Source organism: Cloeon dipterum, chromosome 4 (assembly GCF_949628265.1).
Source record: "Cloeon dipterum chromosome 4, ieCloDipt1.1, whole genome shotgun sequence".
NCBI lineage: Eukaryota > Metazoa > Arthropoda > Insecta > Ephemeroptera > Baetidae > Cloeon > Cloeon dipterum.
The window spans coordinates 17884620-18028798 of NC_088789.1; the positions used below are offsets into that span (position 1 = coordinate 17884620).

At 37.5% G+C, this 144179-nt stretch overlaps 10 protein-coding genes across 24 annotated transcripts in view; 7 read left to right on the top strand and 3 right to left on the bottom strand.

Annotated features, from left to right (window-relative positions):
* The window catches only part of LOC135942321 (selection and upkeep of intraepithelial T-cells protein 2-like), a 24318-nt gene extending 5835 nt beyond the window's left edge, over positions 1–18483 (top strand). Inside the window, exons 2-8 of one of the 5 annotated variants that reach the window (XM_065488365.1) lie at positions 7382–7747; positions 8840–8969; positions 9038–9216; positions 10427–10489; positions 11966–11983; positions 15813–15953; positions 17720–18483. In XM_065488365.1, the coding sequence (XP_065344437.1) occupies positions 7382–7747; positions 8840–8969; positions 9038–9216; positions 10427–10489; positions 11966–11983; positions 15813–15892 (836 nt within the window). In that variant the 3' untranslated portion in view covers positions 15893–15953; positions 17720–18483. Of the gene's footprint in view, positions 1–7381; positions 7748–8839; positions 8970–9037; positions 9217–10426; positions 10490–10818; positions 10990–11965; positions 11984–15812; positions 15954–17719 lie in introns of those variants that run through there. The other 4 variants (XM_065488368.1, XM_065488366.1, XM_065488367.1 and 1 more) reach the window with 4 other exon arrangements.
* A 46710-nt stretch (positions 18484–65193) lies between these two features.
* LOC135942171 (calphotin-like) lies at positions 65194–70684 on the top strand. The gene is made up of 3 exons (XM_065488156.1): positions 65194–65358; positions 65620–65682; positions 68064–70684. The coding sequence occupies exons 1-3, from the start codon at positions 65344–65346 to the stop codon at positions 70110–70112; spliced, it is 2127 nt and encodes a 708-aa protein (XP_065344228.1). The 5' UTR covers positions 65194–65343; the 3' UTR covers positions 70113–70684.
* Positions 70685–70921: 237 nt separating this feature from the next.
* Positions 70922–75700, bottom strand: LOC135942172 (V-type proton ATPase catalytic subunit A-like). The gene is made up of 11 exons (XM_065488157.1): positions 75621–75700; positions 75387–75476; positions 73621–73964; positions 73357–73497; positions 73142–73293; positions 72886–73027; positions 72703–72832; positions 71692–72067; positions 71387–71593; positions 71143–71332; positions 70922–71082 (listed from the first exon to the last, which is right to left on the bottom strand). The coding sequence occupies exons 2-11, from the start codon at positions 75463–75465 to the stop codon at positions 70990–70992; spliced, it is 1854 nt and encodes a 617-aa protein (XP_065344229.1). The 5' UTR covers positions 75466–75476; positions 75621–75700; the 3' UTR covers positions 70922–70989.
* Positions 75701–82191: 6491 nt separating this feature from the next.
* LOC135944020 (uncharacterized) lies at positions 82192–86539 on the top strand. The gene is made up of 3 exons (XM_065490699.1): positions 82192–82353; positions 83148–83828; positions 85885–86539. Exons 1-3 carry the CDS (start codon positions 82342–82344, stop codon positions 86308–86310), a joined length of 1119 nt encoding a protein of 372 aa, XP_065346771.1. The 5' UTR covers positions 82192–82341; the 3' UTR covers positions 86311–86539.
* A 4053-nt stretch (positions 86540–90592) lies between these two features.
* On the top strand, positions 90593–94782 carry LOC135941643 (uncharacterized). Of its 2 annotated transcripts, none has more exons than XM_065487235.1 (5): positions 90593–90751; positions 91446–91562; positions 91949–92040; positions 93219–93699; positions 94314–94782. In XM_065487235.1, exons 1-5 carry the CDS (start codon positions 90737–90739, stop codon positions 94542–94544), a joined length of 936 nt encoding a protein of 311 aa, XP_065343307.1. In that variant the 5' UTR covers positions 90593–90736; the 3' UTR covers positions 94545–94782. The 2 variants fall into 2 exon arrangements, with proteins under 2 accessions (XP_065343307.1, XP_065343308.1); XM_065487236.1 differs by having other exon boundaries at positions 93387–93699.
* Positions 94783–95213: 431 nt separating this feature from the next.
* Positions 95214–99543, top strand: LOC135941641 (uncharacterized). 8 transcript variants are annotated; one of them, XM_065487233.1, is made up of 11 exons: positions 95214–95866; positions 96484–96713; positions 96776–97067; positions 97121–97199; positions 97251–97378; positions 97435–97543; positions 97602–97892; positions 98613–98648; positions 98714–98747; positions 98807–99043; positions 99101–99543. In XM_065487233.1, exons 1-7 carry the CDS (start codon positions 95623–95625, stop codon positions 97822–97824), a joined length of 1305 nt encoding a protein of 434 aa, XP_065343305.1. In that variant the 5' UTR covers positions 95214–95622; the 3' UTR covers positions 97825–97892; positions 98613–98648; positions 98714–98747; positions 98807–99043; positions 99101–99543. The 8 variants fall into 8 exon arrangements, with proteins under 8 accessions (XP_065343305.1, XP_065343304.1, XP_065343303.1 ...); XM_065487230.1 differs by having other exon boundaries at positions 95216–95866; positions 97602–98648; positions 98807–98874; positions 98927–99043; XM_065487232.1 differs by having other exon boundaries at positions 98714–99043.
* A 6477-nt stretch (positions 99544–106020) lies between these two features.
* On the top strand, positions 106021–110995 carry Mf (myofilin). Its single transcript, XM_065487238.1, has 6 exons — positions 106021–106177; positions 106603–106754; positions 107881–108126; positions 109696–109959; positions 110505–110744; positions 110797–110995. Coding segments are annotated over exons 2-6 (846 nt in total). The 5' UTR covers positions 106021–106177; positions 106603–106660; the 3' UTR covers positions 110799–110995.
* Positions 110981–115731, bottom strand: LOC135941642 (zinc finger protein 16-like). The gene is made up of 5 exons (XM_065487234.1): positions 115717–115731; positions 114904–115012; positions 114731–114847; positions 113826–114307; positions 110981–112635 (listed from the first exon to the last, which is right to left on the bottom strand). Exons 2-5 carry the CDS (start codon positions 114982–114984, stop codon positions 112155–112157), a joined length of 1161 nt encoding a protein of 386 aa, XP_065343306.1. The 5' UTR covers positions 114985–115012; positions 115717–115731; the 3' UTR covers positions 110981–112154.
* A 675-nt stretch (positions 115732–116406) lies between these two features.
* Positions 116407–118288, bottom strand: LOC135941645 (vacuolar protein sorting-associated protein 26C). The gene is made up of 7 exons (XM_065487237.1): positions 118110–118288; positions 117861–118004; positions 117568–117798; positions 117154–117312; positions 116993–117089; positions 116817–116942; positions 116407–116761 (listed from the first exon to the last, which is right to left on the bottom strand). The coding sequence occupies exons 1-7, from the start codon at positions 118164–118166 to the stop codon at positions 116679–116681; spliced, it is 897 nt and encodes a 298-aa protein (XP_065343309.1). The 5' UTR covers positions 118167–118288; the 3' UTR covers positions 116407–116678.
* Positions 118289–123662: 5374 nt separating this feature from the next.
* Positions 123663–144179, top strand: part of LOC135943651 (calcium release-activated calcium channel protein 1-like) — a 40401-nt gene continuing 19884 nt past the window's right edge. The window contains exon 1 of one of the 3 annotated variants that reach the window (XM_065490299.1): positions 123663–123939. The gene's annotated coding sequence lies outside the window, so the exon portion shown is untranslated. Of the gene's footprint in view, positions 123940–144149 lie in introns of those variants that run through there. The other 2 variants (XM_065490298.1, XM_065490300.1) reach the window with 2 other exon arrangements.

A 144179-nucleotide genomic window follows, 5' to 3' on the forward strand; every position in this document is an offset into this window, starting at 1 on the left:
GCTTCACCCCATGTTCGGAAAGGTATTTTGTTTCAAACGCACACGTGCTCCACTCGAAATTAATGAGACATATGATGAAATTATCACGTTTCAAGTTGTTGGCTGGCACTTCAGAATTCGATACTTTTGTTATTTTATATGCACAATTGTTAACGGATGTGATTGTTCTGCAACACTCTCGATTGCCGTCAATAATAAAAAATAACACCTGGAAATAATAATCTGAATGATACTTTAGGAAATGCTCTAAACAATGCTGTTAATTTGGATTTAATTGTAGTTAACAAATTATATAACAATTTTTAAATCGGTTTTTGTGTTAAAGAGAGTAAAATATTTTTAATTCATATTTTAACCCACGAAAAATACATAAATCCAGCTTCCGGACATTTCACTTCAACTTTTTATCTTGTGATACATGCGTTCCCTTTAGATGTTAATGAACCTCTCGAGTCAATATCTTGAAAAGAAGCAGTTGGCTAAATTCGTTGTTAACCACGTAATCCACAATATATTCATTCCCTCCTTTGATGTGCATGAAATATGACGGGGCAGTTGAAGTTTATTCCGGCGTCGCTTGACTCACGGGCGCGGACAGGAAATACGCTATCTTGCCCGAATAAATTATCGCGCTATGCACGCGAAGATGCGGAGTGAGGGCAGGAAAGGTTGCAAGAAATTTTTGCCATGCGTCTGTCACTCGCCAAATTTGATTGCGTCTGCGCGATTACGATTCGCACGTGCGGCGGTAGAGACAGAGACACGCCCCGACTATTTTTGACACTATGGACGAGGGGCGCATTGAAATTCGCTTCCCTCGTAGACGACAGGACAAAAAGTCGAGACGCTAAATTGGTCCCAACGCCTTTCCTCGAGATGGAGCGACAAACTTTTAATATATACGGAGGGAATTTTCAGAACTCATTGAATTGAGTTAATTGTTGGAAAATAGAATTGGCCTCAATTTCTTAAGTTTGTCAGGGGAGGCCAAGACGAGTCCAGCGGTGTGCAGATTTTGCAATTCTGATGTCTAAAAAAATTTTTATTAGAAACCAAAATTAACAGCACTGATCTTTGACCGTAAACTAGGTTAGTTCATTCGGGCTTGGTGAGAGGTCAGAGGAATCAAAAGTTCTTCATTTTTGATAATGCATCACGGGGAGATAATATACTCTGAGTTGTCAGTTTTCCAAAAATGCCCGTAAACCTGTACAAATAAATATTTCGTCGAAAAATTGTAATAATTATTCACTTTATTGTTAAAAAATTCGCTCTCTTTAAATTAAAAAAAATAACCTAATATTTTCCTGCAAATCTTGCACATTGAAAAAGTTCGTATTAAAAAGCCACGAGGCACCTGCGTCTCTTGGTCGTGTCCAAAACTTTTCCACCCTTCACTCGTTGAGCGTAATTTAAAATAAAAATACATACACACATAGCGAGCGTTCAGATCGGAAGTCAGGGTCACGCCTCGATGCGTCCCCAGCTGTTGAATTATTAAATTCCGTTGGCTGTGCCGAATAGTTTGTACAAAACGCAACTTTTCCGCGGGCGCAGCTGCTCATTTATACTTCATCGCCTTGCAGAAAGGAACAAAACTCTGACGTCTTTCAGGGTGTCAAAGAAAAGAGAGCGAACGTGAAAAATGGATTCGGCAACTTTTATTGTTATCACACACCATTGACAGCCATTATTTATCATCCGAGTTGCGCGCCAAAGGGGTGTTTGACCGCTCAAAAGGCTTACATTCACCTGCTGAATTTATTCTCGGCAGTAATTTCAAGCTCGCCCGAGTGCGAACGCATTAAATATCCTACCTGCCGAGTGAGTGTGCGATTAGCGGGCGATTCTTTCAGGCTTCACAGATTCGCTTGTGAGGCGGTGCATCTCCGTTCTAAATTGGAATGGTGTGTAATTACCACTACGCTTGCAAATTAATGTTGCTGTGATTCTATTTCTTTTTTCCTGCAAAAATGTAATAAGTGCAAAGTTAAAAATACCGGAATAATTTTAAAAAACATTTAATTTTTCAATAATGTGTGGTCCATAAAATAAAAATGGAAGGCTTTTGATATTGACATATTTTTATGCGTATCATTATAAATTATATTTTTGGATGCTATATAAGCTTTTTCGGTGACTAAAATGAATTTTTCTAGCCTATGAAAAGATGAAAGATGCTTGTTAGATTTTTTAACTCTGCAATTTTAGTAATGTACATAGTTTTGAAAAATTATCAACTTTATATGCATATTTATAAATGGGATTTTAAATTAAGTTTTTATTCAATTTTCGTGAATCATTCAGGCTTTAAGCCAAAGTGTAGAAGAATAGTCCAGCGGGGTCCGATTTTAGATAAGATTTTTCGTGTGCCATACCTTGTATGGCCCTATTTAACCATAAAATGCTCTGAAATTTCCCTTATTGCAGGTTTTGCAGAATTTTTCAGAATTTTGAGCATGATGAATCTTTTTATTCAAGCAGTCATTGGTCGTAAAAAAATAGTCTCCGTTGAACTCGTCTCGTCAATTCAAAATTCAAACACCTTTTTTGTTGACATCATAACTCTAAGATCGCAAGGTCACTACAATCGAATTTTAAAAATGAAACTTGATTTTGGAAATGAGTAAATTGACGTTTGTCAGATTTGATTTTGCCATTTTTTAGAGCGCGCAAAATTTGGTTGGATGAGTCGAAATCTGGAATGGCGCAGTGCCTTATTTTTTTAATAGAAAAAATTGTGTTTTTTGGGTTTTCCAAGTTTTTAAAACAATTTTGGAAATATTTGACTTAACCTTTTAATATTTAGTAATGGTTTCATTAACTAACAGTAAAATCATTGCAAAATGAACTCTTGGTAGGGTAGACTCGTATAGGAGGCTGTCATAAAAGCCAGACAGCCCCATTTTCTCTTTTTAAATAAATTTGAGTCCATTTTATGGGTCACGATCTTTAAAATGTAGAAAATTGCGCAACATTCGTTTCATTGGCTGCCAAAATCAGCTGCATCTGGTCCAGAAGCGGAGCAGCTGCGTGGTTGTAATCTGTATAAAGGCCGTTTCGAGATGTGTGTGTGCGTGATGGGGGCGCCTGAAAGCACTTGGAACAAGAAGTTATCGCGCGCGGCATTACCCTTTCCGGCCGCGGCGGCACACTCGAACTGGCTTCATTAACATCGTCATCACGTGTTAAATTTAGTCGCGATTCCTTTATTTCTCGAGCGCACTGGACGGAAGCCAAGGTTGGCTCTCGCGAGCGAGTCACCACCGAAAGCAGTTTTGCATCCACTAGAGAGAGAGAGCTAAATTTCGCCGTCTCGAGAGTCCAATCTCCTCGACTGTTCTCTATTTCGCCGGAAAGAAAATATATGCGTCTGAGTGAGGGCTGGCGCTGATTCAGATTATGAGCTGCTTGAGAGTTAGAACAGCTTGCACAACCTGGCTCAACTAATTCCGTACTCGCCGCCACGCAGCCAGTGAGTGGGTGATTCCCAGAAGTCTTTTTTCGAAAGGGTGTGCAACAGCAAGCAGTGGCATTGTACAATCATGCCTTTTCTATTCAGATTTAATTAATAGTTTGTTGATCATACGCATATTGGCAGCATTGGGAGTAACTCTTAAATTGCATGTTTGTACGTTTGTAGAAGTTGCGAGAGCATATTTAAAAATTTAATTAATGTGTCGAAATCATTAAAACAAAAAATTAGTTAATTTTTTAAATAGAAGTATGATACTAAATAAAATTAAAAAAAGAATCAAAAACCAAATTTTATGCCATTTTAAATAAATCCAAGTGAAAAGAAACAAAATATTCATAAAAAATACTATTTTTCCTCTGTTATAAAAAAATCTTTCCAGCGCTATATCTGGAGAGATTTCTTTTGATAAAAAAACCCAAGCAACAGAGAGGTCTCGTCCGTGAGTTTATTTAGCCTGGCTTTATCAGATAAATGCGTGACATGAAAAATTCGCCAGACTTTTCGCTCTCGTGCAAAAAAGACAAGTTGGCTAAAATAAACAGAGTCCAATCAGGATTTTATTTTTAGCCGAGAAAGAGACGCGAGAGAAAGAGAGAGCAGGCCGCATTATCCATCATCATTATTTGAAAGCAAGTCGAGGAGAGCAGAGCCGGGCTTCTTTCATTTTGCCCCTGCGAAAGTCGCTCTTTATGCAACCTCCTTCACCGCTAGGCAAAAATGTTTGCATAACACGATCGACATCAGCCGCGCTCGCCAGTTTGTTCGACCTGTTTGCATTTCTAGCGTCGTGACTGCCGAGCCTCCAGATCGAATTTCATGTGTTCCTTCTTACAAATTGGGAGTAAAAACAAGATTTTAAGGGCATATGAGACCCTGAAGATAAAAGCGGATGCACGAACGCTTTCTGAAATTTCCAAAATGCAGAAATTTTAAGTTAGAAGATAAACAACACCAAATTGGATGTCCTAGCGGTGAAGGTAAAATAAACGGTTAATTTAGTTGGGGTTAAATTTTGTTTGTGATTACGGACATATCTTTGCCGGTGTTTTAAACTCCAAATCTCGGGGCTTCAACCTTCATAGTTGAAAAAACTGCGCAGAATTAGACTCGTTTCGACCTCCTCTGACAAGCTGAAGGCTTAAAGGGGTGCTTACCCCACCCAATTAAATCCTCTTGCTGCAGTTTATTAGGAAAAATGAACTTAGGGCTTAAAATATTTAAAATTATCCTATAAGCACCCTCTAAACTACCACCCCATATATTATTTCAAATTTAAAATATAACATATTTAAATTATATACAAACTTAAAAATATTCCCGTATCACATAAGTTTTTACTATTTAAAAGGATTGACAGTTTAATTGATTCTTACTGAATTGAAATGGTTAGAGGTATTTTTTTACAGAAATAATTCCATTTATTTTTAATAATAGCTAAAAGCGATTTTCAATTGAACTCTAAAATATGTTTTTTGAAAGTAGCTTACCGCAATTTTGTACTTGTAGCTATTTTCTTGGCTTTGAACAATATGTTGAATTGTAGCAACTTTGAAATCAACACCTGGTGTAAGCTCCGAAATCGGTGGGAAATCGCTTGAAATCCAATGCGGAACAGGAGCTTTACGTATTTTTTTAGCGCAGACAAGAATATTTGCGTTCTTTGTTTGTGGGCATCGTCACGGAGAGGTCGTGTTTCCATATTTCTGTGTTCCCTTGTGTGCAGCGGCTAATGAATTGTTGTTATAGCATTGTTTAGACAGCGGGTCACGCGACTTCTCGACGTCCATGGGAAAATTTTGAGCTGTCTAGGCGTAATTTATCGGCTCGTCGAGTATTTGGGACGCACGAAAATGCGCTGTTCAAATAAATTCCGTGCTTGGAAATAATTTGGAGCAAGCGAGATTTGCCATAAACTTTGATGGAATTTGTCCACGCATGAGCGTTTCATTTCCGTTCGTAAATCCAATATAGCGAGTCGACGTTACTCAATTTTCGGTGTCGTCCTAAAAGCCTTTTGTGAGACATTTCTGCCCTGCTTTTTACATATTTTATTTACGAGGCTATAAAAGAGCACTTTCAAGACTAAACATGCCATCCCTCATGTAAAATTTACTCTTAGCCCCCGCAGCACGGAAATCATGTGGATGCATGTGGATCGAGATATTCTTTCTCGGGTTTGGAAAAGCTCGGGTATCTCTGCGGGCAGATAAATAATTTACTGCCACTCGAATATAAACCAAAATGAAATTTATTAGAGATACGAGAGCAGTGATTAGTGTCATTTCTAGGGCTGTTAATTTTAGACGATATTTTTTCTGAGCTTCAAATCTCAAAGGTTATGAAATGAGCACGAATTATACAACTTTAAACCATACCCCAACCCCCTAAAACAGTTTAAAATCTACAATTAGATCTTACAAAAGTGACAAAACCGTCTAATTTGTTAAGTTGTATAGCACAAGCATGGTTTTCTCTTAAGAAATGATTAATATATGTAAGCCTCTTGTTTGTGTTAGTTAATTGACTATATAGAGTCGATTTCTCACACACGAAAGGCTTATTATTTATTCGAAGCTCAGAAAAAACAGTCGATCGTCTATGATTAGCAGCCCTAAAAATTTGATTAGTTAAATCACTTTTGAATAAAAATTTAAAAACTAGCAATGAAACAGAGACTGTTCAATATTTGGCTCGGGAAAATCGATCATGAATTATATTTTGGAGAGAAAAGGTAAGAAATGCACACGCAGGTAAATTTAATTTACAAATTACATGGGTTTTAAAAGTCTTAGGTTTGAAACTTAGGTAAAGACATTGAATTCGAAGCAAAACTGCAGAATTTTTATTAGTTTAGCTGATTTAATTAAGTTTTTTACGGTTTAATTGGAAGCTCCCACAAAAATTGTATATTTTTAATTTAATTTTTAAGGAGAGGCAATGCCGCTAGATTTATATTTATTATTAACCTAATGCTTTCACCAAGGGAAAATAGGGGATGTAAAACTATTCTGAGATTCATTTGAAATGGGGAATCAAAACACAACATCCTCCTTTAAGGTCGATAAATCGGCGACGTGGGAGCATGTCAGCAGTGGGAAAAGTGCTGCTTTTTGCACATTGCGCGCCAGCAAAGTTTTAAGTGGAGCGCTAAATGAAGCATCCGCGCTCTTTGATAAAAGAGGCAGCGGTATATTCTCTTTCAAAGCACGCGAAAGACGCGACACGTGCGGAAGACAAGTGCCGAACAGAACATCACCTCAAAGGTCAGAGGAAAGATGAGGGAAAAATCGATCCCTCCAGGGGGAGGCTATTTTTACAGCGCCGAAGTCTAATTAAGGTCTGCGCTGTAATTGCAGCCTGATATTTATTCAATCTTGATTCGCGGAGGCGAGATGAAAAGAAAACACACACCTTTGATGCAAATTGGAGCGAAAATCTTGCGCAAGACTTTAGCCGAGCGCATATTGTCGCGTCTCTTTTATTGGACAATTTGCATATACTGTGCCTTCTTTGTCTGCTCCACGGGATTTGCATTCTCCACTCGCAAGTTTCGCAATTAAATTCTAATCAGGCGAGAACCTTATTGGATCCCAGTGAGTGAGCAGGTTTCGATTAAACCAGTGGCTTCAAAGGCTCTTATAACTTTATCAAATTAATCTAAATATTCATCAATAGGAAATAATTTGATTATTAGTTAAATGTCAATCTTTTCTGGCTTACTAACATTTAGTGATTTTTATTTGTTCCATTATTTAGAGTCAAGAGTCAATTAAAGTTTCGTTTTTTTAAATTATATGTAAATTCAGAACCTCTCCGTTTAAGTTTTATGAATGATTAAAAACAATTAGTAAAATATCTCAAATAAATATTTGATATATCCATGAAATTGTTTATTTTCCGCAGGATGGTCATTGGAGATAAGCGAGCTGCGGGGTCCACAGATGATCCAGAACGGATCGGAGGCATCGGTGGTGCTGGACTGCGATTACAAACTGAGTGACAGTGAGAGTGCGGACGGACTTGTGGTCAAGTGGTTCTTCAACAACGAGCCGTCGCCCGTGTACCAGTGGATTCCGTCCAAGAAGCCGCAGGACCTCGGAGTGCTCAAGGGAAAGCTCGACCTCACGTGGACGGTGTCCGACCATGAGGCCAAGAAACACCGCGCCCTACACATTATCAGACCCACCACCGAACTGTCCGGCGAGTACACCTGCACGGTATCCACCTTCAATGAGGAGCGCTCCATGAGAAAATCTCTTGTTGTTTTTGGTAAGCATTTACCTATAATTTAATTTAATTTTGAATAGCAAAAATCACAATATTTTTCCAATTCCTTTAGGAAAATTCGAAATCAGGAAGAGGAAAAGTTAACTTTAAAAATTGAAATAAAAACTGGGAAATATAGTATATACAAAATTGATCGATTTTCTGCTTTAAATCGCTGTTGTATCGAAATTGTTTTCGTGTAAGAGTTAGTTATGAGGAGAATGATTTAGTAATCGGTTTCTAAACGTTCAACAATTTATTGATTTTTCTTATTGCCATTTGCCAAACGAGCTATTATCGATTTCCACTTGTAACCCGCTGAAAAAAGATTGATTTTTTTATTTTGCAATATTTTAAATCTAAAAACATTGTCTTCTAAATTAGAACAGTGGCCAATGGAAGAGGGTGTAGCTAGCGTGAATTTAAAAAAAGGCGGTGTTAATTCTCTGCGGAAAAAAGCTGTGGTATCTGATGCAAAGCGCGGAAAAATCATAAAATATAACGTTGTGCTGAGAATTTTAGCTTAAATCTTTTTCAGTCCTAAATTATCGATTTCCTGCTTATAAAGAAGTAGAATTTGTTCCAAAATTCGCTTTAAATATTTTTTCAAGGAATTGAAAGATGAATATGTTATGCCGGATGCTATTTTTTAATGCTGTTTTAATTTTCCGAATTTAAAGGAATGCCAGCATGCCACCACAACTGTGATCAAAATCGAAAAAGTCGCTAATGAATATTTAATTTTAGTTTTAAATTAGTAAATCTTAGTTATAGTTCAGCAGAACTATTTTCATGTTTTCACTGGGTTATTATTTTCATAAGTGCAGATGGTTGAGGTAAGGTGAATTTTCTAAAGGAACAGCTATTGACTATTGATTTAACGTCATGGCGGTCCAATTGAATCAGCCCGGATTTAGGACGCTCAAAATGAATTTGGCCCTCTTTTCATGCTATCAAGTGGCTTTGACAGGTCCCATCATTTGAAATTCAATATTCCAACAGAGGATTCTTATGAATTTTTCAACCTAATTTTAAATTCGAGGGAGTGTTTATGGGGCTGTATAGATCTAATCTATCATGATTTATTTTCGGCAGTGCCCGAGAAGAGCATAACGCTGACAGAGAGCAAAAGTGTTGACGAGAAGTCAGTGCTTATCGAGTGCGAAGCGCGAGGAGTCTTCCCTGAGCCGACGCTTAAACTCTTTCAGGGCTCGGAAACCGACACGTGAGTGCCATTTTTCATCTTGACGATTAATGACTTATAAGAAAAAAAAACTCCGCCCCGACGCGCAGGACTGAGATCGAGGACGTCAACGTGAAGACCATGCTATCGGGCGAGGGCGTCTTTGACATTTCGGCCAAGAAGCTGATCGCTGACCGCGACCTGCAGAATACGCCAACAATCATCGAGTGCGAGCTCGGAATCAAAGACACTGATTACAAGAGAAAGAAGAGAGTTATATACTATCCAGGTAAATTAATATAAATTGTATGTAAAAACATGTAAATAAAAATATATGGCATTGGAACTAACAAATCACAGGTGTTAGGAAAGGGTTTTCAAACTGCGTTGAATCATATTAAATTATTAAAAAATAATTTATTTATTTTTATCAATAGAAAATGGCAGATAAAATTTGATTGATAATATTTTCAGATCATTTAATCAGGAATTCATTGGAATTGTAAGAAAGCCACTACGCTTTTCTTTAAAAAAAATTCATTTTGTTTTGTAGCGATCCAAGTATTTTTGGTGATGACGTCACTTTTATTTTTAACGTTTATTTAGTGACTGAATCTGAGCATAAAATATTTTGGCACATTATGATATTTAATTTTTTTTCATTCGTTCAAGCGCCATTTTAAATTCCTATATGATAATATTTTTATTTCCCCTTTGGTTTTAAAGACATGTTTTGCAATGCGGTTTTGGCCCCACCTTTATCCTCCAATAACGCACTGAATGTCGATGATCTGCAAGCGTGCATGTCAACACTGGCGAGCCATACATTAATTATAATCCCTGCACCGGGAGGGAATGCGACATAATTACACTGGCGCCTCGACCATAAATAATAGAGGCGCATTGCAATGCCCATAAATCACCAATTGTGCCTCTACAAAGACACACACTGACCCACTCTCTCGCATATTACTACCGCCCCCGGCACGTGTAATCAATTTAGCCTTTGAGAGATCGGCCGAATTTTGTGTCAACGGACAAAATGCCAACCACTTGCCATTGTCAACAGGTAACTAACTGTGTGTTTGTCTTTTGTACAGCCTGGGTGTATATTTTATACGTGTACAAACAAAGCCTTTTTGTGTTTTTCGTGTGTGCGTGCGTGGTTAAAAGGGATGTTTGTGTGCGCATCCCTATTAATCTGGTTAGCTTCCACCCGCATGATCAAATCCGGCTTGAAAAGAACTTATCAGGGGGATCTCGGCGTTAATTTTGAATAGTGGATATGAGGATAGTTTTATGAGAAAAAATAAATTCAATTCATGGGACTACATATTGACGGTCATTTTTAAACTATTTTTCAAATTTTAGTGATAGTTTTTTTCTTCATTTCCCCCAAATTTTTGAGTCCTCATTCCTAAATGATAAGACATATTTCATATTAACCCACTCAGTTGCTTATTCTGCATGATTTTATGGGTCACTTGACGCATTTCCAGATGGATACACCGGCCCACGCATTACTTCTGCCGAAGTAAAAGAAGTGTCGGAAGAAATTCCAGGTAGGCCCATCACTTTTATTTAATTAATTAATTCCGCATCTTCTTAACCTGATTAAATATATGTAATCGTTTCGTTTGGAAACCGTTTGTGTTAATGAAACGCGCGCTCTCGCGAAAACGCCCATGCATGGTTAAGTGGTGTGTGTTGTTGTTGTCATTATTATTCCTCCGTGTGGTAGCACCCTGCTGATAATGCGTCTTTGAGAATGCGAGTGTGTGTGTGTGCTGCACAGTAGCAAGCATCGTAAAACGTAAAATATTGCGCCGACGACTTAAGAGCGGCTTAAACTGGATTACCAAACTGGTAGCATAATTTAACGCTTTTGCAGACGAGCAGTCAATTTATACGCCCAAGAAGTCATTAACGGCTCCCTGAAGGTGCACTTACGCTCGTTGCCATCTTGGAATTTGACTTGAGATTATCAAGATCGCGTTGACAATACATTGTAGCAGACTTTTAATGAAAGGCAACCACTCTTAGACTTTTTCATTTTCTTTTTGAATCTCAACAACACTTATAAGAAAGTCAATGAAATTTATTTATGAGTAAAAATTAATAATACTTGATAAATAGAAATAAATAATTTGCTTTTTTACGAAATTTCACGATTTGGAGGAAAGCATTCGCTAAAATAATAGCGCCAGAAATTAGTCTTTACTGGTAGATTGCGTCATAAATATAGTTTTCGACAAAATAATAATACATGTTACGGGTTTATGGAACATAATTGGAAAACTTTGAGACCTCAATATCTCAACTCACTGTGGTGCAATTTATAAAATAAGGTGTGCTCTGGATTCCTCTCGCAGAACTAACATAAAATTTGACGTCCTTGATCAAGGTCAAAGGTCACTACTGTTAAATTTGGTTTCTAAGTGGCCCGTAACCTTTAGATAGAAGGTATTTTTTTTCAAAATCTTCAGGAAAAACAGCATTATATTAAATTCCAGATAAGTTAACCAGCCAAACCTAAAGCCATATGAGCGCTAATTAAATAGGCAACAAATCGGCAACTAAAGACAAGGTCATAGTTAACAGATCGCAAAGTTCACTGAAATTTTAACACAAATCTTAAAATCGCCGTCACAAATCGATGGGCATGATATTTGTCGAAAGCAAAATAGATGTCCACTCTGAAATTTTAACACAATTTCGCACAACTTATATGACTTTTAAGCACATTTTAAAAATTCCAAAATCCTGAGCTCATTTCCAAACTTGACGCTACAAACTATAATCTACATCAGTGACCTTTAACCTTGACATGTGACATTAAATTTGGTGCTGACTCGATCGGGCTCGGAAAGAGGAATTTATTTTTGAAATTTTATCATCGGGAGATAAGATACAGAGGTCTCAAAGTTTTCCAAAAATTGTCAATTTTTCATTCAGGGAGCCACTAAAAATATGTTTTTAAAGCTTTGAAATTGATGTGTAATGTTGCTTTCAATGTTTCTCTATTTCCGCACCGAAAGCCTGGATATTTAAACAGGGTAAGTGGAAACGAAATTACTCTGCTCCCAAATAAACTCTTCAAACGCCTGCGCGCGTATGCAACCGGCTCGACGCACAGGCCGAGCGGCACACAATGCATTTCAGGCAGTTCGACGATTTAATCCCGTGTTTGCGCCGAGTTGAGATTGTTGTTTCGGATCGCAATAGATAAATGGGCCAACAGTACTAAAACGCAAACCAGTGACAGTGAAATACGAGAAACAACAAACGGCTGTGGCCTGAATTCCGCGAATTCCTCGCTGCTGGTACTCGAAATCGATAAGAGAGCACCCCTTTTGGTGCGCCGAAAACGAGATCGTCATCTTTAATGCGGGGATGATCCACCCCTTTCCTAAACCATTTCTCTAATTAAAACTCGTCTTCTGCAAAATTCGCAATAAATTCGATAGTACATTTTCGGTAAATTAAAATTGCAGAGATTTCAAGAAAATATTTTAACCGTGATTTATTTTTAAAATTAATAAATGATTTTGTTTATTAATATCAAACTTATTGAAATTTAAATTCGGCGATACATTTGGATGCTATTTAAAAATTTTGCAAAAATGTAGGTTGAATTGTTAATAAGCGTAAAAATATCTAAAATTATAAGTTTTGGTTCTCTCTCACTTTCTTAACTATGAAATGTTTGTTAGTCAAAATGACATGTTATAGGCATTCATATAGTAATATTACATAATCTAGTATAAAACATACAACACATAAGTTTGAGGCCGAAATGGAAGAAAAAAACATTCTCTAGATATTTGATTTAACTAGTCATTGCAGTTACGTCAACTCTCCTTAAAAAATCGGCATATGAAATAATCCCATAGAATATTTCTGAGTAAGGAAAGTTTTAAAAGTTATGACAAATCAACTCATTAAAATCTTAAATTATCTAAGAAAATATTTTTGCGGTAAAATTAGACATTTTTACCAACCAGAAATCCTCTTTAAGTTTTCAACTCTTTCGCGGAGAGTCGAAATGAAACTCTGCACCCCGCGGGCGCTACTTTCTGCATATTCAAGTTTTGTTTCGAGGCGTAATCAATCAGGCGAGGGATGTGACGTCAGAGGGCGGAGAGTGAACGTCGGCTGCTCTTGCCGGCTTCCTTCCTGCCCCAAGAGCGCGTTGCTCCTCTCATCACGTTATGCGCGTGAATCAATTTTTGCGCCAAATGAAGTTTTAAATCACTAACGACGGCGCGTTGAGACTCGAGAGCCAACGAGCCTTCGCTACTCTGCTTCTCCCCATTGTGAAGGGACTAAATTTAACTTTCATCACCTTAACGAAATAAGGGTGCACTTTGTCGACGCAAATTGGCAACAAAAATTCTTCAGGAAATATCCATTTCACCCTTTTTAGTAATGTTTTATATTTTACAACAAATAGCAATTTTTAGTCATACATTTTTAATTGTTTAACTAAATATGTATATTAATAGCTAATTTCATAAATATTATATCACGGTGTAAAAAGTTAAATTAAAATGTAATGGTTTTCTTAATTTATATAATAACAAAAATAATCAATTAATAAGCTTCAACATTTAAACGAGATTAATAAATTGGCTTAAAAACTCTTGACGAACTGTCTCCTGAACTCTTAGGAAGTTTTCATTCCGACACAGATTTGGATTTTGGTTCTACGGGCGGTAACACTGAGCTTTTCAGGCACTTCCACACTTACAAAAGCAGCCAGGAGTATTACTCTGTGCGCTCTCGTACAGAGAAACAAATTAACATCATGAAATGAAGTTACGAAGCAAATAAAATAAAACCGTTTTTTTGCAAAATTTTCTGTGTCTGCGCTAACAAATGCTAAATTTCTTCAAACTACCACATTCAATACTTTTTTTAAAAAAAAAAGAACAGAAAGCTCCTTCTCACGTTGAACATTGTAGATATAGCGAATTACATTGTTCTGAAACATTTGGAGCTTATTTAGTTGACAAACACTATGACTTAAAATTCTATCTCTTCAATTTAAATTTACAAATTAAAATCCAATTTTCCCTCTTATTATTTCCTGATTTTTCTTCTTTCATATCTCAATCCTGAGTGAATTCCCAACAAATTACAAATCGTATCGACATATGTGACCTGCTTTTTCACAGCTCGCGAAGAATGGCTATGATTTAATGTGTGGCTGTGAAAAGCTTGATAATAAATGCGCTCGCGGCGTGACGTAACCGATTAAAAGCGAAACTGACCCGCAAGGTTAAGGTGCCGCGCGGACAATGATTTGTTTTGCCCGGGTTCAAGGAATTATGAAATAGCGGCAAATCGTGAGCTCGAGTTTATTAAGCATATTTTACTCGCCCGATCAACACAATAAAAGAGCGCAAATTGAATGCGATAAATAAATCACAGCGCCGCCTCGAATGCAAATTTTGAAAGGCGTCTTTTCGAAACAAAAGATCGTGCGTTCAGCTGGGAGGAGATTTGTTACATAAAGAGATGATTCGCATTCGCACCCGCTCACAATTGCTTTTATGGTGTTGACACACGATACTAGTAATTATCTTTCTCACTGCCAGCACAATGGAATTATCGTTTTAATCTTAATAGGCATTGTGAAATATTTATGTTTATTTAGTTTGAATTTTTAAATAAGGGGATCACATCTTTTAGAACGAAAATGATTGTGTTTGTAGCTAGATTGGATAAAAGGTTGACTCACAATTGGTAAATTTATTTCTCCCGAATCAATTCGACCAGAAATTGTTCTAATAAATATCCCCGAAAGACATTGCCTTAACGAAATCGGAAAATGTTCGCACGGGAAAATTCCAAAGTCTCAAACAAATCCTCCTTTATTTAATAATACCATGGAAAAGAATCGATTTAATTTTTACACTGCTGTTGCCTTTACGCCGTTCGTATATTGCTGGGCGCGGAAGAACACAGCGTTCCCGGCGCGAAGAACATGCAGTGGTGCCCGGATATTTTTATTTTCATTTTATAATGAAGGCAGGCAGCGCGTGCTGCGAATCGTAGCCGCTGGCGAGTTGGGCATGCAAAAAATGGGTGTAACCGAAGCAACACATAATTTAATGGAATATTAAAGATAATCAACGCTCTTTGACGTTTTACGCGCGCGCACTCGCTTCCATCTCGCGATTTCTCGCCGCCCCGGGACACCTTGCGGATTATCCGCCGCCTCCGACACCGATTTCTAAATGCTTTTACGATCAACGCAATCGCTCAAACAACACATGTTCGGCTGAATTTTATATTTAAATGTGCATTGAAATTGCTAGAAGTCTTGTAACTGGTTTTTGTTTTAATCTGTGCATGAAAAAGATTTATAAAAATATTTCCACACATTATTCATGATGGGTCAAATTTTGGACAAAAATATAAAAAATGGAAACAAAGAAGATAAATAATATATTAAGAGAACTTTTCCAGATTTTTCTACCTACATAAAAATTACAAAACTGGAATTCCCTCTGCCCTCGTGGATTTTAGAGCAGCGGCTCTCCGTCACCCGGCGTTTTTGTTCGCCTGCAGCGACGAAATAACAACTTGGCTTGGCTCGGCACTTGCAAAACACAATCTCAATCAAAAGCAGCTCCTGTTGGTTGCAAAAATTATGTGACACTTTTCTTTTTCTTGCAACGTGCGTTTTTTAATCATACATTCAGCTGCTTTTTCTTGTCTAACGCAAGCAGCAGGACTGGTTTTCTGTCCGTGATCGACTCGCCAGTATTAATTGAACAAACTTAATCCCCCAATGGTCGGTCGCCTTCTCGAAATGAAAATAGCGTGACTGGAAACCCCTCACCTTTGACGACATTGAGATTTTTGCGCTTTTTACAGGAAACACAGCCTCCAGGAGTGTGGTCCTTGACGTCTGGTGTCTTTTTGCGCTGGCGGCCACCATTCTTCACCTGCACTAAGGACGGCCGTCTCCGTGGAGTGAAAGGACTCATCGTGTACGTGTGATCTGGTCAATAAGAGGTGAGTTACCAAGGCAAAGAGTAAAAAACAGATATAAACATTTTTATGTTTTTAAATAAACTTTATATTTTTTAATAATGTTTTTTTTACTTTCTCGATTAAAATACTGGACATTATTGGACTGGAATTTGATTGATTTTTTTAATTAAATAATTTTGCCCGATTTCTGGACCTAAGAGCAGAGAGAATAATGAAAAACTTCAATAATCTGTAAACAAAATCAGAAGAATTAAAAAGCTTCGTCAAAAATTAATACATAAAACAATTTTGCTGTTCAATTGGTAGCAGGGTGTTTAAAATGGGTTGGGGTAAGCACCCCTAAACTCTCCAGCTGGTCAGGGGAGGTCAAAGTCAAGTCCAATGGTGTGCAGATTTTGCAATTCGGATGGTTAAAACCAGGGATTTGGCGTTGACAATATTTTCAAGATAAACCTGCATGTATATTTTTATATTTTTTTGTAGCAAAATTTTAAAACGTAGTAAAGACTGATTTGTGGTAAAAATTCTTCAAGTTTGCTTGACCTCTTGCCAATTTTGTCATCCTGCAAATCGAAAGTGAGAAAGGGAGACATTCATGGCTGCTCGTGTTCCACATTTGCAACTACTACCGATTACATGTTAATAATTTGCTGGCAAAGTTGGCTTTTCAAACGTTTGCAGCTGCAAGTAATGACAGGAGAGCGTGCAAAAAAGTTTACCTCCTCTGGCTGTTAATTCTTATATAATTCACCAAGTCATTGCGTCCTGGCTGCTGTGTAGCCCGAAATTTTAATTTCCCTCTCTGTACACGACGCCGGCATTGTTCTCGGCCGCGCGCGTGACGCAATTGTTCCAATAATCTAGATGCGATTTTTCAGCCGAGAAGTGAAACCGGATCCAACTGCACCTTGCGCCAAAACATGTCAGTGTCGGTTCAGAATCAAGAATTATACGTACTATTCCTGCTTCCGATTGCAAAGTCACGATTTAAAGGAACGACATTTTTTCACTTGCTGGTTGTAATTGTTATAAAGAGATTTCCTGAATATAAAAAGGGTTCAATGCATTTTTAAGAGTTGATTAAATTATATTAAATCTTGATTTTATGAAAACTGTCTTAGAAAAAATAAAACTACTACAAGCCATTATATTTTTGCACGCAGTTTTCCCAAAACAAAACATTTTTCAAGAAATTACGGCAGTGAAAATTCTAAATTTTAAACCATTCAGACGCGGGGATTTAGCAAACCAATAATAACGCAGGCACTATTCCTCAGGCAAACTATCATCTGAATAAAACATATTTTTAAAGTTATTTTTTGGATACCAATTTAAAAAAAAACGATTTTGCAATAAATTTATCGTCTTCAAGTATGTTCCTTAGGCTTTTAATTTTATGCAATGAAGCAATTTAAGCTGATTTTCTCTAGATTATTGGACCAGTCACACGTAACCTAATATTTCAACCTCGAGTGGGTGAGAAGAATTCGTCATAAAGTCTCATTGCCACAGCAAGAAAAGATCTAATTAATCCAGCTCTGCATTTTATTCTAAGTAAATTTTTTTCTCTCATCAAGGTCTGGGAATTTCATGGGTCGTTTAGTAGTCAGTTCGGAATTTCAAAACTCGTTTGTGGACAGATCTGCGGTTGATTTTCAGGAGCAAAAAGTGCGTCATTGCGAATAGATAAAGGATTATTTTTAACTGAGGTTTTGGGATTGAATTTCTGTTCTTCTCTGCACGAGAGTGTATCAAATTTTTAATTCTATTTCGGTTGTTGTTCACAGAAGAATGCTGCTGGTGTCAGTGCCAATGAATCGCCGCTGGACCGACTTTAAGAGAAGCTAATTAGGCAAACGCCTCGCTCGGTGGAATTTATTATTATTCAAATTGAAAATTCAATTACGACGAGCGCGGTTTCTATCTAGATCGCGCGCAGGGCACCACATTTTGGGCGTGGTAATTACTTTCGTACGTATTTTTAATTTTATTTTCAATTTCCTCTAGTCATCCCTCACTCGCGCGGAGGCCTTGTTACACACTCAAGAGCGATTAATTTTCTTTCTTGGCCTATTGCTGTATATAACTGATAAAATACGTCGTTTTTATCACGATCGGGCGGCCTCTTGCGTAACCATCGTGATCGATAAGAAAATTTTCTATTGACCTGTCAATACACGAGAAAGAAATGCCTAATTGTTTCGCAAGGCTGCACTGATTCCGATTAATTCACGAACTGTACTTAATTTCGAATGATGGAAGTCTCAATCAAGGTCGTTTCGGTAAATGTATAAAAAAGAGAATGTCAATATTTTAACCGTTCTGGATAAGGATTAATTAAGGAAAGGGTTATTTTGTTACGAGCCTAATATGTATAAATAAAATGCTTGTAATCTCACCTTTGTGATTCGGTGTGTATAATAATTAATGTCGCAAAACGTAGAGAAGAAGAAATGGAAAATATATCTCTAGTTACCACACTGAACTTCATTGAAAATTGTTGTATATCAATAAGAGAATCGTTACAATAAAAAGAAATTTTACAGAAACATGTTGCCAATTGCGTTTTATATATATCGAAAAATCCAGTTGCCAGCAGTAAAGTTTGGACAAATTCATATTTTAAGTCAAATGAATGAATCATAATGATTGATCCATAATTTGTCTCTGTGTGTTGTACACGCTTGGTGTTTGATAAAGATTTCATTCGTTTTAAGTTAAACTTTTTCCAAGTCACTGATTAATTTTCCGAGAAGTAAAACATGCAACCTTCATCCATAGGGCATTTTTTTATTACGTACATCGCAGATTAAGATAATATGGCCAACGCAATGGATAGATTTTGACGTGTGGAATTTAGAGAGAACAATAAAACACGACGAGACAGTTTAATTTTTTGAGACAACACATCGAAGCAAAAAATGCTGCGCTCTGATTTATTAAATAATTTTCAATGGATTTTTTGCCATTTTTACAATATGTTTGCATTTGATCATCTTAAAATTTTAGAAATTTGTGTTCAGATTTTGATCGAGAAAAAATACCGAGCAAAGCCCTACTTTAAATAAAATTAATGGCACTTTTCGCAAGCCACAAGCCAACTCCAAGATTGATTCGCTGATCATGGGCGTTGAAAATGCAAAAGGTATTATTTACGATCTGAGCGGCTAATCAGTAAATCACTCCGGTGTTGCAAATAGTAAAAGCGTGTGTAAAAGGCGCCGCTCGCTCGCCAAATGCATAATATGATAAATTTCCTTCTCTTTGCACATTAACGCCTCTGAATAAAATGGCTGTGACAAATATGTGGCCGTAAATTGATTTTATCTGCGCTCTCTTTGTCCCGAGAGGAGCGATCAGCCAGACCATATTTATTTCGCCTTGTGAGTCATGCTTTAAAAATCGAAAAAAATAATCGAGTTTTACTTTTGGTGGCTACCACCTAAAATGGCTCGAGAGTAAGAGTTAAATTGAAATAGATTTCGCACCACAATACACGTAATCAAATTTTTGTATGGACATTTAAGCCTTTATTGCCCAAAAACTAAAAATATTCTTAAACAAAAAACTAAAACAAAAACTGTGTCTAATATTAATAAATTTTTATGTTTAAGGAACCTTTTTATTTTTTTTTAATTATTTATAATTTTCCTCACTTGAAAAAATATTTCAGCAATGTATATTAACTAATATATATTTTGATTGACATCGACCTGAATCTATGGAACAATATATAAAATTGAATTATTACCCAATGTTTACATTAATCTAAAAAACTAATTATCTTCTTTATCCTGGCATACATTAATACATTGATAAAATTAAAACAGACCATTTCCTCTCAAATGTGAAAAATATTTAATTTTGAGAAACACACGAAGCCGCGCAGCCCTAGAATTTGCTCTCTCCAACTCAGAGCTGAAAGAAAGCATTACGAAATGCAACATTTTCGTGCTCAAATTGAAAAAGTGCTGTGTGTTGTTCCCTTTGATAGGTATCAACGCGCCTGAATTGGCCATTATTATTTATTCCCGCCCCACGTTAGGCAACGACCAGTTATTGTTGCTCTCGCGCTTATTGAGAGGAAAGAAAGAATCCGTTCAAATAGAGCTGCATTATCATTGATAATCGCTTTTCATGGTGATTAGTAATAGGGTTTTAAATGTCGGTTATTGACCCGCCGTGTGCGACGCTTGTTAATAATATACTTAAAATATAATAATGCTCGAGTTATTAGAAAGTGAGTGGCTGAAAAGTCATTAAGTACTCCGATGGGCTCATTTTTCAACGCGCATGGAAACGAACAATTTGCGCCCAAACTGGTCTAATATATGTAATATGCTCTCAAGGTTGCCGCTCAATCGATTTCATTTCTATGTTTGAAAAACCGGACACTGCTTCATCTGGAGCGTTTCGAATGTTTTGTACAACAAAGAAACAAATCATTGAATGTGAAGAAAATATAATGCTTGTCCTTGTTGTGCTTTCAAAAATATCGAGTGAAGAATTCCTCAGAAAATCATTAGTGGCTTAAATGTAATGTTTGATGCGTAAAATTGTTGAAAAATATTGTTATTAAATATACATTAAAATTCAGGCCTAAAAATGTCTTTTGGTTTAGAGGTGGATTGATCAGCTTTTAATTTAAATTAAATCTTGTATTTTGTTTAGCCAATAATAATAATTATAAATCGACAATTTCATAGCAATTAACAAAATGTTAGTTAAAACAACAAAATACAACTACAGTTTTTTACACGGGTCTGTAAAAAAATAATTTATGAATAAATATTTATCAAAATTTCCTGATTTTGTAATGGTTTACAGGTAAATTTAACTCTTCCAAAGAGCTGAATTTAATATTTCGCCGGGCATCAGTGAATTAGCCGCTTGTTTCTTTTCCCTTGAAATAAACGATAAAATGATCGCATATTGTTTGATGAAATTTTCGAGACAATTTTGACGTGAGAAACAGAGTGCAGGGTTGTGACTGAAGTTGCAAAATATGGATCCCGAGAAGGCCACGCACAATAAGATGCCGTACGCGTCGTTGGATTTCACGAGGAAAAAGCAGAGCGAAGGCCGGGGTCCAGCTGATGGGCGTGCGTTGGGCAACAACATCACGTCCGAGCCCAGATCTGGTTACCGCGTACGTCTTTCCTTCCACCTGCCAGATGACTAATCTGCATACTACATTATGACTTTCACCCCGGGTGTGCGATGCCGCTTCACCTGCGACTTTCTGCAACACAGCGTAGCCGAGTCTAATAATATTGTTATTATTTTCATGTTTCTATACGATGCCTAATGACTTGAGTGGATAATTGGTCGTATTTCATTTCTGCTATGAAAGAATACGGGTTTTTTATTGTGCCCTGCTTGAAAGCACTCGTATACTTGATTTATTTGCAAGCAAAAATTTCCGGGTAAAGTAGATCGTAATTTGGCATACGCAGTTGTTATTTCCTGAATATAATGAAACAAATTGTCTTTTATCTAGCTAAACTAACAAACAAAAATATTAACAAAGGAATACCTATTTTAAAGGGGCTCTCAAATTTTACCGTTTTTAAGAAAGACTGTTTCCGTAGAGTTGTAGCTTTTGTTTAAATTATAAGGGAGATTCAAAGGTTTGATGTTCATTTTTGCTCTACATTTCACGCCAAACAAGCCTTTGGTGGCCAACTTCGTAGGTCAAAGGTCGAGGTAACAAAAATCAGGTCGAATTTTTCTACAAAAATCTGGTATGCCTTATAAAACACAAATTTAAAAAACCTTTGATTTAAAAATTGTTGTGTAGAGTGAAATCCTAGATCAAAATAATGACTATTTTTATAATGATTTGAACAAAGCGTTAAACAGACTTCAAAACTGTTTAAAAATTAAAAAAAAACATTAGAGCGAAGGCAGCAGAAGGTTTTCATTATAGTATTAGAGCCAAATGTGCCATGTTCTAAGGATGCAAAAGCGGAAAGGTAATAGCTGCTAATTAGCTGATATTTGGAGAAGCGCGGAGCAAAAAGTTGCTGCGGCAAACAATAAATAGTAGCTCTGTTATTCGCAGTGCCAAAAGCTCTTTTTCGAAGCTCGTTAAAATTTCCGCACCTGCAAGCTATCATTTGTAAAATCGCCTTCAATTTAATTTAATATTGGCAAGCGATAAACAGAGAGCAGCTCACGCCTGTAGCCACAAATTTTTATCTTCTTGGAATGTCCGCATTAATTTACTTTTTAAATTTTTGTATTTTTTACTTTAAGATTTAAACCAAGAGAAAAAATATAAAATTTATTATTAATGAAATACATAATCCTGTTTTTACAATTATTGCAATTGCAATGTTAAAAAATTGACCTGACAAAATTTGGCTAATTATTCAGCTATGAGAAAACATTTTTGTATTTAGCATAAAACTAGTACTTATTAATTTTTGTAACGCTTTACTTGCCGGAAGTGACTACAATGTAAAAATAATTATTGTTTTTTTCGGATAAGTAAAAACTACCTGCCTATATTGATTTGTCTCGTCAAGATGCAATAAATCTTCATGATTGAACAAAAATATTGGATTCTTAAATTTATTAAAAAAATTGTCCAGTGTGTGACTTGAAAGCAATAATAAATGAAAATTTTTGACGGGTCTGGTTCATGTTAACATCACAAAAGTGTGCAAAATTGATGAAAATTGCATGTTAGGGGTGGTTTGACCGTGGAGTTACTTTGTTAGTACTTTTTATTGATTAAGAAATACAATATTTAAAAATTGTAAAAGGCTGAAGTTCGGCATATGAAGTGATTGAACGGTGCCATGCACAATCAAGATCCTGCGCAACGCATTTACCTTCAAATTGGCCAAAAAAATCTATCACCGTCAGCCAATAAACGAAAGAGATAGAACGCGCGGCAAATTAATAAAACGCGCGTTCAAGATCATCAATTTTAAAACCTTCACCGCGGCGGGGCAAAATTAATTATAGAACCGCTTGCATTTACATATTTTTAAGCTGCCTATTGATCACAATAAATTAGTGGACGCGATTTTTTTATGATCGATAATTGTGCGGCCAGTTGCCAAAAACGATCTCCAAGGCCTTGTCACGCCACTGCCTGAGCGCGAAAGTTGCACGCCTTGCGCAAATGACACTCGCGCTTGTAACAAAAATCTCCTCCTATAGCATAAACACACACATTATTGAGGTTCCCCACATACACACATCGCGCTCTCGCGGGTGGAGTCGCTCCTTTTGCACAATGTAACGTGTAATTGAATTGTACCGTCGCGAGACGAACAAACCATCATAGCAATGGGCTCAGTTTTCGCTCCTTTGGACACTTAATTTTCTTTCACATCACTTTTCTGAATTTAATTCTCCATCCTCCCGATCTTATCTCCAGAAAAAAAATTTAAAAATTGTTTTTACAAATTAAAAAATTCGAAAACTTTTACTCACCGTTTTGGCAAAATAAAATCTAGGTTAAATTTAACATAGGCATTAAACATTAACTTTCATTTGGCTACTTTATTCAGTTGGTAAACAGACTACTCATTATCTTCCTCTGACTAAAATGACCAATGTTTCCAAAAAAACGAATTAAAAGAATAGTAAATGCATAAATGAAAATTATGAATTGGAAAATGCATGGGAAAATAGTAAAATTTGATTTGTTGTTACTAAGAACTGTCGGTATTTTCAGAATGGGGGCACGGTTGCAGAAAAAAAACTAAAATGAGAATGAATTAAAAAATGAGTCAATACATGCTTAAAAGAGCTCATGATTTATCCTTACAAAAACCAAGAGAAGAAAAATTAAAAACAGGAAGCTTCTTTACACAGGACTAGCTTAACTACAAACAAATAGGACTTGGGAAATGTGACAAATACCCTTTTATTTGGACATGAAAGTCATCTTACTTGAGGCATTAATAACCAATGAACGCACATTTCGCAACACTCTCTCGGAGCGGAAAACTAGCCAGGTGTCACTTTACAACAAACACCGCAGACGTCTCCCGAGAGTGTATGGTGTGCTCATAGCAAAATCACGCGTGTTTTCCGTCCATCCACCGACATGAGGTAATAACCGTAATAACTACTAACCATCAAGCGTAACAACAAACAAGGGGTTATAACGAGCCTGCTCTCCTGCTAGGGTTGCCAGCAATAAAAACAAGCCGAAACTGCGCTTGTTATATGTAAATCAAATTAATTCCAAAACTGGATGCTAATTTTACGGGTACGAGAACAAACAACTTTATTGCTGCTATAAGCCTTCCACACATTTTCCTTTCCTTTTTTTTAATATTTTTCAAAAACAAGGTAGCTGTTTCTTTGTATACGACGTTCTCCTTTTTAAATTTAGATGTGACTTTTGGAATAGAATAAAGCGAAATTTTTTATATTTAATATTATATAATTATATGAATGAAATAAAAATATAATTTTATAGTTCATTAAATTCCAAAAATTTAAAAAAAAATTGATGATTTTTAGGGTGCACAAGGAGGGTTGAAGGGTTGGCACCCTTAGACTACTTCGGCTGTCTCTAGGGAAGGTTGAGACTAGTCTAGTGGTATGTGGTTTTTGAAAATATGACAATATGAACCTGAGATTTGGCCAGGCAAACATTTGTAGAATACAGGAAAAAAATAATTTTCAATTTTTTACGAATAAAAAATTAAGGCAAAAACACCATTTCGGATTTTGATTTCCATAACCCAATTTTTAGCGCTCAACAAGATAGCAACATCGAAATTAAAATAATTTCAATAAAAATTCGTTTTCAAATTTAAGTTCCATCTTGAAAATTCAATTCTAATAAAGTTACCTTGTCCTTTGACCTACCACTTTGAGGTCATGAGGAAAGTTGCTCCACGACTTGACGAGATGAGTTTAACTGTGTCCGAATTTTTATTCCACGGCCAATATGAACCGATTTGGAGGAAATTTCAAAATTTCAAAACTTGATATTCTAGTGCCCGTAAAACCTACAAATGCTGGAAAGATGGGGGTTTTTCAACAGTATTTTAAGTTAAATAGAGCCCAGTATGAGCATAAATATTTCATCAAAATCCTCAGACGCCTGCTAGAACACTTTATACCTCTTCCTGTGTTTTAAAAGACACTAAAAATGTTAAAAATGAAAAATGGCATGCTGCAGCCTATCACTGGCAACCCTAATTTGCAAACAGATCTGAAAGAAGATTATTTTGATCCGTTGCATCCCGCGGCGACCGCAAAAGTGTGTAAGTGCGCGCGTACGGTGTGAGAAGTGCGAATGCCTCGATAGTTGTTGACCTAGTTGTTGCACCCTTCACTCTGCGGATCGAGCGACACCCCCGCACGCCGACCTTGATTCGCTCGTACTGCTGCCGTCATCAATATGCCGGCTGTCAAAATATGTTTGGGGGGCACTGGTTGTGGGTGCTGTTTATCAAATGGAATTCCTCCCGGCGGGCGACATTGACAATCCGTTGCAGTCGCGGGCACGCGGTCCGCTAATTAGTTAAGGTCAGCAGCTGCCAGACAAAGGTCTCTCGCTCACTTTGTCTTCTTATCGTTTTCCAGCCGCTCGTTTTTCTCCTCGGCTCACTCTCGGTCGGCCGCAGCAATTAATTTTCTCGTGGGTGGATTTTCGATTGGTCCCATTGTCAAGTTTCGCATTTGCGCTGCCTTTGATTTATAATTAAAGGACGCACGTGCACGCCTGCAAATTTTATTTTGACAAAGTGCTTCATTTGACGGGGAACTTTTCTCACACGTGAAACTTAATTAGCCAAGCCACGAAATCCATAAGGAATTTAAATATGGCTGTTAAGATTATCGTAAAAGCATTGAAAGAGAATGTGGCGTCAGGATTTTGGCACATATAGAAAGGAAAATATTATTTATATAGTGGATTGTGACGGTTATTCTAGGCCACCAATCGTTTTTAGAGCGTAATTAAACCTTTTTAATTGTTTCATTGCAATCAACCTGATGTGCCAAAAGTGGCTATACATGTTTATGAATTATATTAATCGATCGAGGGCTACCCTGACGCCAGTGTTCTGATTTTCCCCGACAAACTTGGTTATTTCGACACCCCAACAACATATCAAGTTGGTACTCGACAAAAGGTTGAAAAATTGCAAACAATGCAACTTAAATCTCTCATTGAAGTGCTTGTATAAATTTGCAAAGTTCCTTTGACAAGGTTAGAAAAGCCTTCTGAATCGCGAAAGTTATCTCAAACACAATTATGTATTATTTTTTGTGCAAATCTTGAAAATTTCTGGTTCACAATAGAGCCATTGTTGGGCTGGGGCTTCGGCATTGATCCGATATTTCAATGTCTGTCAGCTGCAGAAATTTTCACACACGAGGCCTTTTACTTTTACGTTTGGTTCAAATCGCTACAAAATAGAGCAATATCTTATTTCACTCCGCCGGACAATTGCAGTTTGATTTAACGCGCTGCTTATGATTAATCAGCGACTCCCCTGTTATTAGCACGTCAGTTCGTCCGTGTTTTCCCCGGCGCATGTAATTTGGCAATTCGACGCAAATAGAAATGGCACCGACCCAAACTCGCCAAATCAAAAGTGCGCGCGGCGTATATTTATTTCTTGTTCCTCCTTTCTCTGCGCTTAATTTGGATAAAATAGCTTAACTGGTTCGGCAGCGGTAATTAATCTGAAAGGTTGTCACCTGTTACAATTCTTCATAAAAGCAACAGTGTGATGCAATGCCCAGACTTGCTTGGATTAATTAAAAAGTCATGCACGTGAAAAGGGCAGATTTTAATATCACAAGAAAAGCTCTCCGCTGATTGTGAATTGGGAGTGGACAAAAATGTTGCTCATTCCATTTTGGCGCCGAGGGTTTAGATTAATGAGCCAGTTTGCTATTAAAACGTCAGGTGACTAATAGAGTTGTCCTCTTTTATTATTATTATTATTCAAACCTTACTAATAGAAATCAGGTTTTAAGAAATTCCTCTCGATGAAATGTAGGAAATTATGATATCGTTTCTTCATCAGGCAAATGTGGACGTTTTTACCTGGAATTAGGCCGAATTTTAAAGATAATATTCATAAAAACACACTTGTCTTATAGTATTTCAAAAACACTTTTAAGAACATAACTAAATACATATATTACTTTTATAGCTGCTGCTCTCCCCATTCAGGTGCTGGATCAATAATTATGAAATATTTGAGGGGCACCATTTGTTATATTGTTGATACTTATTTGAACAGTTTTTGTTCCAAAATTACCAATATATTGAAGAAAAAAAATAACGTATTAACTTCTTTCTTGCAAGGTTTCAGTCATTAATGAATGTCATACCTGTTATCTACAGAAAAGGAAGGTGGTTAATAATTATAATCGTTCGCATCAAGTACACGACCATCTAGATCTTGAAAACGATCGTCTCACTGCGAGCCTGTGAAATTGATCTGTTGTAATGCCCCTCTTGGGACAAGTTTCAAGTTTATGCTATACGCAATTAAAAGCTATTTATATCTAATTGGTCATTTCAGTGACTGCAGCTAAGGTTCTCCGGAAAGCAGAGCAGTTTCAACAGAAAGCTTGACTCACTTTTTAGTTCATTTTATTATCGTAATTTAAGAGTAATCATCGCTGACTTTTCGGCACGCAAGCAATTAAATAAAAAAATCACTCATATGGGTTCAGCCAGTTAGTGTGTGTCCTTTGCAATCGTAAAAAAAGTTGCGCGAGTGAAATATGGCACGAAACGCGAATTTCAGTTTTGCGCACGGACGCCGCAATAAAAGGAAAAGGCGCACTAGCCGCGAGGTCGGATTGTGTTCCATACAGACCGTCGAAGCTCTCAAAAGCGTGTGATTTACACGGTTTGCGGCGATATTCCAGCCTTTATCTCGAGTCGCGATCGAATCCACCATGAGCACAAGAGAGGGTAATTTTTCGTCCTGCTTTTTGTCCCTATAGCCCGACGCTTACTGTTAGCCAGCTCGATTTCGCACGCAATGCAGGTTGCAGCATCAATAAATTACAGAAAAAAAATGTAGTGATATATAGTAATTGAATATTTTTTAGCCACAGGGTAAGACCTGTTGAGATATCTGGATAAATTCCATTTTTTGTGTATTATAATGTAATGCATTTTTTAATTTTTGCTTATTCAAATAAGTTTTATTTCTTCAATATAAATTTCAGATTTTTTTTTATTAACAGCAGTGCCTTTTTTAATTCCATTACTCGTGCCATTTTTACATAGTATTAAAATTTCCTGCTTTTCCCAGATCATGGCTAGCGCAGATAGAGGCCGGCAGTCGATTTATCTTAATCACGAGTCTTGTCTATACGCGCGCGGTGAACGCAGGAGAATAATGCTTATCTTTGCGCGTGATCGGGCCATAAAAGCGCACAATGCGATTGCCGCCGCGTGGCCGGACAACCGCAGCTCTTTGGTGTGTTACGAAAACCAAAACCACGCATCAAGCGCGAGGGTGAGGGTCCCGTCCCAAGAAAGAATGGGGAAATTAATCATTTCTAGGGCGAACGCACGCTTGTGTCAAGCCGCTTTCGCTTACATTTTGTTGTGGGAATCCAAGATAACGAATAACAATCGCTCTGGAGAGTGCATTTTGAAGGTTTGACAGCATGATGCATTTGACGCCTGCCTGCAACACATTCCGGATGACTTTGAAATGCAATCAAAAACTATTAGTCATCATAACTGATTGGAAACACATCTTTATTGACTAAAAGTGCTTTTAAAGTGGATACAAATTTGATAAAATAATTTATACCTTTGCCTTAATATGCTCCTGAAATTGGGAAAGAGGTCAAATTTTCCTAAATTGTCGTTTAAATTACCGAGAAAAACGGGTAATCAAGCGGCGAGCAATGTCTCCCTATTTTAAATCATGATTTATTTCACCAGGAGAGAATTTGAACTCACAATATGCAACGAGAAAAATTAATATCAATGTTAAGTCTATCAATTGTAGTAAAGAACAATTTAAATAAAAATTAATTTAAAACATTTTAAGTTGTCCTCATGTATCAATCCACTTTAATAAACAGCATTATTTTACAACGGTTGAGCAATTGTAACAAAAAATTCGGTTCAAGCACGCGTCAATGGCATCAAAAGGCACATGCAGTTCTTCAAATAAATTAGCGCTGCCTGGCAGCCATCAGTCGGAAAGGAAAAGTGATTCCTTTTGATGTACTGAATGAGGGAATACAGCTTGATAACAACTTTTACTTCTATTGATTTCGTAATAATAATCAAGAGCCCGCGGCCGTTAATTGGACGCTGCTGATTTTTTGTATCGTGCGATCAGGCAATTAAATTGTCGTCCGACTTTAATTAGCAATAAATCGTGTAAGAAAGAAAGAAATGCATTCAGTGTGCAGATCTCACCGCCTTGAGAAACACTTGCTGAAAAGGAACCCCGCTGCGAATGATCAGCCCACAGGCGCTTATATTCACAAACGTCGCCGTTTTTACGCATATTCCTTCCTCCTTCACGATGAAATAGAAAATTAGAGTGCGTTTGAAAAGGCGTGAATCGGTTAATTTTACGCATTATAGCGTGGAGATAGTTCAGTTATTTAGAAGAGAGAGTTTGTTGAAGAAAAATAAAGTTTATTGAATTTTATTTATGTTTACAGTTTTTGCAATTCTGATGGTTACAACCCATGATTTAGAGTTCGCAATATTTGGAAAACATAAAAAAGGTCAAAAAGATCGTGATTTGAAGTAGAATTTCTTGAAAACACATGTGTTAGGAGAACTTTTAAACACAATATTTTCATATATCCAATATCCTTAGCTCATTTTACAAAATTTTAACATTTAATTATCTCAAGTTACCTTTGACCTTGATCGAGAATATCGAATTTCGTGTTAGTTCGATCAGGCTTGGCGAGAGGAATCTAAATAAGCAATCTTTATTTATGAAAATGCACCAGGTGAAGACAAGATACTGAGGTTATACAGTTTTCTAAAATTGTCCCTTAGCCCCATAAAAATGAATATTTTGTCTAACATTTTATGGTGTATATTTCGTAGAGCTTGCTTGACCTCATGCCAATTTTGTCCTCTTTTCGGATTCCGTGACATTTCGTATTTTTTTTTTAAATTGTTATTTCTGGTCGAGTGAAATCTAAAAAAGAACACACTGGAGAGTCATTATTTCAAAACTAAAAAATTGGTCATAGCATGTCGTGAGGAGAGGTCGTTTGTCACTAAGGAAACAAGGAGAGTCATTCTCTCGATTGAATTCAAACTGGCAAATGTTGTACTTCCTGTCCCCCTGCTGCTGCGGTTGCGTAAAATTATTCATCCAAAATGGCGAAATTTTATTCTCATTCCAACGAGAGTGACAGCTGAATTGACCAGATTATCCAACAATAAATGATATGCTGATTCGGCTTTTTTCCGATCGCGTGAGCCTTTTAATCAACGCGCCGAAATAAATTATCCAACACAAAGGATTCAATTTTGTTTTGATGAGAAAAGCTTTGTGTAATATTTCACAATACTCATTTCGTGGAAATACTCATTTCAAAGAGGAATTAAAAATATTTTTCTGTCCTGAAAACCAATGGAGCGTGGAATAATGCCAAGATGCACTTTCTCTGATTTGACCGCTCATGGGCAACGCGTGACCTGCCACCCGATGATAACACAAAGCCGCGCGCGTTGTTTGTGCTTGATACAATTATTTTTCGAGATCATGCCTCTGGTCATTTTTTATTAATCTCCAGCTGCCAGGTGCTTTTTTATTCAAGCAAAATTGGCTGCTCTGAGTGGATTGGGCAAGTTGAATTGACTGCAATTACTCGTGAAATATGATGATTTTAATTTAAAACTGCGGATACCTTTCCATTTGTTTTGCTGCACGATATTGATCTGACGGAATCAATTCTTTTTGTCTGTGGGAATATCTCGTTAAAAAGCATTAGTCACATGGCCTTGTTGAATTGTTGTTTGCTACAACAATTAAGTCGTAAACTCGTGAGAACGTGTTATAAGATCAATTGTACTTTACACATATCCGAGATGAGAGGATAATTTGTCTGAGTCGAGGATTAATTTATCGCTAAGCAGGTCAAATAAAGAGCCATATTTCCTTTCCCTTTTCTAGTCCCGAGCAGAATTTGCATAATTGGCAGATTTTTTATTGTTAACAAGCACCAATAAGGCGACCAAAAACGAAAGTCTCGGCCAAATCACAATTAGATTTAAAAATGAATCTGTGTACTTCAAAATTCTGAAAAATACTTTACCATAAATATACTCTCTGAAAATTGAGAAACATACAAGAAACTTATAGGTTTTTAGTCTAAATTCCTGACAAAATGGGCTCCGAAGTTTGCTTCCAAACCAAGCGGCGAGCACTCTCTCCCAATTGAAAATCGGGATCTATTTCGTCAAAAAGGAATTTTCCCCGTGATTGGCACGCGCCATTGGATAGGTCGCGGCGAGAAGCCATGAAATAAAAAACTGAAATTTATCAGTTAATTGGTCCTGATTTGATTATTGCAAATTTTAGAGTTTATTATTCTAACAAACAATTTAATCAACAACTTACTGCTTACTGTCGTAAACAATTCAAATTTATTTCGATTGTTGCCTATACTTTGATTACACACAGCTGCAGTTACACTTATAGATATGTAGCGGTATTGATTTTTTGCATTATTGTTTAACAGCAGAAAGATGATTTTAAAATAAGAATTCAGTTTTCGTCCGTCAGCCACACGGTGCTGACGTGATTCGTTTAATAGTGCAGAACCCGATTCAAAGGGGTGAGTCCAACGGTCAGTTAGCAAAAGAATTTATCACTTATTATTGTAAACCATTTCAGTTCTTGTATTTGATTAAGCATCCGATCGGATTTCCAACTGTAACCAATCCACGAACAAAATTCTTTATCTGAATTCATCGGTCTTCATCATTCCAAGCCCCTCTTCATTACCCCCAAAGATAGTAGACCTATAGCGTATAGGAGTATGTCAATAAATTTGGATCCTAATTACTAGATTGTTTGTTCACTGTATAATTTTCTTTTGTCGTCTTGTGTTAATCATATACTTATAGCAAACAGTCAAACGAACAACAATCGGATCCAAAAATCTAGCAAAGGGATAATATCGGTTCCTGTGCCTACCTTCCGTAAGTTTCACAAATGGTCTAGGTCAACCATCCTTAAAATAGTTGCATAAAAAGCAGGCTGATGGCAAGTCAAACAAAGCAAAAATCGTGCGCGCGCCTCGCATTATTTATTTCAATCCCACACTGCTTGGGTTTGCACCTAATCAACTGACTCTCGGCGCAGTTTTCCCATCCAATTCGTTAAGTTTGTCGCCGCTGGCACGCGCCGTACAATAAATATCAGCTAGCGCGCGCGTGAAAAGTGATACGAGGAATTCTGCTCGATATTTCATGAAATTGGCGGCTGCGTTATTAATGGGCCCTTTTAAAAGCGGGCCCCATTGTTTACACGAAGAAGTAACCTTGAGGATACTCGCGGTTTTATTTCAAGCATCCGCACACTGACCTCTGTTTCTTGGGGAATTGCTTGATTGTTTTATTTTCCTGCCTCCTTGAGAGTGGGAAATCATTGATCATAATAATCCTCGTAGGTGGAGTAGTCACATCATAAAAATACATTTGATCAAGATATTAATAAATCCATATAAATATATATTTTGCAATTATTTTTCACTCTTGGCTACAATATCAACAAAAGATTTTCTTATCACTATATCTGTATCAATTAAAATATTTACAAATAAAAACTGGTTTACTGAGTGTTGAATTTTTTAAGAACATAATTATTTTCAGCACAATCAAATTTGACATTTATAAATAATAAACTGCAATTCAAGGCCGTCCTAATTGGCCTATTAGATAATTTTTCTGACGTTTTTCGATGAGCAACCAAACGCTTTGGCAATTAGCGAATCAAGCATCGCGATCTTTGCGATTCAGGAGCCAATCTTTCTCGCTCTGCCTAACCGAAAATTAATTGCACCGATCGTGCTGGCGAAAAAAGCCTTTTATAAACGTCCAAGTCACGATTTTGGCTCATTAGTGGGCAAAAGTCTCTCGAGACGTGAGGTGTGGCTCTCGTTCTGTCGAAGTGCACCAGCAAAAAACTTATCGGAATAGAAAAATAATATCACGATTTTCAAGTGATTTTTCGAGGGTGAATGGTGCCTTCCATGAGTAGGTTTTCAGTTTCGAGTGGAAATGCGTGCAAAATCACGTAGGCAAGCTATCGGTGAGCGAAGGCTATTAGAAGGTTTTGCAAAAGGTGCACAAAAAAATGGGCAGGTATTAAATTATGATTAAGGAAGGCTTCATCCGCGCTATTGTGAAATTTTAAACCTGCTATGTGGTGCGAGTGAAACCGGCGTCAAAGGAAATTGATCTGGCGAGCAAACCAAAAAATCCTATACCGTTAAAAATAGGAAGGAAATATCTCTTGTGAAAGTAGTTTTGTATTTTGGTTCTAGTTTTATTGCACTATTAGCAACAATTATACACAAAACCGTTTTCAACAGACAGTCAGAAAAACTCTTGTGCACGCATTGCACAGATTTTTATTTTGTTTTAATCTTAAATTTCTGCTAAAACAGCCTTTAATTTTAGTATAAATTAAATATTTCTATAATTTTCACATTTCAAATTTGCCTAAATTTAATAAAAATATTGTTATATCCGAAGTATTCACTCAGGTATTTAATGAATGTGTGCACGCAGAGAGTGCAGAGTGCGAAATAAAATTGAAACACAAGGTAATGGCACGAAATTACAAATATAAATAATAAAATAAATCAGGCATTGTTAATTAATTAAATATCGTAAGCTTTTGCATATGCACTTTTGATTTTGCGACTTGGATGAACATTTCATTAGCAAAACTTAAACTGTGTGAATTATGTATTTCATTACGTGGATGATTTTTTTAAATTTTAAATCAAATTGATAAATAAGAAATATATTAAAATCTTCTCTTCCGTGCCCGTTCACCTCTGAGCGATAGGCGAACTCCTTTAAAAATTGTATTGCGACAACACTCGGGGACTAATCGTTGCTGGGCGAATTAATTTGCACGGATTTAGCTGCCCACCGGTTTGCACTGCTTACTCGAGTGCTAATCCGTCTCACCTTTCACGCGAGCAGAGCAGCACTTACGGGCTTTTCCGCGCTCGCTGCAGAGGCGAGAGAATAATTCGCTCTTGTCGTGCGCGTTTCACAATCGCAGTTTAGCGACATTAAGGGAGCCATATCTCATTTATATTAGGCAGCCAGGGCGCGAAAGAAAGATTAGCTTTCGGGCTGCTAAAACGTCAATATTTCACGGCGCCAGCTATTTACAGAGGAATGTGGTCGCCATCCGTATATGTGCTGAAAACGTGAGAGATCGAGTCGCCCAGCGCCGCAGCCACGCCGCCACCGCCGCCGCCTTTCGCTCTCTCACAATAAAATAACACACTCAACCTTGCCCTAGTCAAGCGCGCACCGGCTGCTGCACGTGAAAAATTTTGCCTCCAAAACGGAGAGAATTCTAACGCAATCCGCATGCCAGGGTGGATGCCCGAAATCGTGAATCGAACGCAATCAGCGTTAATCACGCACGAGTGTTGCTGGCTGTCTGCTCTTCTGCACCTGGCCTTAAATGGACGACAAACACGCCTTTGCCTTCGTCGTTTCAATTTCTCACTTTGTGTGTGACTCACGCGAACAGTTGCAAAAAGATTCGGTCATACGGGCTAATTTGCTTTGTATGGACAGAGTTGATTTTGCGGAGGAGGCCACCGTCAACATTGACCCCGCGTGCGGACCTAAGCTAAAAATGCTCTGCTAAAAATGCTCTCCAAAACAACACTGGATGTGGAGTGGATGGCCAAATAATATAATTTTCTAACTGTTTTAAGCTGAAATAAGATTAAACATTTTCCTAAAATGTAACGGCGTCTGTCTATGTAAGCCTTTGAACGATTTTGCTTCCATTTAAAAAAAAGAACAGCTTCAAATCGTCTTTCATCAAATAATACCAGTTGTCTTTAACTAAATTCTTTTACAGACCGTTTATTAGAACAGTTCTTCTGACTTAATTGCTTCGTGCCACAATAAATGCATCTGATGCAAAAGTGAGCAATTACAGAGCAGACGGATTTTTTGTCCACTTTAAAATCGAGGTATATATAGATTCCTTTTTGCTCGGCGGCGCTTTACGTGCAAGCAAACGAGATTATAATCACACGGCACAGAAAGAAAAGCGAGGAATCGCTGCGAGTGATAAATAAATTAGAGCTAGTAGCAATACGAAGGCAGGTGTTCGCAAGGATTTGTGCCGATTGCAGACGTGTACGCTGTCAATCACCGCGTACGTACATATAATTAGCGGCTAATTGTCCGGCGCGCGGCGAGAAGTTACATAAGCGGTGTCAACTGAGGCGACCTTTGCATAATATCGTGTGTGCGCCTGATTCCATCAGCGAGTGGGCGGCGCTCTTGCCACTACACAGTCAGACACAATTCGATCGACGCACATTTCGTGATTTCACGCAGGGCTGCCAGGTTCTGAAAGAAGAAAAGGCCAAAAATGGACCGATTTCACGGTGATGATGTGGAAAGAACTTTATGGTTGAGCCGACCAGACGTTATTCACCTAAATGACATACTGCTTTTGCTTAGAAGAACATAATAAAATATATTTATTTCTGCGAATTTGCGACACGTTATAAAAACTTATATGCAATGAAAATTCCAACTGATGCTATACATGTGCAAAACCGATTTTCGATCGATATTTTTGTGAGCCAATGTGATGTTTGGACCATCATTTGACTAGAATTATGAGATTTTTGAAGGTCTATAAGGCATCATTACGGTTTTTTGAAATTGGTTTATTCCTGCAAAACCATAGTAAAATGAACATTTAATTAGGATTTTAGTTAGTAATTTAAGTAAAATCATAAAATCTTTTAATTTTCCCGCATTTTCAAACATAATAAGCCACGTCTGCTTTTTAATTTTCTAGAAATTCACCTTCATATTTCAAATTTCCACAAGAAATTTGGTTGCTGATTACAGAGAATCCGGTGAACTTGTTATCCCGACTATAAACAATTTCATTATGGTTAGTTATAGCCATTGTAAAATCAGTAGAACTTTCAAAATTTCAGACATTTTAAGAGATAAATCCATTATAAATCGTTTCAAGTGGAAAGGAAACAAGCAGCTTTTTCACAGATGGTACTTGGCAAAAATATTTTTAACTGTAAGGATTATCTAAATTATATTCTCCCCAAAATTGATAATGTAACAGATTGTTTTGTGTTATGCCATCCCTAATCGTTTGATAGTTCCTTTAAAATCAGATTAGTCATCTCCTAGAATCTAACAAGAGAGGTATTTGATTTAAATTTTGTAATATGTACTCAACTCGACTGGTCAGTCTCTGAGCGGAAATCTGGTTCATCGGCTGCTGGACCATGTTGCAACCCTGTGGCTCATTTCCAAAGCAAGTCACGTCGAAATCGAATCAGTATGGCACTGAACCTAACTGCTTATTGCGTGTTTTCATTCTCGTTTTATTGCTCCTTTAAAGCGAACACATCTTGAAACAGGCACAATTAGTTTTCTCGAAATGATTATTTGTTTAAAATAATTAAATTGCTTTTGCAAATTTAATTGACCGAGACACATCAGAAAATACGTTTTGTGAGCAACACGTTTAAAATTTATGCTTTCTGAAAGTCGTCAAATGCTTATCAGACATTCTTTCGAATGAATTCAAGTAATCACGAGTTGTAATCTTTATTTCGTCGGCTTCTGGTCGGCAGCCTTGGAGTCACGATTACCGCTCTTTTATTTGCATGTGAATATTTATTGCGTACCGATATTTGCGTCAACGCCGGCCTTCTGACTGACTTAAATCAGACGCGCACCTGAGTTTCGGCGCTCGCGGCAAATGAATTCCAGAATTAGGCTTGCTCGGCGGCACGAACGTGGTGTTAATCGCTGTGATAATAACACGGACAATTGTCTGTGATTCGTACAGAACCCTGACCTTTGTCTGCACGCGAGTCGTTCGCAGATCCGGCTTGTCGATCGTGCGTTGTTATTTCTGCAAATCAATTTGAAATTTCCACCGCGGCGCGCAGGAGAAAATAAATAAGCCGCGACGTTACATGAAAAAACTTGTTTAGAATGTGGATCTACAAATTCGCGTAGAAATCAGAACATAAGTTACGCGCTACAAAAGGCACACAAAGGAGCAGCTTCCAATAAATTCGGCGTAGCCACTTGTAAAAAAATACACGCCAGCCGCGCCACTTTCCAAACAGCCACTAATGGCGAAAAACATAAATTCGGCCAACACATTTTCTCACTTGTTCATATCACACACAACAAGCTGCGCCACTTGCTCCTTTTATTACTAATGAATATTTATAAATCACATATCTTGCAAATCGTCCCTGCTCTCGTCAATACATTAAACTTCAAGGCGAAAGGGGTTTTAATTGAGTAATAAACCGCAGTATAGTAGAATTGCATTTTCCTACAACGACAAAAACTGTTTGTCTGTATAGTTTGGTTAATTGGTTTAAATACTGGCAAGAGTTTTCTGAGTGTGTAATTATTAAGTTTCACTGCCTAAATAGAGGCTCGAAAATTGGATCTCTCTTCTTTTGGGAAACTTTGAGGCGAAAAAAGTCGATCGGAGACAATTAAAACCGGCGCGGATTATATAATGAGAGGCAGGAGGCGTTCGTTTTTATTTTTATTTTTTCCACTCTGCGGTCGGCAGGAGAGTCACATCACTTTCACCGCGTGCGCACCGGAGAAATAATAAAATATACGGGCAGCATAAACCAAGTGACGCCCTTAAGCTAAACTTATAGATTAGCAAGTGAACGCTTTATAATGGCAATAAATATATTTCGGGCGACACATCCGCAAAAGTAGGCGCGCACTCAATTTTTATTTTCTCTCCTGGCGTTGCGGATCGATCTCCTATTCAATTCGCATCTGGCACTATGTTCAATAGAGATTTTAAAAGATGAAAATTTATCAATCGGAAAGAGAAAAATCATTGATTCGAATGGATGGAAAATTGCAATTGCTCCTACGCCTATGGCAATTTTGTATATTTTTATATTTTTAATTAATTTCAACTTTTAATGAAACCATTATTTTTTTTATTTGCAGATAATGTTTTTTTTTAATTTATCAGAATATTTAAATATAAATGGTTTTTCTGTGACCGCAATTATGTATAAAATACATATATGAATGTAAGTATGGGTCATCAAACGAGAACTATAATCAAGAGGTTTGAATAGTTTTTATGCATTTTTAAATTGATATTTGTAGAATCTCTGCTCATTACATGAGCTAACAGCTCACGGATAATACTCAAATACTGCCAAGTGAATAACATGGGACCCTTATGGCCGCAGAAGAGCCTGGCTCCAATGTGGCCATCTTTTAATCTCCCCGCACCGAGATATTTTCATTGAAACGCTACACAGACATTTGTTCCTAAAGCTGCTTACAAAGGTACCAAAATCAGCCAGTGCGCCTCCCAGTCCGTTGAGCTTTTTGACCCTATCAAGTCACTTAACCTTTTGCCAAATTTGACATTAGGCAGCCAATATTATACAATAGCTAGATTAATATTTCGGCAAAAAATATCAAATCGATAATGTAATTAGGATTTGAGCAGAAAATCTCAGTACAAAAGTCAGATATTAGTCTAATGAATTATAAATTCGAAATCGATAATTACAGAGATAATTTTGTGCATGTAGATACACCAATTAAAGTAGTAATTGACTTTCTTGTACAGCCTTATAAATTATATTTTTAATGTTATGGCTGATTTGATTCAAATTAATCATGCAGTTCCTAAAAGAATTGATATTCTATTTCAAGCTTTAACTATCGTCACTCAAATAAAAATCATGATTGAAATCCTAGATATAATGACTAGGCCATAAAATTGCCGTTTTCGGTGGTTTATTGCCTCATTTCTCGCTATTAATTAGCCACGCGCGGCCGTCTCTCCGATTTTAAGCACTCAGAAGCAATTAAAATTAACAAGATCGTGCATTCAGTGACCGCAAGAATGACTTTTCGGCCGGATAATTATGTCACACACGGCGCACAAAACTGAATGAGGAAGTAGAAATTGACGAGTAAAAAATGCACTCGCGGACATTTAAGAATGCAGATGTCGATTTGTCCAGTGTGCCGCAAAAAACACAGATATCGACTTTTGCATATTTAATTAGGTGATGTAATGGAAATCTGGTTTCGCCGGCTGCCAGTTCCTGCTGCAAAACCCGCCGTACGTGCAGATGAAATAATAATTATCGAAATAATTGTGTCACAGACACAGGCGGCCAGGCCACTCTTGTTTTGCACCTGAAATATTTGGGCTAATTGCAATGCAGCTTGTTTATTTATTCGTGTACACACGCGTGTTGCAACGTCGGATTCCAGCGGCATTTCCACCGACAGACCGAAAATCATGCAATTAAAATTATTTGAGCAATTATCCAATTTGCTCGGACAAGGACGTCCATACGTACTTCCAATATGCTGCTTGCTGAATTCGCAGTTTGCTAATTTACTACTATTCATTTTCAGCTTTCGACACAGTGCTTAAATGATTAACAACTCTTGCTTGTACACCCGATTTTACAGTTGTAAGAGCTGTGAAGCATCGATATGGGCAGATATATTTTTTGTGGAGATGTTTATTTTTGTAATATTAGAGGTCAAGCCGAGTCATACAAATCATTAGTATTCACTCAAAAATGTTATAAAAACAATGACAAAAGAAATCATTTTTTAACTTAATGTTTTTATTCATTCAACTCTGAATTTATACAAGGAAATGACGGAATAGCCACAGTGCAAAAGAAAATCCGTTCCGAGCTGATTAGAGAAGTTTGAATTTAATACCAATGATTTTTTGTAAAGGTTTAAAGGTACTCCACAGGTGATTTTACAGTTTTAAACGGTTTGAAATCGTTAATTTTGGATATGCGTGTTTAAGGAATTTTTGGCAAAATCAACAAAGGTTGACGCGTGATACAGGCTTTTACGCACAAAGCAAAAATAGACCTGTTTTAATAAAATTTAGGCCAACTTCTTTGTTATTTCAAAATGTTCGATGAAAATGAAATTAGCTCGTTGACCTGAAATTCTATTAATATCCCTGCTCGGGTCGAAAACGTGTTGGCAATTTAATTACTTTTGCTCTCTCGCAGGTGAGGAAGTGTTTGTCCACGGCGCACCGAGCGTCCGCGCAAGTGAGCCCCTACGCAAATAAGTTTTACAACTTTTGCCACAGCTGGCGTAATAGAGATTGAGAGCGGCGTGGAGCATAATAAAAATACAGTAGCCGCTATCGCTTCGTCACTTTGAAAGTTAATGGAGCAGCGCTGGCCGCGAGAATGTCTTTCCATCCACTTGGCCCGCGGGCCAAAGTTTTGCTTCAATTTCAATGCGGACCGGCCGCGGCAAGTGCGTAACCGATTTCACGCTCTTACAACTAATTAAGAATTTGTTTATCTGCACCTGAGTGAGAGAGCCGGTTGCAAAAATATCAAATGGCCAACAGCGCTTTTTTGGTGAATCTGAATACAAACGCAGTTTACTTCCTAGAATTGCTGATACTTTCCGATTTGAAATGAAAGCGACTCGCATGCACATCCTCTCGTTGTAAAATTATTAAAATGGTCTGTGTGTGAAAGAGGTTCCGAGTAGAATGTCTACGTGATCAATAAAACCGCAGCAGTTAATATAATTTCCTTCTGAATTTTGGAAAGGATTGCGAGAGTTATCGCTCGAGTTGCGCAATCGCTTGTTGTGATCTAAATTCAAGCTTGACACCTGATCGCAGGTGACACAGCAATCAGTTAAACCTGATGAACTTGTAGTAAATATTATTATCGATTCCTGCCAAAGATTAAAATGCCTTTCGACGGCTCAAAGCAGTTCCTGAGCTAAGTGATTTTTCGATCGAGGGAAAGAGTGACAAGATGTGTTTTGAAATGAGTTGAATTTTTAGAGCCTTCTTCCTGCAATTAAAGTCGTACGTTTAAAAGGAGTACGTTGAATTTTCTTTTTTCTTTTTTGGCTTTATAGTTTGTCTCCATCAAATTAATTTGGTTTTTACTTGAAAAGAACGAAGGAAATGCCAGAAGTACCTTGAAGGCTACCTTGGTACCAAAGGACCAGCAACAAGTCCACAATTAAATTAAATATATGCAATAAAAAATTATTCCAAAGGCTTTCTACAATCAGTTGATCTTGGAAACAGATTACATCTTGCTCAAGTGACGATGTTGGAAAGCTGCGCGGAATATTTTTGGGTTTCCAATAACTTGTGGCAATAAAACTCTGCAGTGTGTGCTCTTGAATGGATCCCACATGAGCAAGTTGGGGCCGCTCATGTGGAGGCTGTGATTGCGCAAAACGCACTTCCACAACAGTTTGCAAAGAACCATCAAAAAAAGCCTTTTCCACTCTACAAGCAAGAGGGAAATAAAAACATGATGTGTCCTGATTTTATTGCTCTTTGACTTTTGCTTTGTAGAAAGAATATAAAAAAAACTCATTCAAAAACGTCTTGCGCCAGTGACATGAAAAATAAATGGAATTTTTATGAAAATGGTCAATTATTTGAATCAGCGCGTTCTTTAAAATATATCTGTTAAATTTTAGACCTTTGATAAGAATAATCAGTTTCTACATATGCTGTATATTTTACAAAACTGCCTTAAGAGAACTATTTGGTATTTTCCATATCATAAATGCAATAAAATAAATTTCCACAAGTAAACCAATACAAAAATGACAGAATTTGTGGGAAATTTGCAATTTTTATATCAAACAACACGTCTACCACATTCTTTAATTAGAAAAATGTAAAATTGGATATATTTACTGATACAATTATGGCGAAATTTTGAAACGTAGGCCCGGTTCTCCGGAAAAAATTTAAAAAGTGTGGCGCATGACGCAAAGCGTGAGAAAATCTTGACGTTATAACTGAGATTTCAAGCTAAACATGTAGATTAAATCAACAATTTACTGGTTTTTCAGAAAAAGTCAATTTTTAAAATGTCAAAATACAAAAGATTATTTAACTTTTTCTCTGTATTAAACTGTGTTGCATGTCAGATTAAAAAATCTCAAATTCTTGCAGCGTGACATCACTTTTCAGCTTGAATATTTGAGAGTGAAAAGACGCTGCGAAATGAAAAAAGCTTTTCGGCAAGGGAGGTGGCACTCATTTTTCTCTGGCAGCTTCACTGCGAGAGCTCTGCTTTTTTTCTTTCTCTCCCAACAAGAAGAGAGAACGGGGCAGGTGCGACGCGAGTTGCAAATATATAAAACATTACTTGCACGCAAGATTTTATCTGGAAACGCTAAGACAACTTATCCGGCCACTGTGTTATTTTGATTGTCTCGCTCGACTTGTGAAAATGAAATCACGCCTCGTGTGTATTACGGCAGTTGTTGCTAAGTGAAATTTTACATAATTTTTACGACCGGTATTAGGCGCTGAATCTAATTAAATATTTACAATCTCTCGTTGGCCCGTAAATCGGCGAAAATAATGTAAATCAATAAAAATTTTACGATATGCGCTCGCCGAGCCAGCGTTGGGCGCGGTGTGCATGTGCGAACAGGAAATCAACACGGTTTTACTGCACATTTTAGCCCGATTGTATCTCGCACAGTCCATCAGCTGTTTTATTAGTGCCCCATCAAAGTCAATATGCAGTTAAACAGTAATGGCGAACGAACTCGTACGTCGCTTAAAATTCGCAGGGATGAGATTGAAAAGGTGTACCCGAGCATGTTCGTTCACCTTGCCTCGTAAATTTGGCTTCGCGTGAATTAAATGCTGTATAAATTCGCACGTAAATGATCGATCAAGATCTATATAGGGACCAACCAGCTCCCACTGCTAAAAGGTACCAATCACGATGGTGGACGACATAGCTGACAGATGGAAGCAGATCATTTACTCAAAAAGGCACTTTCACTTCCACATAAAATTGTATATTTAAAATTTGCAAGGTTGAATTAAAATAGGCAGCCGAATTCAACACGGTGTGCAGAACGTCAGCGGAAACGTAAAACTCTTACTTTGGCGGGGTCTGAATCTATGGGCTAAGACTAAGAGTGCCATACAAAAACGCTGACCACAAATCAGAAAAGAGAGCGCCGTAGCGACAGCTATAGAGCTAGCGCAATTGAGTGACAAGACTGGCTGTTGACTAACCTACCTATAATAGCTACGCTTTAATTTGCGGTCACTGTGTCGCTGCTGTCTCGATCTTAGGCTTTCTTCTCTGATATGTCATCAGTTCTTGTGATCTTCTGGCATTTTTACAAAGTTCAGACCAAAAACCGCCAAAGTTACAGTTTCTGCTGATTTTTGGCAAGCTGTGTTCAATTTTTTATTTAATGAATCGGTTGCATAACCGAATTCGACCACCGGAAATCTATTAGCTCCGTGAAAAATTGTATTCCAGCGCTAATAAAAAAGAAATCACCAACCTAATACAAAAAAGTTAGTCCAAAGTCCTTTGCAATCATCACCTAGTATCAACAATCAAGATACCCTTTGACGATTCAGGTTTAAGAAATTCGCATCGAGAAATTGATCTGCACTTCCGCAATAGCAGCCGAGTTATGTAACAACGGGTGGCCTTAATGAGAGTAATGTCTCTCTCACTGCTTGCTCGCTTCCGAAACGTGCAAAAAACGATTCCATGGAGATTAATGAGCAATTTGGAGGCAAAGCCAGAATGCTGTTGGTGTGGTGCGTCCGTCGGGCGGTTGGTTGGTTGTTGGGGCCGCAACAATTTTCACTCTCACATAAATAGCAGCAACAGCAGCCGCCGCTGATGAAGATAAGCAGAACTTGTTACTGAAATTATGCGTAGATCAAATTGATGCGATACCGCCGAACAGAGCAGAGCAGAGACCCTGTCCACGAAATTGGCGTGGAATGCCGCCGCTCTCGTGCTGTCTGCGCGCGTATATTATATTATTTTTCAATTTCTTCTTATAATATGCATTTATATAAAGCGGCGATTTCTCCCAAGCTCCTTTCTACACTGGCTATGCAGTCGCATATTTACACATTTCAATTTTAACAATTTCGACCTCTCCCTTGTCATCTGATGGACACGAGCCACCGCAATGATAGGCCCGCTCGCGCTTGTTAGGCTGACAAATGCCTAAATTTATTGCCCGGCCTCAGCACTTTCTGCCAATCGCGACAACACCGAGTGTCAGGTGTCGCGTGATGCATGGAAATGGGCATGCTACCCGTCCTAGTGATGTCTTTTTCACGCATGGTTGTTAATTTTGTAGGCAGAAAAACGTTTATGTTTATTTGTCCGTTGATGTTGATGTGATGTAAACAACTATAGACTGTACAAAGGTGGAGCTTGAGAGAAATATAAATCGAATATACTGCATGAATCGAAATGACAAATAAATTACACAGAATTAAGAAAAAAATATGATAGATATACTCCTAAGACACACAAAGAAGTGTTTTCCTTGATCTGCGCTAAAAGAGCTATGTAACTAAAATGAATAAATTATATTATTAAAATACATTTTTAAGTAGATGTGGAATTTTGATTTTTAACTTTGCCAATTCATTGCTGAAGGTTAAAAAAGGTCAGGTTTTAGAATCAATCGATCAGAAATTTGAAACGACGTGGTGAACGTTGGAGTAACCGTAAATACTGTTATTTTTAATGTGCAATCTAGCAAAATGTGATTCAAGAGCGTCAGCGACTAATTAAAGAAGGGAGAGTGGTTCTATGAATGACTGGCTCTATTGACATATATAGTGCCAGCCTAAGAGCGAGACAGCAGCGCTAGAACAACGGCCAGTGCAAGCAAATCACTTGCGCTGGCAGTCACTAGTCACTGTGACGCTGCTTATGTCTTGATCATAGGCCACCGCAAATCCGATAAAGTAACGGTTATTACGTTTCCACCAACTCAAGGCACGTCATATCGCTAAGTCAACCGAGTTATTTGGCTATCTAGCCTAATGAGACTATCAGGATTCGATTGGCACTCTCACAAATCACTTAGTTGTATTAAAAAGTGGGGAATTAAGGATGCTTTGATTGGTTCTCTTATCATAGAGGAGGAGAGAATGCATGCATGATTTTTAATATTAGATTATATGATGATTTGAGTGAGTTTTCACCTAAAAAGAGCTTTAATGTTATGCAAAACATCAAATCAAATTCAAAAAAGTCCCATTTTGATCTGAAAATTCTGCCATAAATCACGCAACTAATTCACTTCAAAGGTTATTTCGTGTACTGATGCGTGTTGAAACTGCTGGAAAATAGGTGCGTCAATTGTAGATAAATTTTCAAAGCTGTCCTCCCTCCGCAGCTGCGTAGGTACAGCAAATAATCCAACAATAACGCACACGTACGCCTTAACTAAGAGCAAAATCAGTCAACTCAAATAGTTGCATTATGTGTGTTGTCGCGCACGGATTGCCTGTTCGTGCATTCTTAGCGACTGCACCTGCCGCCAACACGCCGACTGCTTTGACTAATTCAAATGACTGAATGTGTGCTTTATTTTTATTTTGCCGACGCCGACGGACTAATAATTGAATGCTGCACGCGCGTAAGTGTAATAACGCGCCTCCGTGACATGATGAATGGGAAGCATGTGAGCGCAGGTGTTAGCCCGAGAAAAGTTTCTATGTTTGAAAGTTGCGCGCAGAACAAAGAGGTGATTACTTGGATTCTAGTCGATAGATGGTCAAAACGCGGAACATTCATCACAGCTCGCGTAGACAATTAGGCCAATGCGGTATACAGCACGCCCCGCGGATAATCGGCTGTAAAAAACAATCATTGCGCTTGTACACTCGTTAGTTGTATAACTTTAGTGTCGTTGTATGTCGTTTGCATCCAGCAGCTTTCTAGCTTTTTGCACGGCTTCTAAAAATTGGATGATAGAAACGAAGGACACGTACGTTTCTTTTTATTGCACTTCAAAATAACTTTTTTCCTGGAGGTGTACTCCAATATTTAATTTTTTAAAATGATTTTATAGAAAAATATTTGATATTTAGCCAAACTTAAACTGGATCTCATGAAAATTTCCTTAGAAAAAATGAAAGATCTGCTACAAAAGCCAATTCATTTCTATACGCAAGATTTTTTCAGTGCACTTTCTATTGGAAATTTTGGAAAATATCCTATAACTTTTTTGCTAGTATTATATGGCACATCATTCGATTCATTGCTTAGCATATTCTAAAAATAATTAAGGTTATTTTGAAATATACATTAAGACCACTTTTCAAGAAATTTTGAGTTTCAAATTTTCATAAAAGTTAGACTTTTATAAGCATTTTAAAAACAAATTTACAATATTTTTGATCATTTTAATTTAAGAGAAGCTAAGTTTTTTTCAGTTAACAAAATATTATTTCTCTATAATTTGAACCTTCCATTCATTTAAGAGAATGAAATTTTTGGCGTACAGTCGATAATGATTCTCGGAATTGTGCTCCAGTTTAGTGGTAAACGCGCTGCACACGGAGAGCGAGTTGCAACTTTTTCTACCGATTCCAGATTGTGTAACGAAACGTCTTGTTTGCTCTGAAAAGCCGATTAAGGACAAGGCCGCCAGGAAATTATTTCTGCTCCTCACATTTCGGCATGAAAAATGCGGTCCTTAAAGTGCTTTTTCTTATCTGCCTTTGAAGAAAATAAAAGTCGGGATTGATCAAAACGGATGATTCAATTTGTTGCGAAGTGAAACAAGTTTGCACGAGCAGCACCCCATTTGCGCATTAATTGGCCGCATTATGAGTCGTAAAACATGCTTTCTTTCTCTCGAGTTTGCGTCTTTTTCTGCGCGAAATTAGCATTCAAGTCAGCCAGTCCACTTTATTGCCGGATATTACGGCACCGCAGAGATAAAAAGTGGACCTATTTCTGCAACAACAAAACGCGGGCGCAGAGTGAAAAGCAAATTTATCTCTAACACCGAATTAGAGAGGAGGAGTCGATAAATTAGCGAGTGAATTTTATTGATAGCCAGAGCCGTAAATCAAAATGCGATCGCGAGAGTAAAAGTTGTATGTATTTACTGTTGAGAGGGCGTGTGTAGTGTAGTGCGCGTATATTCCGTTTCGTTTGATGACGAAGGTGAACCGTTAGTGGAGTATTTAATACAGGGTCATCTCCTGCCTGTCACAGCAGAGCTTTGGCTAACCAGTTTCATCTCGGAGGTCGAAAAAAACCTTATGCAACTCTACATTAGATGATATGTGGGCTCGTGCAAAAAATGTGACACTTCTCGCCGGACTAGTTGGCTAAAATTTTGCATAAATTAGGCTGCGCGGCTTGCAAAACCTGATAATTGGCTGATTATTTGTTGCTTTGGGTCACGTTTTCAAACCCGCCCGACGACCGTGATCCCTTAAAATGGCCAATTACGTTTCCATTAATGAATTTTAATATTTCCAGTAAGCGCAATTCAATTTTGGACTCTAAGATGCTGCTGGAAATCGCAATGTGTGTGGTTTTTATAAAGATTTGTTATTTTCTTTATTAATTTCCTGTACAAATCATGCAAATCGAGCGTGAAAAACTCTTTTCAAACCGGTTTTTGGGGCAATAACTTAATAAATAATGACTACCTTTCGATTAACGGCGTTCAAAATTTCTCTAAAGCAGCAGTAAAATTTGCTTTATACGTTTCAAATTGCATGAAAGTATAATCATTAAAATTGTAAAATAGCGCCCATAGTTTCGGTAAATAAACTATTATCAGGATCCACAGAACCCTACCAGAGCTATGATATATATATAGCTCTGGTCAAATTAATTTACAGGTGACCAAATTATCTAAAAATTTTATCAAAAATCATCTGAATAAAAATGTATATTTAGATGAAAAAAAATTGCACAAGAAAACTGAACGATTTAATCAGCTTTATAGTGTAGCTCAAAGGTCTTAGTGTCCCATAATAGTAAATCAAACTCTAAATAAAAAATGTCAGTCGTATTAAACTCCTTGCCCATTCCACATATTTGATATGGTTAAATATTGGCGATACAATCACTTATCTAAAAGTGATATTTCATCCTCCAGAAAACGCAATCGATTTAGATATTTTGACAGACGACGAGGTGATATTTCCAATTCCCTTTGCTCACGATTGAACCATCGGAACGGAAACCTTTGACCCATTTCGCAGTTACCACCAACGCTTTGCAATAAGAGGCAATAATTTTCGAGCGTAATCGATCGGGACGGATAGATCTTCTCTCTCGCTCTCTCTAGACATCCAAAGTGCCGGCGATGATTCGCATCGCACGGCTAATGGGCGACGTTATTGATTACACGCTCGACCAACCGACGGACGCTGGCTGTGGGAAATTGCGAGGCTCGTTCGCGTGCCGCACAGCACAAACGGATGACGGACTCATCTTAAGGCCGCGGCACTCGAGTGCACACTGACCACCAGACCGTGCAATAGCCGGCCGACCAGGGAGCTTTTTGCCCCGCGTGTGTGCTGTGTTTGTGTGTGTGTGCGGCGGCGAATCCGTTTAAAGCGTGCGGTTTGACTGATTGCTGCTCTAATTTATGTGTGTTTGCTGCTCTCCGTGGTCGCCTGTGTCAGGGTTTTTTCAAATCTCGACGCACTGCACGCCGCACGCGTTTAATTACAATTGTGAGGCGGACTGTTTTGGCAGAACGTGTGCACGTGCTTTGAATTGGGTTCGCCGCGTTAGGAATGGCGATTAATTCAAACGCTCCACAGCATTCATCATTCCGAAATTGGTCAGCAAAACGACGTCGTTTGCGTTGAGAAATAATTCAAGCTGAAGAAAATATTTCTCAAGTAAAAGTAATCCATAGTGGCATTTTTTTTTACTTATTTTTCAAATTTATTTTTTAATAGTTTAAAAAAAATGATCAACTATTTTTTAGCTTCAAATTTTTGTGAGATTGGCATGCAATTTTAACTGATCACCACAGAAAATAAAACATTCATCGAAAATATAAATAATTCGACCCTTTTACTAAAATTTCATTTATATGTATTTTCTTTTGCTGTCTCTTTAATTTCTTTTGTTCTCCGACGCAAAGTGAAATCCTATTTGAATATATTTGCTTTTAAAACAGCGAGAGCATTATTCAATTAGAGAAATTGCCAAGAAAGTAGAGTCGCGAAGATTTATAGATTGCTCCAGATTCGCTTGTGCTTTGTCACCTCTGTTTTTAGAACTGTTACATTCATCACGATTCATTGAATTCCAGTCTATATAGAAAGCAACTTAATATAAATTTAAGTTATTCATCCTTAATTTCTATTTGTTCATCGAATTACTACATATTAATTAATAACTCTGACACAAATTAAAATTCTATATTTAAACATACAAAAACGTTTATGTCTCGCATATATTTACATTTCATTTTGTTTCTAAAAAATAACAAATTTTTTATATTATATACATAAATTTGATTAGTAAAAATGTTTCCTATTTTAATTCAGCCTGTATTCACTTTCTCCGCGTTAAATAAATATAGCTATACATCATTCTATTGAATATCTTATTCTCATAACACATATATTAAATTATTACAGTATTCGAGCGATGAAGATGATTTATCTTAAGCTTATTCTAAATTGTCTGCTGGTATATATTTTATTTTCAACAGAAGTAGAACAAAAATCTGAACTGAACATAATGATAAATTCTTAAAAATAATCAAACACAAGTTATATCTAATTATGGGTACGTGATCTACGAAATAAATTTGATTGAGATTCGTGTTTGTTTCTGTTCAACTTATAAATATTTAAAGAAATCTAAGTACCAAACTAAGCCCAGATGTTTTTTTTTTCACTGCGAGTACACAATTTCGGCTTGCGGACAAGTGCTGAGCAGGTCTGGGCTTGTCACGAGCGTCGGAATAACACGCGTTTCACTTGTCCGCGACGTACATTCGAATCGCGCATATGCTCGGTGCACTCATTACACGCTCGCGGGGACGAGCGGGCGCGCGAGATGGACAGCGCCCGCGTTTTCCATCCACCGGAGGCCAGTTTTATCGGATGTGCCACGCCCGGACAAATTATATACGCGCGTACTGCTCTCGCGACCACGTGACGGAAAAGAAAGTGAACACGAGAGCATTCCGTATGACTGAAAGTTGTAACAACAATAATATGCGCATGACGCATCACTTTGCCGCTCGGCGCCGCCAAGGCCGGCTTGTGTCGGCGCCCGGCTAACGCGGTGGCGCCGACGCGAAAATAAATAAACGCGAATTTGACACCGCGTGTGCACAATTGCAGACCTTGATCCCATCTATTCGACGTGCGCGCGAGTAAAAGTAATGAAAACATAAATCAAGGTAATGCAATGTAATAACTCGCCGTTTGACAATTATTGCTGCTGTGGCGGGCCTTGCAAAATATGCGCGACCGCCCTTTTCTTCTCTTACTTTTACACATTGTGAACTAAATATTTTGACTTGTTCATAGAAGCAGCAGCTAGAGGAGAGAATCATATATAAAATGTAATATTTTGTACCTTCATTTTAGGGGAAATAATATTTTTAGTAAAGCAAATGAAAATGATAGGAAATTTTTTCTCAAATTTTTTCTCAAATATTTATTTAATCAGGGATTAAAGGAAGTGGCATCAGCATCCTAGTCAAGCTAGGTCACGACGAGTCTAATTTTGTGCAGTTCTTGCAATTCAAATATTTTTAGAACTTCACAATTGACTACAACTATATGACTACATTTGATTGTGTTTAATTTCAACATATTTATCGAAAAATAAGACTAAGTCATGGGTCAGAGAGAAAAATTGCGGCATGAGGTCTAGTGAACTCAACGAAATGTACACGATAAGTCAGTCTATTATAGTAGATTTGCATCATATATTTTTACGGGTTTTACGGGATAATTTGGAAGACTTTAAGACATACACTTACAATAAAATGAATCTTAGGTTTCAACGCTCTAGTATTTAGTGAAACTATTGAATTTGCTAGGCCTTTCCTGATGTAAACCAAGTAGTGAGGTGGAGGTTTTTTATTCCATTACAAATTTTTGGAAATTGTAAGAAAATGGCCTGAAATTCCAGAATTAATTTAAAAATACAGCTAGTTGCACTATTTAGCCTTGCACTATTTTGTTTGGTTGACACGGATTAATGAAACAAATCGATAGATGGATTAATTTTGATGTTCCGAATAAAAATTAAAAATTTCCCACTAGGGTTACGAGCTTAGTAAGTTTTTAATTGTTAATCGTATAACTAAACACCATCTACATAATATGAAAGCTGAAGAAATTTCATTTTTTTTTATTTTTGCAGAACAAGGATATTGTTTACCCTCAACCTCAAAATTATTTCAGGAATATAAATACTTTTATTGCAAAGGATTTGTTATTATATTTTGCACTTAACTTTAATATTAAAAACTGTACGTTTAATTTTAAAACAATAAGGTATGAGGTGATAATTTAGAGAGCTCTATTGATGCCTACAATCTCTATCAATATATATAGCTATTCAAATCACGATATAGCAGACGCAAGAAGAGTTAACTTGAGTGATTTATGACCATAAATAATTGAAAATTATCTTCGGAAGCAAATTACGTTGCGTGCGAATTAGCTTGTGTCGCCCGTCATGCTGGCTGCACAGTTAATCTCGCCGGGATTGAAACAGTGCCGTGCGACTGGCGAGCGTGTTAATTAGGCGGAAACACTGCGGCTAGGACCACCATGAGTGGACGGGAAAACAAACGCGCGCCTCTAATTTGCATGAAAAAACCCAGAGAAAGAAAGAAACGAACACATTTCACCGGTGTTTAGGCTATTTCTGGTCTTGCAAAGCCCCTACGCGCACGTGTTTGGAAATGCAAATTAGCTAGCTGTGACAGCAATATTTTATAGTCACCTTCTCTTTTTTACCTACAACATTATACGCTCGCATTTAAATTATTTATAGTAAAGATTTTATTGTAACATCCGTAGTTTGGCAAGAAAATATTATTTATATATTATATTAAAATTGTAATGACTGCAATAATGAAGAATTGTGTGGTTTCCATTATTTATTGTTGCTACTTTAAAGGACATCATGCACGACGAAAAATATTTGAAGCTTAAATACCTGAAGATCTGAGTGTTCGTTGGAATTTTCTGAATCAGCCTAAGCTTTAGCCGTAAAGTGCTGGACAAAGATCACAGCCATTCTATAACGTCATCACTGCTCACGGTGCCAAAGAAAAGGATACATTACATTGATTGCTGGATTTTCATTTGATGTCTATGCTTTTTAAACGAAACAATCCGCAAGGAGCGTTTCCTAAACATCAGCGGCCATGACACTTATGCCGTCACAATATGGCCGCTCTCTTTATCCACAGCGCTTGACGGCTAACGCTGTTGCCGATTCCAAAAATTTCAACGGCACAATGACTTTCAGAATTTTAGCAGAACATTTCAAAATATTTATTTTGTTTCGAAATCCATAATATTATCCTTAAATTTATTATTTAATTAAAATCAATCACGTGAGCAAGTAGTGTTCGGCGCAGTGACAGGATGTTATTGTGGTGTGCCCCTTTAAGTTTGCTTTCGATTCTGTCAAAGCAACATGAAGGCAGTTTAATTTTCTGCCCGGCAACAAGACTCTCTTGGTTTTGCACGAAAAAAAGGCGGCATCAATCATTAATCAATCGCACTTTGAGTGGCAGTGCGGGCCGCAGCAATAAATAAGTGGCAACAGATTCATCTCTTGGTCGGTCCCACATTCCAGTTCAGTGACCAAAGCAGCGCTAGCCTTCATAATGCCTTGCCGTCGGCTAAAGGAAAACTCACTTATTCGCGGTGCCACCGTTTGCAGAGACGTGAGCACCGATAAATAACCTTTTTCTCCGCAAAGAACGAATTTCGTGGTCTGCTTTCTTAGGTATTTACTATTCAAGAGCCTGGCTATAAATTTGCCTGTGAATATAGAGACCTGCTTATATTGCTAAGAGTTAAAAAAATCAGCATATACACTTGCATAATTTAACTTGAAAATGTTGGAAAAGGTTTTAAAAATTGTAAAAATGAACTGAAAATCTGATATTTTTCAATAATTTTTTTTGAGTCTATGTTCAGGAAAGATACTTGTTTCTGTCATGGATCCAAGGCTTGATGAAATTTTTACTGAAATAAAGTCTCGTCAAGTTGAACTTTCCTGACTCAAGTCCGTGAAATCGAATTTTCGAAATGAAACTCATATTATTTGAAAATAAAAATATTGATATTTTTAGTTTAGAATTTGTCACCTTGTAGAGCTCTAAAATTTGAGCGAGTCAAAATCTAGAATGGTGTTTTGCCGGATATGTTTTATATAAGGAAGTGAAGACTAAACAATTTTTTTTAATTTTCAAAAAATGTTGAGCTTCTCATAATCACAAATTTAAAAAAACCGCACGCTGTTAGACTATTGTCTCAACCTCTCCTATATTGCAAAAGTAATGGAAGGGTTCCAATCTTTCATCGCCCTTTTTGTTCCCTAAAAAACGTATAAAAAGTATAATTTCGCTCTATATATAGCAAAAACTATTTCACAGTGAGTAAAAAAAATCAGTAAAATTTATTTTTAGATTCCCGTTAAAAAATTATAACACTTTTAACTTTTTAGGATCGAAAACCAATAGAAAAAAGCTCAGTGTGCAGTTTACGACTTAATCCGTGGAATAGACATCTTTGCAATCGCCTTGGCCACAAACGTAGACAGAGACGACTCGTGGAGCTGCTCGACCGCTTTTACGTGTGCATAATATATCAAAATTTGCGCAATAGCTTGCTGCTCGTCGGTTGGTCGGCGCGTATAAGAAAACGAGTAGCTAATCTGGTCGTAATAACACACGATATCAGGGAAATTTCACATATGATCTAGACCGGCATCCTTGACCGAGTGAATTTCGTTTCATCTAATAACTAACTTGACGAGACTCCTATGCTAATTAGGCCGTTGCAGATAAAAATGTGAAGCTGGTCCGCGTTATGTGCTCTAACGTTCAACTTGTTTCCTCAATTAATTATCTCCCATGATATAGATCCAATGGAAAGTACTATACGCTACTTCGATGATGATAATAATACGCACTCCGAAACTGGATTTCCCTTACTCGAGCTTGGCTCCAATCTTTTCCATATCTCCAACTTTAGCTTGATACTATATCAGGCTTCTTGAAATAAATCTGTGGAGGGAAATGTTTCGTGTAGTTTTAGCAATATAATTTATTTAATACACTTTTAGAATGGGGTTTTCACGCAACAATGACATCATATAATTTCATTTTATGGTCATGAATAATCACCGCGTATGTTATAGTTATTATGCGTTTAGTATTAAGATATACAATATATTTCAGTTATTTTTTTTGTGTTTTTATTTAGGGAAATTTTAGAGTTGGGGAAAATGATTTAAATACTCAATACATTGAACTAATTATTGTGGATCCATAATGCGTTACATTCAGCTTATCTACGATATCGTCAAAAGGAATACGAACAAAATAATCAGTATTCTGAATTTAAACACAAAGTTGAAGTCAATATTACCATATGCAGCAAATACTTTGTCATGCGTGATTTGATAAAAAAGGTTGGTCTGGAAGATAATGGATACATCGTAACGTCAATGAAATTTACAATTTATAGTAACATATTTTTGGGGGAAATGTTTCCTCCTCCCAATATCCCAGGAAAAACCATTTAAAAATTTAACACTCGAGTTTATAAGTAAAGAATTGAAATAGCTGTAATAAAAATCTATATTTTATAAAAACAATCATGGAAAAATTAAAACTCTACTTCAAGCCATTATTTATCTTTACAAAATTTACCCAGAACAGTTTTCTGTTGTAAAATGTTTGAAAAATCTCTAAATTTGCAAAAGTGTGAAAATCGCGTGTCTCGCAGAGCATTTTCCTAAAAGTTCATTATTATTATATGTTCATATTTTTTGTTACCGTGTTGTACATATAATTTTTCTGTAACCACTTTTTCCAGAGCAATTGAAAGGCCCAGGAAAAAAATGTCATTAACTTGAATTTCACACAGTCCTGATGATGATAATGCAGGGCAATGAGTAATGAAACAAAGCCGCCGATCTAGTCTCATTAGAATGAAAAGATCACGAGCAGACACAAAAGTTGCATGCCCTGCGGAGAGCAAAATTCCCCGAGCAGAAGTGAATGTGTTTCGTAAAAATTGAAGTAGATAAATGTATCCCGTTCACCGTTTGTGTCGCGACGCTAATGGTCGGAAACGTCTCATCAATAATGCATGCGAGCGCTCGTCATGTTTGCTCAACGAATGCACGTAGATATTCCCACACTAATCCCCGTGCCACAGGCTTAATGGTGTGTTGTATTCAGTTCCATTAATTATTTTGCAGATCACTGATTAATTGAATGGGTCAAGTTATCGTCAATGGAGAATGACATCATCGTCAGATCAAAAAACTTCCATGATTTCTTAAAAAGTGGTCGCATTTTAATAAACTTTACATTTTTGGAATTTGCTCAGAGAGACAAATTGAATGATCTACGATTTCCTTTACGAAAGTTGTTTGATTTTTTTCCAAAAATTTCCAACAGATAAATTTTCTGTGAATGCTTGAAGACTTGTAATTTTTTCAGAGATATAGTTCTCATGAATTCAACCTACATTTTGGCAGTTCTTCGAGAAATATTGAACCACCTCTCTTTAACAATTATGTACAAACTGAATTTATTTTGTCGGGATATGGCAATTTAATGTATCCTGCAGAACCATAATTAATAAAGATTACGTTGAAAATCATTTAAATTTTAGGTGTTAAGTATGCGATTCAATTTTTTAAACGGCTATCCGAGAATTTGGGATGGAACGCGAAATTCCATATTATCATAGAAACGGACTTCATTGTAATTGCTGACTTGTCGGAAGAATAAAGAAGGAAGTCTTTCAAGCAACTGATGAGGCTCGGAGTTTCTATCTTAACATCAAATAACCAACCTTGATTGTTGACACCGTAACGAAGAATTATAAAACTAATGAAATTAAATAATATTTTTTAGCTGTGATTTTTATTCAAATAATATACAATTTGTTTATTATTTCGTATGTGTAATTTTTCTGTTCTTTTTCACTCAGGTTAAAACAAAAAATATATGGCTTGTTTGAAAATATGAAATTCGAGCCTTTGATCAACAATCAGGAAATAAAATGTGGTGCTTTGCAGCTGCTTTGACAATGAGACGTGCACACACGCAACGCGCATCACGTTTTACCAACAAATACGTATCAGGTGACTGCGGTTTGTCAGACGCGATTTCTAGTTTTGGATTTTTGTTAGCGACAGAATTTCAATACGCGCGGAAAAAATGCTTAATCGAGAGGGAAAGTTTTGAAAGTCACTCACTCACAGAGATATCAATTGCAATTAGCCCGGATGCACAAAAAGATGCTATCACGAAAATTCCAGCGTCGAGTATCGAATAATAAAAATGTCAGGAAAAATCGCTTTCACCGGGCGGGCGGACGGGCGGAGGGTTTTTCGTCTGAAAACTCAGAGGTCGGATTTCAGGCGCCAGCTCGGCAAATTTACTTTGCATAATCGCTCGGTGCGGGGATAAGCCATGCACGCGCCGACCTACGCACCGCACTATTAAATTTTAATTAAACACCGCACACTAAGAGATTTATCGACCGCTTATCCAGGTCACACTTCACGAGGAAAATTAACTTTTTTAAGTACGTTCGAGCAGAATGAGAAAATACTGCCGAAGAATGAATCAAAATGCAAAAGCTATAGCAAGTTGGAAAATTTACAAAAGGACTGTCCTTAACATGGCATCAATTTTCTTTAACACTATATTTGGATTTGAAAAATAGGAAAACCGACTTTTTTAAGATTTTAACTATTTTAATTTAATATCATGTTTATAACTCGTTGCTGAGTTTCTCTAAGGTTAAATTAATCATCTTCTGAAAGCTCTTGACTTAGCCGTTCAAACAGTTTGCAATTCTTGCATAGTTCGAACCGCAATTCAGAATCCGTCAGACGTTGTTAAAGTGGCTACACGCATGCAGATTGATCGCTCGAGGGCTACCCTGACGTCAGGGTTCGGTTTCTTACCTGTTTTGACAGTCTTATATCACCTCAGAAGTGCTCTCCAGCATGTTCCGAGGGTAAAAAATCAACTGATCGTGTAATTTTGATTTTCTCAAAATTCACGTGAACGACGTGAACTAACAAACACTCGTTTTTTTAACCTGTGACCCTTTGCGTATTTAAAAAACTAAAAGTTTCGCCATCCTGAATATTTCACACACTTAGAGTAACATTCTATCCCATGCTTTGTAAAAAATATACAAGCTAATTTTTAGCAACATATCGGTAATTAACTCAAAGATAACTAAAATTTGAAAAAATCGAAAAATGAATTTTGCAAATAGAAAATATGTTGGCCGTCTAAATCGGCATCTTTTTGGCACAAATTTTGATGCTCTACCTTCATTAGAACTCGAGATAATCTCAATTTTTAAACTCGCGAGAGGTGATTTTCCCTGATTTCAACCAGATTTCCAGGGAAACGGCTGCAAATTTTTCCTAAAAATGTAGTTATTTCGACACCCCGATAAAACCTAACATACTACTAACAAATATAAATAGTACAAAAAGTTAAAAAAAATTGATGACGGTGTCAAATCTCTCGTGCAAACACCCATTAACTATCTTTATTTGTATATTTTATCTTTGCAAAAACACTATTAAGTATCTAAATAGGGACTTTTAATGATCAAAAGTTTCTCATTAAAATGAAACCATCATACACGTTTTTTATATCCAGAAATGGAATAAAAGTTAATTAATTTTTTCATATCACTTCCGAGCTTCAATTACAATTTGCGTGCACATAAGACTGGAAAGGAAATTGAAATAATTCCGATGACCTGTTAAGCGTGTCGTAACCGCTTGTGACGCACATGCATGCTAATGACATGGTAAATCAAAAGCGTATTTAAATTAATTGGCCGAGAGTGCCTGCAGGGCGGAGTTTAATTCGAGCAGCTCGGATCGGAACTAACTGGCTTTCCTCCATTTTCAGTCGCCACCATAACTCACTGACAAGGTCCGCGCGAGTTTTGCAATTTTTGCACACTTTTCCTTTTGATTTATCTCCTATGTAAATTTCCCGATACTGATTTTCCTCGTGCAATTATGGCCTCAGCATTTGCAAAAAGAGGACAAGGATAGACTTTTAAATACTTTTGCATTAAATTAAAAATTTGTAGTGATAAAAAATTACCTTTAGTAAAGAGCCAACAAATTTGCATGATGTAATTCGTTCATGCGCTCACAGTTGCCCTTAATTGCAGTTTGCATTTCTATCACTCCGTGACATGAATAATAATTCCACTTGCACGCATTTGAGAAATATAAATCGGTGATTGCGTAGTTCTTACACGAATGATTGGTGAGGTTGATTTCTTCTATCCTTTCCTTTCAATCCCACGACAGTTTTACCACAGTTGCAATTTCCTGAATCGCTCTATAACGTAAATAAAGTGTTGGATTGAATTGCTTAAATTACAGTGTGTTTTTTCATTTATGTGTGCGTGGCTTTCCGATTAGATGGGGTGCTTTAGAGTAGAACTACCCCCTATATACTATCATGCTAAGAAAAAAATAAATTTTAGTTGAAAAGATTTATTCAAAATACCATTTTTGCTTAGTTTAATTTTTCCTCCCAATTTAAACTAAATATTTTTATAGTTAAAACAAAAATTTGTTATAAACATTTTGCTCTTTATATGTATTTAATACAGAAATTTATTTTAACAAAAAGTGTGTGTGTGTGAGAGTGGAATAGAGGCACGTAGCTAAGGAGCTTGTGGCAGGTCTCACAAATAAGGCCGAATTTTCACGGCGAAATTAAGCCTGGCTGACGCAAATGGAGCAGATTGAAATGGAAAGCAGGCGCGTCTAAAAGGGTTTGGGCACGCATAAGATCGGCGTAGGCGCCGTTTTAATAGCGTCGTAAGCAATAACCACCAGCAGAGAGCAAAGCGATCCGATAAATTTTATTGCCCTCTCCAAATCGGCAAAGCAAGCCGCGTTGAGAAGGTCAAGTTTTGCAAAATCCGCGCCTAGCCCCAACCAACGAACCAACGACCGAAAACGGGTTATTTTGCGCGCCTGCTTTGCCAAAGTATAGTGCTTTCTCGACTGGCGCGGGCAATTAGCACCTCCGAAAGCAGCAGCGAAAAATGCAAAGCGTGAAAAAATCACTCTGAATGCATAATTAGACGACAGCCTTGGGTGGCTGCTTGCAGATCAAAAACACCTTTGGCACTGTCACCATGTAACACTTTTGTTTTCTCATTAAGAACTATGAATTCAAGATGATTTTCCACAAAAATATATTTGATTAATTTTATGCTAAAGTTTAGCTGGTTTTTAGACATAAGAAAAATCTGTCGTTTTATCGTAATATCAAAATAGGTTTCATTAAAAAGTTTTTTTCTGTGTGACAAAACAATTGTAATTTTTCCTTCAATTTACTCGTGAAACTCGATTGTTTATCCTTTAAAGCAGTAAAAATACGTGGCTATTTTACTTATGTAACTTGGCAGAAGAAATGAAATGTGACGAAACATTAGAATCTGACTTGTTTCCATCAAAATCAATTTATTCCATTAATAAAAAAACAGTCGAAAGTTTTTCATTTATTTTTAAAATCTCTGCTAGGATTTATTTGGAAGGTGAGAGAAAAAATCGTGTAATATGACAGCTTAAACTCATTACGCATTGTGAGATGCGTGTGTTGTGAGTGCGAATAAGCGCAGATTGATCTACAAACGCCGCTTTTGTGCTTTGCCACCAGCACTTTCACTCTGGCCGTTACCAAAAGTGATCCAGTCGCGGTGGCGCCGCTAACAAAAGTGATTTTTCCTATACTCGAAGTGACATAATTTATTATTTCCATTCGTCCCTTTCCAGTGTGGGTTTGATCACTACTTCTGTTCAACCCAATCGACTTTTTCTCAAGTGTCGCTCGGATTTTTCACATCTGCGTCTGAAAACTGCCGATTGACCTCCTTTTCATTAATTTTTTCCTCCTATTAAAAATAAATATAGTAAAATCGCTGTCCTGCTCAATATTGACATATATTTTGTCGTGAAATGGATTGGCTTACGCAACGATCTGGCCATTAATCACTTGCTATCGGCCATGGTAAGTTGACTTTGATTGTCACTATTCATCTCTTGTGTCACAACCTTTGCAGAGCCACACTTTCAGATCGACGTCCACTCTCGCTAGGACTTGGGAAAGGTCGCGAATAAGCCGCGCTGGCACCTCCTAAAAATAAATAAATTGACCCCTCCCCACAGAAAATCGAGTCAAACATGTTGAATTTGCGTTAATTAATTAATTTCCTGTGTATATGAACTTTTTAAATTTTTATATAACATCGAATTTTTTGATTGAAATCTTGACTGACTTTGTTTTAAACTAAATTCAATACTTTTTCATCTCACAGATTATTAAAACGAACTTGTAAATTTATGAAAAAAAATAATTCAAATGATTTAATCTTGTTTATTATACGATACATTGCCGAGCTTTATTAGAATAAAATTAGAATACTATTAATCTGACGGCAGCGAATTGGTGAAATTTGGTATTTGTTTTGAGGCCAGATTTTTGTGACGAGAGATTTATTGCGGAATTCGGACAATTTATCACAATTTAACGATCACTTCTTCTTTCTTCGCCCTCGGCAGGCGTCTATAAACGCACAATGTTAGAAAAGTGTAGCAACAAACAATAGAGTCATTAATTATTATTGGTCGCGAAGAATGCCGAGCGAGTGTTAGTTGCGCGCGCGAGGGACGAGTTATGCAAATTTCCACCATGGGAAATGAGAGTTCAAATTAATAATTGTAACAAAAGTGTGCTCCGGGCGGCTCATTGTCAGTGTAGGTGGCGCGCAGCTTTCTATCCAGCATGGCATTTTATATTTTCTGCTTTAAATCAAGCAAAAATGTGTGTTTAATGTAGCAGAAGAATCTTCTTAAAAACAGTATTTAGTCGGTATATAAAAGTTCAACATTTTATTAATTTGGCCAACTGCCATCAGTGAAATAGTTGCTTGTTTCTTTTCCACGTAAAACTATAAATAATCAATTTCCCCTCTACCGATGGAAAAGTTTAGAAATGTTTGCAATTTTTTATCGTAAAACACGTCCACCGCATTCTGTGTGAACAGCAACCATGCACTAGAAGAGAACGTAACTCGCTGGAATTTTAAAATGGATCTGAGGCGTAGTTCCAAGGGAAAATTAAAAAAAAGAAAGCATTGCATGTGACGAAGAACGCGGTAAAATCGCATATATTTGACCTTTTTCTGAGATTTTCAGCTAAAACCCTGACTGTTTTGTAAATGTAACTCAAAATAAACGATTTGTCTGCCAAAATTAGCATTAAAATTTTGTTTCAATAAATTTTATTCACAGACATTTTAACAATAAAATTTTAAAGAAATCGCTGCTCAAAGTACGTTTGAACACATTTTCATTGTTAATACAAAGTAGCAATTTTATCCGTCAGTCGATCGGTAGGCGGCTTATTTATTTATAAAAATAATAAGGTATGAGACGCGTATGCGTACGCGACTGCTTTCAGGCGAAGCACGTCTTTCTCTCCTCGTAACGAGCGGCTGCCGACCCGTTCTTCCAGTGCTCGCAATAATCATAATAATTATAATTGCCACGAAACGGCGAGGAATTATTGTGTTGCACTTTGAAATAAGAGCGAGCGTTGCGCAAAAAGTGTCCGCGTGCGCGCAGAAATGTGAAACACACACAAGTAATGCCTGAGAGGGATGTTTTGAAAGCTCGGTCGCTCGCTCTCGGAGAAAAATTAAATGCAAGCAGTGAAAGCGCGATTTGACGTGTAATTGAAATTAAAGACCATTTTCCACCGCGGCACAGGGAAAAAATAAAACACTAGAAAGAGTTGCGCAAGTGATCCTTGAATGTATGCGTATTTAACTGTCTCGGACCAACGGCTAAAAAAACGTGACACTTGCTAATCTACGGAATGCATCGCGGAATTTGATACTGCGAGCGTCAATTCAAGGGTTTTACACCTCACTTTTTATTGTTTCACCGCAGCAAAGAGGTGCTTCCTTTTAAGGTACTCGTCGTAAAAAGTGAGAAAATTTCACTTAAACTGCTCGTAAACATATTTATTTTTGGAAGAATTTTATCTCGTGAATTTTGAGCACGTAATCAGGGAAAATAATGTCTTGTGAATTAAATAACAAGGTTGTCACCTTCAAGATTTAATTTTAGCCAAGCTGTTCCATATTGAAGAAAAACGCAATAATGAACTAAGAAACAAATTTTATCAATGCGTGATTTTTTAAGTTTCGAAAAGATTAAAAAACCCTTCTTTGTGAATTTTATAAAATTTAATTTACATCTTAGACCGATAATAATTTAATAATACAAAAATTGTATTTGTCTTTTGGCATGTACATAATTTAACACGAATAATGAGACTTTGTTTGGACCAGCAAAAAACTCAAATTCAAAGAAAAGAACAAAATGACAGTTGAAATATAAATCTTCCTTTCCATCTAGTGGCCTCAGGTGAAAATGCAAATAGCATTATAGCACATTATAAATTACAAAAACAGTTAAGAGTGTTACGTGATTTTCCTTATTACAGGTTTATTAGGCACTTTTTACACTTCTTTCAAGGAAGACGGAAATTAAACGCGAGGCGCCAGTTGCAAAAATGCTTTCTCGGTGGACCAGTTATTAATTATTCTAAATCCGTAATTTGGGAGACTTAATGCCTGACATTATCTGACTGATATCTGGCTCTCGGTAGTCTCAATGCTTGCCTGGGAATATTGAAAAGGAAATTGCTTTCAGATTGGCCGCGGCCCGAGGAGAAAATTCGCTTCCGCCACTTTTTTTATGATGTTCCCGGCGCAAAAGGTGCTTTTCAACAGCCAAACCACCGTGTGTTCATTTACATGTTTTATTTTATGAATGAGCTGCAAATTGAGTTTCTATTTTATTGTGCGCTCATTTAAGAGTTTTGCGGAAATTTTCACTCTCGCGCGCGTACCTTTGCCCACCCGAGGCCGACAAACTCGTCTCGAGCAGAGATATATATATATTCTTTGCTCGCGTATTTATTATGATTGGCAGTGTCAAAAGTGAAGCGAGAGTTTGTAATAATGTCGGTTAACGACGCACACAAGTTGATCTTGGCCACGGCATTTCGACTCGCCGCTTGGCTGCTGTAATTAATGAATTTCGAAGGAAAGCTCTCCGAAAGCGGATGATCTCTGTTCCAGCTAATTTGGACTGACAGAACAAGAGAAAAGACGTGTCTGGATAAAGATCGGCCGCACTGCACGAAACAAACAAGATCTCATGCTTTATATTGTAAAAAGTCATACAGAGAGCTCTTTACAAGAAAATTCACAACAATTAAAAAAATTAAATCTGTTTTATTAACGTGAAACATTTTCAGACAGTAGCACTTAAGAGATGAATAAATAGCCTTTACTTTTCTTTAAATATAGTGTTCTGCGAACGAGTGGTAAAGAATGTGAGGAGCAGACAACCTTAGCTCGTCGCATACAGTGACACCGACTCGAAAGTTCGGCGACAGCAATGTTAGGCATTGAACTGATTGAACGCATTGCAACTCGGCGTATTCGAGGCATCGAATGATATCTGCCGGCTGGAGAGTGAGCGCCACTCAAGGCTCAAAGTACCACTCTGCAAACAACAAACTTGAACTCTCAGGTGTCGATTTTATTGTTTTGTTCCCATGACCTTAAAATACCAGAGCACAGCCGTCTTTATGTTTCTGGCGCCTGTCGCCGCACATTTCGATTTCGTTTTCCTTCCGAGAAGACCGAAATTGCCAAACAACAAACAAGTGAAGAAGAGAGGAAAGTCGCTGATCGATATAAATAAAACGAATGATATAGAAATCGAGTAAGGCGTGACACACATTTCATTATGCGCGTCGATTCCGGACCCACGTCGGCCAGAAGAAATTAAGAGAGATCGCAAAACATCTCCGGGCGACGCACATACTGGATTAAATTGTAACTTTCGGTTTCAAGCGGTGCCTTGTTCGCTAGTTTGGTAATAAACTGAAGGTGATCGATCCTGGAAAATTGTCGAGTTGCAGCTGTTGAAGTCTCCAAAGGGACTCCCACTACTGCAACAGCATCAGTTTGCTCGTAAAACAGAATTATTAATAAACGGTGAAAATTTTTCTCCATTTTATAATTCAAAACAAGTTGTTGGGTAAAAACTGCTTGATGGGATGAAACTATTGGCGATCGCCGTCACTTGAATGCCAACAAGCGCTTTCCAAACTTCAAATTGCCGACGGGTTAGAGGGGCCTTTAATAAATTTACCAAAATAAACTTTAAAAAGAAATGCTTATAAAAAACAATTCTTCTGTGCTCATAAAAATTATAACAGTGAAAAATTAAACAAAGTGAACAAAAATAAAAATAAATACGCAGCCCGCACGACAGGCGAGTCAAGCGAGTTGCCGAGCTAAACCCCGAGCATTAAAATAATCGAACTCCAAGGTGAAATATGTGGTTTCGAATTTCACGCGGCGCCCACGCAGCTGCTCTCGGCGGCAGATTAGGGCGCTGCGTGTGTCATTAATCGGGAGCACGTAGGTGTCATCATTATATGCAGAGTGCCACCTGAGCCACGCTCGCGAATGAACAAACAAAACCCTTGAAACTGCAAAGAAGTGGCGCCTCGACCTGCCGACTCGGGTGTCGGGGGGCAGAAAAATTGCGCGAATTGCGAGCGGATTCAATTTCCCCTGACAGGCAGGCAGCGTCCTGCGGGCGGCGGCGGCCACACCAAGCAAGATCACCTTCTTTCTCTCTCTCTCTAGCTCGTGATTCGGAATATTTGTGAGAGGTGTGTGCCGCAGCCGTGCAGGCAGCCAGCCGCGCTTATTATTCCTACCCATAAACTGCTGCTTAACCTCTACTACCGCCGCTGCCCAACTCACTCGCTCGCTCTCGTGTCAGCGGCGAGGAGAAGGGAGGCTATAAAGCTTTTCACCACGCCACCGACACGGCTCTTGTTGAAAGTGAATCGAGCCTGAGAGGGTTGGCTCGCAGCTTGTGTGAACCACATGTGCCTTTATCTCTGTGCGACGCTTTGAACCATCGACAGGATTATATTCAACGACATCTGTAACTCTCTGAAATGGCAATTTTCAAGGTAGGCTCCCACGAATGCACCTTCTCCGCGTTGCGTAAGCTCTAACCCGAGAGTGGAAACAGTAGCCGGCGCGGCTCGTTTCCTTTCCGTCTCTGCCCAGCCACAGGCTATCTCTTTTCCACCTGCAGATGACGAAAGGGAAAGGTCTTAATTGCATTCGTTAGACGCGGAAAGTGTGTTTGTTTGTTGTTTTTCGTGTGGACCCATATTTTGTCTCTCAGCACTTTCTCGATCCGAGTGAAACTGTTTTAATTGTTGCAGGTTGCCCTGATCGCCGTGTTGGCCGTGGCCGTGACTGCCAGACCCGGAGACAAAGATGAAAAGGTAAATTGCTTTTTCCCTTTCCCCCCAAAATCCGCCTGTGTCGGAATCCAACTATTTGCAACTGATCAAAATAGTTCATTTGAGACATGAAAACAAGTTCTGCCACCATCTGGCAGAACGTAAGCCAAATTTGGCTCGGCTTGTTAATGAGAAAAAAATAGTGCGCACACACCTTGCTGCAAGCTAATATTTTATCTGCATTTTCATGGCTGACAGAAAAAAATTGCTGCCCAGCATGAAATTTAAATTAAGATTATCACACCCAGGCGTTGTTATTGCGCTTTTAAAACGTTCAAGACAGGTCCAATTCCTACTAAATGCTTAGATGCGATTTTTGCTTATCGTTGAAATTCTTTTCGATGTGGATTGAGTCGTTTGCACACGCATATACCTGGAAAGCACATTAAAAGCAATTTTTCGCCGCGCGCGGCCACTAATAAACGAGAGTGGAAACTCGTTCGGCTGACCACATGGCCCGTGCGACAACATGCGTGGTCCAAAAGTCGAAAGCATGATTTGGAAACATAAGCCTTTTCGTACTGGGTGGGAGCGGATTGGCCAATTTTTGGCATCTGCCCAAAACGAGTCAATATTAATTGGTCCGCGCGTTTTTTCTCCGTTTTACTCGCCGGCGCGATGCATTAGGCAAACGAGTTACGCCCTTTGTTTCCCAGGTCTTTTTCCTTTTAAATCTCTCATTTGAGTGGTAATGTAGCTGAGTGTAATGTGGAGCATAAGTTGCGCCGCGGGCCGTTCTTCTTGAAACGATATTCACTCTCTATTGAGTATTTGTAGGCTAAACAGGTTATCCAACCTGCAGGGCTGTGGCAGTCACTGGAATTTTAAACGCATAAATGGAGAGTTTGCGCGGATTAAATTGCAGCGGCTTAATTTTTCGAAAGGCGAGACAGTAGCGTGTTACACAACAGTTCCTTTTCGCGTCTGTTCTTCGCACAAATTCGCCAAATTCGCGTTGATGCAATCGACGAAAGTCCGTCGGGCTGTGGATATGGCGCATTGTTCCACAAAAACCCTAACAACATCATTTAAAGGCACGACCGGTCGGGCAGGTTGTTCTCGTCGCGGAAAGCATTTTATTATCCGTGTTATTTATTCGAAAATTATTCTGGAAATTGTCGAGCACCTGCCCGAGTCCGGATCCATCGCTTTCCCGTGCACCGCGCGGTGATAAAATAATTTTGATTTACTCTCTGCCCGGAATTCGCCTTTGTTTCAATAGCAATATAAACGCGATTTAGATACGTGTCTCGCGGCTAGTGTGGCGGCGGTTATACTTTTCACTTTCACTGCCAACGAGAGCGACACCAAACGGAACTTCTTGTTCTCGCGCAGCCTTTTCAGATCTCCCCGCAGATGATCGATAATCCATTGTCTGAGCCGCGGCCGAGGTGTCGAGGAATTCGCGGCTTTTTCGACACAATGGCTCCGACACACCGAGCAACAGAGACACTTATCGAGAGGCGTGTGTTGTAGTACATATTTGCAATTTAAATTGCCGGAATGTGAATTCCGCCACCTCCGAATTGCTGCCGATTAGCACCGAGTCGCATTCCTTTTCTAACTCGAGAGCAATTAGCATTCACCTTTTCTCTCATAGAGCATAACGCGTGGGAAAATCTGCAGCTCTCCATTTAATTGTGCGAATGTGACTCTACCTTATTGTCATACTCTGGTTCTCGTCTTTCAAATCCAATTAAAATTGATGATTGAGAATTTAAAGCATAAAACTTCCAAGTAAAATCAGTCTAGCGGCTATCCTTTCGAACTACATGAGCCCCGAGGCTGGCGGAGTAATTTACTACTGAAATCAGAGGTCGCGTTTTCGACCTTGGTGTCTATTATCGAGAGAGCAAACCAGACAATATGGTATCAATTATGCAGCCCTCGGTGCTGAATCACCCGGGACAATACTAATAAGCAGCTGCTAAGTGACGCGCGGCTTAATTAGTGCTGTGTGCGTGCAAGGCCGGGCGAAGGAAATCAGATCGGAGCCGAGATTCGTGGCTAATAGTTTTGGGTCCTGCTCTCCACGTTGGTCAATAATTAATAATGGCACGGAGAGCAGCTCAGTCACTTTTGAATTTCAAAACCCACCGGTATGAAAGTTGTCTCTAGTAAGTGGTGTAATGAGAGGAAAATTCAATGTGTGCGCTTTGCTCAGCTCACAAAACTGGTTCATTATGAATCTAGATCACACCGGCAGTCCATCTCTTTTCCTCGTTTTTTCGCTCACCACGTGCGAGCGATTGGATTTCTCTCTCGTCTCCTAACGCTTTTGTCATTGCACATATTGTCTGTCCTAATCCACGCGTAGGGGTCTAGGTAAAAAAGATTTCTAATTCCGACTCTGATGCTTGCAGACGTCTCAGCCGTACGAGTTCGAATACGAAGTGTCCGCGGCGGCCACGCCCCACTCAGGCGGCAGCAGCCACCAGGGCCACGCAGAGGCACGCGTCGGTGACCATTCTGTCGGCCGCTACTTCGTGCAGCTGCCCGAGCAGGGTGCGCACACCCGCGTCAGCTACACCACCGACCTGTGGGGCTTCCACCCCGTTGTTTCGTATGGCTCCAAGCAGTCGTCGACCCGTTTCGCCTTCGGTGACCGCGCCATCGCTGCTCTGAACGCCAACCCCGGCGGACCGGCCACCATCAACGAGCCCTCCACCGGAAGCATCGCCGGTAACCTGCCCGTCAGCATCGACTCGGCCGCCAAGGTTGGCCACGCCGACGTCAGCGAGACCCTGCACACGCTGGCCGCCGCTGGCAACCCGCCCATCCCCGCGCAGCTCGAGCGCGAGCTGAACGATGCCAAATTCCACCTCGCTGCCGCCCAGTCCGCCCCGGCCAACCCCAACAAGGGTGCCGTCTATGCCGCCGGCCACGCCGTCGTCAAGGCGCCGGTCGTCGCTCCCGTCCTCGCCACCCCTGCGCCGCCCGTGCAGCAGGTGCAGGTTGTCACCCCCGCCCCCGCCCTGTACCAGCCCGTTCAGCAGGCCCCAGTTTACCAACAGGCCCAAGTTTACCAACAAGGCCCCGTGGTGCATCAGCTGGCCATCCACGAGCAGCAGAGGAAGGTCGCCCCTGTTGTGTACACCGAGTTCAACAGCAACAACCACATCCTGGCCAACCAGCACCCTGTGAGCGTCACCCCGGCGCCTTTCGCCGTCTCCACCACGCCATTGCCCCTGGTTTCGCCCACGCCTACCTCTTTCTACGCCAGCCCCCACCCCCAACCCGTGGTTCACTCGTCAGGTGGCCTCTTCCATGCCTCCACTCTGGCCCCCGCCGCCTACAGCGTCACCCCCAAGCCCCTCCTGCAGCACGTCGCTATCGCCAGCACACCTAGGCCCATCGTCGTAGCTGATCTTGAGCACCAGGTTCACCACGTTCCTGTTCACGTGCCGGTCCCTCAGAAGGAGATCGTCCACGTTGACCGCCCCTACCCCGTTGAAGTGACCAAGTACGTCGACCGTCCCGTCCAGGTGCCCGTCGAGGTCACCAAGTACGTCGACCGTCCCGTCGAGGTTACCAAGTACGTTGACAAGCCCGTCCACGTCCCCGTGGAAGTCACCAAGTACGTCGACCGTCCCGTCGAAGTGACCAAGTACGTCGATAAGCCTGTCCACGTGCCCGTTGAGGTCACCAAGTACGTTGACCGTCCCGTCCAGGTTACCAAGTATGTCGACAGGCCCGTCGAAGTCACCAAGTACGTTGACCGTCCCGTCCAGGTTACCAAGTATGTCGACAGGCCCGTCGAGGTCACCAAGTACGTTGACCGTCCCGTCCAAGTTACCAAGTACGTCGACCGTCCCGTTGAAGTGACCAAGTACGTAGACAGGCCGGTCATCAAGCACGTGCCCGTGGAGAAGACCGTTCTTGTGCAGGGCCCCACGATCGAGAAGCACATACCCGTGCCGGTCACCAAGGTAATCTCCGTGGACAGACCTGTGCCTCATCCCGTACCCGTTCCCCACCCCGTGCCCTACGCACAGTACGTGCTGAACGTGCCCTACCAGTACGGTGGTGCGTACGGCTACGGCGCCAATTACGCTGGCAAGGTCAAAAGCGAGTCCTACGCCGACGCCGCCTACAAACTGGACGGCTGGAGGGCTAACGTGAAGAACTTCAATGGACTGCAAACCGAGGCCATCCTCAAGTCGGGCTATGGAGGCGCCAGTCTGCGCACCGAGAGCGCTGACCTGAGGGGCTTCAAGGTGTCCAAAACTCTGCTGCCGGCCGCCGACTACCTGCCGCCCGTTGGCCCCACCAAGGTCACCCTCACCGTCGAGCCGCACGTGCACAGTGTGGACTCCAAGGGACGCACCCTGTGCGAACTCCAGGGCAGCTTCAAGCCTCCTTTCGTGGCCTCCAAGCTTCTCTCCACCTCTTACGACGATGGCACCTGGTAGACTCGCAGCCGCCGTAAATTAATTAAGTACCTTATCAACCCTTCAAAAGGACTGACGATTAAAGAGTCTTATTGGAGTCGTGAGTCGCGGCTAATGCGATTCATTCATTCTTTTATTTTTCGGCACACTCTTTAATGAGCATGTACTTGACGCGCGCGCCCATCCCGGTTTAGTGTATTATTTTGCTCTCTTTATCTTTCTCTTTCTCTCATCACACTTATTGTAGGTATACTACTCATCTCTGTCCTCTCATCATCACGCACGCATTAATTATCTTATAATATATGTATTAGCATGTATTTTTGACTAACAATGAAAATACAGCATCATTTGTGATAAAAAGTGGACAAAACACGTTACGCATTACTGCTATACTTGCTCTCTATCAGCTCTCTGCTTCCTTAAGTTACGCGCCATTTAACACACCTCGAAATTGGTTGAAAATGCATAAAACAATTTCCAAATAGAGTCAATATTGGTTGATTGTATCATTTTAGTTGTTAGTTTTTGTAAATGATATTTTTATTTTGTATATATGCAAATTATGTTCAATAAAATTAATTATACAATTACTTGAGTAATATTTTAATTTTCACGTTTCCCAGGTTAACTTTATTTTACGCCTTAAGCAATCACAAATTTAATAAATAGATAATCCCCCAACCGTAAGTGAGGCTACAGATTTCAAATATAAAAAAATGAGAAAAATCTTTTAATCAAAAGCTGTTTTCTCGACTATGAAGGGTGGATATCTCATTAAAATACAACTTCTGTCATTCCGCTCACTTAGGTATAGTTATTTAAATAAGATCAAAACATTTTGGCGTATTTCATGTTCATAATTTTTCAAGTCTGAAAGGAAAAAATAATATTCGGTTTATTCTTGCAGCAAACGGAAGTTGGCCTGGATCTCGTCGTAGAGGTTGTCAAACTCTTCCCTGATATTCTGCTCGCCGTCCTTGACAGGGTCCTGAATAAATGAAAAGTGGATTATTTTACAGCAATCGCATGGAGCATTTCAAGAGCAAACCTTGAACTTCATCGAGGAGAGCTTGTATAGGATGGGATTCATTCGGTCCCTGATGATGGCCCAGGTGATCTTGTCTTCGGTTTGGGCTGTCGACTCAACGGCGTGTTGCGCCATGTCATAAAAGCCGACCATGTTTTTCAGCATGCCGACAGTTTTGTAGAATGGGCAGTAGCGATCGTATGGTGTGTAGCTAAAATTAAATTTCAATATTAAATTTACTAATAAATTTATTTTTATTCCTCACCCGTTCTGCTGGAGGAAATCATCTTTGAGAAGCTTGGCCACTTCCAGGGTGATTTTGTCACTCTCAGCGAGGGATGCTTTGCCGACGAGCTGCACGATTTCAGACAAGTCTTCCTCCTCCTGAAGGATCTCCTTTACTTTGGTTCTCAGAGCAGTGAACTCGGGGTACTCCTTATCGTAATATTCCTCAAGTGCCCTCATGTACTTGCTGCAAAATAATAATTTTTGTTTTAACTGTGAGATCAAAATTATCATAGGTTCTATATAGAACGATAAAAAAATCAGTCTGGACTCGATCAAATTAACCTGTAAGAAATGAGCCAGTTGATGGAGGGGAAGTGCTTGCGTTGGGCCAGCTTCTTGTCCAAGCCCCAGAAGACCTGCACGATGCCGAGGGTGGCTGAGGTGACAGGGTCAGAGAAGTCACCGCCGGGAGGCGACACGGCGCCGACGATGCTTACGGAGCCTTCGCGGTTGGGGCTGCCGAGGCAGGTGACGCGTCCAGCGCGCTCGTAGAAGGAGGCGAGGCGGGCACCCAGGTACGCAGGGTAGCCAGAGTCGGCAGGCATTTCGGCCAGACGACCTGAGATTTCTCGCAGAGCCTCAGCCCAACGGGACGTCGAGTCGGCCATCATGGACACGTTGTAGCCCATGTCACGGAAGTACTCAGATAGGGTGATACCTGATTGATTTGAAAATTAATAGCACGATTTGAATAATGTTGCATGATTTGAAAATTTATAAAAAATTATATTTATGTGTATAACATGAAAAATGATTAATTAATGACTTGTATTTAAATTAATTTGTATATCTTAAGCAATGTTTTAAAATTCATTTTAAAGCAAATCAAATTTACAGAATTTTTTTAAGAAAGCAAAAATGATATCCAATACGCTTTTATAGTAATTATTATAATTTTACTATGGTTAAGATCAAGATTAGGTCAGGAGCAGGCACAGCCCCAAAAAAATTTAACATTTTTCAAATCTTTTAAAAAAATCTATCGTCACATTATGAGTTGTTAATTTCTTAGTTCATTAATTCATCTTCTTCATGTCGATTGAAAAATATTATTTTCTCAAATTATTACCAAAATTAAATGAGAGAAATCTTCTACATTTTTAAGTGAAATTGAAAATTATTTTTATCAAGATTGTGTTGAGTCAGAAGTATTTTTTATTTTCTTGTTAGAATATTTCAAATAAAATTTTAAAAGTTCTTGCTGAAAATATATTATCAACAAGATATTATAATTTAAAAGCACTAAGCACCATTAATAATTGTCAAAATATTTTCTCCATTTTTCAAGCTTACCAGTGTAGATGGAGGCTTCACGAGCAGCGACTGGCATGTTGGAAGTGTTGGCAACCAGGGCTGTGCGCTTCATGATCGACTCTGTGACGCCGTTGTTGTCGCAAGTCAGCTCAGGGAAATCACGGAGTACCTGAATCAAAACAAATTTAGACGTGGATGCGTTGTAAACAAATTCATCTTTACCTCAGACATCTCGTTACCACGCTCTCCACAGCCGACATAGACGATGATGTCCGAATTGGAATACTTGGACAGCGACTGCGAAATCACAGTTTTTCCGCAGCCAAAAGCTCCAGGAATCGCGGTGGTGCCACCCAAGACACAACTAAATAATAATTTAGATTTTTAATAAGGAAAGTGTCTTAAAATGTCTTTAGTAGTAATTTTGATTGAATAAAAAATAATTGTTTTAAATTTGATTTTCTGAAACTGAACTTACGGGAAGAGAGCATCAAGCACGCGCTGCCCGGTGAGCAGGGGTCGGTTGGCGGGCACCTTTTCAGCACAAGGTCTCGGCGAGCGCACGGGCCACACGTGGACCATTTTATGCTTGGTCTTCTCTCCGTCAAACTCAGTCTCCAGAATTACGTCCTGCAAGATTAAAAAATCAGTTGGTGCGGTCTGATAGTAAATGTTACTGCTAGGAAAAATTACGTTTATTGTGTAGTTTCCAGGCTCGGCGATGTAGGTGATAGTGCCTTTGGCTCTCGGCGGCAACATCATCTTGTGTTCTTTGATCAGCGAATTTTCCATGACAATGCCGTAAATGTCACCACCAGTGATGTGGCTGCCAACCTGAAAATGAAATATAATTAACGAAAACACATCTAACGGTAACGTGCGCGTGGCTTGATCAGTAATATATTTAAAGAGTGTGGTAATTAAAATTTCACATCAAAATTACAATTAAATTTTTACCTTCATATTATTCGCAGCCGAGAATTCCCACTCAGTATTGGAGTCGAGAGCGGGAATGAAGACGCCCTTGGGGATGTAAATCGAGTTGGAGATTTCGTTGATGGTCTGCAGCGGCCGTTGGATGCCGTCGAAGATGGAGCCCAAAATGCCGGGGCCGAGACTGACGGACAGCGGCTGGCTGGTACGCAGGACCTCGTCGCCGACCGTCACGCCGGACGTCTCTTCATACACCTGGATGGTGGCCATGTCGTTCTCCAGACGGATAATCTCGCCCACCAGCTTTCCAACTCCGACGCGAACCAGCTCGTACATCGCGGACCCTCCCATCCGCTCGGCAATCACCACTAAAATTTTGCAAATTGTCTTAAAAATCACTCAATTCCTAAAAAATATATTTTCTTATAAATTTGAAAAGGGCGTGGTATTTTTTTTAATATTTAAAACAATTTTTATTTTTTAATTATACTAAAAGGTGTTTCCATGAGAGTTTTGATATCATCTGTAATTTTTCAACTATTTGCTGATCACCATTTTTATTTCTAGTATTTTGTTTTGAGTGCTACAGAGGTTTTGGATAAGCAAGTTTGCCGGAAACATAGGAAGCCATTTTTCTCGAAAACCACGGTGAAATTTGGAAAATCAGCCTCTCGTAATGGCTTACAAAATTGAGATAATCTCGAGTTCTAATGAAACATCAGACTTTTGCCAAAAGATTTTAGATGGCGAATAACTTTTAAAATTACAAAAATATAGTGGAATTTTCCAAATTTGGGTATTATTTTTAATTTATTACTGAGATTTCAATATCTTAAAATCAGCCTCCTTTTTAAGTTCGTCCTTATTTAGTTCAGCAGAATAGGGAGAATATCAAAACAGCACAAACTGTCAATTTTGATCTGCGGAATATGTTGGGGGGCATTCCTAAGGTTAAACAGACCTTAATAACAGTGTTTAGAAATTTAGTCCTGGCGTCAGGATAGCCCTCGAGCGATCAATTTCATTCAATTCTCATGTGTAGGCAATTTAACGACGCCTGATAAGCTCTGTATTGGTTCAACCTACACGATCTGCTCACCGGTGGAACGGTCAAGTTGTGAACTTTTAAAATATGTGCAACGAAACCCTTTAGAAGCCATCAGGGCACACAGGAACGAGATATTTGGCACATATTAGAGTGTATCCTGGCCTTCAAAAGGTCGAATGGCACACCTCTATTGCACAATAACAACAAACTAAACAATTAAAATAATGGTGCTCAACAAAAACATGAAAAATTGCAGATCAAATGAAATCTCTCGTGGAAACTACCTTACATAAATTTTTTGAAAATATCTCAATGGTCCTCTGAATTGAACGTGGTAGCAAATAATAGATTCAATTGTTGCAAATCTGTGACATTTTTTTCTGACGAATAATTAAAACCATTAAAAAAGGTTTTAATTGTTCAATTCCTGGGGCCTATTTTAATTAAAATTTTATGCTTCTTTATGTTATCATATTTAATTTCAAAATTTATTTTTTTGCAGAGATAAAAACAGTAAATGGAATAAAATTAGAGTAGGTTTTAAGCAGGCCGCATCAGAAATAATAAAGATGCTTTTAACTTTCTTGTTATGGAATATTAAATCATATTATTCAAGTTTAATGGTATATTTTTCAATATTTCTTGTTTGTAAATAAGTGGATACTAACGTTAATGGATTTTCAGTGCTTTAGGGCGTTTCAAAATACGGTATTGGAGATTAATACGAATTTCTTGTACTCACCAGGCCCGGAAACGGCGTGCACGTAACCGACCTTCTTCTCGCTGTAATCATCAACAATTCTCGGCAAAGACGTAGACATGTTGGAAGCTCCTGAAAAAAATATATAATTATTTCACTGCTTCCAAATTACCATAAAAAAGTCGAACGGAGGTCTGACGCCGTTAAGCAATTTGTTGGGAAATCAATTATATTTCTGATATTCCGCAATCACAATGAAATCGCTGTGGATTTTACTTTTTACGACTGGAAGAGCTGAATGAAATTCAGACGAGGACTGCTGCTCCTCCTGCGATTGGGTTAGAGAATTTCAAAAAATTCCCTGATAAATCAGCACCAGCTGTCAGATTTGAGGTTAAAAATGCACTGACAAAGCTAATTTCAAACCTTTCAAACCTATAACTAACGTTGGAATGAAAAACAGTTCCCCCACTCACTACATTTGACTTGTTTTCGAGGTTTTTGGTACTACACATATGAAGTATTTTACCGAGGAACCGACGAAAACATTTTGAATTTCACCATATTTTGTCAAGATCCAATAACTTAATTTACCGTTTCTATAGCATTTGTTCAGTAACCAATCACGATGAGCATCACTCGTAGATTGATCGTATGGCTGCAGAAAGCTCGCCGGGACTCGCACACTGTCCTCACTAATCCGATGCTGCATTTTAGACCTTGACAAACCTAATCAGTAATTAAAATATTATCATTCTCTGCATATTATTTCTCACCTGCAAAACAATTCGTTGTTTAGTCTTCAACCCCCAATATTCACATAAACTTGTGCTTTTAACAGATTTAAGGAACCGTTGCTGTTTTCAACTCGTTGCTTTTCAAAGGAATGATAGTCTTTTAATGATGTTATCACTTTAAACAGCCTTTCATGTAGACAAGTTATTATATTCCAAGAAGGTCCAATGACGAGAGGCTATCATTTAATATCTGCCTGTGAACCATGAAAAATTTCGAAAGAAAGAAGATTTTTTCAAGATAGCAAGGTTTTTATAAAATAAATCAAAATATTACAATTAAAACGAGAGCAAGATCATTTTTTTAATATTTGTTCTCGTGGTTATCATCATTAAAATATTTTGTATAATTTTATTGCATGCAGAGGTAAAAATTGTCATTGAAACCAAAAATCAATTTTAATTTCTTAACATCTTTAAAACGTATGAAAAGAACTTCTGGTAATTATCGCTATCATTTACAACTATTTTCAATACCTTAATAACAGACACGCAAATAACGTGTTATGGAGATTTCAAAAAGAAAGGTATGCAACCGGGACGACTGCTATGCGATGCGAGTAACCTACCATAAAGTTGCTCCACTCACGAAAACTCTTTTTAGGTCAATGCTTATTTCCGTTCGTTTTTTATTACAGCAGAAGAAAAGTAGTCCTTGGATCCAGCGATTTTGATGATTTTTTTGAGTGCCAGAACTTTGTCCAAATTGACTGAAAAACCCGTTGGTAAAAATGTCTGTGGGATTTTTAGAGCAATTAAAAGTATCATTGGGGATTTTGAAAATGACACGTAACTTTGTTCATGTTGGTTGAAGAACATAAACACGGAAGCCGTTTTACTTAATGCAAAAAACGTTTATGTTTACCTCAAAGCTATAGGTCAAGGAAACAAAATAATTTTTTCAATTTGAGAATCAAATTTAAAAATCAGGGCTGTAAGATTGTTGAGTTTTGATATTTTGTGTAGCACAAATATTCAGTTAAGGATCGTCTAAATCTGGAAAGGATTCTTTACAATTTTTTATTACTAAAAAAGAGCAACGAAAATTGATTTTCAGATTTTAGAAAAATGTTCTCACGTCCAAATTTCAGCTTCTAATTGTCAGATTTTCTAAAACCAAACACCGCTAGACTAGTCTCAATCTCTCCTAGTTAGCCAAAACACGATTAGAGTGTAAAGATTTTATTGAAGCATTATATAAAGAATTTTTTTTAATAATACTGATTTAAATGCGATGTGTAATTAATGTTTTTCAACGTCTTAATAATATAATGTCATGTGTTGTCATTTATTTTGTTTTTTAATTCTAACAATTAAAAATACCTCTTTTTTACCTGAAAATCCCTCTTAAATGCCACCAATTAATTTAATTATTTTTTGGTAATTGAATTTATAAAGTTTCAGCTGTTTAACTTAAAATATCCTCTATAATTTAGCAATGAAAATGTATGAAGCTCATTAAAACATGCATGATATCGGTGTATTAATAAAAAAAACAAATATTTAAATAAAAAGTTGTTGAAACCTCTCTGTGAAACGTGAAATATGGAAATTAAAAGACGTCAAATAAAAATGAATCAGCAATATTGGACGGCACAATTCATCGGAAGCTGGACATTGAACTGCCGGACAGACTAGAGAGAAAAAATAGCAGCAGTGAAAGCTTTTGTCCGAGTCATCTCTGCCATACGCACACGAGTCGCCCGCATTAAAAGAGCCGCCGGCCTGTTTTTCGCTTTCTCTAATCTTCGCCACCGAACCTCGCAAAATGTTAAATATGAATAGTGCAAACGTAAGCGCGAACCGCTAGAAATTTGTAAACAGTTTTCATTCCAATTAAGTTAAATTTGATAGAGAAATTTATTCATATTATTTACATAATTACACACTTGATCAAAATATTTAATTTGGTTTTATTATTTAATATAGTTGGCCTTAAAGACAAAAATAGAGGAGCTCTGCCTAACACAAAATAAGTTTTTAAGGTTTTTAAAATTTTCATATAAAATGCGATTTATGATGATTTCACGCTGTTTGTCGTTCAAAGGATATACATATTTCTAACATTACGTTGTATTTTTCCTTTTATATTTAAAGACGTTGCAAAAAATTTTTTATCCTAACTATTCTCTGCAAAAATTGGAAAGGTGAGCTTAAATTTTTCTAGATTACCTTTTAAATTACTCATAAAAATACGAATTTCCCATGTTTGTGAGTTTGCATGCCAATCAAAGAAATTAATATCCTTCCAAAGCCTCTTGATTTTCTTATTTAAAAAAGCGTATTACCTAATTTCCAGGAGTTTGCTGTAAAAAATGAACAAAATACTCCTAGTCTACTCATTCCCATTAACGAGCTTCCGGATTCGGTTTCGTCGTTAAAAGATGCTTACTGCCTCAACATTTTCTCTCTTAAAAATTCACGTGCATTCATCCAGGAATCAGAAATCAGCAGTCTTTTAATATGTGTGCGATTGGTTTCGATTGCTTTCTAAAAAAAAAATGCAAAATCATGAAAAAATAATGATTCGTCAGTTTTTTCGATCCCTCATTTTTTCATGATAGTTTTTCTGCAAGATGCAAATCTTAAAACGCATTTCTAAATGTTAAAATACATGTCAACCATTGTCCATCCCGTTAGCTCACATTCTTAAGGTATTCTTAGGTGTGTTGAGGTGTTGAGACAATGAAGCAGATATAAGATACTAAAGTCTCAAAGCGCTCCAAAATTGTCCTGACCCACCGCTTGCTGGTTTTTGCACCTTTCCAGCGGCTTTAGGGTACAATGACTGGCGTTTCAATAAAAAGATCTTGCTGCGAGGAGGCGAAAAGATAGCAAAATTGGGCCCAAGCTCCTCGGCGGCCTCTCAGGTCCCAAATACGCCTGGCGGTGATATTGGTACCCGCTACTGGATGTGCTGAGCAGACGAGATTCAAAAAAACTTCACTAATTAAATATTTAAATTACGCGGAAGACAGCTTTAAGTTCTTGCAATTAGCAGTTTTATTCGTCGAAATAACGATTCAAATTCCTTCCCAGCAAGCCCCATAAACATAATGAAGTCGTTTTCCAGAGGTTACTCTGCATTAAGTCCATATTATGCGGTGAAAGTTGGTGCGGATGTGTCTGTTAAGTATATCCGCGGATGAACAACTTGACAGCAAGATGATGGATATTCTCGGGGCAACCCAAAAGTGCTCCCTAATCAATCTACCGAGTTGACTGTTCGATCCAGAACTGTGCCAATTCCATTATCTCACCCACAGGTAGGAGGGACAGGCGCATTCACTCTCTTCACACTACAGGCAGCTATAGCTCCGAATGGAAATTAATTAAGTGTCTGTGAGTGTCACCTTCAATGACAACAGTATTTAATTACCTAAATGCTATTTCAAACCCATCTAAGATTAGTGGATAAATCAACAGTACAATTTTTAGGGAATAATTGAATTTTGACATTATAACAGAAATTCTAGCTAAAATTATGATTCAATTATTGATTTATTTTAATTATTATTATTTAATTATTCATTTTGCAGAAACAATCGAAGATAATTTATTTCCAAATCACGCCCCAATCCTTAAAAATTCAAAATTCATGCTCAGTTGATGGTTCGAATATCACACCAGTCACAGAAAAAGTTAATGGATAATCAGTTTCGCACATATATAAAAATAGCTACTGCAATAACGGCAAAATGAGTATAAAATAATATATAGGGATTCCTAGTGATATTCCTCATAAAAATACAAAAATCGAAATCTTACGAATATTGTAACGATTTATTTTTAAAATAGGTCAGTTAGAAGGAATTATTTATAAAAAAATGTGGTCAATGACTCCATGCGTGAGGCGCAGTACTATTTGTTTTGCCCCACATTCAGACCTTCATTTGAAAGCTTGAAACACGTCTTACGCTTTGTTCTTCATTTCTCATTCATCTTTGACGCGATCAGAAGTCGCAATTAATTAATTCAAACTTTCTAAGGTGCAAAGCAATCATACGCAATGAGCCGATAGCAGAAAGTGTGATTATATCTCGCCGATTACAAGTTCAAGTTTGATCAAGATCACTGCACTCGGCGCGCCAATAATAACTTTCCTTCTCTTTGACGACTGAATATCAGCAGCTGACGGACTCAGTAAAGCATAACTCTATTGCACGCACCAAATCTTTTCGTATAATAATCTGTCAGCCTTGAGCAGGTGGAATTTTCTTTTTTCTTTTGTCATCTCCAACTGTTTTCCCTTTATCATGAATGTACATCTTTCTAAAGAAACCACATATTGTAAAGTGATGAGCCGATGATGGCCATGAAAGGTACATAGTTCTGGAAGGCATCTGATGAGCTTGATGAAATTTTTCTTACTGGAATTGCCATAGAAAAAACTCCGAATTTCCCACATTTGCGGATTGTACAGAGGCACTCTTGTATTGCGAGTTTTGGAATGTTAGAGTTGTTGTCTCCAAATAGGTTACAATTGGTCGAAGAACAAAAATTCGTAAACCGCTGAACTCATCTCGTTAAGTCAAACAACTTTTTTATAACCCCAAAATGGTAGGTCAAAGTTCAAGGTCACTACAAACTAGAACATTGTACTATTTTGGGTTTCAACAAACTGTTTGCACGCCCAAATCTCTGCTTGTAATGGTTGGAATGTAAAAAAAATTGCACCTCTTAATAGACTTTAACTTTTTTGCACCCTAACAATCCTAAAATTCAAACTTTTTTTGCTTCCACCTCACAGCGTAATGGATCTCAGTGTTTATCACCCTGAAATTACTTCAGTAAATCATGGTACATGAAGACGAGTCAAGCAGTATTCTAGCTTTCGCAACTCTGGGAAACAAAGATTTATTTTTTATTTGTTTATCAGACCCTCTACTCAGCACATAGCTATAAGCTAACCTGGTGCCAGTAACACCACCAAACGGATAATATGGGGCCCGCGAGTGACTGCAGTGGGGCTTTTAGGCCTACTCTGGCCATCTTTCCGCCTCCCCACACCGAAGTTTTTGACTGAAACCCCAGATATTCGTCCCTTCAAGCCTCTGGAAAGGCACAAAAACCATGAAATGCCGAATCGGTGACGGGGTGCCTCTCAGCCCGGTGAACTATTTGAGAATTTCAAGTATTTATATTTATACCTAAACACCTTTTGCCATTTAATTTAGTTTTTACACTTTTTTATTAATATGCCTTTCTCCGAAAGAAAACAGGGTTTCCACCAAATCTTAGCTTCTAAACATCAGATTTTCAATAACTGGACATTGTTTGACTCGTAATGATCTCCCCAAGATAGCTGAGGGTATGATAAACGCTACATTAGGTTTCGTAGTGAGGTGCAAATTAAAAAAAAAGTTGTAAAACGTTATGTTAAAAATGTCTGTTAACTCTCGCACCAACATTTATGGTAAATAGAACGAATCCATACATTTCTATTATCCTTGTAATTTTAATTTAATTTTTTATCTGAATTTTCATTTTACTCTTAATTAATTAATCAAATTAAAAAACAAAGTAGACATCCAAATTGCTGTGAAAACAATCTTGAATGAGTGTAAAGTCGAAAGCGAGGGAATTTAAAAAGGCTCTGTCACGGTAGCGTGTGACGAAATTCATTTCGGTAAGTTTTAACAACGAGGCTTCCGGTTTTTACGCGCTTAGCTATTATGAAACTGCATCTCAGGATATGCACGTGCATTTAATCTCGTGAGAAGAACAAGAGAGTGAAAGACAATTTTCCACGGCAATATAAAAATCTAATCGCGATTGCTGAGATTCCCGCGCGGCGCTCTCGCTCGGTTTTTATAAAAATAAATAACCGGCGCAATTATCATAATTACATATATGTGCGATTTTCTCAGCGAGCGGCAATGGACAAAGAAGAAATCGAGTGCAGTCAACCTTGCACTTGATCACCATACGTGTGCATAATCCCACTCATTTTTTGGTGAATTCAAAGGCGCCGAGTCACGCTTGCAGAGGAAGCTGCATGGAAGGAGCATCTCGCGAGAAAGAAAGTTCATCCCTGGTATATAAACAGCGGTGTGCAGCCGAGCCGAACACTTTTCTCGCGGCTACAACAACACTCGCTCCTAAACTCTTGCTTTTCATCGCTTTTCGGCAATAACACTCGCTCGTCGCGTGTCCCTATAATTGACGACTGCGCCGGCGAAAGCGAAAGCAGCTTGGTGAAAATGAAAAGACAGGTAGGAACATTTTTATTGCATTAATTTTTGCTGATTATGATTTTATAAGTTAACTGCGTGGTTCCAATTGATTTATAATTTTTCTTTTTGAAAAGATAGTAAGAAATCAATTTATTGAACGAAGAGTTGGGTAATGAGCACGAATTCTGAGATTTTTAGCGACAAATTTACAATCTTTTAAAAAATTTAAACTGCTAAAATCCGACTAAATAAGATAGCACAGTTATTTCCCTGAAAAACATATTTTTTGGCAGATTCTGAAATTCTATCGTAATTTACAAATTGAAATTTACCGCCATTTCCGGTTTTCTAGTTATGGACGTTCATTCTCGAATTTTGTTGACTTTCTGCGCTTGAGAGAGCTACTAGATTAAAAAAGTTTATTGTTCTAATTTTAAATTCAAGGGTTGTTATTTATAATATTTAGAACCAATTTTAGGTTGGTTGCATTCTAAGAGTTAAATGATTAAAGAGTTAATGATTAAAAAAACTAGAGTCAAAATAAAAAAGAATCCTCATTAGCTTAATTCAAATAAAACATTAAATTTAAATATCATTACATTAAATTTCGTGCCTCTTTTTTCATCAATTATGTTGATATTTGCATTTATATCTGGATATGGCAATTTATGGGGAAAACAGCCCTGCGGAACCATAATAAAGATAATTTTGTAACGAAATAAAGTAGTTAGTCCAATTTTGCATGTTTCTAATTAAAATTACTTTCTTTTTAAATCATATTAAACAATTAATTTGATGCTATTGTTTTTACTGGATTTAAAAATATTTCTTAGGTGCTCTTTTGGACACTTTTGGTGCTGTTGGCGGCACCGTCTCTTTCACGTCCGTTTGAGGAGGATGAGTACGTGGACGAGGACGAGCCGATGGACCCACCATCACCCTACCACCGTCCGCAGATGACAGCAAGCATTGCGAAAAAATCATCACCAGAACCGGCAGTGCTGTCCTACCCCACAGCGCTGGATGGAGCACAGGACGTTAAGCCGACCCAACCGTCGCTGATTCATCAGCCAAAGTTCAAGCTGGCCAGGCCGGTGTACGTAACGCCATCGACCGACACAGTCACCGAAAAACCCTCTTTCACCCCGGAGGAGATTCCACTGACCAAGACCGTGAGGACCACAAATAAATTTTCAGTGGTTGTTCCGAAGAAGGAGCAACAGCCTGCTCCTGCCGTCAGGCCGATTGTGAAAAAGCCTGTCGCACGCCCTGCTATCAAGGACAAGAAGATCAGGCCGTCGCAGTCGGTGGTGAGCGCCAAGTATGCACACCACCCGTCACACACGCACGCCACCTTCCCGCACTTCTTGCCGACGGTGCAGCCTACGTACCAGATGATCCCCGCCGCGCAGCAGGAGTACAACATCGCCACCATAGGCGCCGTCAGCGGGGGCTCCGTCGACGAAGACCACAACGATGACCACCATCCCTTCTCCGCGGGATACGGACATCAGGTAAATAGCTAATCATTTTTTCTAAATTAAACTTATACTTTTGGAGAAAAACATGTTCTATTATCCCTGTTTAATGAATAGCATATTATAAATTAATAAATAAAGTTCTAATGCCATAAATTACAGGTAAAAATATTTAAATAATACATATTTTTAAATTAAGGTTGGACGTTTTAAGTAAAAATATTCTTATTATTATCAAGAATTAATATTAAATAGAATTCTCAGCCAGCCGTGCACCAGCCGGCAAATTTTGGGTCACTTGCGCATCCGCCAGCCGCCGTGAATCTGGCCAAGGTGCGCCAGCCGCACCAAACGCACCAGCCGCTGGTGAAAAGAAATGCAGGAATAAAAAATATGCAGGAATAAAAAAAATGCAGGAGAAAAAAATTTCTCCCGATCCTTCAGGCCGTCAGGAACTCCTGCCACCGGTGTGAAAATGGCCAACCACCATCACCGGGCAAAAAATTTGACTAACAATAAGTCGGTCCTGCCTGCCACCGCCTTAAATCTGGCTGATACATCTAATATAATATATATATATTACTTAGTATGTTTTAAATTAAATTTGGATACTCCCTGTTAAATAATTGATTTTCTACTTTTTATTTGCCTGCAAAAGATGCTGATGTATTTGTTATTTCAGAGTAATTGACTAATTGGTATTATTCACTATATTTTTTGTCTCCGAGTTGTTTTCTCGAAAATTAAATGTTTTTTTCGCTTGATTTCGATTTCTCTCATCGCGATTTATCCAACAGCGAGCGAATTATGAGCTTAGTTTCTCTTGTGATGAAATCAACAAGATATTCATAAGGGAGACAAGCTCACTGATTGATTAGCTTGCTAATATTGCAGCCGATCTTCCCAAAAATTTAAACCACAATTTAGGATGATTTTAGGACTTCCACATTTTCAGGGAATATTATAATTAAAGGTAAATTCTTTACACAGCAGAGAATTTATAACAACTACAATGATAAGTTATAAAATGTAAAGTCGTTGTAAATTTTCCTAACTCTCAGCTCGTAAAAAAGTCTTCTTCTCCAAGTCGTAACAATTATTACCCTCGCTAAGAGCCGCGCAATTCAAGTCAGCAGAAATAATGAATGTACTCATAAATATAATTTCGCTTCTTGCCGAGCAGCTTGGGCTTTTCTTTCTTTTAATAGCTCATTACAAACGGCAGTTATGCATGCTCCAGTTGCTCCCCCGGCGAGGAGAACAAAAGTTTTGCATGATGAGCGGAAAGTCAATTTTTCCTGTGCGACGCCGGCAATTTCGACTTTTATCTCTTTAATTATTAGTAATTGCGAGAGCTTTTTGATCTTCGTGACTGTAAGCATGAGGCATTGTTGAATTGAATTAATGCTCGTGGTTTTGAACAAAGCTCTTCCTTTTCGCTTTTCATCATGAATGCAATTACATGCAAATCTTTTTGATCCACTGTCTTCCGTCGAGTGATTGGCTAGCGTAAAAATTCAGAGAAACAATAATTTTCAAAGTTTAACTCTACCTTCCAACCCCAAATTGCTACATTTCAACTCACTGGAAAAAACTTGTAAAAAGCTGAAATTTTGTGATATTCTCAAATTGAATTGTAATGTTTTTTCAATCTAGTATAACATACATATAGTAATGACCTCATGCCATCCTCCGACCCGTGATATTTCATAAAAATGCTATTTTTTAAAGTCAAACATATTAATAACTTATAGCTTAAAATGCTGGCTGAATCAAATAATGTAGCTAAAGCTAATATTGTGTTATGACACAAATAACTTTGGGTACGAGAACAGTTTGCTTACTTGGTAAAAATTAGAGCTAAGCTATTTGATCAAAATTTAAAAATAAATGAAAATTAAAAATATAGTTAATATGTTATCCGCATAAAAATTAATCTGTTAAAATGTTTAATTTAAATTTAAATTTGATTTTTTAGAACAATTATTTTAAGAAACCAAACGTGAAAAAATAGCAAATAAATACTAAGTTTTTATACGTTTTTAAAATGTTATAATCCTAACAAAAAATCATAATTATCAACTTGTTCCAGGAAGAGCATGGAGATTCAGACGCCAAGTACGAGTTCATGTACCGCGTGCAGGGTGACAACAAGTATTACGGCAAAGAACAGGACGATTCGCACGGCGAGCCGAGTGACTTTGGCCACTCGGAGGCGCGTGAGGGCGGCCGCACGTGGGGACGCTACTACGTGAAGCTGCCGGACGGCCGCGTGCAGACGGTGCGCTACTGGGCCGACCACACGGGCTACCACGCCGAGGTGCTGTTCCAGGGCGAGGCGCAGCACCCTGCTGCTGACGAGCCGCAGTACGCCAACCACGCCAACCACGCCAGTCCGTCCGTGGCGGAGGTGCAGCCCGAGTCTGTCTTCAATTCGCAGCCGGCCTACGTCCCTACGCACGCGTACTACGCCGCCGACGCCAGCGAGCCAGTCGCGGTGAAAACTCACCGAGTGTGATTAATATTAAAGACAATGGGTGTGAGTGACGAGTGCTGTGTGTTAAAGGACAATGGGTGCGTGACATCAGATTGTTGTCGCGCTGCCGGAGCCGAAAAATGAATGAATCCTATTTTTTTGTCAATGCGGTGACATGATCTGCTTTCCTGCTGCTCACGTCATGTTATTTATTTTGTGCAGAGAGTTTATATATGTTAAATAAACACACCAAGTTTCTCTACAAAACAAACACGATTTTCAGGCTCTGAAATGCATTTCACTGCGTGCACATATACATAAATATTATGTGAATTTCCGTAAAAATATTGCTAAACGTTGCAATAAAATTAAAACCATATATTGAGAAAATTGTGAGAATTTAATTTAAAATTGAAAGATAATTTTCCTTTTAATGTATTGTTGATTATGCTTTTAGAGGCACGCGTATTTTTAACAACATATATATGCTAATTTTTATTTTTGAAATTTGCAATGAAACTTTCGGAGAATTCGGAGCAGAAATTAAGAAATCCACTTTTGAAGAAAAGAATTCTTTAAGAAAGAAATGAAGTAATTGTCATGGCATAATGCTTGATAAAATTCATTTTTAATAAAACAAAATATTTTAATTCTATTTTTAAATCAAGCTTAAATAGGGATATAAATATATTTAAATATTTTGCTCGATAAAAAGCTTATAATTGATCTAGGATTAAATGTGTATTTTTTAAAAATTAAATACAATCTTCTCGTCAGCCATCAAGTTCGTTTAAAATTTAGTAATAAAAATGCTGGGAGTATATATATTTATTTGATAAATTTCAAATTCCCCTTTTATTTGATTTATTGTAGTAGAAGTATTGCTTTGCAATTTTTTAGAATGATTTGGTTGACTATAAGGATAGCCGATTTTCGAAGAGCCACAGGTTTGTTATCGGTCGTCTTGGGGAGGAGGACGACCTGGATGTTGGACAGGATACCTCCCTGGTAGATAGTCACTCCGGAGAGCAGATTAAATTGTTTAGCCCCTCGTCGTTGCTCATAGACCTCGAGATGTGCTGAGTAGAGGTTCTAAAAAATATAACAACATAATGCTTATTCTTTCATTTTCATTTTTTAAAGATGAGCGATTTTTGATAGATAAAGTGTATTAAAATACTTTTTAACACTCTTTAATGCCACCAAAATGAACAAAGCGTGAATTTATCCATATGGGGATGTTGTGTGAATTATTTAAAAATTTGCAAAAGTAATAGTGCTAGAATTTCACACAAATAGAGATAACAACAGTCTAAATATTTTTTAACAAGAACAAGGACAGTTCTGTATATTTTTCAACAGGTCTAAAAGTAGCAAGAAAACGTTACATAAATAGACTTTTTGATGAAAAATGTCTTGACTGAAAAACTAAGAAACTATTTCCGAAAAAAAATGAAACCGAGCTAATCATTTCCGAACTCGAAACAAAAATATACACTGATTGTATACATCATGATTTGTTTAAAAATTAACTAAACATTTTACTTCTGATTGTTGAGAAATTTATTATAAACTTAAATTTTGTAAAAGAATATACTGGCAATCACTGAAAAATTCCCTAAACTATTTTAATAATAAAAATATTGATTTTAAGTGAAGTGATCCATTCAAAAATGAAAATGCAATGTTTTTTTAACTGGTAGCAAAAGGGAAATATACATATTTTTAGTTTTTTTTTTCAGTTTAGAGCTTCAAGTATTTAGCATTAAATCAGTTTAGAGGTCTCAGCCAGCCGCCGATTAAAAGGGTTTAAAAAATCAAATAGAGCCGGAAAAAATTACTTTCGGTCCTTCGGGCCGCTAAGTACTATCACACTTCATGTTTAAATTTTGTCAGCCACCGGTAAAAATACCCGGTCGCCGCCGGCTGTAATGCCTAAAATTCGTCTGCAGCAGGTTCAGCCAACCGCCGCCTAAATTTTCGCGGTTGAGTTTAATGAATCTCATTTACTATAATCGCAGGGATTAATTTGACGGTCCAAGCGGCATGGAATGTCATTTAAACGCCAAAACACAAACAAGCAAATCTTCATCTCTAATCTTAATCTCACACTCTTCATCCGTTTTAGTCGTTAAACTGCGCGTGTCGAGCACGCATTTCGCGATTCGGGAGAAGTGCACATCACCGTCGCTCGGGCGTGTTTTCACCAATTCCGTGAAGAGCTAGGCGGCGCAATTAATTATAAAACAGGTTTGCATTCTCTCTGAGGGAATAGACACTGCCGCTGATACAGTTTAGAGTAGATGGATAGACAGTTAATTTTGGCAAAATAAAAAATTGCAGCCATTTACTTTTACGATGACCTGCAAAAAATACATTCATAAAAAGTTAAGTTTTTAATTAATTGTTTCCCTGTGGCGTATAACATGTAACCGTAATTGTTTCCTGTGATAGTAAATTTGCCATTTCAACTAATAAATGAGTAGGGCTGTGAATTTTAGACGTTTTTCCGGGACTTATGCGACTATTGTTGGACAGTTTTTTCCCTATTAATGAGATGGTTTTAGAGGGTTTTTTAATGTTCTTTTAATAGCCTTAGTAAATGCGTTTTTATCTCAATGTGTAACATTTTTACTGAAAAATTATATGTGTTTGTTCATATGATGAGACATTCGTCATTTCTACGGAAAATTTTATCATATGCACATTAAACATTAGCAAAATATGTACCGAAAAACATTTAATCACAAAAATTTTGTTATTTATATTAATTCTCATCTAAAATAATAAGTTAAAAAGAGATTGTGAATTTTCTTTCTCTTTCTAGAATTGACAGAACAATTTGTGTAATCATTCCTAAGCCACATACATACTTTGTTTTTATAGGCTACTCTGGAATTTTAATTGATTCAGTAATTTTCAAATAAGATTGATCAGGAAAATGCTATAAAATAATAAGTAACGATCATCGCCATTTTTTGTAATGGGCAACGAAAAGGAGTGGATAGGAATAGTTATAATTTAATTACAAAATGAAATATAATATTTTTTTAAATCATAGTTCGTAAGTTAGTTTCAATCAGATCCTTTTAATCCTTTTTTTAAAGAAAGTCATAAAGTTTTACAAGTTTTGCCGAATCGCATCCGGGTCAATCGAATAACGCGGACGAAGGGGAAATTTCAATTTATATAAATGATAAGGAATCTGCGATGCTCGAATTTAACGCGCGATATAATAAAATACTCCAAGTAATTAAGTTGAACGATACTTTACAACCCGAAGTGAAATGCGCACCTTTAATTATGTTGCACCTTAGTTTCACCGTGCGCAGGGAGGGTGGGCGTGCTTTTAGCGCCAAACGAGTTCCTTCCTTTTTTGCCTATCCTTAATAAGCGTGCGTTCATCACTCGCTCTCCGATGAAAGGGAAATGCGAGCAGATTTTATCCTCTATGTAGAGAGTAGTTTGACTTGTTTTCGGCTTTTATCACACACACAAAACCGTCAGTACCCGCAGCAACTGCCGTGCAAAATCTTTCTCGATCGTCTCTCCCGTGATCGTATAATTTATTCATGCAGGAAAAATCGAAAGTTCATAGCAGTTAATAAACAGTTAATTACGCGCGTTAGCCAACAAATTTTGTTATGTTTTTTTTTTTTTTTTTGGAGACAACTAGAAAAGTAAAGAATTTTATTATTTTATCATTTCATAACAAAAGGAGATGAAAATTAAATCATGATGGAGAGTTAGCATCCCCCAAAAACCATTTGGGGAGGTCATGACGAGTTCAAAAGAGCAATTCTGATGCTTGACACATATTTTACATCGATGATATTTACAAAAATAAAATTTATCTTATTTTAAATTTTGGAATATTTGAAACTGAAAACAAATATCATTCTGAAATTTCCACAAGTTCACCTTGCCTTGGGACTTTTTTATTGTGGCTTCATTTTTTTAATGCGTTATATGTTAAAATTAAAATAAGCAATAAAAATTATTTCAAAGTGTTATAATTTAAAGTTTCAAATGAAAGTTAATAAATTTCTCTTAAGTAAAATTGAATTTGAAAGTTTGCTACCGTTTTCTAAAAAAGCATATCTAAGAAGATCTGTGACTGGAATTTAGAAAGACAATGCGGCGTTTTATTTTCTACTATGATTTGAAGTTTCTAAAACAGAATTACACGGTACATTATTTTCAGCTATAAAACTGAGCAAAACGGTACACAATTGCCAAAAAAGAGAAAATTCGCTTATTTTAAGAGGGCAGTAAAAAGTGATTTTGCGTCACAGACGGGGAGACGAACGCGTGCAGATCGGCTCATCAGCTCGCTGCTCGTTCCTCCACCACCTGCAGCTGATGATCCTCTAATTGCGCGGGCCACCACACGTGTGGCTCACTCGACGGCCAGCAGCTCCGCCGGAATCATCTGCGCTCACGTCCGAATTTCCTCCGAGCCTTCGCCATGAAAGTGTATCAGGTGATTATCCTCTCGTTTTACAACTATGCTTTCGGTGTTTTTGGCAATTCTTAATTGCTCTAATATATTCTGCTTCCGCTCGAGGCTGAGAAAATTATAATTTTACTGCTTGAGTGATTTATTTTGCTCTTGAGCACGCGACTAAATCATGATTTTGGCATGTTTTGAAAATTCTACAACAATTAATATTACTTCAATTCGATTTGTCCTGTTTTTAACGTGAATTATTTAATTATTTAGAGTTCATAATCAAGTGAGAAATTTGTTTGGATGCAATACGAGAGTTGTAGAAAAGAAAGTTTTTTGTCGATTCATCTCCCAGGGCGTTGTTTTTGTTCTTATGTTTGCTTATCATTGATTCCAAACCAATATTGTTAAAAAAGAGAGAGTTATTACCACGAGTGTAAAACTGCTCAGGCGGATAGTCTCTATAAATTCCTCGCAAGGGACAAAATTCAATTTTTGATATATTTTATCTAATTTTATTTGAGCAATACCACTAAAATATTCAGGTTAATAATGATTTAAAACTAAGATCTGTTAATGATTTTAAATATTTTATTGACCATAATATCAGTACTGTTGATAAATGATTTTATTTCGAATTTTTATATTTGATTTTACGGCGAAAAAAAAATCAACACAAAAACCACAATAGAAAACAAAATTAATTTTTTACCTCACTTATTTTCAGAGCTTTTCTCTTCTGCTCGCGCTAGCTGCAACTTTATTGGAGATTGCCTTGGCACAACACAGTCCAAGAAATGTTCAACAGAGAAGTCGCCTTCATTCCCCAGGAAGGAACAAGAAGGTAAAAACGCAGTTCAATATGCCTTAATTAACATTCGGGAAAATTAATTAATTTCTCTGTTTTAATTTTGGTATTTTATAATTTACAAAAAAATAATTAAGTGAAAAGGGCAACATATGCTGTAAATTATTATCACGGGTTACTCTTGCAATTCATTAATTTACGCATCATCTGTTCAAATTGCAATTTCATGCTCTGGTCAGTGGTTTTATTTGGGACAAACAGAATCGGTAATTATTGCCGTACGTGTTAGTGGAAAGAAGGTCGACTGCAATAGGATTTCATGATTAAATAATTTAAATTTAAAGTCGAGTTGCGTAACTAGGTTAACTTTGCTAATTGGATTTTAGGATATTTTGGAAAGTTCAAGTGCAAATTTGTTTCAGGTGAAGCGACACAACTTGCAGAGACCAGTGAAACCTGTTTATCATTCACCACCGATAAACGCATTCTCCCTGAAAGACCTGCACAAGGACGAGTGAGTTAAAATTTTCAGGAAGAAAGCTAGTTTCGCCACTTTCATTTGTTGATCTCTTTATTTTATGTAATTTAAAGGAGATCATGTCTGTATTCGTCCTTTTAAAGGGAGCGGTGATGAGGTAAACAGCCGTCTCTGATCAAGTGTGAAACCATTTAGAAGCTCCTTTCATTTTCTCCTGAATTATTTAATCTAGCCATAAAAATTTCCTTTCGCGTCCTCTCATTTTATAGGCTAATTCTCTTTCACCGCGCTTTTAAACTGGACAGTGCATAATCACGCACGCTGACGCAGCACATATGATTTGCATCTCAGAAAAATACGCACGCACAAAAGAATTTCACTGTGTCAACACTAACACAGCATCAGGAAAGGAAGATTTCTCTGAGGTGCAAACCGCATCTCACTCGAATTTATCATAATTAGTCCGACTTTAATTCGCACGTCCCACTTTCGCACCATATTGAGCTGATATATCCGAAATTATAGAGTTGAAACATTTCACGCTCTAACGATTCTCCCAGCAGCATTTCTCCGCATTCTTCGAGTTAATCTAGATTGAATTTTCCGTGTAATACGCACGCTTAAATTTTACTAAGAAATTAGCAGCTTTCCACGGCTGCATTCGTGCTAAATGTTAATTAATTTTGTCTTTTAATTTGTCACTTGGTATGTCAAGCAGAGAATAAAGTGTGTGGTTAAAAAAACGGAAATCTTGCTTTCGATCCAATTAACTCTGTGTTGCTGCGAGTGAACTTCAGGAACAAATATTCCAGTGCAAAATCTCTCTCGCTCTCCTTGGTGATTTATCCGCACTTTCCCACGCACTTAATTAAAATTGCAAACAACTTTCCTGTGTACTTCACAGCTTCTTTAATGAACTTCTGAAACTATAGAAACTATAATCACTCTCTGGGAGTTCTTTATCTGGTTCTTAATCGTGTTTAAGGTGTAAGAGTGGTACTATTAAGAACTCCTTTTTCTTTAACAGGTTATAATTAAATACATTATATTCTTGTAATTGTATAATTATTTCATAAAACATATTTTAATTATACGGAGGCGTGGATGTAGCGAACCAAAAATAAAAATAACATGCATTATATTCATTGGTCTATTTGCTATCTTTTCAATCAATTCTACAGAACTCGCACTAAAAAGCACCACCATTCTTTCAGGGAGGAAGAAGTTTTCCCACCTGCACCCATTCGCTCATCCACTCACGGCACTCGCTTCTCCGGTTTCTCCAAACCTCTTCTCTCAGCGGACGGCTCGGACGAAGCAAAATACTTCGCCTCGCTCAACAACCAGTTTTCAGCCCCTAATTTCGGCTCGGAATATTTCAGCCCGAGCCCGAGCCTGTTCAAGCAGGGAAAACCAGCCTCCGTGTCGCGTCCACCAAAGAAGGGATCGAGCTTTGGGCTTTACGGACCCGACTTCGGCAGCATCACCGACCTCTACGACGACAAGGACGCCGTCAACGATGGACTTGAATCGTTTGCTGGAAGTTTCAAGAAACCTTACCATACTTTCGAGATCGCAGAAACGCCCAAGTTGCTCAAACCAACCTACGCGTCCGTCAAGCCGGCCAACATTCAACACGTGGCCAGCAGTGGACACGGATTCCCTAGCAACTTTTACTCTGGAGGAGATGATGAGGTAAAATTACTTTAAAAATGCTTTCCCTTTTTGAAAATAATGTTTAAGTATGTCACTGGTTGTAGGACAAATTGGTATAGGGTAAAGCACATGTAACGCCATTCAAACCAGGATAATTAATTATTTTCCAGTAAATTACGTCATAACGGTTATTTGTATAATATATAAATTTAATTCATTTCTACTGGACGATTTTGGACCTCAATGTCTCATCTCCACGCTGTGCGATTGACCCAGTTAAAGGGTTTTGGAAGTGCTTAACGTTCTACTCCCAAATTGCTACATTTCCAATCACTTTGCAACTGAAATATGTATTCTGTTGCATTTTTAGTTTTTTGTTTTGTTAGGTTTTAATTAAAATGCTAACCTCGTGAGTGTAGGGGACCTGATTTAGATTATGTTTGTTCACAAATGCAATTAAAAAACAATGCATATGAATTCTGTAAAAACGAAAAAATATATTCGGAAAGTTTAGTTGAAACTAGGGAAAAAGTTAATCTCACTCATTTAATTTACTTTTTGTCATTTGAGAATTACCTGCCTTAAGAAGAAATATAATTTTTTTAATAATTACACCTCTTCTTTAAATTAATTTTAAATTTCTGTTGTCACAGAGCTACAATCACAAAGATGCGCACTACAACTTCGGCTACGAAGTCTCGAACCCTGGCAAGCACAGCTACGATCCTCAGGTATTCGGTCACGGCGAGCAGAGGGACGGCGACACTACCAAGGGCCGGTACCACGTGCTGCTACCTGACGGCCGGCACCAGAACGTCGCCTATACCGCCGATCACTCTGGCTACCACGCGCAGGTTTCTTACACCTCGCGGAACGGCCGGTGAAAATAGGCTGCTTTTATTGTGAAGAAAGAGTTTGAAAGACTGCAATTCTTCATCTCTATTTATTAGGTTAAGTTGTGGTCTCAACCTCCCTTGGAATGCATTTAAATTTTCATTTCCAATGAAATTGTTTGTTTAATTTGTAGAGGCTATTTTCAGCTGTTTATTTGCTCATGAGTTACAATGTGTTTGGAATTTTAGTGTAAATATTTAGAACTAGAATAAACGTTTTGTAACTGAAGATGTGTTACTAATTAAAAACATGCAAATATCTTTGGTCTAAGTTTCAAATCTTCAGTCGCTGTGGTGTTTTTTTTTTAAGAAATATATTTATTTTTTAAGAAATCACTACAGGGACGTGCAAATGAGCACGGGTCATGAGTTAAATGTTATATTTTTTTGTAAATTGAAAATTTTTGCAAAACCAGTTCATCGTTAATTAAAACAGGATTTTAGTAAAACAAAATTTCAAAAGAAGTGAAGTTTGTAGAGTTTCCGCACTTTCGGACGCGTGCAACGCGTTTTTTCAATTCATTTTTAATAAAAAATGCGGCAATTTTTTTTTAAACCAGTCATTTATCCCATGGTTAACTCGTTGAGAAGCAAACATATTATTCGTTGATGGCACACTTTGCAAAAATATATCAATTGTTTACCGTTTACAACCCGAATTATCTCTATAAACTCGATTATTGAAAAGCTTTTATTTGTGCTGAAAATTATCCAATTCAAATTAATCGATTATTCTTGCACCCCCAGGAACAAAGAATTTGATTTAAAATTATGATTCTCAATCATGTGGAAATAACTTCAATTAACTAGGTCCTCTTGAGTCGGCTTGTTTACTTTTTATGATCAAAACTCCCTGCTGATTGGCTGAATGATCGTGGTCTGGTGTCTGGTAATAAAGGCGCCACGGCTCCGCTCGGCACTCTTCTAATAAAAGCACACCAGGAGCAGCGCAGACTTTGTATTCGCGTCAGTGAGTCAGTCAGTAGTCAATTCATTAGTAAATTTGGCGGCTTGGAAAACAACGCCCTCGCAGCCTTCTCTGTTCGAACCTCTTCTCGCAGTCCGCAAAATGACGTCAACGAGTACGATCATCTTCGTTTTATTCGCGCTTCAATTTGCAAATGGGCAAAATTGCCCTCCCGAAGAGCCGCGGCTCAAACTGCGAAAGGAGCAGGTTAAAGAGCCCATAAATGGAACTGGTATTATATACAAAGGAAGAGTCTTCGAGGAAGGAGAATTTTCTGAGAGCAAAGGGTTTTTCTTTATTTGCAAGTGTGACGTCATCCCCTGCATAAAAACTTGCACTGATCTTGGTGAGTTATGTTTTAATTTAAATCAATTCCATAAATGCATAAATAATCATCAATTTTATTAAATTGTACAATTTATTTTTTTCGTGGTCAATTTAGAGTGTTTGATAAAATTTTACAATACTCCAAAGGAATTGAGTTGACGCCGTTAAAATTTACACTTTGCTAGAGATGTCTAATAAATTCCAACCTGCGATAATATCTGGAATAGTGATCGCATCTCAATAAACTTTACATTTTTTTAAATCTGCTCAGCGAAACGAATCGAATGCTGTGCAATTTTCATACTTTACAATGGTTCAAGATTTTTCCAAAATTTTCCAGCAGAAAAATGCTCTGGAAAAAACGCTCGCAGGAAATGTAACGGCTTGTAATAGAGTTATAATGTTGTCTAAGATTTTTTCCATGTAATTAGGCTTCATTTTGGCAATTTCAATTTTATAAGTGAATTTTTAAAATAGATTTTCCGGGAAATATTTCCCAAATATTTTGAAATTTGTAAATATCATTCGATTTACGAATATTTCGATATTTTTGCTCTAGCACTGATAAAGACACTAATTTGACCAATTAATTTTTCTTTGTTATTTTAAATTATTATTATCATCTTTGATTTACAGAAAAAGGAGAATTTTTTGCGCCGAAAGAAGGTTTCGAAATTGACGTAGAGCTGGAAGATGGTACATCAAAGAGAGTGGATTTTTACAAGCACTTCTACGCTTACAGCGAAACACGCGATTGCACTTTGTTTACGCTGCATGAGAGTGGCTACAAAATATTATCCAATGGAAGCTTCTTAATCGAATCAGTTTTGTTGGATAATTCAGAATTCTGCATTGCAATGGAAAAGGTCCAACTATTAACATTACAATTTCTTAGTGTATATAAATGATGCTTGATTTTTATTTTTAGACTGGAGAGCTGAGCATAAAAATGTGCGAAGAAGACCTGGATCAGGAAGAAATTGATATTTTCTACGAGACGGTTGAAAATTACAAAACTTTTTCCATCGAGATTTCTGTGTCCGCCTGTTTCCTCCTTCTGGCCCTCATCGCGATTTTGGTCTCGAGTGAGAGACAAACTATGCTTGGAATTCTTTCAATTTGCTTCTGCACCACTCTGATAATATTCTACTTGATTTCTGCAATCGTTATGTATTATATCGCCGAAGAATCAGATGAGGATAGCCGATGCACGTCAATAGGTAATCAATTTAAAAACGGTCAAAATATGAATTAAATTCTAATATTATTTCAGCTTTCCTTTTGTTGATCGTTGGGTTGAGCCCGTACTGCTGGCTAACCTCGATGTGTTTGGAGTATTATTTAGCAGAGAGGTCAGTGAAGTCAATAGACCTTGCAATGTGATAGCTGAAATTTATTTGCAGAGACAGAAAGGTTGTCCGACTTATTGGATTTGCTATTTTCTCGACAATTGTGCCATGCGGATTTTATTTAATTGCATTTGCTGTTGAATGGATGGACCACGAATTTTTGGAAAACTGCAACTTTCACGGTAAATTCCATTCACAAAAATGCATAGAACAAAAATTAATTCTGAGATTTTTGAAGATATTCCGCTGCTTACTCAATTCCTTGACTGGCCAAGTGGTGTAATTTGCCTCGCTAACTTTCCTATTCTTGCATTTACAATTTACAAGCAAAGACTGGTTGCAAAATGGTGAGAATTATATGTTTAGTAATTTTCTTTGATTTTAGACTGATCTTTTTTTCTTCAGGGTTGTAGTCAACGTTTTGCTTACGATTTTGATGATAATTCCTCCTTTGACGCACCTGTTCTCAACGTGGATCACAGAAATTTCTTCTTCGACCAAAGTTTTCGTGTTTCACTTTAATTGTTTGAGCGGAATTTTTGTCTTTGTTATAATCTTTTTCTTGCTTTTGCCGCAGGGATGCTGTTCTAAACATGGCGTGTACCGAACACAACAACAAAGTCAATGAATTTTTTATTTTATATAGTTTTAACTGTCAGAAATATAAAGACCCCATTAATGAATCTAGTTAAAGGGGTAAATATATACAATTTTTGCATTTTTAGCCCAGCATGTGGTTCTTGCACTCTAATATTTGTGTAATTATGCAATAACTCATCTTTAGCGAGGGAAAATCAAATCAGATTTTGCCAAATGCTTTTAAAACGGTTTTTGTCAGTATTTATTTCGCTTGATTTAGATTTCTCCCATGCGATCTAACCAAGAGTGTGCGAATTAGGTGGTAAAACTCCCTAACCTGTGAAATAAATCGCGATTCTTTAATTGTGAGACAGTGCTCACCGATTGATTCTACCTTTCAGTCGATTTTCTCACAAATTAAACGGCAAACTGTCTAATTTATTACTTTCACACATTTGAAATAAAACAAAAGTTGCAATTAATGGAATGATTTTTTACACTCAATTTCCTACACGGATTCTCCAATTTTTTTTTAGAAATTTTAAAAATAACTCAAGAAAATTAAAATAAACCACAGCTCAATGATCTTCAATTAACAGATTCATATTCCTGCTTCTTTTAACCAAAACAAAACTTGCTAATGATTGGCTGTCTGTGCGTGGTCTAGTTAAATTCCCGCTTCTAAATTTTGTCGGCTCGAAAAACAAACCATCGCCACCGCAGCTTTCTCTCTCGAAACTTCTAGCAGTGTGCAAAATGTCACCAAGAAGCAGGATCCTTTTAATTTGCACTACATTTTTATTTACGTTTCAATTTTCGTGTTGCCAAAATTTCCAGACTGAAGAGCCACAGCTAAATCTGCCAAAAAAAGGAGTAAGTTATGGAGTAAATTTTTAAATACTTTTAAATGCTGCAGTCATCTCGCATTGCATTGCCAGTCAGAAACTCTTGATGAAAGCTGCACGCCAATTGGTAAATTTCCACCTGAAAAAAAAAACAAATCAAAAGTGAAATTTCACCACATATTTTAGCATCCATTATGTTGATTGCTGGACTGATTGTTGGCTAACGTCGATGTGATTGGAGTTTTATTTAACAGGCAGGAAAGATAGTTTTAAAAGCATTTAAAACACTCAAATTATTTTTTGTAGTGATAAGAAGATTTTACGATTTATTGGATTGGCCATATTCTCGACCCTTGTGCCAAGAGGATAATACTTGCTTGCATTTTATCTTCAACACGAATGTTCGGAAGATATATACATGTGGTAATATTTAATTCGTACAATCCCAACATTTTGTAAATAAATCTAAATTACTTGCAGATATTGCGCTGATAAGTTCCAAGCTGCATTGGCTGAGTGGTGCGATGTTAGACGTGTCAAAATATTTTAAAATCAGCATTAAAGTTAATTTTGATTAATGTTAATAGAAATCCTCGCACACTGCGTGATTAACTGCCCAAGTTGTTCAAGACTAGGTGTCCGAAACTGTCCGAACATGCTAGTTTAGAGAGACGCCGCTTGATGGCGTGATTGCTTTGTATTTGATATTGAAGAAATGTAAGAGCTAGCAACTCTAACTTAATTTAAATGTCAACTTTCTAACTCACTTACAGTACGAAAAAACATTTTTTGGCGAAAATATATGATTTAAAATAAATTGACTTCACTTCACTTGTGATATTGTGGCATTTTCCGACATTATAAACCCTTAGCCTGTAAATACAGGTCATTAAAATGATCAATTAAATGGATATAAAGTTAAACACTCAGTAAGTTTCATTGCATATTAAATATGCATCATTTGTTAACAAAAACTGCATTGCAATTTGTTTTAGAACTTTATGCATTTTTATTAAAAAAAGAATTTATAAGTCAACAAGTTTTTGCCCCGAAAATAAATAACGCTAAACTGAAAACACAGCGATGATTTTTCCAATAGAATAAAATAATCAGTTCAATAACTCTTGCTATTAATAATCGAGAGCAGCTCTCAAATAATACGTCACATTGATCAACGATGGCTGTGTTGCTGTCCACCATAGAACTATTCCACGTCAGAAGAGTATTTTTAATGTTTTTAATGATCCCGGCATGCAAATACAGACGCATTCCAATTTATTTTAAGACATGCGTGTGCTATTAGTAGATGTTTCCGATCACTATTTTCGTGTCTCTCGTGCGTCAAAGTTGGATGAACGTGTGTCGCTCTGTGATCCTTAACTATTCGATCCAAAATCATTAAAAAAAAGGAAAAGTAAAAAAATTGTTAAGGAAAAGTCTAATTTATTTTACAAATTTAGCAGTCTTGAAATTGTTTAAAATATAATAATTTACAATGTGTAACCACTTGAACGACGCCTGACGGGCTCAGTATAATTTGTTAGATCTGCATTCCGTTGGAACTGTCAAGTCAAGAGCTTTCAGAATATGTGCAATTTGACCTGTTGAAAGCAATCAGGGTACTAAAGAAACACTATAGATTGAGGTCACACAGATTCATTTTCTCAGCTATTTTCTAAATTTAAAATACATTGGTGGATTTGTACAGGAAAATTGTGAGAAATCATTCTTATCTTAGCCTAAAATATTCTCCAAAAAATAGGAAAAAGCTAACATTATCCCAGGTTGCCATTTGAGAAATTTGGCAAAACCTAAAATTTAATTGTTATATAATGGATCCTGAATTTGATTACTTTGCATATAAGAGATTAATTATTCAAACCGACTGCTAATTTTAGTAAAAAAACATGTTCATTTCAATTGTTGCCTCAAACGGAAATCTTTAAAGTTGCACCTTGGACCAATCAGGCGCACCAAAAGAATGTAAACGGTTATTGCAAAGCATGGGCCAATTGGAGTTTGCTCCACTGATACAATTGCATGTATAGAAAATAAATAAAGGCTGCTCGCACGGGGCAAAAGTGTGAGGAGCGCAACACCTTGATTTCACCATTTAAGAAATGATTGCACGCGGAGGCGAGCAGCACGCCAAGTAGGGTGAGTAGCACCCGCTAATTGTACTCCCTCGCGCCTCGCTCTTGAATGTTGAACGTGGGCCAACGCGATCGTGAGCAAGAGGAAAGAGACTTCGAGACTTCTTGTACCCTTGACAGCACACACTACATTGTAATTGTAGTGCAAATATACGCAATAGTCGGGTCAGCATAACACCCGTGGAAAGTGACTCATAATTACGCAACTTCAACGTGGAAAATTCATTTTTAGTAAATTAGCTAAGCGTGGATGCTTGGCATCTGTTTATTTTCTTGTAAAAAACAAATTAAAACTGACATTAATTATCAAATTATGGTTTGAAATAATTTTTTCTGGGCTTTCAATTATGTTGAAGATAGTCATCGTGCAATTTTAAGGCTTTTAAAATTGTTTAAAACCATCAAAATTAACCATGTGAACTCTATTAAAATTTTAACTTTTTTCAAAATATTCGTTTTACGATTTTAGTACTACATTTGTTGGTAGTTTAATTTTTTATCTTTGTGGCATTTAAAATTTTAAAATCGGTTAAAAATGGATTTCAAACCATTTAGTCAATTTAATAGTTCTGTAGGGATACCCCCATCCCGTCAAACAATGACCACTCTGCAACACACAATTCACATAACAGACAAATCACATTGTTTGACGAGCATATATAAACCGACGCGACACAATTCAAGAGAGAGAATTCCTGCAGCAGCCTTGACGACCGGACCAACCCTGAGGACAATCTGGACGACGATCCTGTAAGACGTAAAGATCGCCATTGCAGCGAGACGATGTTGCTTCCGTCCACGATGTTGTCGATCGCACGCCTGGACAAGCGGTACCACACTTCGGATGCTACGCCACGCTTCACCGAAGTCCCTGACATACCCACTCGGACACGTCCCGAGTCTTTATTCCGTCTCATTCTCCGAGCCTCACCACTACATATATTATATTCAGCCACGCAGCCAAATCTACACATTTCCGATGTCGTCCTATTTCTAAAAGTTGCAGCCTACAACTACAACTTTAATAAAATTCTTAATATAGGAAACAACTGCGCATCTTAATTCTTTCCTATAGTTCAATGCAAAATTAACTCTGATTTTTAGAAATTTTCCGACCTTTTCTAAATATTTACTTGTCAAGCATTTCAACGATCATTCCGGAAAAATTATGATTTCGTCGAATTTAATAAATCACATTTAATTGAATAATTGATTTAAGACAGAAAATTTTTATCTTAATTTTATTATTTTTCATCTAAACATCGGTCTAAATTTTGACCTTCCAACAGGCGAAACAACAAGCTCCGACCACAGCTAATGCAATTAAAATTTTATAGGACAGAAGCGGCTAAATTGAAAATAGGACGAATCTCGAGCGTTTGAAAAGAGGTTTTGTTGACCACTGCATCGCAACCCTTGCATAACCACAGCGCTGGTCTGAAATTTATTGCTTTGACGGGCCAAATTTTTCTCCGCCCGCCAGTTTAACTTTGTTTACGACGCATTTTATAAATTCTACGACTCAGCAGTGTCTCAAAAATGTTATCTTTGACAATAAATCCTCTACAAATTCGAAGAAAATAATGCAATTCGAAGACAATTAAATATATTTTGCAGTTCATGCCAGCGTTACGCGAATGTTTGGAAGGCAAGAAGAGTGACTAGGCTGTCGTCTCCGCCTCTTTTCACTCGTAATAGTTTCTCCGCGCGGCTGCTGCATCCCGAAATAGCCCGCTTACGAAAACATTCTCACTCCATTATCGCGCGAGCTGCTGGGCTAAATCATTTCGACGCATAAGACGCTGCTCATCTGGAGTGGAATGCAGCAGCTGACCAAAAGGAGTTCAATCGGCATTGGATTGGATGACTCCCCGAAGGCGATTCGCGGAAAAGATGTTAATGCATCCGACGCCTCCAGCTCAATTGCTCCCGTTTCTATCTAAATTTAAATCTTTCCCTTCTGCGTCGCTGGTGGGAAAAATTTCACCTTGAGTCATTTTAACAAAAAAAAGAGAAGCTTTCATCGGTAAAACTTTAGCTGCATCCAAATAAAGAAAATTTGTTTCAGATTAGATTTTTCTTTCCTGAAGTTTTTAAAAATTTTGATTAAATTTGAAAATCAGCAATTTTTTCAATGGAAGCCAGCGATACCAAGATTATATTTAGCCCCCAAATTTTTGCAACGAAATTTACGTCTTCAGTGACGTGCTTGTATTTCGAAATTGCTGAAACTCAAGCATTTGAAAACACAAAATCGATAATCTGCAGTTGTTTACGTCATTTTGCGGTTTATTTTAGTGCAAATTTTATTTTTAGGTCCTGCGTATTGTTTACTTCTGGGAAACTACCATTCCACATTAAATTAAAATTAACCCCTGATTCGATCAAGCGGTTCAACGACCACTTGACACATACGTAAAACTCTATTTTGGATTTTTCGCTCGATTTCTTTCAACTGTTGACTCCGGCAAAGAGATTTATTACATGGGGATGGTCAAGCGTAGAAATTTTCGCATGACTTTCTGGGATCAAACGAAGCGGATGTTTACCATTTCATTTTTTTCGTAAATGCTGACAGACACGTCAGTTTGAAATTTAAATCAGGTGAAAACATAACAAAAGCGAGGTTGAAACTGTGTTTTGCTAAGCCAACGTGTTATTTTTAGGCCTGTTGCAAAATGAAAAGTAGTCGGTTTGAAACAAAAGCAGATATGTTGTTCGTCTTTTTGATTTTATTATAAGAGGCATAGAATGCAAAATTCTTGTTGCCATTATTATAACTTATTCTTGAATAAAAAACCGCAAACATCAATGCAAGAAAAATTTTACTTTGCCTAAAATATAATTTAATCCTCTATTTTAAATGACTTCCGTAGAGTCAATTTTTTAATATACGCTTGCTAATGCAAGTAATTTAAAATTTCCTTTATTTAAGAAATAAAATTTAGCTGTACGTTTCTAATTTAATCAAAACGAATTAAAAAAATTGATGTTTTAATTCTAAAATAGTGTCGAGCAATCAGAGTCTAAGGAATATAGTAATAAGTGTTGTGAAAGCTCTCTCTTGTCCTTTTCCAAAAGGCACTTTGCGTCTTTTAACGAGGCTATTATTCGGCCGCCCTTGACTTTGCGTCCAGCGCGGTGGCGGTGGTTCTGCGTATCATAGGGGGCTGTTGGATGGAGAAGGAAGGCGGCGAAGGTCGAGCGGTGGCTAGCGTCACAAAGGAACCATCCGCGGCGGCGGCCCACCCATTCAGCGGCGCCAAAAACGCGGCAACGCTGTGCCGCACGCTTTTTTGGCACGTAGCGCCGCCTTTTATGGACACTAGGGTCATGTTCCGTCCGCTGGCTGGCTCGCAAGTAGTGCACCACCCTCCGTCCGACCGACCGTCCGACGGACGACTCTCCGTCTGACCGAATTATTTTGCTCTTCACTCACTCAGTGGCGCGAACTAGTCACAAGGTCGGCAACGCACTCTTTTCTTTAAATACTGCTCTGACTCAATCGGCGCGACAATTACCAATCGATCGCTTGCCAAACGAAAACAACGCGCGCTTGGGAAAGGGATTATGGTGGATTACACTCGGAATAGACCGTGATTAAGCAGGCTGAAATGCCAATTTGCATGCTCTATTTCGCTTCGAATAGCCCCTTTACCTTTCCTTGAGTGACTTTTCTAGAATTATAGACAAATAGAATTCAACCATTTCCTCAATAAATGCTTATCAAGAGCTGAATCAAAATTAATTTAAGTCGTACGAAACCATCTATATGAGCCTAAATCGAAAATCAACTAGACAGCATTATAAAGTATGGATCATAAATACATAAATGCATCCATTAAAAGTCAAAACTCACCCATGTCACATAACAGCTAAGGCAACCTTCCAGAAGGCATGAGCTTTTTATTGCTTACATAGGGATGTTCCTGCAGGCTACGGTAACACGACCATACCAATGGATATATTTTGACGAGTGGAATTGGAAATGCACGAAAAATTAAAAATTTCGAAAAAAGCATGATTTCTAGAGAAATCTTAGCTTAAAATCGCTTTCTTCTTATTACGATTTTGAGAAGAAAAGTTGACAAATTATTGCTTCCTTTTATTTATCAGTGAAATTGTGTTTCTTTTCCACCTAAAATGTCAAATGATGGAGTTCCACGAGTTAGCCGTAGGGAAAATTACCCAGAAAGTTTAAGTTTGGTAAGGTTATTAAATCGAAAAATGCGTATACCAAATTCTCTGTGAATAGCAATCACTGGCACAGGGCGTATAATGGAAGGGAATTATGAGATGGCAGGGTTGCTCCCCTGAAAATTAATTAAAGGTTGGCTCGTGTGTTTCAAAGCGCAGGATGTCGTAAATTTTTACCTTATTTTACGATATTTCATCTTAAGTTTGAATGAAATTGTTTTTATAGAAATAATCGAATACAAACTCCATTCATTACATTTCATTCACCAATAACTGGCAAAGATTCATTTTTAAAAATCAAGTTCTTATGCCCCATGTCATATTATGGACGAGAGAAAAGGGTTTTGTAATGTTAGTGCGCAAGTCCCTGAAACTCATGGCCAGGATAACAACAAAAATAACTGCTAACTCGACCAATGAGTCGAACTGCTACAAAAAAATGGTTTTGCACGTCCCTTATGTAATTAAAATAAGTTTTATATTTTTCAAAATTATGATATTTCATTTTAAATGTATGCTAGCTAAAACGCACTTTCGAAATTTGCAATAAATTTCCAATGCATCGGCCATACAACCCTATTTGCGATCTCCAATTCGAACGGCGCCTGCAAAATCGAAGGCATGCAGCCTGCGCAGCTTCCATGACTAGCGGATGGCCTAACCGAGCAATTTCCCTTTCACTTTCCTCTTCTTCAGGAAATTATCTGCTTCACCGTGAAATTTTTTCAATAAGCTGAAATAACATTTGCCTTTTCTTCTAACCCTTCAGACGTGAGCTAAAAATTCCACGTATTTTTAGCAGTGGCCGTGAAACAAAACGTATACACCGCAAACTCGGCTGCTTTCGCGGCAACGCGTCCAAAATTTGGGTCGCTTTCGCCAGAAGCGAGAATGAAACGGCGGCCGGCACGTGTGTAGCGTGCAAGTGCATTAATTTTGTCACAGCGTACACACAACAGAATAATCGAGTCCAAAATCGCGAGATTTACGCCCGCAGGATGTCCCAACGGCGGTCGGCGACGTCACCGCAGCGGGTGAGTGTGCAAGCAAGGGAGCCAGGCAAGGGGTTTGACAGATGTGGAGCAGCGCCATGATTGGCTGAACCAGTGCCCCTCCCGGCCCCTCCGGCGGGCTTAGTCCCTGCTGCCGCGGCCCCAAGCCCCAGTTGCACTTCTGGCTGTGATTGTGAAGGTACAAACCCTAGAAGGTACGTCCGCTTTAGACTGTTTCTCAACTGCACCTCTGCACTTTTTCGTTTCGCACAAAACACGGTTTGATTTTCAAATAATTCGATCTAAAATAGTCTGTTTTTTCTTTGATTTTATTTTATTTTTCGAGGCTTGGCAATTTAATCATGAATTCAGTTTGCACGGCCGTGACGTCACGGCGAAGCGAGAGCACTTCTAAAATTAGCACGCTTTTTCGGTGGGCTTCCATAGTCACTTAAGGAGTGCCCCAGCGCGCGAATACAGGAATAGATACATGAATTCCTCGAATGTTCCAACTTACTTTCCGCAGCCCTTTGACGGGATGCTTCTAGAAAAAGCAATCGATCAGCCTCTCTGACTAATCAATTGGATGTCGACACACTCTCTAATTAGCATTCTTTCTTTTTCCCCTCTGCGCTAGCAGGTAACACCTAGTTCGACGACTCTTTAAAGCAACAGCCGAGACAACTCACCAAACGAAAATGCTGCTCAAGACCCACCTCGACATCATCAGCAGGAACGAGCCTATCCAGAGGAAGGCGAGGTTCTGGCAGTCCTACGTCCGCGCCCTCAAGGGTTAGTCTAAATATTTATTAAAAATTCAAGAAGAGGATATATTTTTGCTATATTCTTATACTGGAATTTATTAAAAATGTCAATTTGCAAAGAAAAACATCTTTAAAAGCAAGAGTTGTATTGGAATTTTGGCTTCAATTTTAGAATTTAAAGATGAGAAAGGTCTAGAAATCCAATTGGAAAAGTTGGTATTTGGAGCTACCAACAGATGGCGCCGCTGTTTGGTTTCAATTAATATTCAGCTACTTGCATTATTGTCTTTAAAGATTTTATATGACATGTTGAAAACCAAAATTAGTTCAGTTAAATGCGGTTGAAGCTTAAAAAACGTTTTTTCGAAACAAAAAATCTTTGCTGTAGTTTCAACCGCGATTAGATGATCTGATTTTTATTTTCCAGTCTTTTTATGCCAGAAATGTATAGGAGCAAGATTGAATATAAAATCGCAGTGCAACTACCTAAAATTTTTAAATGAGCGGTCGTGCATGAAATAAGCACTAGAATATCTTTTATGACAGTGTAAATCGAGTACTGAGGATTGAATTAGGTTAGCCAGGCAAATCATTAGGTCGACGATTGAACACGACGTGCTTAAAATGAACGGAAACGTAACAAACATTTTACTTTTGTGGTTTTTGTCCGAACTTAAAATAATGACTGTCAGAAGGACGCTTTATCAACCAATCAGAGAACTTCTCTGATTGGACTTTGGCGTTCTTGTGGCACGTTATGTAAGGCTCAAACCAAAATCCACCTATAAGTAACGGTTTTTACTATTTTATCATTTTTTGGCACTTCGCATCGAAATGTGTGCAGTGTGATTTGGCTTTCTAGCCTAATTTGACACTCGGGAATTCATTGGCACTGTCAAAATTCCAGTTGTTCTTTGATTTGATTTTTAGTCAAGTTGCAACAGGGTTATAATTGGTAGGAAATAAAAGTGATGTTCTTCAATCTGCAGGAACCCATAGTTTTTCAGAATTGGCAACCATTCAAATCATTTATAAAAATAACAAATATTAAACATATGTTGTTCTTAAGAGAGTCATTTATTTCTCAAGAAAGAAAACCTCAGTTAACGAGACATCAAAAGTGACCTGGTTTGATCAAAAAAATCATATTTCAGGCACTGAGGACATCAAGGCGCCAGAAAACAGCCGCACTCCCCGCAGCATTTACCGTCCTATCTACTCCGAGTTCCCCGAGCTTTCCTCCAAGCTGGACACCTGGCCACTCAGCAAGAGCCTGTATGAGGACCCCGCGATCGCGCACGAGCGCATCAGCTCTCCCGGCTACCGTTACCAGCCCATCTCGAGGGAAACCTACGGATACTCGCCACGCAACTTCCTCTACCGCGACCCCATCCGCATCGGTACGTACTCCCGCAGGAAATGAACTGCCGATTGACTTCCAAGGGGGCGCACTTCTACACGTGTAATTTAATTCGAACAGGGACAGGGCGACCGCTAAAAAATCAATATGTTTCTTGATGTGAAAAAGAGTTTATTTTGTAATGCCGTGTATAAACAGTAAGAATACCATCTAGAAAGACGAGAAACGGGGGAAAATGTGACGTTTCGATTAGACACAGTTTAAATTGTCTCCGCGCGTGTGGCGAAAACGAAACCAAAATTTTAAGTGTCAAAGACTTTCGTGCAGGATTTTGTCTCCTAATACAGCATAACAACAAGCCTATATCGCCATTCTGTATATTGATTAACCAAAACGATATCTGTTATAATTCTTTTATATAAGTTCACACTAGACGCGCGAGGTCACCAACTACGTAAGTGCCACGCCGCTCGACTTAACCCTGGAAAAAGCAATTTTTGCCAAAAGTCCCTTATCCGGAATGCAATTGATTGATTGAAAATAATTCGCATGCATTTTCCATAATGTATGACTCTATTCTAATACAATTCCGGATTTTCCGATAAATCGAATCAGCGCGTGAGAGCCAGTTAGCTTAATTAACGCAAACAGCGAGAGCACAACGAGAGAAACCACTGTGTATAAATATTATAAATAATTATTTAATATTATTATTTCTCAATGTGTACTATTAATTTAGCGAGATCCACAATTTTTGGGTCAATAAATATTTTGGCCATAAATATTTTGCGCTTTTTATTTTTTTCACCCTTTTTCTCTATCTGCAAAAACGCCAGACACTTTTGATTAATGCTTTCCATGTCCGAAATGTCTTGAAATTAATGCATTAACATTTCATCAAACTAATGCAACACAAATATTTCCAAATACAAGGACTTGGAATCAACAATTTACTCTAGAAACTTCAATTTCAGAAATCTTTTCAAGCAATGCGACTGAAGTTAAAATTTTGACAGTGCGAATCAATTCTGAGGATTGAATTCGGTTCTGCAGCAACCGAGTCATACAGTCGAAAATTCGACAAGACCAATCAGCAGCCAGCCTTATAGCCTAATTGTAGTGTAACTTAGCTGTAGTGCTTTGGTTGTGCTACCTTTGCTACACCTTTGTCTGCTGATTGGTCTCCGGCGTTCTTGTGGCACTTATTGCCGCCAGAAAAACGCATTTTATGTTTCCGCCGATTTTTCCGACTGAGTGATTCAGCTGCTCAAACAGATTTAACCCTCATGAATTAATTGGCTAATGTCAAAACTTTTATCCCAGCGCTACTTTAATACTTTCCACATTCACACAATCCATGCAACACAAATGAATTATTACAACTGTAGCCAACAGCATATTTTATAATAAAACCTGTGCAAAGTGTCATCCGCATAACCTTCCATTATAATAATGCGACTAACTGCTGCAGCTATGTGGGGGCTACCAAAAATTGTGATCAAATAATGAAAGTTTTCATAGGCCACGGGTTTAGTTGGGGGGACGGATTTCGGCATACATGAAAAGAACGACATCCTTCATTCTTTGCTCTTTATTATCTATAACATAGAAGAAAAAAAGCCTAAAGCACTGCCTAACGAGACGCAAGCGTGGAACGACCACATGGAGAGGATGGCGGCCATGGGCAGGCTGGCACCCTTCCGACGCTCCATGTCACCTCCCCCGAGACCGTCCCTGCGAGCCAGGTCGGCTTCACCAGTCAGGGCACGCTCCGCCTCGCCCTTCGAGCGCGCCTCTTCGCCCTTCATCAGGGAATCCTCCCCATTCACCAGGTCCACGTCGCCGTCTCCCATCCTGGGATACACATATGCAGGTATGGAAGTAGAAGGAGTAAAAATAAGACAAAGCAATTTGAAACTGCCGTAGTTTCTTGAAAAGAGGTTGGTTTTCAAAAAAATTTGCATGGTTGGAATCTGCTCAGCGAGATGAATCGAATGACGTTTAATGTTTATACATTATGCGGAAAGGTTCAGGTTTTTACAAAACTCTTATATTAGAAGCGTTCTGAGAAGTTTGCATACAGAAATGTAACTGCTTGTAGCAGATTTTTCATTTTTATTGAGAACGTTTTCATTAAATAAAAAACCAGCTTTAATTTGCCTACTTCAAAAATTTTGCTTGAAAATATCGATTTTCAAAATGGCTTTTCCAATTGTAGGGCGAAGAAATTTTTCCAGAACATGTTTATAATGGTTTGAAGTTTTGAGGATTTAATTAAACATATTAATATTTCTGATACATACAAACATTTCTCAAATTTTTATGACGCGATTTTAATTCGCAGCAATTAAATTAATTTTTTAAAGCAATTATTGATTCAGTTTAGAAGATGTTATAAAATTATTTTATTCCAATCAGGCTATCCGATTTACACCCGCGACGGGATCAGCCGTCCTGCGCTTGTGCGCATCATGAGCCCAAGCCCTTACTTGTCAGCAGCCTCAGTTGTGCGCGACCCTTGGTGGTATGCCTACCCTGAGCTGAAGCCCTTCGAAACCGACTATGTGTACCGCACTTCGCCATCATACCTGAGGAGATCGTACCTGTCTCCGGTGAAGAACAGGTACCTCTGGAACCAACACCCCGTCAGGCCATTTTGTAAGGAATTTATAAATCAGTGATTCATCTGTTAACTGATTTTTTGTTTTAGAAATGGAAATGAAACGTTTTGCATCAACCAACCTGAAACCTGACCTTGAGCCTGCGCCTGTGACTGACATTTCCCCGACTATGATGAATGCATAGCGGACAAAAAGGAAAAGAAAACTCTGCGCTTTCCCAATCAAACTAAAACTATAACTGTTAAATGTTACGAGATTAAATTAAGGTTGCAATGTTATCATCATTAACACACTGTGCTTGTAATTTATTATTTCTTAAAAATACAAATAAAAACAGGATTTTGATGACAAGAAAAGAGCGCACAGCGTTTCATACAAGTTGAAAATGTCAAGAACGCATTCAAAATCACTTTTGTCTGTGAACAGAATTACAACGTGGAATGATGCCTTCTTTTCTTCTATTAAAAAGAAATTACAATGATGAGGGCCAAATGGCAAATTTTCAATTTTATCAACAGAGCTGTGAATTTGAATTTTTTAATTTTAAATATTGAACTATTGATATTTAGTGCAAAATAGAAGTATAGATATAAAAGTTAAAACCATGTAGGTAGTTTTAATGGTCATGGTGAAAAATTTTTAAATAAAAAAAGGGAATCGTTTTTACAACAATAGGTAAATTAGAATCAACATATTCACTCATTTAAAAAAAAAATTCTGATTTTTACATTACTTATTTGAGCTTTATTTTTTTCAATTTTTCCAGAGCTTTTTGCATATTAATTTCTAAAAGACGAAAGGATATGAAAAAAGCTGGAAGCTAGCACCCTGGAACCTTTTTGGCTCGTCAGGGGCATCATGACCAGTTAAAGGGTACGCAGTTTTTTTAATATCTGACTAGCAGAAGCCGAAATCTCGAATGCACATGATTTTTCAATTTTTGACCAGAATCTGGAATTTGGGTTTTGAACTTTGACATGGAATATTTAAAAACAAAATATATCACCATCGCAAAAATTTTGGAGGTAGATTAACATTACAATTTGGAATATTTTTAAGACACACACCAATAATTTCTTTTTACATAATTTGCAAAATTTTGGCTCGAAAAGTTAACTGAATATTCTTTGGGCCAGCAGCACTCACAGACATATTGCGAGAATCAAGACGGTTATATGACTGGAAAAATTCTGGCAAATTTATTCAAAGCATTGCAGAGAAGGGAGATTGCCTTTACAGACAATTCAACAGCTGTGTTTGTCAGGCTTTAGAAGCAATTTGTACGGTAATTAGCTCCTAAAACGATTTAAATTAAGGCTCATTCTCAGATGTCTAAAAATTAAGCATGCATGTCTTAGAAAATCATCAGACGCATGTAAAAAGTAGCACTAAAATCAAATGAAAGACGATAACTAACCAAAACCACAAGAAGGCAAGCTGGCAGGAATCAATCCAAGTTCGTCTTTTCTGCCTTGACAGTAATAATTTGAGTTGTGCACGCAACAGGCTGAGGGTTGCAATTCTTACACTCGTGGTAGTTTCCAGGCTCGCGCACCACTGAAGAGTTGTTGTGACACATGTAGACGTGTTGCACGAGTTTCGTCTGGTCTTTAAACACGGCCGAGCAGATCTCGCACCTCCTGAAGTTGCAGTCCATGCGAAGGTAGTGGTTGATCATTTCGGCCACTGTGCCAAAGTTGTTGAAGCACAACTGGCACGTGAGCCGCTTCCTGAAGATCCGGGCGATCAGGAAGTCTGTTTTGAGGTGGCTTTCGTACACATGGCGCATTAGGCCGGCACGGGAAGAGTAGGTTGAACTACAGATGGCACATCGGGGTTTCTTCACCCCCACCAACATCTGGCACCAGCCGTTGCAATGCTGGCAGTTTCCAGAGTCCTTTGGGATCTGCTCGGTGTGTGTGTGGTACCTATGGATGATGGATGAGTGAGAAAATTGTCAATTTCAATCAGTAAAAAATCGTCGATAATATTGGCTAAAAACATTTATAATATGATTACAAAGTTTTAAAGGAAAATTTACTAAGGTTTTGAATAAAGATTGTGGTGTGGACAACCTGATGGAATGAATAATTGACAACTAATGGTGCAATATTCATAAAAAAATGAGTCTAGATTTCAAGTTCTCATACCTAAACACTTTGAGGAAGACTCCAAACACGTTTTTTTTATAACAGTAAGCTTAACAAAAACCCCCAAAAACTAAGGTGAGCTCTAACTCCTAATCAAGATCTCGCATTTTTTTTGACAAAAAGGCACAATCCCACTCTAGGTTGGATTCATTACTTCTAATTTCTTCACTGCTACAAGATGGAAATCACAGTATTGATTAATTAAAATACAGCATAATTTTTTTAACCTCCGGTCAGCACGTCCCTTGGGCTATGAGCTCACAGAGTCCCAATTACACCGCTGAGCATAAAACATGGGGCCTGAGTGGCCTCAGAGGAGCTTGGACCCAATTTGGCCATCTTTTCGCCTCCCCACACAGAGGTATTTCATTGAAATACTAGAAATTTGCCTCTAAAGCTGCTGGAAAGGTGCGAAAACCAGCAAGTGGCGAGTTGGCGCCGGTTCGCCTCCCAGCCAGTTGAGCTATTTGAGCATTTCGAGTCAATTAACTAACCACCTTTTGCCATCTCTCTGATATTGGGCAGCCATCATATTTTAGATCTCCGAACTGCTCAAATATCTTCCACTGTTATGACACTCCTGCGAGCCAAGGGGTCGGTAATTTGAAAAAAAAAAATCAATTTCAGTAAACTTGATCTTTGAACTACCAACAGGAAAATAATTTAACTGAATGAGACGAAATCAACAAAGTCTGCAATTTTAATCTACAAGCAAATAGGAGAAAACTAAAAAAAAAACTTCAAAACTCGAAATTTAAGTGTCCGTAAAACTCGCAAAATTAAGAGTCAGGGTTTTCTCAATGGCGTTATTGGTAAGTAAAAAATCATCAGGAACCTCAGATTCGGACCCCTGCCAAAACGTTGTAACTTTCCTTGACAAATGCTCATAGGGATTTGGGCTTATTTTATGGTCCAAATGTCAAACAATCATCAAATTAAAATTTAGAAAATATAAAAATTGGTACTACCAATGGTATGTGAAGAGGAAGCCTGACAGGAAGGTCTTGTTACAGACTTCACAAAAGATGCGCTTCTCACTGCAGTTTTCGAAGTGATCGTCATACTTGTGCTCGCTGGTGAAGATGCGCTGGCAGTAAGAACACTTGACTATCGGCGTGAAGCACTCCTCATTTTCCAAATGTCGCACCAGGTTGGCCACCTTGGTGTTGCAGTGCCAGCACTCGTTTGTATTAGCAGTCTTCCTCGGCAGCCTCTGCAGCTTCACCTTCAGACCCGACTCATCTAAAGAGCCTTCTTCTGCTTCTTTCTTCACCCCTGTACTCGCATTAGGGGGTTGGGAGCTTGTAGGGGGGACCAGTCTGAGCAATGAACCTGCTGGGATTAGAACTTGGCGCTGCATTGATGGATCCGATGGATGCATGTTTCTTAACACGCCACCTGGACCTAGTACGAATGTTTGAGACATCTTCATCTTTTTGGTCGGAACTACCTGAAATTATGCAATACGTTGTAGCCAAAAACAAAAAGGCAGGTTTAAAAGCAATTTTTTAAATCAGATGGTCAAGTAATTAGAAACAGGTTAGGACAATATTTTAATTATGATTTTTTACTAGTTTTAATACTCTAATATTTCAAAGGATTTTAAAACTGTATTTTTTGCAATAATTTAATGAATTTATCTTCCAAACCAATTAAGGACCTCAACACCTTGCTAAACACAGCAGAATTAAAAAATTCACAAATGATTTTACTTACGTCGTTAAAAAGAATTTATCAATTGTTTTAAAAATTGAATTATTCAAAGTATTAATTTAATTCATTCAATACATTCACAAAAATCATGATTTCAGGATTTTAGTTGAAAAAATAAATAAAGGGGAGTGTCATACAATAATTTAGTGCATAATCTTACTGGCTCACTACTCGATGTGACTGACAATGGGTCAAATTCCTCCGGCTCCATGGTTCCAGAAGTAGCGGACGGTACGGACACGAATTCAAAGTCACCTACCACCCTATCAAGTGGTATCTGCAATTAACGCGAATGAATAAAATAAATTAAAGCTCATAAATAGTGAATTTTACGATTTCTCTAATGATGCCATTGGTGTGAAATACAGCCGCAGGAGCAGTGTCCTCCACAGGGTGTCCGTCTGCATTGTCCATGTCTGCAATTGTAGCACACGAGGACAGTCTTGCAACACACAAGGTTTTAACAGAAAATGTTTCGTTTGTTTGGCCCAGCGCATGATGGCGTTGCGCATTTATTTCTTAATATCGAATGGTGAAATCACCGCGCTTGCGCGGAGTGTTTCATTGGCTAACCGTTTTTGGGTACTCGACCCTGCACTGCGCAGTTGCGATAGTGCGCATGATCAGTATGTGACGTCATGATCTTCACTGCACAGCTCCAAAATTTATCAGTTTTTCCCGTTTTCCTCCTGAAGAATCTACAGGAGCGAATTTTTTTAAATTTAAGGAGGAGGCAAAGATAACATTTTTATGAATCTCATTTCAAGCAAAATATTAAATTCATGAACAAAAATTACTATTTTAATCATTTTAATAGTTAAATCATGGAATATTATTGTACTTCTTGTCTGTGAAGTTTTGAACAAGATTTTATCACTAATCAGTGTCATTACGGATTGATTCTTGCCGGTGACCATGAAAAATGAAAAGCACCAGTTGTTCAAATTTCCGTTCGAAGTTTAGGCTTTTGGTTTCTGTTGTCTGTTGTGCCGTTTTAGCGTTTTACTTCGCTACGTTGACGTTAGTAAATAATGTGGCGCCGAAGCTTGTGCGCGCGAATGTGTTTAAAATTTCGCGGGATTCGTGAATATGAGCAGAGCAGAGCACTTTGATTTATGTCCTCCGTGCCTATTATGGATTTCTTACCTATAAAGGTGATGGTCGATTGTTTATGTTAATTAGGCAGCCGCAGTCACAAAAACTGAAGCCTGACCGGCTTGTGGTGACCCTCAACAGCCTCAACTAAAATTTACGCCGACTGTGTACACCGTACACCATTCTTTATTTTGGTTTGTAGTTCGTGAAATCGGCGTGAATCGGCGGCGGCGCGATCAGCGGGGGCAAACTAATGCATGCACCTAGCAAATAAGAAAAAACGCGGCATTGGAAAAGGGGAAATGCTTAATTTACCTACTTGAAGGCAAAAATGAAAATGTAACCCGCCTATATTAAAGATTAATTTACTTAATTTGATCATGCGGCTCTAAACCAATTGATAAAAATTTAATTTCTCACGTCGTCATTGCCTCAAGCGAGTAATTTTTTAAATAAAAATATACATGTGACCAAATTTCATATAATTCAAAATTTGGAACGACGTTTTGCCTGATATTTTTTTGACATAACATATCAATAACGAAATATTGATGCTCTTTCAGGATTTCATAAATCTCGGCTTCTAATGGTCGGATTTTAAAAAGCGCACTTAGCTAGACTGGTCTCAATCCCTCCTAATAGATGGCCGAAGTTGTCCAAAAAGGACCCTATCCTTTCAATCCCTTTATGCAACCTTCAAAACAATTTTGTTATAATGATGTTTTTAATAAAAGATGTAAATAACGACTTGTAGAAATACATAAATTTTAATTTGAGAAGAGACAACCATTATAGGGAAATTTTCCAAAGACAAACATATTTTTATTATAAGAAATTTTCAGCACATAGAATATTCTACATATAACCTAAAACCATTTTAAGCAATACGACAGTAGATTATTTTTGCATACATACTGGAAATAGTAACAGCCATTGTAAATACAGTTTTTTAATACAAATTCATTCTATTTACACAATGCAACAGCAGACAGATGGAAATTTAAGACACCATATTAGGATCTTGTGAGAACAATTGGAAAGTTCTCTGTTATCAAATGATCGTCTTGAAATATCACCACAATATTAACTTCAAATTCTGAAATTTATTGAAAGCAATTATTATTTATCTTTCATACTTTAACCAACTTTACCGATTTTAAAGCTGCTAGTTGTCAAAGTGGGGCACGTAAAAAGTCGTGGGAAGACCATGTGAATCGGAATGGCGATTCCGCATGAAACGTCTCCTTCACCGATTTGGATATTTTGAATCTCAGTGGCTGAAAAATTCATATTATTTCCAAACCAGAATTAATTTACAAATGTATACCGTCTCTAGAGTAGCCTTCAGCACAGCCACAAGTTTCCACTCTAACTAATTGCAGTTCAACTGATTTAATTGGAATTTCCGAGTGTTGGACAATTAGCTTGAAGTGATGAAATTGTATTTTTGATTTGATATTATAATTATGGTGATACAAAATAACTTACCTCTCCTGTGAAAGGCTTTCTGAGACAGCAGACTGTGGAGTCAAGGTGCCCAGTTATCTTGAAGCGCGGAATTCTGGCTCTCTCCTTGACATTTTGCAAAGAGTCTGGAGAAATTACGAACTGAACAGGCTTCAATTCTGATTTAGGGCATTTATTGAGCTGAAATTTAAAATTTTAACTTAATTTATGTAACCATAAAATAATAGAAATAGAGTTCCCCGATTTTGAACAGTGCAAAAAGTTAACACAGGTTTTTTTGCTTAATATGTCATATTCTTGGGGTTTTCCTATTTAAACTCCAACAATATCATTCTTAGCGCCCAATGTGGTAGAAAAATGCAACATTTTATAATAAATTTAAAATATAACGAAATGTAGTAAAAAGTGGCATTTTTCAAATAAATTTTTGATTACATTGTATTCTACGATGAACTCTGCCGTTTTCACTAGATCTTTGGCCAAAAAACTCCTTCTAATTTCACATTTGAGCATATACTGGATGCTGACAAACACGCCGTGATATGTTTCGTACAGAGGCTTGCTACTGCGTGCCCGCAGAGGAAACTCAAACGGAATTTCGGTTTTTCCAGCTGGGATTTTGCCGGCCGAGGCCACCTCCAGCACGCACGACACCAAAGACACGGGCTGAAATGTGTATGTATACGATATTATTTGAGTATAATTTTTATTATTTTCTCCTATCATACCTTGACAGAATTATAAAATGCTTCAAATATGCCAACATTCTTTGAGCTCAACTGCAGGTTCACATTTCCATCAGCAAAAAGGGTGATTCCGTCGTGGCGAACGTCGGAAGGAGAAACCACTACCACCACTCCACTGATGATTTCCTGAAAATTCAAGTACATAGTTTAATGTTGTTTCATATTGTAGTTAACCCAGTGATACTGACAGTAAAATACATAAAACTAAAATTGAAATGTCTCACTACTTACTCCTTCATGATAGACCTTGTTTGCCTTGCGAACTAAAATCTCAATATTTGCAGCCATTGCTTTTAGTTCCTAAAAATCTCCAGGGGTTTTGGGAAAAGAAAAAAGTAAAAACCAAACACACATATGCTAATTCCGTGTGATTATAAGTTGGCGTTGGTGGTTTTGTTTGTTGATAATTTAGGTTGGACTCTCTGATCAGATGTCAGATGAGCAAAACATGTGATGCACAGAGGTGGGAGGGAGCGACAATAGCCGCGAATATTTGAACTTGTCCTTCCATAAGAAGAGAAGGCGAGCAAGTGCAGAGCTGAGAGCAGACACACAGGGGTCACAGCGCAAAACGACGAGAGCGCGCATCATGTTGTATATGTGTAGTTCACAGAAAAGCAATGAATTTTAAAAATTAAAAAAGTTAATTTCTAATCGATATGAGAAATTTTTCCTGGATAGTATAGCGTCGCAGTAATATAATTTACAATAATTTATAAAATTGGCAGATAATAAAATAACAATACAAAACCTGGATTATGCACTGCTTTAAATTGCAATTTCGGCCAATTCCAGGCCTCATCATATATTAAAAAACTGGCTCTGAACCTACCCTAACAACTCACAATAACTCGTTAAAATTTAGGTTGGCAAATATTCTCAAAGGGGGCGAGATCACCGCTGTGCTCTAAACGCCCAGGTGCGGTCCCTGCCCTCAAAAATTTTGTATTTCCCTTTATTCATCAAACTAGATTCAAACGCAGTTACTTTCCACCACCAATTTTGTGACTTGGATGAATTTTTTGTCTGTGATTATGTTAAATAGCCTAAATAGGCATTTCTTGACGTATTTTTAGAGCCACCCTTGTAAATAATTTCGGCTTTACAAAATTAAGTATTTCTGAATCTGAATCTTTCATTTCCTTAATTTTACATTTTGCATTTTTGTTAGTATATCTACTCTAAAATAAAAGTCCACCGGTAGATTCAAACCTCACACAAAAAATCAATATTCTGCGTTTGGGGAGCTATAATAAACTATGTATTCCAATATTTTAGCTCTGAAATTAGACTGAAAAGTGGAGGCAAAAAGACAGTCCATGCCTTGGCGGGTGTTTTTTCCAGCCCTATAGTGGCCGCAAAATGAGCTCTCTCGCGCACTGTGTGGATAAATACTGTGTAGGATTTTGGCGGAAAGTCGGGGTGCGAGGTGGAGGGCACGCGAGCAGGCGAGCGGCTGATTGGCATGATGTTATAATTTAATAACTCTCCTCAACTAAAGGACGGCCAAGTGTGTCGCAAGTCGCAAAATATATGTACTATTTTATCAGAGAGTACGACATGCATCTCGACGGAGGACGCCGGGTTTCGGGGTTTCGGGATGGCAGCTATAGGCACCACGTAGTTTGGCATCTCGGTCAGAGATGTCGGATGCAGTGAGAAAAGTGAGCTTGCATTTTTGGTCGCCGGTTGCGCGTTACACACTCACCCCGCGTCAACCCCCGCGTGCCACGCTCTTGTTTATTTGATCGCATTACCCGCTAAACGCTTAATAGATGACACCGATTCGGGGGAGGGGGTGAAATGAGGGATGTGAACGGAGCCCATCAACACCTGCCAACTAAGGAACTTTAATAATATGCGTACTTAGCCTTGATTAGTCAAATCAATCTAATCCTAATTAAGGGATAAATGTTGGCAATAAATTGCTAACCGTAAAGCTAGCCAAAAATATGAAATGATAATTTTTGTATTTGCACGCATATAACCCCCTCTATTGCGGGTCGAAATATTAATATCTATTCAAAGTATCTATTCACATGAGCGCACTTAAAAAACAAGATATATATTTCAATCATTATACTCTACAATCAATGCTCCAATTTTGTATGTGGATCAGACATCTAATTAAAAAAGAATAGAACTAAAAATCTATCAAAATCTACAGAGATATCAATGAAAATTTAATTCAAGACTAATTTAATTCCCCTTGGGTCAAGCTATTCGCTCTTTTGCTCCACCATAAGTTTGTATAATTATTAACACTATAATAAAATGTCGTCATTAAACAAAAGTAAATTTAAGATATTTTCTCAACACAGTGAGAGACACCAAAATAATGATAGTGACTACGATTAATCTCCGCGATAACTCATTTTACACCTCTGCAGAAGACCGAATAATATTTGGACCCAATTTTCAAAGGACCGTGCGGACAAAATCATTTTTTCAAAAGATCAAAAACACAATTCATGCAGTCAAAGATTATTAATTTATTTATTTAAATTATTTAGTAAAATAAAATATTTTATTTCCGTGCTAACAATAAGTCATTTTAAGTTGAGACACCTCCATTTTACGGGGAGTTTTTGAACCCTTTAGCCTTTTTCATGTCACGTGGACAATACATAATGTTGGTAACGGAAAGCACAAGAATAAATTTAAACCAATCTCACTGCAACTTTTCAAATTGCTCTCGTATTATTTTTTCCATCCCTTGTCCTGGCTTAGTTTTTAACTCATTTAAACCCTCACTCTACGTATAGTTAAGGTTTAAAATGCGAACAGGCCAAGCACGCAAACAATCTTCTTGCAGTTGGTATTCATCTTTACAATGTACAGTCCAAAACTTTGAATTGTTCTTTAGATTGCCTGATCAACAAATGTGCTTAACCTCAATCTAAACGAATGAGCTCTATCATTGGTTCTTAAGAGTGCCCGCTATAGGTTTATTTTCGGTCTTTTGCAATTTCCACCTTAAAAAAACGTTTGGTCTGTGCAATATATTTCTGACTACTACTTTCGGTGTACAAAACTTGTCGGTCTTTTGAAAACTCACACTTTCGGCTTCCTGAAATTCAGGCTTCTGAACGCAACTTATAAATAAAACATACTGCCAAACTGCATTTTTAAACCTGTGTCAGTAGCGCCCGCCGCTGGCAAAATTATATACTCAGCCGCCTGTTAAAATCTGGTTTTTAAGTTGGCCCAGGGAGCCACTGCCTTGAAAGCTTGCAGCTTTTAATATTTTACTAGCAACACAAAAAATACGATGAATTTTCTATCGAAGAAACCACTCAAGGAATGTTCCATTCTTAAAATGAAATTCAGACTTTTAGTTTTCTTCGATTTGTATACTGTATGGTTGGTAAAATTTACGGTTATAACAATGTGAGATAGCGAGTACTTCAGAAGAAAATAATATATAAGGTTACTTCATAAAATTTTTACTTTCCATTATTATTAGTGCAAAATCTTTCACCAGGGTAATTTCAAATTACTTAAAATTTAATTTTTTCCAAATAGGTGTTCCGATGTAAAGCCAAAACTAATCGCGAAAATAAATTGATGTTCTATAGGCAAGGAGGAAGTTCAATGTCAATTTTTTAATCATGTAGATGATATGATGACTATAATTTAACTTACAATTAGTTTATAAATTCACACTAACTTTATAGCAGAAAGATAAAGCATAAAGTATCTATCAAACATAAGAATGCGGTTGCGACGGATATTGAAGCTTTCAAAAATATATTACGATTTCACAGTTTAGCGTTAGCGTTGGTTCTGAGGAATAATTAAATATCAAGTAACATTAGCCGCAGCATCAACTGACAACTAACAGCTTGATTTTATAAAATGAACAGCTCAATAAAATATTGCCTCTCCTTGTCAAAACATAATGCCGTGCAAAACGCAAAGACACTTTTTTCCATTTAATAAATTCGCAAAACTTTGAATGGGAAATTTTTCAAGGAATGTTTTTTTTCTTGCGTTTGGACATTGGAGCCTATGGCCGCGAAACGTTTTCAAGCTCAATTCAAATGTGCACTAGACAAGTTCATGAGCATGGTGTCGAGTTTCGCTGCGGTGGCGGTTGGCGAGTCGAGTGTTTTCGCAAATCTGTCACTCGTGTGGATTATTTATTACTCGGACAAGAGCAGAAAGAGAGGGAGAGAGAGAGAGAGAGAGAGAGAGAGAGAACTCACGCACAAATCTGGTACTCGAAATGAGAGGAAAAGCGAGGTGTGAAAAGCCTTAAAAAGCTTTTTTGTCATCCACATCATTCGCATGCATGGTAACCTCCCTTTTCGCCAGACACGTTGAATAGCATCAGCCTCAGCAGCGCAGTTTTTATTATTTATACACTGTATGTTGCCAGCAGAGAAAGAGTTGAGAGAGAGACTCCATCATATATATAATGCTGTTCTTTCCCGCTGCTCTACCAAGATGTGGCCTATTGTTTGCAATGCATTCACTTCCCTCCCCCTTTTCACACCTTTCACGAAAACAAGCAGCACTTCTATTTTGATAATTAAAAAATATATATTCATGGTTAATGAGAACCTCGCGTCATCCAACTTGATTGACTGTTATTCTTGTTGAATGAGGCAGGCATTTATTTATTTATTTGCAACGAATTGGTGAGATGAACGATTTTACCCTTAATTTTTAATAATTAGCTTCATCATAAATTTATCAGCCAAAGAAATTAATATTTCACATATTGCGCGTTTTAAATGAAAACTTGATAATAACTTTTACCTAATTTTAAGTTTAAATTCTTTTTTTAGTCTATGGCATACTGTTTAAAAATTACAAAAATCATTTTTTGTGTAATTTAATTTAATTGTCATGTCATGTTTAAAACAAAATTAAATTGTATTATTTACAAGTTATTTTGTATTTTGAAAATTAATTTTCAAATATAATTTATATTTAACTGAATTTTTATATTTTTTCTGATAATTTCATTACACGTTTGTGAAATAATATAGAGATGTATTATTTTATACTGACTAGCTGATAAAGGATCTAGTTACACTTACAACTATGAATTATAATTTATTCCTGGAAAACAATGTTGTGTGATTAATAATATTGATATAAAAAAATGTTAACATATATAATAACAGTCTAACCCGATGATTTGGGATGTCATGGGAATTAGCCTTGGCCAATATTGAATGAAAAAGAAGTTAAAAATTTAAATAAAACTCAAAAGTTGAAAGCGAGAATTTTAGTTTTATGAATATATAGTTTTTACGACCGCACTTACTTACAGGTTTTATGAATTAACTTGCAGATAGAGAAACAGCTGATTTAACACACAAATCCAAACTGAGCAGGGATAAATTTCTAATTACCCATGAAAAATGCAACTTCATTGAGGCGAAATCGCAATCAAAGTTCCCCAAGTGAGAGCAAGAAAGCACACACGCAGGTATCGTCGCGGGTAGGAGGCGTGTTTCTCGGAAGCCGTCGACTGTTATGTGCCAGTGCTCATTACATGTCATAATAAACTGTCACCTTGGCGCGAGAGGCTGCGTGCAGAGAATGAGCCAAGATTGACCCCACAATGGTAGGCAGGCAGTCTTTCCAGTCTGTCACTCCTTTTATCGAAGAGGTATGAATTTCAAGCGAGAGTTCCCAAGTGCGAGCAAATAAACCAACGAAATCCACTCATTGTTCGCTCGGCGGAGGAAATTCCTGCCGAAGTGCCGTGAGTGTGCGAGTTGCTTGAATAAAAATCTAGTCGCGAATGAAACCGGACACCGGCTCGATCGCGCGAGGCGGCCACAAAAGCTGGCATTTTCGCCTCTACCTGTCAGCTGCGGGCCAAATTGGCCGCTCTCGGGGCGGCCATTCCCACACGGACCGTCTCGCGTTCTGAGGCCGTTTTCAGTGGTTGCATGCCAGGTGAGAGATGTGCATAGCCGATCCAGTTCGCGCTTTTAGCGCGGAGTGCGAGAAAAATCGGGGCCGCGTGCCGCGAACCAAGCCACCGATCGCCGCTCGCGACTCATTTGCAAACGCCGCTGGAATTCAATCTTTGCTAGAGGTATTTCAATTTAACGTATACTTGATAAAATTTAATTAAAATAGACATGGTCAACATTTAATGATCGTCTAAATCAATATTTTAACATTCTACTGGCTGTATAACAAATATATTTTAAGAATACACGGTACAAAACCGCTCTCTCTTATTATATTAACCGCTATATTAATTTGATTATTTTTATTTGAAAAATTGAAAATTAAGGTTCAACTTTGTTTATTGTTATGAGCCAGTAGGACAACCTTGTCATGAACCTTTGGAAATATTGTAACACTATTTTATGCAAAACTTTATTTAAAAGCTTAACTATAATTTACCTACACGATCATCTGAATTTACCAGGGTTATAGATGAAAATAAAATTAAATAAACGTCAATATGGATCTGAAGATGAATTTGGTAACATTTAAGTGAGACCTGTCTTGAACTTGTTCAACGCGTTCAAAATTAAACAAGGAAAATCTTAGGGAGATGACTAAAAAAGATGAAATAATGGGGTTCACTTACTTATATATTATTTAATTTTGGACACATCAAATATATTTGAATAGATACTATAAAAAGGGGTTTGAATTTGATTAAAATCAATATGAAATCAAAAGATTTTTTGGTCCTTAGAATTCAAAATTTAACCCAGGTATCACAAACTAGAAACCTATACTTTTGTAGAAATCGATGGCTCAAACTTTGAGTATGCATTTTATCTGCATGGTGACTGTTCATGAGCAATTTATGCAAAGTGTCAACACAGACATAACTAAATAATTTACCATAACATTTAAACAAAATTGATGAATTGGAATGTTGAAATATCTTTACTTAAGGAGAATATGAAAATTAAGCAATAAAATATGTGTTGCCAGAAAATACAAAACTCTTATATTAAAACTCTCCTTATATACCAATTATTTTTAATTATTATTATTTGTTTATTCCTACTGTCATAGTTACAAAATTTAAATACATAAAATTAAGACATATAGTGTTACTTTGATTTTCCGCACTAAATAATGAACAATAATTGTTGAAAAGAACAAGCTAAATATAAATACAAAATAGATGCAAAGTGTGCTATTAAATAATTTATTTCTCGTATATTAATTTCACTGAAAATGGAAAATATTTAGAGTGACATTCTTTTAATTCACTCATGTTAAATATTGCAGATAAAATCGTCTTAAAGTTTAGGAACAATGAAAATGAATACAAGCAAGAACCGCAAAAAAACGTGCGTAAAAATTATCTACATTGCCAAATGTTCCGCGCTACAGTTAATAAGATATTATCCTCCTTTTAATTGTTAATATTTGCACAGCGCAATTTATACGCATAGAAATATTTAAAAATTTGTCACAGGTTTTTTCAGTTTTTCTTACCGAGCAAAAATAATTAAGTTTTGAGATATTAAACATTATTGTAGAAAAAATTTAAATCACTGCTATTTAAAACAAAAAATTGTATACAAATAGTGAAAAAATAGGCCACTGTGCAGTTCTTGAGCTTGAGCATCAGATTATTTCACGACTGAGCCACCAAAAAGGACAATTCTAAAAAGCATTTGTTAATAGGTTCCTGTGGTAACACCAGGTTCTCGGATGAAGTGACCTGGAACACCACATGAAAAATAGTGTGATAGTTTAAAAGAATAGGATTAGCGATGAGGTTATTTCCATGCATTATTGTAAATATAAGTTGGTGAGTCAAATGTGTAAGAATAGGCACACCGAATTAGCAAAATACAGCACACAAAATGACAGAGAAATCAGAAACCGGCAATTACAAACGATTTAAATTACCAATCTGTCGATTAAATTGTTTTTGCAACTGTGACTGCTCAGTGTGGAAAAATATTTATTAAGTTGATTCATCTGTACAAATTCTTGAATTAGTTTTTAAACATATTGTTTCGTTTTTGAATGGTTCATCTTTTTTAGATGAGCGTCTTTTATATTAAAACGCTTGTAAACTTTCGTCCCTTGAAACTTATTCGCGCTTGTTGGAAAGGAGCTAACAGCAAGTAGTAAGTCGGAAAGCTATTGCAATCCTCCTAAATCGGAGTGAACTCCTAATAGCGATTCAAATTAATTAAATTTAGGCGCATATCAACCCGAACTCGACCCCCAAATATTGCTCAAATTTCCACATTGCAAGTGCTTAACAATCCAAGCTAACAACTTGGTTTCTTCAGACTTAGGAATACTTTTTTAAATGTAAGACAACACAAAGATGTCATATTTTTTCATTTGAAATCAAATTAATGTAACCTTGGTTTATAGCAAAAACTGTTCATTTTTCTAAATTATACGGAAGTTTCCTACTGAACTAGTTTGCATCCCTAAATCACAGGAGCATAGTATAAATCCAATCCATATTTTAAAAATCTATCAAAATTAGAGAAATGAATATGGAATTTACCGTTACCACACAGTTGATTTTAAATAGATCACAAAATGCGATTGCGGAATAACATGAGCTCGCTAAGCGCCGGACAAAAAAATGGTGTCTGATAAAGACGCAGGTTGGGCGGAGGCGCGACACGATCGAGTCTCTCTCGTGAACAACGGGCAAAGGTGTGAAATACCGACGAATGATTGGTTTGATCGCATGCGAACACCTACCTGTTCATCCGGCTGTTAAAGTTCAAATATATGACTGACTGCTAATGTGAGTGTGCATAATGTAGATCGGATTTACATACGGAGCTGCTGCACATTAATTAGTGAGCGAGAACGCGAGTAAGTCTCCTTGTCAAATAAACACACGCGGGTGTGAATACATGTGCAAATAAATCCGCCACTGCCGCCACCGCCATGAATGCTATTCACGCCAAGCTGGCACAAACTCGGTTGCTTTCTCGCCTCTTAATGTGCTTCTCTGCCAACACTTGAGCAGCCAGGGCGCAATTAATTATAAAAATGTCGTGTTGTCAAAACGCGCGGCTGGCGTGGCGCTCGCTCCTCGCCCTCGACGGGCCCACGACTCAATTACCACACGGACGCGTCTTTTCATCCGGCATTGCGCACTCGTAATTAACAAGCTCGTTTTTTAGCACGGCCAATGCATTTTAATTCGCCCAATTCGCACTTGTTCCCCGCGGTCGTGGCAATGGCAATAGTGGGCTGCCTCTCAATTTTTTCTTAACGTCTGGGAAAATTTATTAATTATTGTTCTACTTAGTCCCGTGTCATCGTGTTTCTCGCATGAATCTTCTGAGTTTATCGTTTTTAAATTTTGCAAGCGTAAAATGATGTCTATTTCAGTCTGTATTTTCTAGATGACAATCTTGCCACTTTGTTTTGAGGTGTATCAGGACTGGGAAATTCTGAAAAATAATTTTTACCTTTTCTATGTATATATGCTGAGTAAATTAGGAATTAGTTATCATCTGCCTAGGCTGCCGTTTATAATTCTGAGCAAGTTGGTTCCAAAGATTGCACAATAATCAATCAGCGAGCACTGTCTTCTTATTCGAAATAATAATTTTTCAGTCCTCACTTACGTGGAAAGGATGCTAACTTTGCAGCCACGTCTATCAAAAATTTATAGCGTTACATCTAAGTTAATTTGGGTTTCACGAAAACCTTTAAGTATTTGTTTTTGCAATTGCAACAAGAACTTTCTTGGGTATTGCAGTATCAATATTATTTTCCATACTTGAAAAATCATATTTTCTAAGAGACAATGTGACAGACAATTTTTTAATTCCAGTTCAATAGGATAAGCTTGTTAGAACCAATTGGATATTTTGAACTAAATAGAGGGGAATAAATAGGTTGGAATTATACTGCGATCGTTATTTTTTCAAACAATTAATTATTACAGCACTAATCAAATTTTCGTCCGTTTAATTCAGAGATACATAAAAATGTTGATTTATTTTTAGCTTCATAATCTTATCATTCTAATGAGATTTGATTTGTGCGCTCAGTGGCTGTCAAAGAGGATTCATATAGTCTTCAGACACACTACTTAAACATTTTGAGGGTGGCTTTTAAATTCCATTTACGAACATGACGTTTACAGGAAAGAAATGTTGCTGGCCAGCAAATCCCGAATTTATTAAGCCTAAAGCAATACGACAAGAGTTTGCACGAACAATTTTGCTCAGACGATTGTACATCACATGCAAATAAGAGGAGACAAATGAGCTATTCCTCGAAATCGATAAATGTTCTTTGTAAATTTAGAAAGTAAAATGTAAATTGAATGAGTGGACTTTTTATGTATGTAAAAACATAAAATAAATCAGAATTAATAATAAACTTGAGAATTTCAATAACATATATTCATCAATAAATTACTTGGATGATTGATATCATATTGTTCAATTTGAAGTATGATTTAATTTAGTTTTTACCCATGTAATTTAACTCTTCAATTTTTAACCGCCAATGAATTAATAATTTCCCTATTGCAAGTTAAAATGTAAATCTTTAGTTGATGACACCGGCAATTTTTTTGCAAACGAGAAGCACGGTACGGTGTCAGAGTTGTATCCTTTTTCATGACAAACCTTTTGGCTTAAACGGCTCAAACAATCACAAAAATGACTTAAAAATTAGCACTGAGTTTACACATTTGATCTTTTACAAACTGGGTGGTAGTGCTTAAGTTCCATAAAATATTTCATCAGTTCCCTGAATCAAATAACTTTTAAATTCACAATCTGAATTAATATCGTTTTATCTTCAAGTCTTAAGCAATGCAATTACACTACATACAAAAAATTACTAAGATGTTCTTAACTAATCGATTTATTCCTGGAAATGCAAATGTACCATAAAGGAGTGATTTAAATACCATGAAACGCAGCTAAATGCAAAAACGTGAAGTCCCATTCTTTGCAAGCCCTCGGAGGGGAAATTACGGGTTTTTGAGTGACTTGTGCGAGGATCTTCAGCCATGTTGAAAGCTCGGCAAATGAGATTGTGCGAATTGCAAATACATAAAACGTATTATTCGAGCTCAAGCTGGCGGGCGCTCGAGCTGAGCGAGTGCGCGCCGTGGAGAGAGAGTAATTGCGATATGGTGTCTGTGACGTCACTTTCACAATTAAACAGAGTGAGATGTGCCTGCAACAAACAATTTAATATCTTCAAATGGTATAGGCTTGATGATGCATTATGATATTGCGCGTTCCTTGGAGAAAACCCGCCGTTCACTCACTTTCCGTTCGTCGCGCGCGCGGCGAATGCTTTTTATTGTGTGTGCTCGCCTTTTCTTATTTTTTCCCACCACGCTGAGTTTCCTGATGCGTCCTTTTCGTTTATAGTTCCAATTATCAACACATTTTTAGTCTTCTGTGATGCACTTGCAATTTTGCTCAGACGATTTTAGCAAATTTCAATTTGAGGAACCAAATGATTTCTAGATTTAAAGATTAGCATTCATTCATTTATATCAATTTGCGCTTATTCTTTACTCATATTAAAATTGTTATTGGAATTTTCTGCTAAACTTCAACTTTCCATTTTTCCTTTGCAAATTTCAAACTGACTATGCATCTATAAAATTCTAACTGATCTATGAATATGGGCCTTCTTCCTCATCTTTTTCCTACGCGTCACTATTTTCATAACTCCCAGTTTCACAGAGTCTTATTTTACTCATTTAATTCATGTTTCCAACAAACACCGCAGATTTATCAGTTCCTTTATCATTTAGGTTCATTCTTACGAGACGTCACTGGAAAGTTATACAGTTAATTTAGTTACTTTTTTTAATATTTGACACGTTTGCAAATGTTATGATGCCACAGAAAACAACAGTTGTACTGAACGTATATACTTAAATAAAGTACAATTATTATTCAATTCAAATTTTTAATTCGTTTTCATTTCTCCAAGCAAGTCATAATATGTATTTTACAAACGTTTAAAGTCAAGAAAATCACATTAGGAGGAATAAGGCATTTGTAATGTTAGCGAACAACCCGCTGAAACTCGCTATTAAAATAGTAGCAAAATTTACCACTAATTTTTAAAACACTCGCCACTCTACAGCTTATACTACATTAAACCTACACAACATTTGACATCACATACAATTTACAATATTTGGGAAACTGGGAACTTGGACATAATTTAATTTCGGACGGGAGGGAATTCCATTTACAATTTCAATAGCATTTGCAGTTCATATCAGGGCCATTTTCCAGTCTTATTTAATTCGAATTTGTAATAAATATAAGATTAATTGCATTACTGATGTCTATTGCAATATATGTTCTGGTTATCATGAATATTATCCATCTCATGCTTGCGTGTTGCCCGTTTTCAAGATTTTATGCTTTTATTAACCTCATGAAATATTTTTGTCCGATAATTAATTGCAAGATTTTCGAGATTTGGCACGCAATAGTTACCAATCTGGTGTCGGCAATTTCACGAGCAATTGTTTAATTAGAGGTATCTAAAGTCTACACTGCACTCAATATCCTTAAATAACTATTGTAAAGGTTAAAATATAAATCAATCAATTTTTGCATCTAAATTATAGTTTTTGATGTGCAGCTAAGGCATCCATATTAGTTTTCCGATTTGAGCATTGCTTAACATCTAAATTCTCTTACTGAGCTTTAGAAATTTGTCTTTTTTCGCAATCGTGAGAGCATAGGATAGGAATAAATTGAATACACATTAATCATGAACCATAAACTTATGCAACCCCATTGCATGCACGCTTCACAGGTTGCATACTCTATGCACTGTGGTAGCAAGAAAACGTTCTTTGCCGCCGTTGCGGTGCAGCGGAGAACAACATTATTTTCTTGTGTCATTTTATTCGAGGAAAAAAAATCAAAGATGCATATTAAATAAAATATTATCTTAGCAGCATTTTCCATAGCCAATTAGATTTTATTTGTCAGGTAAATGAACAAATCAATGAAAAAAATGGCGTCTTCTGAGTGATTCATCTAACGAAACTGTCTTCAATGTAAGAAAAAACATTAGTCAATCCAAAATATTTTCAAATGCGCTTGGTGAAATGATTCTTTAGGTGTAAAAAATACTCATTTCACAAGATGTAAAAACATAAAGTCAAATAATGTAATGTGTTTGTCAACATCTATTTTCTAGTCTTCAACCGTCTTAATATACACTTTGTAATTTCAAATATCATGGTTAGCGCAAAATGCACGGTACTCTAATGCAGATTAAAATTTGATAAATCTCACACACCTTCCAGAGAGATGGAAACTATGCCACACAGAGTAGTTTTTTGTGTGTAACGGATATGTCATATCATTCATTACTTTCACGACATATAAATCCAACGCGCATTTCGCATTTATACCAAAGTCAGTGTTGACCTGTGGAAAAACAGCTGCTATAGTTCAATACACCAGTTGATCACTTCGTTGCTATTTAGATAAGTTATTTATCACACACCAAATATATTATATAATATAGTTAAAATTTGTATTTCTTCAAATGCAACATCAGCGCAACAACTTCAGACCAGCCATTCTTTTTCAGTTTTTTATGCATTTGAATTAAAGCAATTTAGCCGCGAGTAATTTTTTTCTTTTCACACCCGGTTCAATTATCTTCGCAGGCATCCCGGGTGCAACAGTAATTACTGATGATCAAATGCAAAACGAGAGTCGTGGCTGCTGGCAGACGGTGACAATGGCTATAAAATACAAAGCGCACCACGCGAGAGAGAGAGAGAGAGAGAGAGAGAGAGAGAGAGAGAGAGAGAGAAGCAAAGGATTAAATAATGAGAGGATAAGACAAGAGTGCGCGGCGCAAAAATGGTTGTTCATTGTTGAATAAAGCGCGGCAAAGAACGGACCCTAAGGGAACAGACTGCAATTAAGATTTTCTGCTTGATTTTAATGCGCAACGTTGGTCATTTGCACCCTCTTTCCTTCTTGCCCCGTCAGCGAGTTGATTCAGCTCACCTTTGTTTGTCGCCAAAACTCGGCAACGGTATTGTTAATGTTGCTCGCAAATGGTCAGTCGTTTTAAAAACACTGACTTACGTTTTTAAGAATTCATATAATAAGGTTAATTGAGAACTGGGATTAATGCATATTAATTCACAGATGAAAGTAATGGTTATTTTCTGACACATTTTTAAACCATCTAATTTCGGTTTAAAGAGCACAATGGCAGAGAATATTAAAAAAGAAATGATATTTCAGTCAACTTTCAGATCGTAATAAGCATATCCAAGTCATGCCAAATTGCTAAATCATGATGAAGATCGTTCCATACATATTCTCACGTGACATGCTTTACAGTAAACCTAGATATAATAAAAATTCACAGCTTAAATTGATCAAACATCTACATTTTTCTTTCTTTCCGATCGGAATTTTGCAACGAGGTTGAAATAAATTTCACAAATTGCTTTGTTGAGTAGACTATTAATTACGATTAGTTAAATTTGATATTATGATATCACAGCATAATATTTATCAACTAACCTGTTGCAAAATATAGTATTTACTTACAATTACTAACATTTTTACGCTTTTAAGTCTGGATTTTTTTTAGATAGCGCTTCGTTTGGGTTATTAGGATTAAGTGCATTTGTATTATTCGGAAATGCCAATACACAGAAGAGATTTTATCGGTTGGTGCTTTTAACAGGACTAATTTAAAACGTAATGTTATTTAGGCAATTTACATTTGAAATAATACAAAATGTGTTCCTAATGTTATACAAAATAAAAGGTTAAGTTTATATCAGCAATACGTTACACTGGTATTTAATTTCATTTCATTGATGTGCACGAATTTGGAAACTTTGGAATTCTCGGAATTCTTACAATTTTCCAAAATTAAACCTCGAGTCTTCTTTGGATGGTCTCTGGCGAAGGAGCGACTCAATTTTTCTTCCAAACTGTATGCACGCTGTAATTTGCATGCAATCCAGTCATGCATTAACCTCTTTGGACTCTTTGTCAAGACACACAAGAGATTGTATATTTGATGTGAGCGTCCTCTTTGATATGTCACAAAGAAAGAACTCGCCGCTTTGCAGAATGAGTTTTCTTTGTTTGCGCCTCTCGAGCCAGATAGAAATGGCATGACGAAATGCATTCGGGCTGCACTCTCATTTTATATGTCAATGGCAATTCGCAAGTGTCACTCCCTCTTTCCTCAAAAAGTGTTAATGAGTTCTGATTCAGCCATGCAGTCAGTCTTATTTTTTAATTAACAGAACGACACAAGGAAAATTCCGCATACTTTTATAAGGACAAATCAAGTGGATTTAATTGCAAAGTGCGTTTTAATATTTTCCCTTTCTGTACCATCGATTTTACTGTAGGTGGTACATTATGCCAGTAAAGGAAGAAGCAAATGAGCAGGTCATATTGGTGAATGAAAATTAAATGTAATAGCGAGTTGTTTTTCTGTTTCCCTATATGAATTACCTGCTCAATTGCGTGAGCTTCTTGTCCCGTCAGAGGGCTGAGGATGAACTTTTTTTTGCTCTTTTTATCCCTGTCCTCTCGGACCGGGAAGGGCGCGCACTGCACTAACAATGCGAGCCAACGGGCTGGTTTCGCCTTTTAACTGAGAAAAAAATGGATTTTACTTTTGTGCAAGTAAAACTTTTAAAATATTGTTGACAACTAAGTAATTACTAATTTAAATAATCTATTTTTAAGTTGGGCTGGTGAAAAATGTAATTAACATAAGGAAATTTTTAGTAATGCAAGTATGATAGATAATTGAATTTAAAAATGTTCAGTTAAGATTGATTGAGATGGGGCAACAATTAACATTAATTTGAGTTGTTGGTTTGATCAATTATCTCAACATTGTATTGTAATAATTCTATTCATAGCATATGATTTTATCAACTGGAATGATGAAAGTTTAATTCGTTTAAAATGCCCAATTTTCAGTTAAAATTAAATGCAGATTTTTCGGTATACTATGAGTTGTTTATTTTCTGTATTAATAAAGTCCTCTCCTACTCCACTAGTTTCGGCTGTTGATTGCAGCCCTAATTCATGAAATTGCTGTCCGCAGATGAGCAGGAAAATTGTGATGTGATACGGAACAATAAAAACTAGCTGCATTAAATTCAACTGGAAAATTATAACAACCTTGTGTGCATCGCTTCTACCCTTAATGGCATCTAACAACAATAAAATTAAAATATCAACTTGGAAGCGTGAAAATTTTACCCTGCTACACATATTCACAAGTTTGCTGCTCGTTTCACATTGGTCTAGATTGCACCTCATGCATTAAAAGTTAATGACCTAATTTCAGTGCTCTCTATTTGATAAAATTGAACCATTTAAGAAGCATCATGCCTGCGTACAAAGTATTTCGCGGAAGAGAGTTGCAAAAATGACCCCTGCTCCAGGAAAAACGCACACCTTTGCTCCGACGGCTGCAGTAGCGGCGGGTGAAATTTTAATTCGCATCGGTGTGTTAATTAAAACAGGAGGTCGTGCATTCCAATTAAAAAGTGGCGCCAAACAATGCGAGAGCCGCGCGGCGGTGGCGCAGGCTTGTATAAATTCACGCCCGCTGAACAGCCTCCTCTCCGCCACTCGTGAGAGAGCGAAAAATAAATTTCCTCAGCGGGTGCTGCGTGCGAAAATAAATTAACAGCACTGCTGGCTGCCTGCTTTTGTTTTTTAATCAGCAACGCACCACACATCGTACTTTGTATGTGTGTATGAGTGAGCGACGCGGGGCTCAAGGAAAAATTACGAGCAGAAACGTGCGCATTTATTCTTTCCGATTTTATTTTAATGTCAACGCTAGTCAAAATTCCAGCTCATATCTTACTCGAAAGTATTTTCTTTAAATTTATGATGGATTGTTAAAAAATTATTTAAATTTAATAACAATATTTTGAGATAAGAATCATATTTTCATGGATTGTTAAAAGCATACATAAGGTGATTTTTTACTTGACAAAATTGTTTTCAACCGCTTGAAATATATATTGTTACTTCACTAACCTTGATTTTAAAAAAATTGAGTTAATAATGCTTCATTCCATCTCATGATTGAACAAAGTAAAAAATGACATGCAAAATTTGTATAAAAGCGTGAAACGAAAAAAAAATTAAAACAGCGTGCATTTGTGCCATACTTCAAAACATCCTGTACTTGAAAATCTTTATTTATTCACTGCCTTTTAAAAAAAGAAAAATTTCTATCGCTTTTAATGCTTATACTAACAAATAATTTTTGATAGGAGACTGCTCCTGCATTGTTAATGATGAGGACAGTAGAAAAAAATTTGGTTCTTACTATAGCAAAAAAGCAGAACAAATCAAAACAAGGGGTTTGGCTGCCGCTATAAGAATGGATAATATACTGGTCCAAATTAAGTTAAGCTAAAATAATTTGCGTTTAAGCAGCCTACATATTATATATTCCCGGGGTGTCTAACAAGCGCAAAATAATGTGATTCGGAAATAAATAATCGGCTTGACGGGGATGCGAGAGTTGAGGCTTGAAAACGCGCGCTGTGGAGCTCTTTTCCTTCAGGAGGATGTCACTCATTCAGTTAAGATGTGCTGCGGGGTACATTTTGGCTGTTAAAATGGCTTACGAAAGAGGGTAAATGAGATGATGCCTGCAGGTATGAATCCCTTCTCGCCTCGTTGAATCCAGCGACGCATTTTTATTCATGCAAATTTCCGTCTTTTCCTCTGCTAATGCTGAAAAGGCCCTTATCATGAACACCAAATCCGTTGAATTCAGCAAATTTTATAATTATTCAAGACCCACGCGATATCCATAATTTCATCTCTAAAAACGAATAGCTTTGCAATAATAATAATAAACGATCGCATTTGCAAGTAGTTTCTCTACATTAATATTAACATTTTTTGTTTAGAAACATATTCTTCAAAATAATGTAACGTTCTTCATCATTATTCACGAAATATCATACCAAAGCTCACGTTCAAACCTCATACACTCTAAGAAATGTTTCAATTATACCTTTTCCCTCAATAAAATGTATTTTTCAACCAGCTAAAATATGGAAGAAAACGCAAAAAAAGCGAATAAGAGGAAAAACATTTTGACATTTTTCCCTCATTCTATTGTTTTAACCAATTTTAACCAACACAGCTCGTAGTATCTCTGCTTAATTATTTAACATTTCACGAATTCAAAATAGAACAACCGTTTATGTCTACTTCCACTTAAACATTTCATATTTGAAGGTACATTCAATGGAAAATTTGATTATTAATCCAAAAGTACAGTTCAAAAGCATCACACGACGTTTTGCAGAGTTTTTTTTACCGCACTACAATATAGTATATCTTTGGAAGAAATAACTCTCAAAATATAAAATGCGTTTAAACTTTTGTAGAATCCCAACAAATAAATATTTTTTATCGAATATTATTAATTATAAAGCAATCAGAAATAGAGTAAAATGCAAAAAAGATGCATAAATTTACCTTGCAATTGTAATGAAAATAACAACAACATTCTGAATCGTTGAAAAAGTTAAACTGCAAATAAAAATAACGGCTTGGTTTATAATACGTGGTATGGTTGCTTTGTAAGTAGAAATTTAATAGAGAATGAAAACTCGCACGGCACAGCAGCTTTTCCGGACCATCTGACCTCAACTTATACACTATTTTTGCAGCTACTCTGGATTTTACATTATTTATCTCGTATTCAATATTTGGATTGATTTAACAGGGGCGTGCTTGAATACACTCAAGTGATATCTATGATAATTAATTAGAATGTATTGTTTAAATTTAAACAATTTTTCTTAATTTTCTGGTGGAGATTCTTTAATTAACGATGCCAGAAAATTAAATTATGCATTCCAACGCCTGATGATCCATTTTGTATAAATTGTTGATAATTATGCAAATGCCGGATCTGACTTTTTAAGACAAAGCCAAGGCGGAACAATTTGCATGTGATTAATTACAGGTTGTGCTCCTTAATTGCTGTGCACGCCTCTCAGCTACGTCACCGTTTCGGGACTGTTTATTAAAATATAAGAAAAGCTGGCGACAAGGAGATTGTGAAACCTCGTTATTTTAATGCAATTACTCAGTCATATTCTTTCCTGTACCGCTTTTCCAAGACGTTGGCTTAAATTGCTCAGGCCTCTTTGTGAAATGAGAGAAATTCAGGCTCTACGTGCTGTGTAATTTACATTAAAGCTGCCGGGAATTCCCCTTGTTTTTAATGTTTTTTCTTCAAAGTTCTCACTCTGCGTGGTTATTAAAATAATGCTCGTATTTTATACCTCCTTTTTAATAAGAAACCGGGACTCGCAAGAACTCTATAGTAATTTTTATATTTTAACTAATAATGAATTTGTAAAATAAATTAACTTATTTTATACATTTAAAATAAAGCAATATCCCAAGTCAAAAAATCTTAAATTATAAATTTTTCTCTTGAGCCATTCACATTAAATATGTTGTGTCTCACTGAAGCAGTTTTACAGCAAACATTTTTAATATATTCACTTATCCATCGCAGTGAAATTCAATTAATTTTTTTACATCGTAAAAATGAACAAAGATTTGTAATACATATGCTTCATTATATTTCCCTATTTATAGTGGCATACAGTTATAATATGATAAAATGCAATTGACAATTACTTACACTACAGTTTGTTAGACGGCAGGAGTGTCTTTTGTTAAAACTACTGGTCAGTTTAAGAAAAATAACGATCATTTCTTGATGTAGTTAACAATCACAGATGAAACAAAAATTGTGGATACATTGAAAAAGGCACAAGCGAAGGTCATTTACAAAGAAAAGATTGTCATCTAACAATCATTTTGATGAACTTGCATGAAAAGAGATTTCCTCTATTTTTCATGCTTTTGAATCTTAAACACTAGCTTGATTAATAAGTCGCTTAATGTGAAGTTCCCATTCAATAGAATATCGGCAATTTAGTTAATTTAATTAAGGAATATAAGATATAGATTGTATATAAGACTTAAAAATATAGGAAAGTTGTTGCATCTCTTGAACCAATCTCTGATTCGATATTTGGATTTCACAAAACTGACAATGAGTGTCTGAAATGTCAGGACGTGGTATGCAGTGGCAATTGTGTGCGCTGGTATTTCGACATTGTGTACAGTTTGCGTAAAAGTGGTCGTTAGAGGCACGCATTCAGTAGCCATAGCAAATAATTTGTCAGCCGCGCGCATCCCCCAATGGAGTCTGCAGAGGACCCAACTCACAACGATTACTTTGTTTGGCCGCATAATGGAATAATTCAGCGCCCCGAGGGGGCCACAAATGCCGGCCAGCCTACTCGAATGTCACTCGACGCGACACAAAATAGCAAATCTGGCTGCTGCATGGCCGCCGTAATTCGCATTGTTAAAATTCAAACGCTTCCACCTCGCTGCATGTTCAATTTGAATTATACAAAAATCAAAATCAGGCCTCTCTCTCTCTCTCTCTCTCTCTCGCATTTGAGTGATTAGTACGCGTCCACCGCTTTTTTATATTTTTTCGCCCCGTGAAGCCAGAAAGCATGAATCACGCGCGCTCTCCCTGCCTGAATATTGCCCTCCCTTAACAAACCAATATGGCGCTCTCGAGATTATTTATATGACTCATTTACGTACGCGTCCGTCGTGCCAGCACGTATTCATGAATACACTTCAGCTGCGTCGAAAGTGCGTATTGCTTTTCATAAATTATTGCTCTCGCACTCGCTCTCGCAAACGGGGCTGGGTTTCGCGTTTTCCGCGTCAAGGCTCGAGCGCCATCCACGCTTGAATTAAAAATCACAGCCTCCTCTCGAATCAGCGTAGCTCATTTTTCCATTTTGCACTTTCCACAGAAAAATTCCAATAAAATGCCATATTACAACGAGTTGTGTGTGTCGGCTAAATGTATGTGGTGTCCAACTATGAAAAATTTCCTTCAATAGGACACCTATGGAAGACATATATGTAAAATTAAATAAATAATAGCTTTGTAGATCTATATTGAAAAATAATAATTCCTCTTATCTATAACAGAACTTGCGAAGTGCGAAGAAACATCTTGTTAAAGAAAAAAGGGTATGCAACTCGCATAGCATAGAAGAAAAGCGTGAAGCCGACACCTTGCCTGAAATTGTGAGTGAACGGTCCAGCGAGATATTAAATAAATGCCCTTACCACCAAAGCAGCTCAATAAAAAAGCTTAAAGATATTGTTTTTTTAACTGTCGGAACAATTTTAATTAATTGATAGTAATTATGTTATTTGCTTAATGAATTTTAGAGAAGCGGTAAAACGTTTTCATCAGTTATCAATATCATTGACGATATTCATCCGTTCAACAAAAAGCTTTGTGTTAAAGTATGTTAAAACTTTCAAAAGGATAGAGTTATATCAATAATTAATTTGTTTTAGTTGTGTGAACATTGTAGCTTTAGCCATGCCATAACCAACCTAAATTATAACCAGGAAAAGGCTAAACAGATCAGAAGAAATTTCGACTGTTCCCATTTTTTAACAACCCAGATAGTGTTCAATTTTAACTTGAGATTGATTCTTCTAAACCAACCATTTAGAGTGGAGTGATGCTTGGTGACCATAAAAACTTATTTATGATGTGAGATACTTCATCAAAGCATTAGACCATGCTGCGAGAAATCCAGATTTTAATTTCTAGAAAATTTACAACTCTTAACCATGTTTTGATAGCAGATTTTGACTCCCCCGACGAATCTTGTCCAACGGTGTATACTTGATGTCAGGGAAATTCATTTCTACAAAATCAACTATACTGTTATAATATTTAAAAAATAGATTTAATAATTTATTATATTTCTATACACAAGGAAAACATTGATTTCCACATGTGAAACATTTGCAAATTACTTATTAAGAGTTCATGAGGTAAATTTTTTTTATCCAACACATCCATGAAGGTTTAATTTGTACAACAGCATCAAGGATTTATCTAGGCAATCCAGTATTTTTTTCTTATAATCTTTTTTACAATAGATTGAATGATTATCTGATTCACCTGGCCAAAAAGGCAAGGTACCCGTTCCTATTGTATAAGTTCAAATAAGGAGTACTGCTTGCTAATGAAACTGCACGACGTTGAGAGATTACAAGATACTTTTTTAAAGACAAAGGATGTCAGTAGAGTGAGCATCCGCAAATTTAATCCATGCGTGTTTGCTACTTTTGCACTTAAACTTAAAATCGAGAGATCGTAAAGTTGAATTGTGGATATGTTAAAATTAAAAAGAGAGTTAACCCTGATCCAGCGAGCAGATTTAAAAGCAACCAGCCCAGCCACTGCTTATAGCAAAATATTACTTTCACGATCATTTAAAAAAATTATGCTTCCATGATTGGGAGCGCGAACCCCGCTCAATGAGTTGGTTCATGAAAGGCAAGATTTTCCGAGTGCAGTCTCCGTCTCGGTTCTTATTCCATCTCATTAAACCTGTCTAAATTGAAATATTGCAATATGAAAGTAATCACGAGAGAGGCCGGTGGAGATGTGAAAGAAAGACCCGCCACAGCATTTCCACGTCTTTTAATCATCGCTTTGGCGGCGGCGGCGGATGCGGTGGCGGCGAGCGCGCGGTAATGCAGCATTTAAAAGCCGATAAGCAGCAAATGACTCAAAGAAGGTAGTTACAATAAACGTCGCGTCCGCGAAAAAGCGGCCCTTTGATCATTTCCTCGTCTTCTTTTATGACCCAAATTACTCCGTGTCGGGATGATAAAAATGGTTCTGAGGGAGCGGATAAAAAGCGAGGTGATAGAAATGGATACTCGAGCGCTAATGACTTTTTATGCCCGACGAGATGCAAAAGTTGAGACGGATCTGATCGACTGCGACGCAAAAGTGCTTCAATAACAATCCATCTGTCAGCAACTTTCTTTCTCGTCTTTCACCCTTAATGGACGCGTGTGCGGCTGCAAATGAAACAATTAAAATTATACGAGTCTTTCCCGCCGTTGTCGTGCTGGCTCTCGGAGCGCGATGGTGGCGTGCAAATAATTAATTTGACAACACGCACACACATACAGGCAGCGCGTGAAAGGATTATAATTTCGCCGCTCTTCCATTTTAATGAGGCGATTAGACTCTGGCAACTTTTCAGCTTCCTCTCGCCGACATGTTGGCTTCGCAATTTACTCACTTAGAAAACATTCAGCGGCGCAATTTCGAGCAGCACACAGAGGCACTCCTCCTTATTCCAATTCTATTCTTGCATCATGTCGGCTGGAACTCACCCTGTGCTTCTGCTCTTGCACAATGGCACAAATAAATGTATTTCCATTGTCGATGCTGGACCAATCGGACAAGAATGGCCGGCTGTCACCACAACTATATAAAGTGCAATCTTTGGGAGCAGAATGGAAAAGTTGCCACTGGAAGATTGATCAATCTGCTCGCGAGAAATATATGTACATAAATAAAGCTTGAGAATTGTGACTGCCTTCATTCGAAGATTCTTGAAATAAATTCAATAAAGCCGAGGATCACGCAATATTGGAAAATAGTATTTCGTGGAATTGTAGATATAAGAATCATTCAAAACTCAAAACTCTTTTTAAAGCAATATGCATAGTTTTTAAAATTATAAATGCCGTATCTAAAAGCTATGAATTAAATTGATATAGTATTAAATATTGCCTTGAAATCTCTGAATTTTTTCCTTGTAAGATAACATGAGATCATACAGATGGAATCTACTCTATATTTTTAAATTGCGCAAAAATCACTTATAATGAAGGCAAATATACCGAAAAACTTCATGCGTGTACCGTGAACAATTAAATAAATCTTGAAATAATTATTTGTAGAAGTCTCAGCCAGCCGTGCTGCGCCGTGCCAGCCGGTCAAAAAGTTGAAAATTTGAACTTTAATGGGAAAAATTGGTCTCCTGCGTTAAACACTATCAAATTTCACTCTTAAAAGTTTTTGTTAGCTGCACCAGCCAACGGAAAATATGCTCAGCCGGCCCAAATTTTGGCTACAGCCGGTTCAGCAAGCCGCAGCCAAAAATTACGTGGCTGAGACCGCACTATTCATAAGTGTTCATAAGCTCTCCAGACTCAATTGAGTTAATCCTTCAATTATTTGTTTGAACGTTTGGGCACACCTCGGCTTTGTCCTCCTTGACATGGCCTTATATAAAGTCATCTTGTTTACCTCAAGTGTCGCCCTTTCTCACATACTTTTGAATTGAGTTTGACAATGTGATACGTTTAAGTTATGTCTAATTGTGAGAATAAATATATACATTTCATCAAATCATTGATCAATCTTCATCAAATTGAATTATTTTCTCCTTTAATTGATAAAAACAATCAAATTCTTCAAATTATTCTTATATACAGTGAAAAGTGCTATTTTTCAACACGTGTGCTTTAGCGCTTTTGGGACAAAGAGCTGAACTGTTGCGCAACGTGGTTTGTTTGCAGAGATTCACTCTTTCATAAGAGATAAATAGAAAGAAAGTTAGTGAGCATCGTAAACCTAAATGAGATAACCACTAAAGGGGTTTTGAACTCTTTTCAAGTTAAATAGTAATATTTCTGAAATGAGAACAAAAATTGCAAAAGCGCATCATTTAGGTGCTAAAAGAGGACACAAAGAAAAACAAAACCAGACACTTGATTCACTTTTAGTTTTCAATGGATTTTACGTGCAATAACGAAAATGGTTTCTTAGAATATACAAATGCTCCCTCGCAACGATGGTCCGCGAAATCTAAATTTTGATCGCAATTACGGGATGATGTTCGCGTGCGACGGAAAACCGAGGTGCGCGCACAATGTGCATCACCTCGAACGGGCCGCATGCTTTCATGCAACATTGACACCCGGGTGTGAGCGCAATCAACGAATGAAGCGACACATCTTGCTGGCTCTCTCAATACATGCAACCCGACACTTTTGTGGCGCTTATAAAAATAACATTTGTCTGACATGTTATTACAAAATAAATTCTCAAATTACGTGCGTGCAAAGCATCCTCCCGTCACGTCGCGCGGCACAGCATCTGATAACGCGAGGGGGAGGGCGTCGTGGTGTCATATCTTTGCTGGGAGTCTTTCAATTTGAATTCATTCATAATACGGTTGGATTTTTGAAAACCTGACATCAATTTGGCACGGGATTTTGAAATTTTAATTAAAATAAAAATACGTACCTGTCAAATTACCTGGCGCAATTGTTTATTTTTAAGATTCGGCTGTTATTTTCATGTTAGCGGTCCATACAGATTTTTTTATAGACTCTCTGCTCAGCACATCCAGTGGACTATGAGCTCACTTGGTGCCAGTAACACCGCCGAGCGGATAATATTGGGCCATAGTGGCTGCGGAGGAGCGTGGGTCCAATGTGGTCATCTTTTCGCCTCCCTGCACCGAAGTCTTTTATCGAAACGCAAGACATTTGTCCCTAAAGCCGCTTGAAAGGTGCGTAAACAAGTGGCTAGTTGGCGCCGGTGCACTTCCTAGCCCAGTGAGCTATTTGAGAATTTCGAGTCACAAACTAACCACTTTTTGCCATCTGACATTGAGCAGCAGGTATAGATCCCCAAAATGCAAAATTAATATTCATAGCAATTTAAAATATTTTATAACGAACTATGGATAAAAAAAGTGGAGAACAGCAAACGCATGACACATTTTAAATATGGTCCTCTTTTTTATATTTGTTTGATGCCAATGATTACGGCTGTGAAATCAAGAAGCGACTTTTTTATACAGTGTGTCTAAAAATATATACAAAATTTCCCAAAATAAACCGTCTGAAATTCATAGACCTACCAATGATGATGAAATAATATTGTTCCAGTTTGAAATTAAATGCAACTTCCTCAGTTTATATATAGCGAGCTTTTTATTTTCAGATATTTGTATTTGTACAGAATATTTCTGCCCAACTAGTTTCAGTTCAAATTCTTCAGCTCCAAATCAACATAATTATGTTTTCGAAAAAATTACAAATTTTGTAGATTATTTGTAGTAAAAAACAAATTAAACTTTTAATAAGAAAACTGCAAGTACCAACTGTTATCTTCAGTGCAGGTGGAATGTTTTGTGTACAAAGGAGTTGCCCGCGAGCAACAGAACCACGCCGTTGAGTTAAGTAAGTAGTTTGTTTAAGCAGTTTATTGTTTGTTGACCTAACTTAATTGAGGCGTAACCTTGTTACTTGAGTTGTGACGTGTCTCTAGAGCTGGATGCCTCTAGATTGCCTGTTTGCCGACTTTAAACAAACCTCACACTCGCGCATTCAGTTTAGATAAAGACGACGA

What these genes read in the sequence shown, in the direction of transcription:
- LOC135941645 (XM_065487237.1), bottom strand. Translation starts at nt 118,166, where the DNA reads ATGGCTGCAAATATTGAGATTTTAGTTCGCAAGGCAAACAAGGTCTAT. An exon ending in ACAAGGTCTATCATGAAGGA is followed by an intron (nt 118,005 to 118,109) that starts GTAAGTAGTGAG and finishes TTGAATTTTCAG; the next exon opens with GAAATCATCAGTGGAGTGGT. An exon ending in CATTTTATAATTCTGTCAAG is followed by an intron (nt 117,799 to 117,860) that starts GTATGATAGGAG and finishes TACACATTTCAG; the next exon opens with CCCGTGTCTTTGGTGTCGTG.
- LOC135941643 (XM_065487235.1), top strand. An exon ending in CCCCAGGAAGGAACAAGAAG is followed by an intron (nt 91,563 to 91,948) that starts GTAAAAACGCAG and finishes AATTTGTTTCAG; the next exon opens with GTGAAGCGACACAACTTGCA. An exon ending in AAAGACCTGCACAAGGACGA is followed by an intron (nt 92,041 to 93,218) that starts GTGAGTTAAAAT and finishes CCATTCTTTCAG; the next exon opens with GGAGGAAGAAGTTTTCCCAC.
- LOC135944020 (XM_065490699.1), top strand. An exon ending in CCGCGGGATACGGACATCAG is followed by an intron (nt 83,829 to 85,884) that starts GTAAATAGCTAA and finishes AACTTGTTCCAG; the next exon opens with GAAGAGCATGGAGATTCAGA.
- LOC135941642 (XM_065487234.1), bottom strand. Translation starts at nt 114,984, where the DNA reads ATGGACAATGCAGACGGACACCCTGTGGAGGACACTGCTCCTGCGGCT. An exon ending in ATGGCATCATTAGAGAAATC is followed by an intron (nt 114,848 to 114,903) that starts GTAAAATTCACT and finishes CGTTAATTGCAG; the next exon opens with ATACCACTTGATAGGGTGGT. An exon ending in TCACATCGAGTAGTGAGCCA is followed by an intron (nt 114,308 to 114,730) that starts GTAAGATTATGC and finishes GCATAATTTCAG; the next exon opens with GTAGTTCCGACCAAAAAGAT.
- LOC135942171 (XM_065488156.1), top strand. An exon ending in CCGGAGACAAAGATGAAAAG is followed by an intron (nt 65,683 to 68,063) that starts GTAAATTGCTTT and finishes TGATGCTTGCAG; the next exon opens with ACGTCTCAGCCGTACGAGTT.
- LOC135942172 (XM_065488157.1), bottom strand. Translation starts at nt 75,465, where the DNA reads ATGTCTACGTCTTTGCCGAGAATTGTTGATGATTACAGCGAGAAGAAG. An exon ending in CGGCTGCGAATAATATGAAG is followed by an intron (nt 73,498 to 73,620) that starts GTAAAAATTTAA and finishes TTTCATTTTCAG; the next exon opens with GTTGGCAGCCACATCACTGG. An exon ending in GTGCTTGATGCTCTCTTCCC is followed by an intron (nt 73,028 to 73,141) that starts GTAAGTTCAGTT and finishes ATTATTATTTAG; the next exon opens with TTGTGTCTTGGGTGGCACCA.
- LOC135941641 (XM_065487231.1), top strand. Translation starts at nt 95,623, where the DNA reads ATGACGTCAACGAGTACGATCATCTTCGTTTTATTCGCGCTTCAATTT. An exon ending in TAGCCGATGCACGTCAATAG is followed by an intron (nt 97,068 to 97,120) that starts GTAATCAATTTA and finishes ATATTATTTCAG; the next exon opens with CTTTCCTTTTGTTGATCGTT. An exon ending in GGAAAACTGCAACTTTCACG is followed by an intron (nt 97,379 to 97,434) that starts GTAAATTCCATT and finishes AGATTTTTGAAG; the next exon opens with ATATTCCGCTGCTTACTCAA.
- Mf (XM_065487238.1), top strand. Translation starts at nt 106,661, where the DNA reads ATGCTGCTCAAGACCCACCTCGACATCATCAGCAGGAACGAGCCTATC. An exon ending in CTACGTCCGCGCCCTCAAGG is followed by an intron (nt 106,755 to 107,880) that starts GTTAGTCTAAAT and finishes ATCATATTTCAG; the next exon opens with GCACTGAGGACATCAAGGCG. An exon ending in CCGCGACCCCATCCGCATCG is followed by an intron (nt 108,127 to 109,695) that starts GTACGTACTCCC and finishes TCTATAACATAG; the next exon opens with AAGAAAAAAAGCCTAAAGCA.